The sequence below is a fragment of the Thalassophryne amazonica genome, chromosome 2 (assembly GCF_902500255.1).
Source record: "Thalassophryne amazonica chromosome 2, fThaAma1.1, whole genome shotgun sequence".
Lineage (NCBI taxonomy): Eukaryota > Metazoa > Chordata > Actinopteri > Batrachoidiformes > Batrachoididae > Thalassophryne > Thalassophryne amazonica.
This window is the reverse complement of record NC_047104.1, coordinates 138,487,253-138,618,466: the sequence shown is the minus strand read 5'-3', so window position 1 is coordinate 138,618,466 and position 131,214 is coordinate 138,487,253. Positions and strand designations below refer to the sequence as shown.

Sequence of the window (131,214 nt, the reverse complement as noted above, 5' to 3'; positions counted from 1 at the left end):
TCCTGTACAAGCCAGTCAGGGACAGGTGTGGTAAAGACACTCGAGGGAAGTGACGTGCTGGAAACCTTTCCTTCCGAGCTAGCTTTGCCACACAACGCGAGGGGAGGAGAATTCCCAGAAGCAGACGGTTCTCACCAACGTTTTGGACCAATGAGAGGAGGGGAAAATGCCGCAAGAATAACTGAATCACTGTCAGAGGAGGTTATTTAAGTGGGTCATAGATAGCATGGGGGACTCTTTCTTATCTCCTGCTGAGAGCTAAGGCTACGTCAAGCCTGAGAACAGGATCCACAGAGCTTAACTTTTTCTAACGTATCTTTCGGTGAATAATTTATCTCCTTTCTTCAATATAAGGTGTCACATTCGCAGCTTTCCATAAATCAGGTAACAATCCGCTATCCAAAGATTGCCTAACTATACGAGGTCTATTAGAAAAGTATCCGACCTTATTATTTTTTTCAAAAACCATATGGATTTGAATCACGTGTGATTGCGTCAGACAAGCTTGAACCCTTGTGCGCATGCGTGTGTTTTTCCACGCCTGTTGTGTCATTCGCCTGTGAGCAGGCGAGGCTTCATCACGGCATTGCTTTGCGCCATGCGGCACTGCCGCGACGCAGAATTCCTCCGCACGTCTGTTTCAATGTGCCGAAAAAGTGCTGATGTCCACGTCTTTTCACAATTCCTGTGCTAGTCAGACGACGTCCCGGATAAAACAGCGTCCAGTTTAGAAATGAACGGCACATTCCACTGTTACAGGAGTTTTTGTCATGGAAAGAGGAGCGGAGGCTTCATGCGTCGCGGCGGTGCCGCATGGCGCACAGCAACGCCGTGATGAAGCCTCACGGGACATGTTCTGGCATGTCCAGGCACATCCACAATTTCTCGGATAATCGCTCGATGGAAAAACCACTGACAGCTGTCTGAACGCCATCTCAAAGCCGTCCTGTGAGACCAAAACGGAGGTGGTTTTGTCTCGCTCCAGTAGCGAATCCATCGTGACGAGCGAAGCCTCCGCTCGGCTTTCCATAACAAAATCTCTTGTTAAAAGTGAAATCTGCCGGAAAATGGTTGATGTCCAGCTCTTGTGATAACCAGAGAAATGGCACACGATGGTCACGGATCCAGACAGCCATCCGTTTAGAAATGAAATGGTCGTTCAGCCTGTCGATGGCGGCTTCGGAGCGCGGCGCGCCCCACAGCCGCTGGGGCCCGTCCTTAAAGTGACAGTAACACTCCTTATTCTCTACCAAGCCCGTAACATTTTCACCGAAAGCCAGATACATTTTTCTAATGGTTTCCAGCTGCCAGTCTCTAACAGTTTCTGAAAAAATTCTGATGGAAACAAAGCCCAAATCATTCCGCCATTTCCTGGCAATGAAACAACGATGAGAGGGGTGGACCACTCCTCACTCAAAGCCTGCTCACAGGCGAATGACGCAACCGACAGGCGTGGAAAAACTCACGCATGCGCACGAGGGTTCAAGCTTGTCTGACGCAATCACACGTGATTCAAATCCATATGGTTTTTGAAAAAAATAATAAGGTCGGATACTTTTCTAATAGACCTCGTATAATACAAAGGCAAATACACTTGGTCTGCTCGTTCTTTCAGCACTCTGGGATGGATATCATCAGGGCCCATGGCCTTATTAGGATTAATATTTCATATACACATTTTTAACATCTTCTGGGGTAAAGGTCACATCCTCAATACTCACAGCACTGGGTATGCCCAGGAAATTAAACGGTTCAGGAACATTGCTATCAAACACACAATGTGCAAAATCATTAAAAATCAGATCCTTGTCATCTTCATTTACATAAACAGATTAAAAAAAAATTGTTCAACTCATCAGCAGTCTCAAGGTCATTACTTGTTGCGAAATCGCCTCTACCTTTGACTCTTAATGCAAAAGATTTACCCTTTGTCTTACTGTTGTTGGCTTGCCTCTACTGGTGGTTGGCTCTCACTGCGGTATTGTATCACTTCCTGTTCCGGAGCACAGCGGTGTTTTGCTGTATCTGTTAGCTGTTTAATCTGCGCAGTTAGATTGATCTAGTTACCTAGATAACGATTTGTTTCCCAGTGTATTCTTCAAGTGCCTTAACTAAAGCACTCCCTCTGCTGAATCACCTCTAAATTATTTACACATTATTCACTTTGCGTGCTTTTAGGAATCTGCTAGCTTAGCGCAGCTACTAGCTCTTAGCCGGTTTAGCATGGCGGCTTCTCCTGTCTCTCCTGCACTTTTCTGCTCTGGGTGTGAAATGTTTAGTTACTCCTCGGCCTCCTTTAGCAGTAATGGTACTTGTAATAAGTGTAGCTTATTTGTAGCTTTGGAGGCCAGGCTGGGTGAATTGGAGACTCGGCTCCACACCGTGGAAAATTCTACAGCTAGCCAGGCCCCTGTAGTCGGTGCGGACCAAGGTAGCTTAGCCGCCGTTAGTTTCCCTCTAGCAGATCCCGAGCAGCCGGGAAAGCAGGCCGACTGGGTGACTGTGAGGAGGAAGCGTAGTTCTAAACAGAAGCCCCGTGTACACCGCCAACCCGTTCACATTTCTAACCGTTTTTCCCCACTCGATGACACACCCGCCGAGGATCAAACTCTGGTTATTGGCGACTCTGTTTTGAGAAATGTGAAGTTAGCGACACCAGCAACCATAGTCAATTGTCTTCCGGGGGCCAGAGCAGGCGACATTGAAGGAAATTTGAAACTGCTGCCTAAGGCTAAGCGTAAATTTGGTAAGATTGTAATTCACGTCGGCAGTAATGACACCCGGTTACGCCAATCGGAGGTCACTAAAATTAACATTGAATCGGTGTGTAACTTTGCAAAAACAATGTCGGACTCTGTAGTTTTCTCTGGGCCCCTCCCCAATCGGACCGGGAGTGACATGTTTAGCCGCATGTTCTCCTTGAATTGCTGGCTGTCTGAGTGGTGTCCAAAAAATGAGGTGGGCTTCATAGATAATTGGCAAAGCTTCTGGGGAAAACCTGGTCTTGTTAGGAGAGACGGCATCCATCCCACTTTGGATGGAGCAGCTCTCATTTCTAGAAATCTGGCCAATTTTCTTAAATCCTCCAAACCGTGACTATCCAGGGTTGGGACCAGGAAGCAGAGTTGTAGTCTTACACACCTCTCTGCAGCTTCTCTCCCCCTGCCATCCCCTCATTACCCCATCCCCGTAGAGACGGTGCCTGCTCCCAGACCACCAATAACCAGTAAAAATCTATTTAAGGAAAAAAATTCAAAAAGAAAAAATAATATAGCACCTTCAACTGCACCACAGACTAAAACAGTTAAATGTGGTCTATTAAACATTAGGTCTCTCTCTTCTAAGTCCCTGTTGGTAAATGATTTAATTGATCAACATATTGATTTATTCTGCCTTACAGAAACCTGGTTACAGCAGGATGAATATGTTAGTTTAAATGAGTCAACACCTGTTGTGAGAGTGTCGTGACACGGACCCACAACAGGGGGCGTTAATGAACGGACAATGGATAAGCCAAAAGTAACAATTTAATGTTGTGAAACGCACGACGACGTACAGACAATAACAATATGGTGGAAAGTCAATTATACACCAGGTGACGTGTGGGCAGGCTCGACGATAGAAGACGCCTGGAGAGAGAAGAGCCGGATCCCACACAGCTTCCACCACCAACGGAGCTGAAGAACACCGGAGCCGCCAAGCCCTGCGCCCCAGGTGGCCGCTGTCCGGTGGCCGGTACTGCTGGCAGAGAACAGAGACAGTCCTGATGAGTGTGAGTTCGCACACTCAGTAATCCCACAGTCTGTATACAGTTAAGAGGGAAAACCTCCACCTCCAGAAACAATTTCACCCGTGCAGCTCCTGTTGGTCTCTTTCCTGGATGGAGTGAGAGGCGAAGAACGTCGTCCTCTCACTGTCCGCCAATCCAGCCTCCGACAGAGCCCGCAGGAACACGGCTGCACACAGAACAATGTTTTGGACAACAATAATTACAGCAGAGAAGGTTACCTGAATGGTAGCTGATTTCTCGGCGGGGAGGTGGAGTTGTAGTCCGGCCTTTATGGTGGTGGTGATGAGAAGTGGATGAGTGACAGCTGGTACGGATGATGAGTGACAGCTGTCACTCCCGGTCGCTCCGACGCCCTCTCGTGCTTGAAGCCCACACTTCAAGCAGGGCGCCATCTTGTGGTGGTGGGCCAGCAGTACCTCCTCTTCAGCGGCCCACACAACAACACCCTCGAGTCACACTAACTGCCAGAATGCTCGTAGCACGGGCCGAGGCGGAGGATTAGCAGCAATCTTCCATTCCATCTTATTAATTCATCAAAAACCCAGACAGAGCTTTAATTCATTTGAAAGCTTGACTCTTAGTCTTGTCCATCCAAATTGGAAATCCCCAAAACCAGTTTTATTTGTTATTATCTATCGTCCACCTGGTCATTACTGTGAGTTTCTCTGTGAATTTTCAGACCTTTTGTCTGACTTAGTGCTTAGCTCAGATAAGATAATTATAGTGGGCGATTTTAACATCCACACAGATGCTGAGAATGACAGCCTCAACACTGCATTTAATCTATTATTAGACTCTATTGGCTTTGCTCAAAATGTAAATGAGTCCACCCACCACTTTATTCATATCTTAGATCTTGTTCTGACTTATGGTATGGAAATTGAAGACTTAACAGTATTCCCTGAAAACTCCCTTCTGTCTGATCATTTCTTAATAACATTTACATTTACTCTGATGGACTACCCAGCAGTGGGGAATAAGTTTCATTACACTAGAAGTCTTTCAGAAAGCGCTGTAACTAGGTTTAAGGATATGATTCCTTCTTTATGTTCTCTAATGCCATATACCAACACAGTGCAGAGTAGCTACCTAAACTCTGTAAGTGAGATAGAGTATCTCGTCAATAGTTTTACATCCTCATTGAAGACAACTTTGGATGCTGTAGCTCCTCTGAAAAAGAGAGCTTTAAATCAGAAGTGCCTGACTCCGTGGTATAACTCACAAACGCGCAGCTTAAAGCAGATAACCCGTAAGTTGTAGAGGAAATGGCGTCTCACTAATTTAGAAGATCTTCATTTAGCCTGTAAAAAGAGTCTGTTGCTCTATAAAAAAGCCCTCCATAAAGCTAGGACATCTTACTACTCATCACTAATTGAAGAAAATAAGAACAACCCCAGGTTTTTTTTTCAGCACTGTAGCCAGGCTGACAAAGAGTCAGAGCTCTATTGAGCTGAGTATTCCATTAACTTTAACTAGTAATGACTTCATGACTTTCTTGGCTAATAAAATTTTAACTATTAGAGAAAAAATTACTCATAACCATCCCAAAGACGTATCGTTATCTTTGGCTGCTTTCAGTGATGCCGGTATTTGGTTAGACTCTTTCTCTCAGATTGTTCTGTCTGAGTTATTTTCATTAGTTACTTCATCCAAACCATCAACATGTCTATTAGACCCCATTCCTACCAGGCTGCTCAAGGAAGCCCTAGCATTATTTAATGCTTCGATCTTAAATATGATCAATCTATCTTTATTAGTTGGCTATGTACCACAGGCTTTTAAGGTGGCAGTAATTAAACCATTACTTAAAAAGCCATCACTTGACCCAGCTATCTTAGCTAATTATAGGCCAATCTCCAACCTTCCTTTTCTCTCAAAAATTCTTGAAAGGGTAGTTGTAAAACAGCTAACTGATCATCTGCAGAGGAATGGTCTATTTGAAGAGTTTCAGTCAGGTTTTAGAATTCATCATAGTACAGAAACAGCATTAGTGAAGGTTACAAATGATCTTCTTATGGCCTCAGACAGTGGACTCATCTCTGTGCTTGTTCTGTTAGACCTCAGTGCTGCTTTTGATACTGTTGACCATAAAATTTTATTACAGAGATTAGAGCATGCCATAGGTATTAAAGGCACTGCGCTGCGGTGGTTTGAATCATATTTATCTAATAGATTACAATTTGTTCATGTAAATGGGGAATCTTCTTCACAGACTAAGGTTAATTATGGAGTTCCACAAGGTTCTGTGCTAGGACCAATTTTATTCACTTTATACATGCTTCCCTTAGGCAGTATTATTAGACGGCATTGCTTAAATTTTCATTGTTACGCAGATGATACCCAGCTTTATCTATCCATGAAGCCAGAGGACACACACCAATTAGCTAAACTGCAGGATTGTCTTACAGACATAAAGACATGGATGACCTCTAATTTCCTGCTTTTAAACTCAGATAAAACTGAAGTTATTGTACTTGGCCCCACAAATCTTAGAAACGTGTCTAACCAGATCCTTACTCTGGATGGCATTACCCTGACCTCTAGTAATACTGTGAGAAATCTTGGAGTCATTTTTGATCAGGATATGTCATTCAAAGCGCATATTAAACAAATATGTAGGACTGCTTTTTTGCATTTGCGCAATATCTCTAAAATTAGAAAGGTCTTGTCTCAGAGTGATGCTGAAAAACTAATTCATGCATTTATTTCCTCTAGGCTGGACTATTGTAATTCATTATTATCAGGTTGTCCTAAAGGTTCCGTGAAAAGCCTTCAGTTAATTCAAAATGCTGCAGCTAGAGTACTAACGGGGACTAGAAGGAGAGAGCATATCTCACCCATATTGGCCTCTCTTCATTGGCTTCCTGTTAATTCTAGAATAGAATTTAAAATTCTTCTTACTTATAAGGTTTTGAACAATCAGGTCCCATCTTATCTTAGGGACCTCGTAGTACCATATCACCCCAATAGAGCGCTTCGCTCTCAGACTGCAGGCTTACTTGTAGTTCCTAGGGTTTGTAAGAGTAGAATGGGAGGCAGAGCCTTCAGCTTTCAGGCTCCTCTCCTGTGGAACCAGCTCCCAATTCGGATCAGGGAGACAGACACCCTCTCTACTTTTAAGATTAGGCTTAAAACTTTCCTTTTTGCTAAAGCTTATAGTTAGGGCTGGATCAGGTGTCCCTGAACCATCCCTTAGTTATGCTGCTATAGACTTAGACTGCTGGGGGGTTCCCATGATGCACTGAGTGTTTCTTTCTCTTTTGCTCTGTATGCACCACTCTGCATTTAATCATTAGTGACTGATCTCTGCTCCCCTCCACAGCATGTCTTTTTCCTGGTTCTCTCCCTCAGCCCCAACCAGTCCCAGCAGAAGACTGCCCCTCCCTGAGCCTGGTTCTGCTGGAGGTTTCTTCCTGTTAAAAGGGAGTTTTTCCTTCCCACTGTAGCCACGTGCTTGCTCACAGGGGGTCGTTTTGACCGTTGGGGTTTTACGTAATTATTGTATGGCCTTGCCTTACAATATAAAGTGCCTTTGGGCAACTGTTTGTTGTGATTTGGCGCTATATAAATAAAATTGATTGATTGAATTGATTGATTGATTGATTGATTGATATGCATCTAAAATGCCTTGGAATTCTTCATTTTCTTGTACAGATTCTTTTAATACTCTTTCTTTATCCTTCTTCAACTTCTGGCTACTCTATTTCTCACTTGAACATAAGTTCTATATCTCGCATAGGATCTCATTTCCTTATACCTTTAACCAAGCGCAATACTTCCTTTTAACACATCTTTTGACCTCCACGTTGAACGAAGGTGGATTTATGTTGTTTCCAGTCCATCCATCCATCCATCCATTTTCTTCCGCTTTATCCGGAGTCGGGTTGCGGGAGCAGCAGCTCAAGCAAAGCCGCCCAGACCTCCCGATCCACACACACCACCCCCAGCTCCTCCGGGGGAACCCCAAGGCGTTCCCAAGGCAGCCGAGAGATGTAGTCCCTCCAGCGTGTCCTGGGTCTTCCCCGGGGCCTCCTCCCAATGGGATGTGCCCGGAACACCTCTCCAGCGAGTCGTCCAGGGGGCATCCGGAAAAGATGCCCGAGCCACCTCAACTGACTCCTTTCGACGTGGAGGAGCAGCGGCTTGACTCCGAGCTCCTCCCGAGTGACCGAGCTCTTCACCCTATCTCTAAGGGAGCACCCAGCCACCCTACGGAGGAAACTCATCTCGGCCGCTTGTACTCACAATCTCGTTCTTTCGGTCATGAGCCAGTTGTTCCATTCGTGATCTTAATTTTGGGGACACATTGATGAACAGCATCAAGAACTTTCTGATGAAATAATTCCATGACACATCAACATTATCACAATCCATAATAATTGATTAGTCAACACATAGAATTAACTCTCTTAACTTATTATAATCTGCTTTGTAATAGTCATATCTGTACAATATACTATCAGAGACTCTCTCAGTGCTTAATTGGTAGTTCCACACAATTACACAATGATCCACTTTACCCAAAGGGCAGGATATTTCAATATTTGATACATTTGACTCATTAAATGATATGAGTAAGTCAAGACAGCTGGGAGTATCCCTCCCTCTCTGTCTTGTTGGTTCGGTTATGTGTTGACTAAAAAAATAGGTCATTCATTTGATCAAAAAATACCTGAGAGAATGATGTACTACAGTCATTCACATAATTATCTTTCCAGTTGATGTTAGGTAAATTAAAATCACCAATCAAGACTCTACCATTACTCAGTTTTGCAGCTATTTCTAATTGCTCAGTCAGTTTTCCAATGAGCGCATCATCACTATCAGCTTTTCTGTACACCACTCCAAGTAAGTTATCAGGAAAAGTGTCACTTTTTAACCATAACCATAAAACGTCTTTCACACCCATGTCATTAGGTTCATCACATAACTCAGCATACAAATGGTCTCTGACATAAACAACGCACCTCCCCGAACTTCATCGGTATCCTTCCTAAAAATATTAAAACCAGGAATATTAATTAAACCATCAATTTCAGTTTTCAACTATGTTTCAGTACCAAAAATCACATCCGGTCTGACTTCATTTACTTTTACTTTAAATTCATCCACCTTATTAACTCCGCCAAGGAGGTTATGTTTTCGGTCCCGTCTGTTTGTTTGTTGGTTCGTTGGTTTGTTAGCAGGATTACTCAAAAAAATCAACGGATTTCAATTAAATTTTTACCAGAGGTGTATCTTGGCCTAACTTAGAAGTCATTAAATTTTGGTAATGATCCAGAACACGATCCGGATCCAGTAATTTTTTTTTAAGGATTCTTTATCATTGCAGGATAGGGCCAATTTCATCATTTTTGCATCTAACTTCATGAAGACAGGTCACAAAGGCTGAACAAAAATTAAGTTACGACAACAATAATTTAGCATTAGTTTCTCCTCATTGAATAAACTTATTAGAAAATAAAAAAAAAGTGTAGTTCATGCAGTTTCTCTTTATAAATACATTTGCTGAATATCTAAGGGTTTAACCCTTTGGGGCCGACACCGTCGGATACGACGGCTGAGACCAAGCTTTACTAAATTATAAATAACTTTTTAATGATATGAGATACAAACTTACTTTTTTTGCTGAAATGTTAACTCCGCGGACTTTCGAGCCACCGTTCACCATTTTTGTACTCCTCATAGAAGCTGTGTGATGATGTGAGCAATGTGAGTGTCCAATCGGAATTGGTTCACTGTCACGTTTTCCAAAATCCAATTGTAGGGCAGATTCACCTCACATGACACACCAAAGATTGTTTTTAGGAGTGATGTGTTACTAGTTTATTATAGTTTGCTTTGTGTTTTGAATAAATGTGTGTTTCCGCTTTACTTTTTCCTTTCTTATTTCTTATTGTAAACCTTTATTACACTTATAAAACACAACTATAGCATATATATTTTGAAAGTACAGGTTGTCCTGAAAAAAGAGACATAAAACTTGATTGTGGGATGCAGGGAGAGCTGTTAACAGCAATAATAAAATATTTATGCCAGGCAAGTGAACTGTCCAAAAAATGCCCTCGGACCCCAGAGGGTTAACCATTGAATCTGAAACATGACGGTAGATGCGTGAAACGACATGGAATAAGTCTCTTTGCCAAAGGGTATTCCATGTGACGTCAGTGACCCTACGGCCTTGGCGGAGGTTTGCGCTCGCCAAGTGCTTCTAGTTTAAAATACTTTCAAAATTTGTAGCAATGCATTTTAAAGTGCTTTTGTTGATGTAATCATTTCGCGAGAGTCTTTGGACCACCTCATAATCAGCTACTGTCTTTCAATATGTGCCTTTGTCCTATAGAATCTCTTGTTGCCATGCCTGTCTTGTAACAACTTCAAAGTTCCTGATTATTATGTTATTTTCGCCATTTTCTCTTCTTCGTTTCAGTTCATTCCTAGTGGCTTGATTGCGTTCACGCTGTACCCTTGTCAAGACAGGATTAATGTAGACATTTTTCTTCCACCCGGGAGAACACTTATGAAGGCTACTGGCATTGTTGAGCAGCCTCTTTCTCACCTCAGGGCTGCATAATTTGATACACAGCATACAAGGCTTTCCATCCTCTCTCTTAGTACCTATTCAAACAGTGCTTTCGATGTCTGCTTGCTTGACTTCAAGATCTTTGCTTACCTGTTTCAACTCACACAGCTTCTTGAGATCATGTTCTTTTCGCTCTGCTGGAGATGTATCTCTCATCTCACTATCATGCAATTCCACCTCTAGGGGGGGTTCAGGAATGCCATGGACAACAACATTAAGAATGTGTTTGTCTAGCTCTGACTTTTCTTCCATGTACTTCATAACTTGACAATCAATTTCTCTATATTTCTGGTATCTTCCAGTGCTGCCAAACATTGCCTTATGCTGTGTTTACACATAACGACAGCATGTTACAATGTGATGATTTGAGTCAGAGGTCTCAGGTGTCCTCAGAAACTGCTGCAACCTGTTACCACATGTTCCGATTAATGGCACGTGTTGCTGGAGAATTATCAGGAACCATTACGCACGGTAAAGAATAATGTTCCACGTTGTTGCGCTCTATCGCGCGTAACAGTGCATCGTTAAGTTCTGTCACGTTGTGAATGAAGTGAACTGTCTCCACACACACCCCATATTCATCCAATCATCAGTTGCTGAACAATTCAGATCGCTCCAGTTTGCTCCTCACAATCCACAGCAGAAGAACTTTGTGACTGCATGCTTAGTTGGGCTCTGTGCCGGCTTGGCATTACTGTCCTTCTTCGGCATACTGCAGCAATGAAACTGAATGTGGTGCAGCAGGGTTTAATTGTGTGCATGTCAGAGAAGAACGCTGTCACGCTCTATTTAGGATCACAACTAATCAAGATGGATCAGCACGCACAGTTGTGACTTCCACAACATGAGGCGAAGTGAGGGTGGTGCGTGACATTCGTGGAAGATTTTCTGACAGCCAAAAACATGCTCCATGAATATCACGCACCAACATGCACTATTAAGAAACGTATTCAGATGCGTTAAGTCACTTTAAGAATGCCAGAAATGTGCCAAGACTGACACAAATATGACATTCATAACGCCTCCTGCCTATCTGTAAACACAGCATAACATTAGCCATCTCACTGTTGCTTGGGATTTTCATGAAAGTTCTGTCACACCTTTTACAAAACCACCTCACAACATCCATCAGACCATATCTGATAAGAGTTTCATACTTCGGAACATTCATGTTGCAGCAAGGAGCAAGATGAAACCACTGCAGACAAGCCTCATGTTGCATGCTTCTGGAATCCTCCGCCACTGTTTCCCCGCACTCACCACACAAAGCATCTCCTACACCCTCCAAACTCAGCAGGCTTTGCGAATCATCGTCAGTCTCTTCACTGTGCTGCCTGAGAGGCGCTCTACTTTGCATATTTTTGTTGGCGTTGTTTCTATCTGGTGTCAAACTGTTGTGTGTGGGGCCGCCAGAAGAGGAGGTACTGCTGGCCCACCACCAGTGGGCGCTCTGCCTGAAGTGCGGGCTTCAGGAACGAGAGGGCGCTGCCGCCATGGACACAGCCGGGGGTGACAGCTGTCGCTCATTACCTCTTGACAGCTGTCACCCATCTACTCAACATCATCTCACTCCATAAAGACCAGACGTCATCTCCACCTCGTTGCCGAGATATCATACTTCATTGGAGGTAATATCCTCAGCCGTTTTGCAATATTGTTTGTATATTGTGAGTGTTTGCAGGAGTACCGGTACCGCTGTCAGTGGAAGCTGAGAGAGCGCTAGAAGGCACTCTTTTCCCTGAGGAATCTTCAGTACTCTGCAAGTTATTGAGTGAGAGGTGGAGGTGGCATTCCCACCGTTATTGTTACTGGGTGTACACACACCCACACTTGACTGTCTTTGTTCTTCGCCAGCAGTACCAGATCCGACAGTCGGGGACGGTGATCACCTGGGAATTCGGGACTTGGCGGCTCCAGTATTCACCAGGTTCTGGGGCGGTGGAAATCGTGTGGTTCCGGCTCTCCTCAGGACAGACGTCTTCTATCCTCGAGCCTGCCCACACGTCACCTTTGTGTATTGACTGTTGTGATATTCTGAGATTGTCTGTATGTTCGTTGTGCACATTCACAACATTAAATTGTTATATTTTGGCTCATCTATTGACCGTTCATTTGCGCCCCCTGTTGTGGGTCTGTGTCACTACACTTTCCCAACAGGATATCTCGGCCAGCGTCATGGACTCCGAGGGGCGTCACCCGGCTGTTGAACGACCAATGGGAGAGCAGGGAGCGCAGGCGTCTGCAGGAGACGTGATTGGTGAGCTGCAGCACATTCTCACCGCCTTTACGGCTCGGTTGGATCAAATGACTGAGCAAAACATCCTCCTGAACCGCAGGGTGGAGGCTCTCTCCGCACAGATGGCGGCGAGCGCTCAGAGCGCTGCTGCAGCTCGTCCTCCTGCCGACCCTGTGCAGGATATAAATGTTCCAGTGGTGGTTCAACAACCTCTCCCACCATCCCCTGAAGCATACATAAGCCCTCCTGAGCCATACGGAGGTTGTGTGGAGACGTGCGCGGACTTTCTTATGCAGTGTTCGCTCGTCTTCGCACAACGTCCCGTCATGTACGCGTCAGATGCTAGTAAAATAGCTTATGTGATTGCTCTGCTTCGGGGTAAAGCACGCGCCTGGGCTACGGCGCTCTGGGAACAGAACTCACGGTTGTTATCAGCATACACTGGGTTTGTGGGGGAGTTCAGAACAGTGTTTGATCACCCTAACAGAGGAGAGACCGCTTCAACAGTGCTGCTGTCAATGAGACAGGGACGCGAGAGCGCAGCCGCTTATGCAGTCAACTTCCGCATCGCGGCTGCGAGGTCCGGCTGGAATAATGTTGCGCTCCGCGCCGCCTTCATACACAGACTGTCGTTGGTTCTGAAGGAGCAGCTGGTAGCTAAGGAGGAACCGCGGGATTTAGATGGGCTTATCGATCTCGTTATACGGTTAGACAATCGGTTGGAGGAACGCCGTCGGGAGCGAGGCGAAGGACGTGACCGGATACGCGCCGCCCCTCTCCCTTCCGGGTTCGAAAAGGGGCCGCCCTCCCCACGCTCCACAGCCGCAGCGCTTTGTGGGGCAACAGCTCCCCCTGCTGACGTTGTTAGGGAAACGCACAGGGCCAAAATGGGGAGGCTGATCCGTGGAGAGTGTTTTCTCTGCAGCTCAACTGAGCACACACAGAGAAACTGCCCCAAACGGCCAAAACGACAACACCCGCCCTTAGAGACTGGGCTAAGGGGGGGTCAAAACATTCAAGTGAGACACACACAAATTGCCACACGACTCCCAGTCACAATCCTGAGCGGGGATTTAACCCTTCAAGCCCGAGCACTGGTGGACACGGGGTCAGAAGGGAATCTGCTAGACAGCAGATGGGCAAGGGAGGTAGGGCTCCCTCTGGTGGCACTTCCTTCGCCATTGCAGGTGCGGGCACTAGATGGCACCCTCCTCCCTTTACTCACACACAAGACACAACCAGTAACTCTGGTGGTGTCTGGAAACCATCGGGAGGAGATTGAGTTTTTTGTAACTCCTTCTACCTCCCGCGTGATTTTGGGCATCCATGGATGTTGAAGCACAATCCCCGGATTGATTGGCCGTCTGGGTGGTGGTTCAGTGGAGCGAAACCTGCCATCGGGTGTGTTTAGGATCCTCGGTTCCTCCCGGTTCACAGGCTAAGGAGGAGGTCAAAGTCCCTCCCAATCTGACGGCAGTGCCGGTTGAGTACCACGATCTTGCTGACGTCTTCAGCAAGGATCTGGCACTCACCCTTCCCCCGCACCGTCCGTACGATTGTGCCATTGATTTGGTTCCAGGCGCTGAGTTCCCGTCCAGCAGGCTGTACAACCTCTCACGACCTGAGGCGCGAATCAATGGAGACCTACATCCGGGACTCATTAGCTGCCGGGCTGATCCGGAACTCCACCTCCCCGATGGGGGCAGGTTTCTTTTTTGTGGGCAAGAAAGATGGCGGACTTCGTCCATGTATTGATTACAGGGGGCTGAATGAGATTACGGTTCGCAACCGATACCCGTTGCCATTGTTAGATTCCGTGTTCACCCCCCTGCATGGAGCCAAAATCTTTACTGAGCTGGATCTTAGAAATGCGCATCACCTAGCTCGGATCCGGAAGGGAGACGAATGGAAGACGGCATTTAACACCCCGTTAGGTCACTTTGAGTACCTGGTCATGCCATTCGGCCTCACCAACACCCCCGCGACGTTCCAAGCCTTGGTTAACGACGTCTTGCGGGACTTCCTGCACCGATTCGTCTTCGTATATCTGGATGATATTCTCATCTTTTCTCCGGATCCTGAGACCCATGTCCAGCATGTACGTCAGGTCCTGCAGCGGTTGTTGGAGAACCGACTGTTTGTGAAGGGCGAGAAGTGCGAGTTTCACCGCACGTCTTTGTCCTTCCTGGGGTTTATAATCTCCTCCAACTCCGTCGCCCCTGATCCGGCCAAGGTTGCGGCAGTGAGAGATTGGCCCCAACCAACAAGCCGTAGGAAGCTGCAACAGTTCCTTGGTTTTGCTAATTTCTATAGGAGGTTCATTAAGGGCTACAGTCAGGTAGTTAGCCCCCTGACAGCCCTGACCTCTCCAAAAGTCCCCTTCACCTGGTCGGATCGGTGCGAAGCCGCGTTCAAGGAGTTGAAACGACGGTTCTCTACTGCGCCAGTTTTGGTGCAGCCCGACCCTAGCCGCCAGTTCATGGTTGAAGTGGACGCCTCTGACTCAGGGATAGGAGCCGTGCTGTCCCAGAGCGGAGAGACCGATAAGGTTCTTCACCCGTGTGCCTACTTTTCACGCAGGTTGACCCCGGCTGAACGGAACTATGACGTCGGCAATCGAGAACTCCTTGCGGTGAAAGAGGCTCTTGAGGAGTGGAGACACCTGTTGGAGGGAGCGTCTGTGCCGTTCACGGTTTTCACTGACCATCGGAACCTGGAGTATATCAGGACCGCCAAGCGGCTGAACCCCAGGCAAGCCCGCTGGTCACTGTTCTTCGGGCGTTTTGACTTCCGGATCACCTATCGCCCCGGGACCAAGAACCAGAGGTCGGATGCCTTGTCCCGGGTACATGAAGAGGAGGTCAAAACTGCACTGTCGGATCCACCGGAGCCCATCCTGCCTGAGTCCACTATCGTGGCCACCCTCACCTGGGACGTGGAGAAGACCGTCCGGGAGGCCCTGGCACGGAGCCCGGACCCAGGAACAGGTCCGAAGAACCGTCTGTACGTCCCACCAGAGGCCAGAGCTGCAGTCTTGGACTTCTGTCACGGTTCCAAGCTCTCCTGTCATCCAGGGTGCGAAGGACCGTGGCAGTTGTCCGGCAGTGCTTCTGGTGGGCGTCTATGGAGGCAGACGTCCGGGAATATATCCAGGCCTGCACCACCTGTGCCAGGGGCAAGGCAGTACACACGAAGGCCGAAGGACTCCTCCAGCCGCTGCCGGTGCCTCATCGCCCCTGGTCCCACATCGGCCTGGATTTCGTCACGGGCCTCCCGCCGTCCCAGGGCAACACCACCATTTTCACGATAGTGGACCGTTTCTCCAAGGCGGCCCACTTCGTGGCCCTCCCGAAGCTCCCAACAGCCCAGGAGACAGCAGACCTCCTGGTCCACCACGTTGTACGTCTGCATGGGATACCCTCCGACATCGTCTCAGATCGTGGTCCCCAGTTCTCCTCACACGTCTGGAGGAGCTTCTGCAGGGAACTGGGGGCCACCGTGAGCCTCTCGTCCGGGTACCATCCACAGACGAACGGACAGGCAGAGCGGGTCAACCAGGAACTGGAACAGACCCTCCGCTGCGTCACATCCGCGCACCCGACAGCCTTGAGTAACCATCTGGCCTGGATCGAGTATGCGCATAACAGCCAGGTGTCTTCGGCCACCGGCCTCTCCCCATTTGAGGTGTGTTTGGGGTATCAGCCCCCGTTGTTTCCCGTGGTGGAGGGAGAGGTCGGTGTGCCCTCGGTCCAGGCCCACCTGCGGAAGTGCCGTCGGGTGTGGCGCTCCACCTGCTCTGCCTTGTTGAAGGCCCGGATGAGGGCGAAGACCCATGCAGACCGCCGGCAGTCCCCGGCCCCTGCTTACCAGCCCGGGCAGGAGGTGTGGCTTTCCACGAAGGACATCCCCCTCCAGGTGGACTCCCCGAAACTTCAGGACAGGTACATTGGCCCCTTCAAGATCCTCAAAGTCCTCAGTCCTGCCGCAGTGAAGCTCCAACTCCCGGCTTCACTGAGGAATCTTCAGTACTCTGCAAGTTATTGAGTGAGAGGTGGAGGTGGCATTCCCACCGTTATTGTTACTGGGTGTACACACACCCACACTTGACTGTCTTTGTTCTTCGCCAGCAGTACCAGATCCGACAGTCGGGGACGGTGATCACCTGGGAATTCGGGACTTGGCGGCTCCAGTATTCACCAGGTTCTGGGGCGGCAGAAATCGTGTGGTTCCGGCTCTCCTCAGGACAGACGTCTTCTATCCTCAAGCCTGCCCACACGTCACCTTTGTGTATTGACCGTTGTGATATTCTGAGATTGTCTGTATGTTCGTTGTGCACATTCACAACATTAAATTGTTGTATTTTGGCTCATCTATTGACCGTTCATTTGCGCCCCCTGTTGTGGGTCCGTGTCACTACACTTTCCCAACACAAACACTGTCGTCGCCGCTCCTACCCGACTCCTTCTTGCTTAGCCAAGCACTCAAATTAGCAAACACCTTGGAGGTTTAACTTCCTGTTCTTTCCTTTTTTGCACCTCACCCATCTCCCTCTTTTCTCATCTGGCAATGTGGGCAAATTCTCAGGAGTCTGAGGCGTTCTCACCAACTTTGAAGGCGTTCTGTGCCAGAAACTTCGACAGCAACAGCAGACTTCTCACAGAACAAACACACTGGAGGAGCAGCAAATAGATAAAATAAATAATCACAGAACACAGAAACAGAGAGTGACACTTTGTTCTGTGCGCTGATCAAACAGGTGGGCGTGTCTGCGCGAGCCGCTGCTGTTGAGATCTGTTGACCCGCAAGTCACAGGTGGAGAAAACGTACCATGTTATGAAGGACATGACCTTACAACTGTCCACTGTGAGGTGCATGCGTGTGCCTCCTGTCCTTACGTAGAAATACATAAAAACATATATCACCTATGCAATGGGCTGGAGTGACTGCCAGGGCACACATCAGCAGGCTGTGCCAGGTGAAAAGGATCGTCTGATCATGTGTACACTCAGCTGCCGATCTGAATGTCACATCACCCACCTCAGCTGTGGTCCACATGACACGCCCCAGCTAACAGCTAACGTTATCATAACGTTACCCTATGGTTCTCACAAGGTCGTGAATGTCACTGGTTTTTAACATTATGAGAACTTTCTCAGAACGTTTAAATAGATCTTTAAAATAATTTTTTCTGAAGTAAATCAAATGGGAAAAGGAACTTAATAATTTAAAAGCATTGTCTGTAATTAGCGCTTCTTTTTATTTGTAAAATTCAGATGATAACCCACTTCAAAATTCTAGTTCTTTTGTAACATTATATTGAAAATATAACATATGCAGGTGTTACACTCTGAAGACGGAGCAAGAATTGTTTTTTAAAGAAAGAAAAAGACACTTTTTCACGGACTTTTTCAGCACGAACGTCTGGTGCTTTTCCTTTATTCTTCTCTCCTTTTTTTCACAATGCACTCTCTCTACAACAGCAGAAGCAGGCTTAACCAATCAATCACTGATTAACATTCACAATAAGACAAAATAAACTAGAAAGATTAATGTTTTCAAACAACTTAAAATGCACTTTTCCTTATAACAAAAAGAATGAATACATTGTAAACAAAAATAATCACCACCTATAGACAGATTCTTATTTCTCGTCACTTGCAAGGCAAACATAATCAATCACAGATAGCTGATCCCTGTACCACTGTTAACAGCATTTGTAAACTGGACCATGTATAACAATGAAATATTATGTCTGTTAGAACATTCTTAATCATGAACTATGTTTTCAAGTACACTTAACAATGACTTATTGTCTTTTTAATAAAGCGATGAATCCTGTTTTTACTTACCCTAGGCAATAAAGTTATTCTTTTTACTGGCATGTTGAGTCCATGTTTCACTGTCATCATTATGCAGTGTTTGTTTACACCGCGCTCATATTCTAACCATGACACAGGAACTAATATCTGTAATTTGATCTGTCTGTCTAGCTAAACTGGCTGTCTGTCTTTTCTTTCTTCGTTGCTATCTAAATTGCTTGCTTGCTTATGATTTTTAATAACTGAAAAGTTTAAAAATTTATTGTAAATAGTGTCATACATTTCTTAGTAACGTCCCAAGAACATTGTTGGAACATTTAAGCTCTCTTTACCATGAAATTATATGTATGTGGGCCTGTGAATTATTCTTCAAGATCACCCTGTCATAGTTCAAATCGCTATAGACATTTGACATTATATTTGATATTTTCGTCTTCTCTTGTAGCACACTGGAGCTTTTTTGGCTTTTAATAAAGGCCTCTAACAAGTGCGCCACAGTGACACCGTGCGAGCAACGGGAGAACTTTAGGCGCTGAAACCAGCATGCTACCGATAAGCTTGCGCATGCACATAAAGTCAAAGAGCGGCTGCAAGGATAAATGCTGTCGTAGCCTGTCATGATCGCCGTCTTTCTACCTATACTATTGGAACCAACAAAACTAGCTATGTACTATGTATACGTGAGTTTATGTATCTATGTATATTTAATATGCAGCCGTAAGATGTAGCATCAATGTACAGATCATGTGAAAACATTCGCCCAGAGAATCAAGCCGCATGAAGCCGAGAATCAAGACTATGCAACTCAGCGGCGTGGTACAGGAGGCGAGGTATGTGAGGGACGGCCATGATGCCAATTATTGATGGGGCTCGGATCATATAACACACGTGTGAAATATGTAGAATCGACCTGTAAGAGGTCTATTAGAAAAGTATCCAACCTTATTATTTTTTTCAAAAACCATATGGATTTGAATCATGTGTGATTGCGACAGACAAGCTTGAACCCTCATGCGCATGCGTGAGTTTTTCCACGCCTGTCGGTTGCGTCATTCGCCTGTGAGCAGGCTTTGAGTGAGGAGTGGTCCACCCCCTCGGCGGATTTTCATTGTCAGGAAATGGCGGAATGATTTGGGCTTTTTTTCCATCAGAATTTTTTCAGAAACTGTTAGAGACTGGCAGCTGGAAACCATTCAAAAAATTTATCTGGCTTTCGGTGAAAATTTTACGGGCTTCACAGAGAATAAGGACTGTTACTACAGCTTTAAGGACGGCTTTAAGGACGCTCAGTGTGCCGCGCTCCGTGCTGCCATTGAGAGCCACAAACCACCGGATCATTTCTAAACGGATGGCTCTGTGGAGCTGGACCGTCGTGTGCACTTTCTCTGGTTATCACAAGAGCTGGACATCAACCATTTTCTGGCAGATTTCACTTTTAACAAGAGATTTTGTCATGGAAAGCCGAGTGGAGGCTTCGCACGTCACGACCGATTTGCTGATGCAGCGAGACAAAGGAACACCTCCGTTTTGGTCTCACAGGACGGCTTTGAGATGGCGTTCAGACAGCTGTCGGTGGTTTTTCCATCGAGTGATTATCCGAGAAATTGCGGATGTGCCTGGACATGCCAGAACATGTCCCGTGAGGCTTCATCATGGCGTTGCTGTGCACCATGCGGCACCGCCGCAACGCGCGAAGCCTCCGCTCCTCTTTCCATGACAAAAACTCCTGTAACAGTTGAATGTGCCGTTCATTTCCAAACTGGACGCTGTGTTTTATCTGGGACGTCGTCTGACTAGCACAGGAATTGTGAAAAGACGTGGACATCAGCACTTTTTCGGCACATTGAGACAGATGTGCGGAGGAATTCCGTGCGTCGCGGCGGTGCCGCATGGCGCAAAGCAATGCCATGATGAAGCCTCACAGGACATGTTCTGGCATGTCCAGGCACATCCACAATTTCTCGGATAATCACTCGATGGAAAAACCACCGACAGCTGTCTGAACGCCATCTCAAAGCCGTCCTGTGAGACCAAAACGGAGGTGGTTTTGTGCAATGGTGTTCATGATTTCATGATGAAAACACAGATTGTTGCCTGTTTGGCACCGTGTTTCACACACAAAGAATCTTCCATTCAGGACTTGCGCTCAGTGTAGATCTAGGTCACGCTTGTTTATAGGGCCGGTAGACGCCATGACGCTTGCATGTGAAAAGCCGGTCAGCTTTTTATGTGGACCCATATTTAATGCTTATTTTTGTTTGCTATTTTAACATAATAAGCCATCTCACAGTTACGAGTGCACATGCGTAGGAGAGCCTATAGCACTTCCGGGTTAAGGGTCAAGTATTATTATTTCTCTTTATAGGAGCTACTTTGCGCTCGACCACTTCACAGCGTTCAGATGGAGGTGCTACAGATGGGTGCAATGGCCACAACAAGCACAGTTAAACATAAGACTGTATAGTGCACACTTTTTCTTGTTCCCCCCTTTTTAATATTATTATATTTAAGTAAATACTGGAGGAGTGGGGTACAATTAGTTATACCTAACAGCTAACGTTAGCTTATCTAGCTTAGCTTATCTAGGACTTTATCAATTGGTAACCATGGCTAAGATACTGACACTGGATTGTTTATACCACATGAGGAAGCAAAATCTATTTGTAACGTATGATATAGGATTTCCATCATCAATGTAGTTCTGCACAGATATTTCCTCAAGGTTACATTAAGCTCGGCCCCAACTTTCAATGCAATGTTACAATAAGGTTCAAAAGCATCCACAAAGGAACATCGATAACCTTGCAAGAACATACCTATCACATTCTCTAGGGTTATCCTAATGTTTCTTGTAACGTTCCCATAACGTATTTAGTAACGTTGAGAGGACATCAAGAAAACTATCCATAAGAATGTTCTGCAAATGTTTTCTGTAACGTTCTGGGAACATTTCTGGTTATGGTCTGATAATATTCTGGGAACATTTTTTGTTACCTGGGGCTGTCCTATAACGCGCCACTCAGTGGACACGTACGCGGGGCCAGCAGATGCAGACATGATAAGGGTGCACAATGTCTATGACCATGGGTCATATTATACCTCATGGATTCTCCATCGGTTGTTGTCAATGTAGCGGGATGAAAGTCCCGGGTCCCAGTTGAAAAGACGTTCCCGCTAGCTTGGCTAACGGGGAGTTCCCCTTTGGCTGACCTGGTAGAGGAACGGTCTTTTGTGTGAGCTGCATGGGTTCGATCCCCACCGTCGTCCCGGCCACGAAGGTCCTGCTGCTTCATCAAGAACAAGATGAGAAACACCAGACCCAACAATACAGATGAACTGAAGGCCCTATCAAAGCAGCCTGGACTTCCATAACACCTCAGCAGTGCCATAGGCTGATAGCATCCATGCCAAACCACATTGATGCAGTGATTCATTCAAAAGGATCCCCATCCAAGTTTTTCCATCCATCCATTTTCTACACCCACTTACTCCAATTAAGGGTCATGAGGGGCTGGAGCAGTCATGGGGTGAGAGGCAGGGGACAGCCTGGACAGGACACCAGTCTATCACAGGAACCATCCAAGTACTGAGTGCAACATGATCATACTTTTCAAAAGTTCAGCATTTCTGTGTTATCAATCATTTTTTAACTGATCTTATGAAATATTCTAATATTTTAAGATAAACATTTTATATTTTTTTGTTTGTTTTTAGCTGAAGGCCATTATTAACAAACAAAAAAAAAAAATCATGCTTAGTTTATATGTAATAAGTCTAGAGTATATAGCATTTTCACTTTATGAAATACCTGACAAAAAATAAAAAAATAAAAATTTATATTCCAATTTTTTGACATGCACCTGTATATATATTTTTAGTCAAGTTGCAGCTCATAATTGGTGAATGCTGTCATTGTGTTGCTGCACTGTTTCCTTTTTTTTTTGTAAAGTTATTTTTCATTTTTTAATTTATTACTTCATATGTCTTTATGAACACCACGATTCAAAGCGCATTTTTATTAAAAACTGGTATTGTTTGTTCAGCATCCAGTGAGTGGTAAGAAATGCTCCTCTGCCATTTCTTCTGTAGGATGTGGCTAACACTTAACTTGAAACACTTGAAGATAGCAGGTTTCTGTGAAACCAACTTAAAAGATATATGAAACAGAGGCAAACAGGAAGCTGATGACAGCACCCACTGATCAACGTGCCCCGAAATAAACACAGTAGCACAACATGGACTCACACCAGACGCAACCACGAAGACAAAGTGCCATGACGAGTTAAAAACAGTGACGTTATTTTTTAATAAGATGCAAACTGCATATGTTCTGTTTTATTTAATCTTTCCCATTTCCTCCGAGGGATGCTGTGTGGGAAAGCAAAAGGGCCACAAGGAAAGAATGGGTATTTGATAGATTCCAAAGTACTTACTATGAAAGCTGAAGAACATTGCTTGTGTAATTACAGAATTAACCTGAAATAAATTAACAGCAATAACTTGTAACTTGTGTTTCTGTAGATTTTCCGCAGGATTTGGCTCTGGCAGATCAGCACTACAGAGCTGTGGAGGGTGAGGCGTTCATGATGCAGTGCGTGAGCTCTCTGAAGCGGCAGGTGGAGGTGGTGTGGTCCAGGACTGCAGGAGACAGTGAAGGAAACAAAAGTGGAGAGAGGGGTACCCGAACAGATGTGATCAGTAGACACAACGACCTCCACTTCCAAATTGTTGAAGCAAAACATTCTGGAAATTACACGTGCACCACAGGGTAAATAGCCAAGTTTGTTTCCTCATTATATTTTCCCCGCTAATGTTTGTGAAGAGGGAAATATGTTTGGTTACATTTTACATTTGATTGCATAATATGTTTACATTACATTACAATATGTTTCCATTAGGCATGTGAATGTCATCACTGACAACAATTCGATATGCATCTCGATACGATACATATAGCGATTTAGAACTAGAAATTGGCGGGAACAAAGTGCGAGGCCGGCAGGGCCGAAGCCCATAGGTTGGGGGTCTGGGGGCTGCTTTAGGCCCCCAGAAGGCAACGGTTTCTAGATAAGCTCAGATGCATTCTGAACATCCAGAACAGTAATTTTAATGTTTTGAGAAGACCATAAAGTGGACACCATTTGACTTATACAATTTGAAACTGTGGATATAAGTACTTTATTCTGAGAATAGCCAGCATTGATTTTATTAACATCCTGGTATAAATAAGGCATCACCACATGTGTAGAACTCAAAAAGAATGACAGGTTGAGTTTTCATTAAAACAAAACAACAGCAATGTGGTAAAATGTATTCATAAATATGAAAGAACAGGCTCTTAATAATTATTAACTATCGCATACTGTATTTTTTTCTCAAGATTTGTTTTTGCATAAGTTTGAAAAAACAACAGATCATAAGTTTAGGATAAATTACTTATCATGAATTTCATTTTCAAAGTGGCACTAATGACAACACTCATACTGAACATAATTTCACTTGCATAGACTGATTTTGGAGATCAAGCAATAACTGCAGATGGGCTTTCTGAGGTCCCAGATAGCTTTTCTGATTTCCTTTTCTAACTTTCAGAATTTAGTAAATTAGCATAGGGCAAATGCAGTCCCAGAAAATTCTGAATGTGACAAACAAGAAACAGGTGGTGTAAACAAATCAATGCTGCTAAAAATATAAACTTGCAGAAACAAAGATACTATTCTGACGTGGTTTTGCACATAAAACTGACATAGCATGTTTCAAGTACACACATATATGTCAGAAGGTGGGGGTGGGCATACCATATTCTGTCTCCCCTGCTTGAAAAGGTGGGGGGACATGTCCCCCCATCCCCCACCAAATTGCGCCCATGGCTGTTCCCAATTTGTTGCGATTTGATATGTATTTGATGACGATTCAGTTCCTCACAATACGATGCGATTTGGTGCAATACCATGCGATTCAATGTGATGCAAAGAAATTATACAAAAATTCAAATAGAACATAAGAAGCTGAAGAAGTATGGTACTATATATGTTTCTGATTCTACTAGAGGCAGAGTATTTGTTTTACTCCTTATAAGCAGCAAATTTACCAGATTCAACACCTGTTTGATCCAGCCCAGTCTCATGTTTTTTTTTTCGTCCTCCCATCACGAAATGAGTCAAATTTTCGTGACGGGTTTTTTTTAACTCACTATTACTAACCCTACTCCTTCCCCCAACCCTAACCATAACCACCCCAACCCCCCGCATCACTTTTAATTTCGTGCAGCCATCGCGGAATGAATTAGAATGAATTTGTGCTGCCGTGATGAAAATGAGGCGCTTTTCGTTACAATATTACAAACCAATAGATTAATGTATATTTCATACTCCTGAGTCATGACTTGCCGTGAGACCAGGTTGTTTGATCACACTGTCAGAACTTAAACAGTACAGTAAAAAGTAAGACATCACTCTCAGTGAGTGACTTAAAGTGACTCACTCATTGACAGCGTACCACCTTGAGAAAAGTAATTTCAGATACTTTTCTCACCAGTTTTGTGAGTTAGGGGGCGCAGCAGCATTCTTTCCAAATGACCTGCATCTTGTCAAGTTTCCCATCTTTTAAAAAAAAAAAATCCAAATAATTCCAAACAGCTGATGTTTTAGGTGCGTCAAAAATCTCCTAAAACTGCTTGCGCCGTTGTCGCGGGCCTCCGTTTTGAAACAGATTTGTTGCAGTAGAAATGTGCTTTGCCTTCAGGCTTATGTCCATGGTGCATTCAATGTGCACCGGAAAAAAAAATTGATGCAAGCACGTAGCAACCGATCCATCACGATTTCATCTGTCAGTTGAATCGATGCACACTGAATGAATCGATACACTCGCATCGCACACGTTTGTATCTACATACCGATTTGTATCGATTACTCTTCACATCCCTAGTTTCCATACTATAATGCATGCACAATTATTATGCACTAGCCGAGTACCCGCGCCAGGGTGGGTTTGATTTAGAGACTGAAATGAAAACTTCATCTTCACCAACAAAGCTATCACCTCCCGTGATAGCTCCTCCCAGATTCCAGAGAACTGTTAGGGCGCGAATAAAGCTGCCTAGTACTACTATGCTCAGTGTTGCCACAGTTACTTTGAAAAGTTACTTTGTTAGTTACTTTATAAAGTTACATTATACAGTTACTTTATTAAGAGCTTTATACAGTTACAACCCCAATTCCAATGAAGTTGGGACGTTGTGTAAAATGTAAATAAAAACAGAATACAATGATATGTGTTGTGAAAGTGTAGGAACACGGACCCACAACAGGGGGCGTAAAAGAAAGGGCAATGGATAAGCCAAACAGTAACAATTTAATGTTGTAAATTGTGCACAACGGAATACAGACAACAATCAGTTTGGGACTACAGTCAATTACACGTTGGGTGACGTGTGGGCAGGCTTGAGGATAGGAGACGCCCGTCCAGAACCGAGCCGGATCCCACACGGCCCTCACCGCCAACGGACCTGAAGAACACCGGAGCCGCCAAGTCCTGGGTCCCCAGGTGGTCACCGTCTTCAGCTGTCAGACCTGGTACTGCTGGCAGAGAATAGAAACAGCACAGGTGAGTGTGAGTATGCACACTCAGTAATCCCACAGTCTGTGTTCAGTAAGGAGGGAGCACCTCCACCTCCAATCACACACTCGTGCAGCTCCTGTCCAACCATTTATCTGGTTGGGGTGTGAAGCGAAGCAGTCGCTGATCACACCAAACGCCAATCCCACAGATAAGGCAACACCCACAGGAAAACGGCTGCAAAGAAGTTCAGACTATTAGTCAGAGTTAAATACAGCAGAGAATATTACCTCCAAGGTAGCTGATTTCTCGGCGGGGAGGTGGAGTTGCAGTCCGGCCTTTATGGTGATGGTGTTGAGTAGTGGATGAGTGACAGCTGGTACGGATGATGAGTGACAGCTGTCACTCCCGGTCGCTCCGACGCCCTCTCGTGCTTGAAGCCCGCACTTCAAGCAGGGTGCCATCTTGTGGTGGTGGGCCAGCAGTACCTCCTCTTCAGTGGCCCACACAACAGATATGCAAATCCTCTTCAACCAATATTCAATTGAATACACCACAAAGACAAGATATTTAATGATCAAACTGATAAACTTTATTAGTTTTGTGCAAATATTTGCTCATTTTGAAATGGATGCCTGCAATACGTTTCAAAAAAGCTGGGACAGTGGTATATTTACCACTGTGTTACGTCACCTTTCCTTCTAACAACACTCAGTAAGTGTTTTGGAACTGAGGACACTCATGATTGGTATAAAAGGAGCATCCACAAAGTCTCAGCTGTTCAAAAGCAAAGATGAGGCAAAGATCACCACTTTGTGAACAACTGCATGAAAAAATAGTCAAACAGTTTAAGAACAATGTTTCTCAACGTCAATTGCAAGGAATTTATTAATTCCATCATCTACAGTCAATATAATGAGAAAATTCAGAGAATCTGGAAAACTTTCTACATGTAAGCGGCAAGCCTGAAAGCCAACATTGAATGCCCGTGACCTTCAATCCTTCAGGCGGCACTGCATTAAAAACTGGCATCATTGTGTAAAGGATCTTACCGCGTGGGATCAGGAACACTTTAGAAAACCATTGTCAGTTAGCACAGTCCGTCGCTACATCTACAAGTTAAAACTCTACCATGCAAAGCGAAAGCCATCAGCAACATCCAGAAACACTGCTGCCTTCTCTGGGCCTGAGCTAATTTGAAATGGACAGATGCAAAGAGGAAAAGTGTGCTGTGGTCTCATGAGTCCACATTTCATATTGTTTTTGGAAATCATGGATGTTGTGTTCTCCGGACTAAAGCGGAAAATGACCATTCAGATTGTTACCAGAGCAAAGTTCAAAAGCCAGCATCTGTGATGGTATGGGGGTGTGTTAGTGCCCATGGCATGGGCAACTTACACATCTGTGATGTCACCATCAATGCTGAAAGGTACATCCAGGTTTTGGAGCAACACATGCTGCCATCCAAGCAACGTCTTTTTCAGGGACGTCCCTGCTTATTTCAGCAAAACAATGCCAAGCCACTTTCTGCACGTGTTACAACAGCGTTGCTTCGTAGTAAAAGAGTGCGGGTACTAGACTGGCCTGCCTGCAGTCCAGACCTGTCGCCCATTGAAAATGTGGCGCATTGTGAAGCGCAAAATACGACAATGCAGACCCCGGACTGTTGAACAACTGAAGTTGTACATCAAGCAAGAATGGGAAAGAATTCCACTTCCAAAGCTTCAACAATTTGTGTCCTCAGTTCTCAAACACTTAAGTGTTGTTAGAAGGAAAGGTGATGTAACACAGTGGTAACCATACCACTGTCCCAGCTTATTTGAAACATGGTTGCAGGCATCCATTTCAAAATGAGCAAATATTTGCACAAAAACAATAAAGTTTATCAGTTTGAACATTAAATATCCTGGCTTTGTTGTGTTTTCAATTGAATATAGGTTGAAGAAGATTTGCAAATCATTGTATTCTGTTTTAATTTACATTTACACAATGTCCCAACTCCATTGGAATTGGGGCTGTACTTTATTAGCAGCTGCCAAAGCTACTGAATGTAACTAATAAAGTAATTAGCAATCTAACTTGGTCAAAACAGAGGTGAGGTCTAGTAAAAGCAGAACTGTGGACTCACCGGTGTCTGCAGCCATCAAAATGTCTCTCGAAATTTTAAGTAAAGCAGTTTCAATGGAATGCAATTTGCGAAAACCGGACTGAGAATTGTGCATAATTTTATTTTCTCCAAAAATAAAAATAAAAAAATACATAAGTTGCTCTGGACTGGATAGAGCCAAATTAGGTTTCTTAAGTACTGGCTTAACAACAGCTTGTTTAAAGCTAAAGCCAGTTTTAAGGGAACTAATAATCTGCAATACAGGAGCTAGAATAATCAAATACAATAAGGAATAAAGATGCAGGAGGGATATTAAGGGGGCATGACTGCTGGGTTAGGCTCTAGTCTCCTCTGACCCTTGATTGGAGTAAGCAGGTACAGAAAATAAATGAATACATATGGCCTCATTGTGCATGCACTGTACTTGAGCTAAAATTGACTTGTAATCAGGGTTCAACACAAGTTTCTAATGGCTGTTGTTTTTCTTTATGTTACTGCAAGGAGCAATTTGCATTTGGAGAATAAATACACTCTGTCTGCGCCTGGTCTAACACTAACCAGCTATTATAAGAACCATCAACTGACAAAGGGGTTCTAAACTTGTGACACCATAAGGCTGGTCTGCCTTCTTGCTCTCCATGTGAACTTCCCAACCACCCTCTGCTGCTATCCTGCTGACGCCGCCGTTGCTGCACCATTACTTCTGATCTCTGTCTGCTTAGTGCATATTGTCACTTTAGTTACTGTAGTTCTTTCATCATGGCAATCCCTCAGTGGTGATGGAAGATTGCCTCTTCATCGATTCCCAGATGGGCTGGTGGACACACAGATGAGTAAACAGGCCCGGTCTTATGCGCACTGTTTGTGACAGACACACAAACAACAATGACCTAAATAGTAAATTATTTCAGCTTCTCCATTTTTTGTTCATGGTCACCACAGCAGATCAAAAATGTGTCTACACATTTTACACCACATGCCCTTCCTGATGCAACTCCACATTACATGGAGAAAGGGCAGATGTCTTCTTGAACCATGGACCTTCTGTTTTGTTAGCAAGTACACTAACCACTTGGTGACCACAACCTGAACAAAAAACAGGAACCTATTTGAACTGTAGTGAATTTGTGTAAAAAAAAAAACAAAACAAAAAAAACTGTGTCCTGTGGTATCCAGTGACAGGAAGGTCTTCTTCTATCTACAAGTGGTGGAGAAATTGAGCCTGAGATGCATAAAGCCTGAGGAGAGCACTGTAACTCTGATCATGAGCACAGGAGGAACTCTCACCTGCCCAAGACTGACCTGCAGTGACCGGGCCAATACTGACATCAACTGGTATAAGGTTGAGTCCCATTTATCCACCTTAGAATGAAAACATGCGGTAAAAAGTACAATAACATCTCAAAAAACTGTGTTCTTAAACAGGGAAACAGATCTGTCTCTGAACTGCAGAGGAACAGAGACATCTGTGAGAACAACGGTCTGTTGCATCTCTGCCACATCTATAAAACTGACAGTGCTGTGTACTACTGTGACCGACGTACACGTGAACAGGGGCTGATATGGACCATCAGGAGGGCAGTCACTGTCACAGTCATACGTAAGTGTCCAAGTATTGTGCAACTCCCCGAGTCCAAACATCAATGGAGTCGTCAAAATTAGAAATGTGCACTGCACATGAAACAAAACCATAACCGGTCACTTAGTGGGTAATCTATGTTTGTGTTGTACTGAACTACTTTTGCCTCCATCTTAAATTATGCTACTAATAATTGGAGCTGGACTGAGTCTCATCCCTGACCATGTGGCGTCTGAAGTTTGGATGCTATATTTTGCTATGAACTATGGGTCATGCTACCTGCTGGACCTTTTGGGGGGACTTTATCTAAATTCTGGGTCTGTTAGTGAAGCTTAGGGCTAGCGGCCGGCGATCACCTTAGTATTTTCTCTGCTTTCCTGTTGATTTAATGCTGATGGCTTATACCTTAAGGGTAGTTTTACTGGCTAAATGATTCTGCCCTTTTCCTCTCTGTCCGAGGTGCAGATGGCATCGTGTGCAGCATTGATGGCTACAGACCGCAGGGTGCGAGACTGACTGCGAGATGTCATGCCTGAAGCTGATGGAGCACACTGCAGTCTGCGTTTGGAATAGACTCTGCCGCGGGAACAGGCACTCTGATGGCGCTACAGAGACCTTCAATAGATACTGGTCCGGCACCCCAGTGCGCCGGACTGACCTCAGGATGTCCTGTGTGTTGCTCCAATGACTCAAAGCCCTGCCTCTGTTGGAAGCCCCATGTGTTGTGGAATTGGACACACTAAAATTAAAGACCCAAAATGGACTGTTTTCATTGATCTTCTGTGTCTGTTTTCCATTTCTTCTGTTAGTTAAGAAATTTTTGTAAAATTTGTAAAAACCTTGTAACTGTTAGAATGGCCTAAGCAGTGGGTTACCCCTCTGAGTCTGGTCTGCTTGAGGATTCTTCATCATTATTATCTGAGAGTTTTTCCTTACCACTGTCACCTATGTGCTTGGTCAGGGTGTTGGTACTGTTAGACCTTACTCATGTGGAGTGGCTTGAGGCAGCCTTGTTGCAAACGGACATGACCCTCATCACTAACCGTCCTGTCAGCTCTGGAGGGTCTGCCGACTCTGCTCCTGTATTTATTGAAACAAAGTTCCATACAGACATATGGAGCAGACAACATAAAAACATAGTGGCGCCTTTCCCACATTGATGTGAAAAGTATTATGATTCTCCACCTCCAGTCTCACGATAAAAAATAGCGCCAACCCTGAGCTAGTGTGCAGGTCACATTGCTCTCTGCCTAAGGCTGCTTTGTTAGTTAAAATATACATCTGCACTTAGTGAAAAACAAGGCTACTGCTGAGCAGTTTAATGATTACTTTAGCAGTTTGGTGATTAACTAAGAGAGTAATATTAATTGAGATCACATACACACACACACACACACATATATATATATATATATAGAGAGAGAGAGAGAGAGAGAGAGAGAGAGAGAGAGAGAGAGAGAGAGAGAGAGAGAGAGAGAGAGAGACAGAATCAAAGACAGGATCAAAGACATTAATAATTGATAAGTACCTTGAAAATTCCCCATCAACATTCCTTTTTGTTTGCATGTTTGACAGTTCTTTGATGTACCTGATTTTTGTTTCGTTCGTATGTCAAAAGCAGTGGGTCACCCCTCTAAGTCTTGTCTGCTTAAGGTTTCTTCCTCAAAAATGGCAGAGGAAGTTTTTCCTTATCACTGTTGCCAAGGTTAGACCTTACCCCTGTGAAGCGCCTTGGGACAACGTATGGTGTAATTTGGCATTAAATAAAAAAACATTGAATTGGATTGAATTGATTGAACTGAATTAAAACTAATCAAACATTATACAGCTACATATAGCAGTTAAAAGTATGTCTATTTACTGAAGTATTGTACTTAGAAATTAGAGCCATTTGTCTTCTTCTGTTCCATATGTGATAGATATTGTACTTTTTACTCCATTTATCTGACAGCTTTAGTTACTACTAACTTTATGGATTCACATTAACAGCACAAAATGAATTAATTAATTTTCCAAACCCATTAGTCCTGTACACTGGACAGACTGCAACTGTATCACAGGGCTGACACACACGCATGCATGCAAACACACACACACAGAGCACAAACTCATTCACACTGTCAACCACACCTACAGCTGATTTAGTCACCAATTCACCCAACCTGTTCATCTTTGGAAGTGAGAAGAATCTGGAGTACCCAGAGAAAACTCACACAAACACAGGGAGAACATGCAAAATTCCACACAAAAATTACCAGGTTGGACGTGAACCACAATCAGTAAATGCATTATATCATTATAATAACAAGAAGCACTGGGAGAGCGCAAACGTCCGCCAAGGCCATAGGGTCACTGACGTCACATGGAATACCCTTTGGCAAAGAGACTTATTCTAAGTCATTTCATGCATCTACCATCATGTTTCAGATTCAGTGGTTAACCCTCTGGGGTCTGAGGGCATTTTTTGGACAGTTCACTTGCCTGGCATAAATATTTTATTATTGCTGTTAACAGCTCTCCCTGCATCTCACAATCAAGTTTTATGTCTCTTTTTTTCAGGGCAACCTGTACTTTCAAAATATATATGCTATAGCTGTGTTTTATAAGTGTAATAAATGTTTGCAATCAGAAATAAGAAAGGAAAAAGTAAAGTGGAAAATAACTTTCCACACACATTTATTCAAAACACACAGCAAACTATAATAAACAACTGTTTTGACACTTTATAAAGGTAATTTGAGGTCTTGTGTGAAAGACTGTACAACAAAAAGGTTCAAACAATAAACACAAATGCACATTTTGAACAATATATACAAAATGGTCTATGCGTTTTGTTTGTCTTCATCTCAAAGTAATTTCTGTCTGCTATTACACAAAGGTCACATCACAAACTTCTACTATGAAGTTGACTGTGTGTTTGTTCTCTCCTGCTCTGAAAGCAGCATTCACACTTCGAGGCTCATTCAGTTTGAGAAGTGGCCCCTCCCCCCTCACTCCATTTATATGGTAAATAGTGCTTTACGCTGGAGCGAGAGAGCTTGCCACAGGCTTATCCAGTAACATTCACAGGAAAACTAGTCAAGCAATCCTGATACTCACACACTGAGCACGTGAGATTGTATGAGAGGCTCTCCGTCTGCTCACTTTCACTTTCGTTGTGCGTAATGGTGCAGGGCACATTGGAGCAGCCAGGGGGCTATTCAAATGGGCCAACTAGTAACACATCACTCCTAATAACAATCTTTGGTGTGTCACGTGAGGTGAATCTGCCTTACGATTGGATTTTGGAAAACCATGTGATGGTGAATCAATTCCGATTGGACACTCACACTGCGCATTCAATTAAATAATTCATTCAATTATTCAATGAGGAGAAACAAATTCTGTTATTGTTGTGTCATAACTTAATTTTTGTTCAGCCTTTGTGACCTGTCTTCATGAAGTTAGATGCAAAAATGTTGAAATTGGCCCTATTCTGCAATGATAAAGAATCCTTTAAAAGATTACTGGATCCAGATCGTGTTCTGGATCATTACCAAAATTTACTGACTTCTAAGTTAGGCCAAGATACACCTCTGGTAAAAATTTCATTGAAATCCTTTGAGGATTTTTTGAGTAATCCTGCTAACAAACCAACCAACCAACAAACAAACGGATGCGACCAAACACATACAGTAGTGTTCAGAATAATAGTAGTGCTATGTGACTAAAAAGATTAATCAAGGTTTTGAGTATATTTCTTATTGTTACATGGGAAATAAGGTACCAGTAGATTCAGTAGATTCTCACAAATCCAACAAGACCAAGCATTCATGATATGCACACTCTTAAGGCTATGAAATTGGGCTATTAGTAAAAAAAAAAGTAGAAAAGGGGGGTGTTCATAATAATAGTCGTGTGGCATTCAGTCAGTGAGTTTGTCAATTTTGTGGAACAAACAGGTGTGAATCAGGTGTCCCCTATGTAAGGATGAAGCCAGCACCTGTTGAACATGCTTTTCTCTTTGAAAGCCTGAGGAAAATGGGACGTTCAAGACATTGTTCAGAAGAACAGCGTAGTTTGATTAAAAAGTTGATTGGAGAGGGGAAAACCTATACGCAGGTGCAAAAAATTATAGGCTGTTCATCTACAATGATCTCCAATGCTTTAAAATGGACAAAAAAAAAAAAAAAAAACAGAGACACGTGGAAGACAACGAAAAACAACCATCAAAATGGACAGAAGAATAACCACAATGGCAAAGGCTCACCCATTGATCAGCTCCAGGATGATCAAAGACAGTCTGGAGTTACCTATAAGTGCTGTGACAGTTAAAAGATGCCTGTGTGAAGCTAATTTATTTGCAAGAATCCCCCGCAAAGTCCCTCAGTTAAATAAAAGAAAAATAAAAGACTAAGAAATCACATGTACATATGTATTTACAGCCTTTGCTCAATATTTTGTTGATGAACCTTTGGCAGCAATTACAACCTCAAGTCTTGCCACAAGCTTGGTGCACCTATCTTTGGGCAGTTTTGCCCATTCCTCTTTGCAGCACCTCTCAAGCTCCATCAGGTTGGATGGGGAGTGTCGGTGCACAGACATTTTCAGATCTCTCCAGAGATGTTCAGTGGGATTTAGGTCTGGACTCTGGCTGGACCACTCAAGGACATTTACAGAGTTGTCCTAAAGCTTACACCTTTGATATCTTGGTTGTGTGCTTAGGGTCATTGTCCTGTTGAAAGATGAACCGTGGCCCCAGTCTGAGGTCAAGAGTGCTCTGGAGCAGGTTTTCATCCAGGATGTCTCTGTACATTGCTGCATTCATCTTATCCTCAATGCTGACTAGTCTCCCAGTTCCTGCTACTGGAAAACATCCACACAGCATGATGCTGCCACCACCATGCTTCACTGTAGGGATGGTGCCTGGTTTTCTCCAAACATGATGCCTGGCATTCATGCCAAAGAGCTCAGTGCTCATCTCAGCAGACCAGAGAATTTTGTTTCTCATGGTCTGAGTTCTTCAGGTGCCTTTTGGCATTACTGATTATGATATACAAATCTGTATTGTAGGGGTAGCCCAGTCTCACATTTTTTTGTGCCCCTGTCATGAAAAGCATCCGATTTCTGTGACTTTTTTTTTTTTTTTTTGCTATTTATAATCCTCCCCTTCTCCTAACTCTAACCATAAAACCATAGTGTAAGTGTGTACCCTCCACTATCCCGAACCATAACCGCCCCTAGACCCCCATTTCCCCACATTTCATGCCCAGTCACAAAATGAATTGGTGACCCATCACAAACCCCATCACAAACCCATAGATTAATGACTTTTCATAATGCTGCCATGAACTTAAGTTTCATTACACTAGAAGTCTTTCAGAAAGCGCTGTAACTAGGTTTAAGGATATGATTCCTTCTTTATGTTCTCTAATGCCATATACCAACACAGTGCAGAGTAGCTACCTAAACTCTGTAAGTGAGATAGAGTATCTCGTCAATAGTTTTACATCCTCATTGAAGACAACTTTGGATGCTGTAGCTCCTCTGAAAAAGAGAGCTTTAAATCAGAAGTGCCTGACTCCGTGGTATAACTCACAAACTCGTAGCTTAAAGCAGATAACCCGTAAGTTGGAGAGGAAATGGCGTCTCACTAATTTAGAAGATCTTCACTTAGCCTGGAAAAAGAGTCTGTTGCTCTATAAAAAAGCCCTCCGTAAAGCTAGGACATCTTTCTACTCATCACTAATTGAAGAAAATAAGAACAACCCCAGGTTTCTTTTCAGCACTGTAGCCAGGCTGACAAAGAGTCAGAGCTCTATTGAGCTGAGTATTCCATTAACTTTAACTAGTAATGACTTCATGACTTTCTTTGCTAACAAAATTTTAACTATTAGAGAAAAAATTACTCATAACCATCCCAAAGACGTATCGTTATCTTTGGCTGCTTTCAGTGATGCCGGTATTTGGTTAGACTCTTTCTCTCCGATTGTTCTGTCTGAGTTATTTTCATTAGTTACTTCATCCAAACCATCAACATGTTTATTAGACCCCATTCCTACCAGGCTGCTCAAGGAAGCCCTACCATTATTTAATGCTTCGATCTTAAATATGATCAATCTATCTTTGTTAGTTGGCTATGTACCACAGGCTTTTAAGGTGGCAGTAATTAAACCATTACTTAAAAAGCCATCACTTGACCCAGCTATCTTAGCTAATTATAGGCCAATCTCCAACCTTCCTTTTCTCTCAAAAATTCTTGAAAGGGTAGTTGTAAAACAGCTAACTGATCATCTGCAGAGGAATGGTCTATTTGAAGAGTTTCAGTCAGGTTTTAGAATTCATCATAGTACAGAAACAGCATTAGTGAAGGTTACAAATGATCTTCTTATGGCCTCGGACAGTGGACTCATCTCTGTGCTTGTTCTGTTAGACCTCAGTGCTGCTTTTGATACTGTTGACCATAAAATTTTATTACAGAGATTAGAGCATGCCATAGGTATTAAAGGCACTGCGTTGCGGTGGTTTGAATCATATTTGTCTAATAGATTACAATTTGTTCATGTAAATGGGGAATCTTCTTCACAGACTAAAGTTAATTATGGAGTTCCACAAGGTTCTGTGCTAGGACCAATTTTATTCACTTTATACATGCTTCCCTTAGGCAGTATTATTAGATGGTATTGCTTAAATTTTCATTGTTACGCAGATGATACCCAGCTTTATCTATCCATGAAGCCAGAGGACACACACCAATTAGCTAAACTGCAGGATTGTCTTACAGACATAAAGACATGGATGACCTCTAATTTCCTGCTTTTAAACTCAGATAAAACTGAAGTTATTGTACTTGGCCCCACAAATCTTAGAAACATGGTGTCTAACCAGATCCTTACTCTGGATGGCATTACCCTGACCTCTAGTAATACTGTGAGAAATCTTGGAGTCATTTTTGATCAGGATATGTCATTCAAAGCGCATATTAAACAAATATGTAGGACTGCTTTTTTGCATTTACGCAATATCTCTAAAATCAGAAAGGTCTTGTCTCAGAGTGATGCTGAAAAACTAATTCATGCATTTATTTCCTCTAGGCTGGACTATTGTAATTCATTATTATCAGGTTGTCCTAAAAGTTCCCTAAAAAGCCTTCAGTTAATTCAAAATGCTGCAACTAGAGTACTGACGGGGACTAGAAGGAGAGAGCATATCTCACCCATATTGGCCTCTCTTCATTGGCTTCCTGTTAATTCTAGAATAGAATTTAAAATTCTTCTTCTTACTTATAAGCTTTCAGGCTCCTCTCCTGTGGAACCAGCTCCCAATTCAGATCAGGGAGACAGACACCCTCTCTACTTTTAAGATTAGGCTTAAAACTTTCCTTTTTGCTAAAGCTTATAGTTAGGGCTGGATCAGGTGACCCTGAACCATCCCTTAGTTATGCTGCTATAGACGTAGACTGCTGGGGGGTTCCCATGATGCATTGTTTCTTTCTCTTTTTGCTCTGTATGCACCACTCTGCATTTAATCATTAGTGATCGATCTCTGCTCCCCTCCACAGCATGTCTTTTTCCTGGTTCTCTCCCTCAGCCCCAACCAGTCCCAGCAGAAGACTGCCCCTCCCTGAGCCTGGTTCTGCTGGAGGTTTCTTCCTGTTAAAAGGGAGTTTTTCCTTCCCACTGTAGCCAAGTGCTTGCTCACAGGGGGTCGTTTTGACCGTTGGGGTTTTACATAATTATTGTATGGCCTTGCCTTACAATATAAAGCGCCTTGGGGCAACTGTTTGTTGTGATTTGGCGCTATATAAAAAAATTGATTGAATTGATTGATTGAACTATCGTGAGACTGGGTTGCATAGGAGACACTAGGCCCAACACAGAAACAAATAACTTCAATTACATTTTTCCAAATGCTCAAACAGCACAGAATGCAAGAGATTCTCCAAGAATTATTCATCCTGATGACAACAAGACGGAAGAAGTAGAGCTCGGTGAGTATCCAAAACATTTATGTATCACAGAAATAGTGTTTACATGGTTTTCATCAGCATAGCTAAAGCTCTGTCAACTGTATTACTTGTAAATCTTATGATGCCAAATTAAAGTTGTAAATATATGAAGAGTTCAGGCGCAAAACTCCGTAAATGCTACGCACACGAAAAATGAGATAACCATTGCAAGTGAAAGCTTACCGAGGCTAGTATCCGATAACAAAATACATGTTGCGGCAAAACCCTGTAAATCCTATGGTAAATGCAAGTCAACATGTGGTTTGTATGCAGAACCTCATAAGCGCCATCCCAGATTGTGTGCAAAACCACGTAGTGAACAGTGGACCACTCACTGGCATTTATCTCAGTAATGTGACGCAAAGATTCCAGTGCCCACAAGAGCTTCTCTGACGCTCTGAATTCTCTGTTAACATTCGGCTTTTGTCAATTTCCTTGCGTTATGCTGCATTTACACATAACGATGGCACGTCACGAATGCCACGGAGTATACATTCTTGGCCACTGATCACGAATGTGATGATTTGAGGCAGAGGCGTCAGGTGTCCTCAGGAACTGCTGCAACCTGTTACTGTGCATAATGATTAATTAATTAATTAATGGCACGTGTTGCTGGAGAATTATTAGGAACCGTTACGCATGGTCAAGAATAATGTTCCGCGCTGTTGCGCGCTATTGCGCGTAACAGTGCATCGTTAAGTTCTGTCACGTTGTGAATGAGGCAAATTGTCTCCATACACACACACCCCCATAGTCATTCAACTGTCAGTTGCTGAACAATTCGGATCGCTCCAGTTTGCTCCACAAAAGCCACAGCAGAAGAACTTTGTGACTTCATGCTTAGTTAGGCTCTGTGCCATGGAGTGGCGCAGAGAGGAGGAGGAGACGGAGAGAGCCAGATGTGTGGCTCCACGGGACTCTCATCTCACTCGTTTTCCCAAACATCAGGCACAGCAGCAACACTGAGGAGCACTGGAACAAGACTTTTAGCTGACTTGGCGTCACTGTCCTTCTTCAGCGTACTGCTGCAATGAAACTGAATGCGGTACAGCAGGGTTTAATTGTGTGCATGTCAAAGAAGAACGCTGTCACACTCTATTAAGGATCACCACTAATCAAAATGGATCAACATGCTCAGTTGCAAGAACTTGCGACCTCCATGACATGAAGCGAAATGAGGGTGGCGTGTAACATTAGTGGATGATTTTTTGACAGCCAAAAACATGCTCAATGAAAATCACGAATATTACGCACCAACACGCACTATTAAGAAACCTATTCAGATGTGTTAAGTCATGTTAAGAATGTCAGGAATGTGCCAAGAATGACGCAAACATGACATTCGTAACACGTCTTGCCTATGTGTAAATGCAAAAGTGATGGACTTACTGAGTTTTGCAAACAAACTGAAGGTGGAGATACCAGGTTTTGCAGCCAAATCTAATAAAAGTTGGTAATTCACACATTTCTGAATAAAGGTTGATTTTTGAGATTCTGTTATTTTGTTCAGTGCACCATAACCATTTCATAACAAGAAAAGAATAATTCATGGAGATGTACAACTTCCATCAGGTAAATATCCTTATTTAAAACAAGAGTGGTCTGGTGGAGATACTGGATTTTGCGCCTGAACTGTTCATATGTAAATGAGGAAATACTGAGTCACATCCACTCAAAAATAATTCTAGTCACTGTTACAATTCAGACGTGATTTGGCTATTGAGCAGTTACCCTTTGCAATCACTGCAGTTTTGTAAAGTAAAAGTTAGATTTTAATGAACATTTCTTTACTGATTCTAGGTCACTCACATACTCTGGTGTGTGAAGTATTTTTTCATTTTGAGAGGCATCTTTCCCTGGAGGTCCAATGGTACATGAACAAACACAGCAAAGTGGATGAGAGGACTCCACTAGAGATGGACAGTCAACAGTAAGTCCTCAAGGACCCAGCAGCTACCTTACAGTCTCCAAACTCTTACAGGTTGTATCTCCTGCACAGGGCAAAGTACACCTCTGTAGACCTTATTCCTCTTTCATATGTCACTCTTAAAATGTATACTCAATCACTATGTCTATCCTATTAGGAAAAAGCCACCACCAACCTCCTTGTTGACGTATCTGTCACCTTTGTTTCTTTCACTTTGTATACTATAGTACAACACTATCCACAAAGTGAACACTGAGAGTTCAACTCTCCTGCAAAGTCTGCTGAGATCCTTGTTGAGGAGGGGAAAAACATATTTGAGATCAACTTTTTATGGTTGATTGCTTTTCTACAAGACCATTTAATAGTGTATAATATACATTGCATTCTCTTTTTTAAACAATGTTTGCTTCATGATATGTAATGTAAAGGTTTCCTCGAGGATGGAGCTGAGGCTTCACAGACTGCCATCTCCTCATTGTCCAAGAATAAATCTGATCAGTCGTCAAGATCAGATCATGGGACACAACAATTGATCCAAATGCAATGTTGGAGTTTGTCCACAACCAGACTCTGAAAGTTGCTGGAGAGTGTTTTGGTCTCCAGTTTCCATAGCAGGAGGTGTTTTATATCTGAGGATGCTTGAAAATTCATCCAGAGGAGTCTTAGGTGCATAGGTTGATGGAAATTTCAGGCTATAATGGGAGGTGATAAAGCCAGGCTGTAGTTGTGTCCTGACAGTAGCCAAGAATGGATTAGAGAATTCTGTCATCAGATAATTCATTAGCCACAAATGGTGATCCTTGGCCTTCTTACAAAGGAAACAAAGCACTTCACTCCACTGTATCCTAAAACAAAGGTATGGCAGGTGGCAGCTCTGGCCTGACAGATGGTATTAGAGCTGAAACCCGCCAAAAAGGTGCAGATACTGTTCTCCTGGCAATGCAATCTTTGCTTCAATCTGAGTTAAGATACTGGAAGAAAGGACATCCAACTCTAGAAAGTAAAGGGTGATCACTTAAATTGCAACAACTAAAGGGGTATTACAGAAAAGGTGCTTACAAGGGTGAACAGGATTCAGTCACTGCTACTTGCTGCTTAACAATTGCAGCAGTCTGGCATCATATTCAAGATCAACTATTTCCCAGATTGGGCCTCTGCAAGCACTCATTGAGTGTAAGTGTGACGATCAGCAGCGGTTCTTTGCAGCCTTTCTTGAGTTTCACAAAGTCAGTCGTTGGACTACATTTTGGGACATCCTGAGAATTTGCAGGTTCCCAGCAAGTTGCTGGACATCAAAGTCATCCTATACATAAGTGGCAAAGATGACTGTCAACCAGCAGGAGGGTGAAAGAGAAGGGGGTGCATCTAGGTTTCACCATTGAGCATTCTGGGGCTGTCGTAGGGCACCAAGGAAGGGGGTTGCCCACCTGATGAAGCATTTCACTCTACTCCCAGTCAAACAATTGCAATATGGGATTGCAAGGCCCACTCCTATAAGCTCAACAAGCAATGGTTCTGGGAGTGCTGTGCAGTGCATGTGAGATGAGATATACTTTATTGATCTCACAGTGGAGAAATTATGTTTACACTCCAGTTACCTCAGACAGCAATTAGTCCACAATTATTACTTGTTTACTCTAATAATGGCACACATCAGAATTAAAGACAGCACATACAGATTTGACATTGTTTATGTGCACTAAGTTTGAAGAAGTCCGTTATCCGAATTGAGGCAAGTGGGTGAAGGCCTCACAGCAACCCTGAGATGCACCGCCGTCAGCTTGGGGGGAGGAAAGGAGGCCAGCTGCAGCTAAAACTGCACCACCCCACAGAAGGGGAAAGGAATGATGTGAGCAGGAGCCGGGGTGGGGGATGTTTGATGGGGGTAGGAGGGGGTGGGGGAGGGAATGGAGCATGCTTCAGTCCTGTGAAAACAGTTTATTGTCTTTGTGAGTTGAGATAAGAAACAGCCAAACGTTCCCCAGGCTGAAGAAATTCCTCTGGAGAGAAAACAGTCGGGCAATTTGACCTTCAGGCTTGATAAGCCTGTAATGTGGTTTGAGCAGTGAGAAACACTTTTAACAGTTCCACTTGAACAACCAAATCACAATTATAAATTAAAAATATTCTCAATTATAAATTAAGAATATTCTCCAGCCTCTGAAATCTTCACTTCAACTGCAAGGCACGCATCTGCTCGAAGATGTCATCCAATTTGCGTCTGAGTTCAAGACTCGTCGCAGTCTGAGAATGCACTGCCTTGCCAACCTTGTTTATCATGAGGGACAAGCCGTGGTTCTTGATGCTGCCGTCTTGCCAATTTTCCAGTAGATCAGGGCAGCACATAAGCCAAAAAGTACCAGCCCTGCTACTATAAGACCAAAAATGAATAAATCATTTATGTCCTCAACAGAGAAAGGCGCAAAGCATGCCACATGCCAAGAACTCCAGGAGTTGAGAACATAGCCCGAAGGATGCGTTCCATCTGGGCAGGTAGGATCCCCCAGTCCTGACCTTCTTGTAGAAAAAATGGTGTCAATTGCGTTCAGAGACCAGCTGATCAATTCCATGGTTAATCCAGTAGTAGTCCAATAGATCCAGTATCCAATATAATTTGAGGAATTCACAGTCTGGTGAAGTATGGACTTGAAGGTTAAAGCAGAGAACAGAGATAAGGGAGAGTGGAGGAGATGCGACCACCCTCGTCAGAGTCCCAAGCTGTATGCCCAAGAACCCAAGAAATGTGTAACATTTCTTAGGTTTTCCCATTGAATTTTGGTATTAATTAGGGATGTGTTGTCTCTCCTGCACTGTTCAGTGCTTGCACAGACAGGATGTTGGAACAGTTGTGGAAACCATTGGCTTTGATGCCTTTTTTTTCTTTTTCATTTTGGCAAGAAAGGCTTATGGACCTTGAGTCTGTAGGTGATCCTGTGATCTTTGCAGAATTAGTGTTGTGTGGGCCGCCAGAAGAGGAGGTACTGCTGGCCCACCACCAGAGGGCGCCCTGCCTGAAGTGCGGGCTTCAGGCACGAGAGGGCGCTGCCGCCACGGACACAGCCTGTGGTGACAGCTGTCACTCATTCCTGTGGTGTTCCCTATCTGAGAGATTGGCGTTTGGTGTGATCAGCGACGGCTTCGCGTCACACCCCAACCAGATAAGTGGTTAGACAGGAGCTGCACGAGTGTGTGTTAGAGGTGGAGGTGGAATTCCCACCATTGTTGTTACTGGGTGTGCACGCACCCACATATGACTGTTTTTGCTCCTCGCCAGCAGTACCAGATCCGACACTTGGAGACGGTGGCCACCTGGGGAGGAAATCGTGTGGTTCCGGTTCTTCTCAGGACAGACGTCTTTTATCCTCGAGCCTGCCCACACGTCACCTTTGTGGATTGACTGTTTGCTCAAATTCTGTAATCCTCTGTGTTGTTGTTGTGCTCTTTCATAACAGTGAAGTATTCATATTCGACTCTTTCATTGTCCGATCATTTGCGCCCCCTGTTGTGGGTCCGTGTCACTACACTTTCCCAACAGGATATCTTGGCCAGCGTCATGGATCCTGAGGGGCGTCAACCATCTGTTGGACAACCAATGGAAGAGCAGGGTGCACAGGCGTCTGCAGGAGGCATGATTGGTGAGTTGCAGCAAATCCTCACTGCCTTTACCGCTCGGTTGGATTTGATGACCGAGTAAAATGTCATCCTTAACCGCAGGATGGAGGCTCTCACCACGCAGGTGGAAGCGCGCGCTCAGGGTGCTGCTGCAGCTCCTCCTCCTGCCGACCCGGTGCAGAATATAGACGTTCCACTGGTCGTTCAACGACCCCCCACCATCCCCTGAAGCATACATAAGTCCCCCAGAGCCGTACAGAGGTTGTGTGGAGATGTGCACAGACTTTCTTATGCAGTGTTCGCTCGTCTTTGCACAACGTCCCGTCATGTACGCATCTGACGCCAGTAAGGTGGCTTATGTTATTAACTTGCTTCGTGGTGAGGCACGCGCTTGGGCTACAGCGCTTTGGGAGCAAAATTCACGGCTCCTTACCACTTATACTAGGTTTGTGAGGGAGTTCAAAACGGTTTTTGATCACCCTAATAGAGGAGAGACTGCTTCAACTGTGCTGCTGTCTATGAGACAGGGGCGCCGGAGCGCAGCCAAATATGCAGTCGACTTCCGCATCGCGGCTGCGAGGTCCGGCTGGAATAACGTTGCGCTCCGCGCCGCCTTCATAAACGGACTGTCGTCGGTCCTGAAGGAGCACCTGGTAGCCAAGGAAGAACCGCGGGATCTAGATGGGCTTATTGATCTCGTTATACGGTTAGACAATCGGTTAGAGGAACGCCATTGGGAGCGAGACAAAGGACATGGCCGGGCACACGCCGTCCCTCTCCCTTCCGGGTCCGAAAAGGTTCCGCCCTCCCCACGCTCCACAGCCTCAACGCTCCGTGTGGCTATAGCTCCCCCTGCTGACGAAGCTATGGACACGAGCAGGACCACATTTAGACCACCTAACAGACAGAGGAGGCTGGCCCGCGGGGAGTGCTTTGTCTGCGGCTCGAGTGAGCATCTGCAGAGAGACTGCCTCAAGCGGTTAAACACCAACGCCCGCCCCCTAGAAACTGGGCTTAGGGTGGGCCAAGACATTCACGTGGGGCATACACATATTTCCACATGACTCCCAGTTACAATCCTGAGCGGGGATTTAACCCTTCAAGCCCCAGCAATGGTAGACACGGGGTCAGAAGGGAATCTGCTAGACAGCAGATGGGCTAGGGAGGTAGGGTTCGCTCTGGTGGCGCTCCCTTCGCCATTGCAGGTGCGGGCACTAGATGGCACCCTTCTCCCTTTAATCACACACAAGACACAACCAGTAACTCTGGTGGTGTCTGGAAATCATCGGGAGGAGATCGAGTTTTTTGTGACTTCTGCTACCTCCCGCATGATTTTGGGCTTCCCTTGGATGTTGAAACACAATCCCCGGATTGATTGGCCGTCTGGGGTGGTGGTTCAGTGGAGCGAAACCTGCCATCGGGTGTGTTTAGGATCCTCGGTTCCTCCCGGTTTACAGGCTAAGGAGGAGGTCAAAGTCCCTCCCAATCTGACGGCAGTGCCGGTTGAGTACCACGATCTTGCTGACGTCTTCAGCAAGGATCTGGCGCTCACCCTTCCCCCACACCGTCCGTATGATTGTGCCATTGATTTGATTCCGGGAGTTGAGTTTCCGTGCAGCAGGCTGTACAATCTCTCACGACCTGAGCGCGAATCAATGGAGACCTACATCCGGGACTCATTAGCTGATCCAGAATTCCACCTCCCCGATGGGTGCAGGTTTCTTTTTTGTGGGCAAGAAAGACGGCGGACTCCGTCCATGCATTGATTACGGGGGCTGAATGAGATTACGGTTCGCAATCGATACCCGTTGCCCCTGTTAGATTCAGTGTTCACGCCCCTGCATGGAGCCAAAATCTTCACCAAGTTGGATCTTAGAAATGCATACCACCTGGTTCGGATCCGGAAGGGAGACGAGTGGAAGACGGCATTTAACACCCCGTTAGGTCATTTTGAGTACCTGGTCATGCCGTTCGGCCTCACTAACGCCCCCGCGACATTCCAAGCTTTGGTTAATGACGTCTTGCGGGACTTCCTGCACCAATTCGTCTTCGTATACCTGGACGATATACTCATCTTTTCTCCGGATCCTGAGACTCATGTCCAGCATGTACGTCAGGTCCTGCAGCGGTTGTTGGAGAACCGGCTGTTTGTGAAGGGCGAGAAGTGTGAGTTTCACCGCACCTCTTTGTCCTTCCTGGGGTTTATCATCTCCTCCAACTCCGTCGCCCCTGATCCGGCCAAGGTTGCAGCGGTGAGAGATTGGCCCCAACCAACAAGCCGTAGGAAGCTGCAACAGTTCCTTGGTTTTGCAAATTTCTACAGGATGTTCATTAAGGGCTACAGTCAGGTAGTTAGCCCCCTGACAGCCCTGACCTCTCCAAAAGTCCCCTTCACCTGGTCGGATCGGTGCGAAGCCGGGTTCAGGGAGTTGAAACGACGGTTCTCGACTGTACCAGTTCTGGGGCAGCCCGACCCTGGCCGCCAGTTTGTGGTTGAAATGGACGCCTCTGACTCAGGGATAGGAGCCATGCTATCCCAGAGCGGAGAGACCGATAAGGTTCTTCACCCGTGTGCCTACTTTTCTCGCAGGTTGACCCCGGCTGAACGGAACTATGACGTCAGCAACCGAGAACTCCTTGCGGTGAAAGAGGCTCTTGAGGAGTGGAGACACCTGTTGGAGGGAGCGTCTGTACCGTTCACGGTTTTCACTGACCATCGGAACCTGGAGTATATCAGGACCGCCAAGCGGCTGAACCCCAGGCAAGCCTGCTGGTCACTGTTCTTCGGGCATTTTGACTTCCGGATCACCTATCGCCCTGGGACCAAGAACCAAAGATCAGATGCCTTGTCCAGGATACACGAAGACGAAGTCAAAACTGAGCTGTCGGATCCACCGGAGCCCATCATTCCGGAGTCCACTATCGTGGCCACCCTCACCTGGGACATGGAGAAGACCGTCCGGGAGGCCCTGGCATGGAACCCGGACCCCAGAACTGGACCAAAAAATCATCTGTACGTCCCACCAGAGGCCAGAGTTGCAGTCTTGGATTTCTGTCACGGATCCAAGCTCTCCTGTCATCCAGGGGTGCGAAGGACCATGGCAGTTTTCCGGCAGTGCTTCTGGTGGGCGTCTATGGAAGCCGACGTCCGGCAGTATATCCAGGCCTGCACCACCTGTGCCAGCGGCAAGGCAGACCATAAGAGGACCCAAGGACTTCTCCAGCCGCTCCCGGTGCCTCATCGCCCCTGGTCCCATATCTGCCTGGATTTCGTCACGGGCCTTCCGCCGTCCCAGGGCATGACTACCATCCTGACGATAGTGGACCGGTTCTCCAAGGCGGCCCGCTTCGTGGCCCTCCCGAAGCTCCCAAACGGCCCAGGAGACTGCTGACCTCCTGGTCGTCTGCATGGGATACCAGCTGACATATTCTCGGATCGTGGTCCCCAGTTTTCCTCTCAAGTCTGGAGGAGTTTCTGCAGGGAACTGGGGGCCACCGTGAGCCTCTCGTCCGGGTACCACCCACAGATGAACGGACAGGCAGAACGGGCCAACCAAGAGTTGGAACAGATCCTCCGCTGTGTGACATCAGCGCACCCGACGGCCTGGAGTAACCATCTGGCCTGGATCGAGTATGCACACAACAGTCAGGTGTCTTCTGCCACCGGCCTCTCCCTGTTTGAGGTGTGTCTGGGGTACCAGCCCCCGTTGTTTCCCGTGGTGGAGGGAGAGGTCGGTGTGTCCTTGGTCCAGGCCCACCTACAGAGGTGCCGTCGGGTGTGGCGCACCGCCCGTTCTGCCTTATTAAAGGCCCGGACGAGGGCTAAGACCCATGCAGACCGCCGGCGGTCCCCGGCCCCTGCATACCAGCCCGGGCAGGAGGTGTGGTTATCTGCTAAGGACATTCCCCTGCAGGTGGACTCACCCAAACCTATGGACTGATTCATTGGACCCTTCACGATCATCAAAATCCTTAGTCCTGCTGCAGTGAAGCTCCAACTTCCGGCTTCACTGCAGATCCACCCTGTTTTTCATGTCTCCCGGATTAAACCACACCTCACCTCACCCCTCTGTGCTCCCGGTCCGGCACCACCTCCTGCCCGGATCATCGACGGGGAGCCGGCTTGGACAGTGTGCCGGCTCTTGGACGTCTGTCAAATGGTCCGGGGGTTCCAGTATTTGGTGGACTGGGAGGGGTATGGACCCGAAGAACGCTCCTGGTTAAAGGACCCGGCCCTCCTGGCTGATTTCTACCGCCATCACCCGGACAAGCCTGGTCGGGCGCCAGGAGGCGCCCATTGAGGGGGGGGTCCTGTTGTGTGGGCCGCCAGAAGAGGAGGTACTGCTGACCCACCACCAGAGGGCGCCCTGCCTTAAGTGCGGGTTTCAGGCACAAGAGGGCGCTGCCGCCACGGACACAGCCGGGGGTGACAGCTGTCACTCATTATCTCATGACAGCTGTCATCAATCTACACTTCATCATTCCACTCCATAAAAACCGGATGTCATCTCCACCTCGTTGCCGAGATATCTACCTGTGAAGGTAATATTCTGAGCCGTAACACTAAACTGTGTCTTAGTCTGAACTGTTTTTGCAGCCGCTTTCCTGTGGTGTTCCCTATCTGAGAGATTGGCGTTTGGTGTGATCAGCGACGGCTTCGCTTCACACCCCAACCAGATAAGTGGTTAGACAGGAGCTGCACGAGTGTGTGCTAGAGGTGGAGGTGGAATTCCCACCATTGTTGTTACTGGGTGTGCACGCACCCACATATGACTGTTTTTGCTCCTCGCCAGCAGTACCAGATCCGACACTCAGAGACGGTGGCCACCTGGGGACTTGGAACTTGGCGGCTCCAGTATTCTCCAGGTTCGGTGACGGAGGAAATTGTGTGGTTCCGGTTCTTCGCAGGACAGATGTCTTCTATCCTCGAGCCTGCCCACACGTCACCTTTGTGGACTGACTGTTTGCTCAAATTCTGTAATCCTCTGTGTTTTTGTTGTGCTCTTTCATAACAGTAAAGTGTTCATATTCGACTCTTTCATTGTCCGATCATTTGCGCCCCCTTGTTGTGGGTCCGTGTCACTACACTTTCCCAACAGGATATCTTGGCCAGTGTCATGGATCCTGAGGGGCATCAACCATCTGTTGGACAACCAATGGAAGAGCAGGGTGCACAGGCATCTGCAGGATGCGTGATTGCTGAGTTGCAGCAAATCCTCACCGCCTTTACCGCTCGGTTGTATTTGATGACCAAGCAAAACATCATCCTTAACCGCAGGATGGAGGCTCTCACCGCGCAGGTGGAAGCGCATGCTCAGGGCGCTGCTGCAGCTCCTCCTCCTGCCGACCTGATGCAGAATATAGACGTTCCAGTGGTCGTTCAACGACCCCCCCCCCCCCCCCCCCACCATCCCCTGAAGCATACATAAGTCCCCCAGAGCCGTACGGAGGTTGTGTGGAGATGTGCGCGGACTTTCTTATGCAGTGTTCGCTCGTCTTTGCACAACGTCCCGTCATGTACGCGTCTGACGCCAATAAGGTGGCTTATGTTATTAACTTGCTTCGTGGTGAGGCACGCGATCATTTTCACCCCCTGTTGTGGGTCCGTGTCACTACACTTTCCCAACAATTAGTGGAAAACCTGATTGCAGCACTTGAGGAGTAGAGCAAGGAATCAGGTTTGTGACTGACTCGGCTCAAGACTAAGATCCATGCTTTCATGACTTCTTGCACTCACCAGACATTAAGAGACATTAACTTATCTCAACATTCATGTGTCTGGTCCTTGGCCTTTGAGATTGAGAGATCCCTAGAAAGAGCTTACTGAGTCAGGCGGTTGCTGGAAAGAAGTGTTTGTTGATACCTTAGCAAAAGAATGCACATCCAAATCTTTAGGGTCTGCTTCCTGTCTTCTTATGTTTGTTAGATTTGGACTCTAGTCAGTAACCAAAGGTCACAACTCGATATCTTTGTTACTTTGTCACATCATAGGATCCTTAGGGTCCTATCTCACTGGGCATGACTCTTGGAGAGCAGTTGGAGATGTGAATTAGCAACCAAACACGCAAACAACTAACACTGTCGCAGTTGGTTTCTCACTGAAGTGGCCACTTAGCCACTTAGCTGAAGACGAATAACACGTTTGCACACATTGTTGAGCTCTTATTATCCTGCTATTATCCATGTGAATAGACTGTGAAAATTCCACCCACTGTTCCCAATAATGGCAAAATAAAATAAATAATAAAATAAGAATAATAAACCTGGAGGCAGTTGTAAGGTACCGACAGGCCCAAAGCGCAGCAGCCTCTGCTGTGAGGGAGGCAAAGCAGTGGGTGTGTGAGGAGTTCAGAGCAACCATGGAGAAGGACTTTTGTTTGGTACCAAGGTGCTTCTGGCGGACCGTGAGGCACCTCAGGAGGGGAAAACAGCAACGCCCACGCGAAGCAGGGCGGGGGTGTTGCTCCTGTTTATAAATCTAGGTTTAGCTTATTAGCTGTTGGGGGTTACAAATATCACTCATTTGAGCATCTGATTCTCTGCTCTGCTCAGGATATTACACATTGCCGAGGTCAGAAGAATAAAAATCAGTCGTATTACTTTGTCACTGTATATAGGCCTCCTGGCCCATATTCTGAATTCTTAGATGAATTTGGTGTGTTCATCTCTAACTTGTCAACTAGTGTAGATAACATTCTGATCATTGGTGACTTTAACATTCATATAAATAAGCCTTCTGATCCCCTCTGCAAATCATTTATGGAAATTGTGGATGCATTAGGATTTCGGCAGTGCATTTGAGATTCAAGGATTCAAAGGATTCAAAAGAATTTTATTGTCATATACACAAAAGAACATGTTCCCTGCACAATGAAATGTGTCTACTGCATTTAACCCATCCTAATTGCCAGTAGGAGCAGAAGTCGCCATTAGGCGCCCTGGGACCATCTCCAGATGTACATCCCTGCCTTGGTCAACAGCAGGGCTGAGCAAACCAAGACCGACCCATAACAAACGACACACACATAACACACAACACACATAGGCCGGCCCAGTACATAAACACATATTAAGAAGCACACACGAGGGAAAAAGGAGGAAAAAAAACCCTCATAGCCGCTGCGTTATACAGCAGCAATGAGGAAAAAAAACCCCATCAGCACAGAAAAACAATAATCACACAGACAAACAAAGACGCAGGACGACAACCGAGATTTGAAGGTCCAGTTTATCAGAACACTCCGGAGGCAGCCTATTAGGCGCCGTCAACGGCCTTGTCCGACAATCCTGGAGGGGGGAGGGGCTCAGCCCTGAGCAGTCCACTGTCCACAGTCAATGTCAGAGCTGGAGAAGCTGAGGGTAGGGGGATGACCAGGGAGCAAGGCTTAAGTGTTGATCTTCTTGAGGAGGTTTTTTATCACAGCGGCCTTGGAGTGCAGCTGTGTTTGGGGAGGCCAAATGAATATCCAGATTAGCAGACGCCTGAAAGATTCCACAGTTCTGAGAACAGAGTGGCTCTTAATGCATCTGAATGTAGAATGTGGTCTTTACAGACGGTCAAAGCGGGTTTCCAGAGCTGCAATCCTGCCCGAGATGTTTTCCAGCGTGCGGTTAACACCCGCCGACTGCGCAGCCACTGCCTTCCCAATCGAATCAATCATGTAGGGCAGTCTGGACGGCCCAATCAAAGCTGCCTCCACTTTCTTGATTTTCCGGTAAACCAGCGCCATGCCCGCTCCACACAGCAGAAAGCCGGTCACCACCAAGCCAAATATATACACATCTTTGACGTCCTCCACAGAAAGCATGTAAAGGCACATGACCTACCATCTCCTCCACGAATCCATCACGTAACCCATCACATGCGTCCCGGCAGGACAGGACGGATCCTCCGCCCCCGAATGTCTTGTAGAAAAAATATTGTCAATTGCGTTCAGAGACCACTTTAACAGATCCATTTTTGTCGTTTTCCAGAAGAGCAAAGCTGCAGCCTCACAGACAATACGCCACAGAAGAAGGAAAGATAAGGAGGGAGGGAGAAGAGAAAAGTGCATCCATCTCGGCCGAGTGCAAGCTGGCAAAAAAAAGTTCGACACACATTAGTGTGTCGAACTTTCTTGCTTGCCTCTACTGGTGGCTGGCTCTCACTGCGGTATTGTATCACTTCCTGTTCCGGAGCACAGCGGTGTTTTTCTGTATCTGTTAGCTGTTTAATCTGCGCAGTTAGATTGATCTAGTTATCTAGATTACGATTTGTTTCCCAGTGTAATCTTTACGTGCCTTAACTAAAGCACTCCTTCTGCTGAATCACCTCTAAATTATTTACACATTATTCACTTTGCGTGTTTTTAGGAATCCGCTAGCTTAGCGTAGCTACTAGCTCTTAGCCGATTTAGCATGGCGGCTTCTCCTGTCTCTCCCGCACTTTTCTGCTCTGGGTGTGAAATGTTTAGTTATTCCTCGGCCTCCTTTAGCAGTAATGGTACTTGTAATAAGTGTAGCTTATTCGTAGCTTTGGAGGCCAGGCTGGGCGAATTGGAGACTCGGCTCCGCACCGTGGAAAATTCTACAGCTAGCCAGGCCCCTGTAGTCGGTGCGGACCAAGGTAGCTTAGCCGCCGTTAGTTCCCCCCTGGCAGATCCCGAGCAGCCGGGAAAGCAGGCCGACTGGGTGACTGTGAGGAGGAAGCGTAGCCCTAAACAGAAGCCCGTGTACACCGCCAACCCGTTCACATCTCTAACCGCTTTTCCCCACTCGACGACACACCCGCCGAGGATCAAACTCTGGTGATTGGTGACTCTGTTTTGAGAAATGTGAAGTTAGCGACACCAGCAACCATAGTCAATTGTCTTCCGGGGGCCAGAGCAGGCGACATTGAAGGAAATTTGAAACTGCTGGCTAAGGCTAAGCGTAAATTTGGTAAGATTGTAATTCACGTCGGCAGTAATGACACCCGGTTACGCCAATCGGAGGTCACTAAAATTAACATTAAATCGGTGTGTAACTTTGCAAAAACAATGTCGGACTCTGTAGTTTTCTCTGGGCCCCTCCCCAATCGGACCGGGGGTGACATGTTTAGCCGCATGTTCTCCTTGAATTGCTGGCTGTCTGAGTGGTGTCCAAAAAATGAGGTGGGCTTCATAGATAATTGGCAAAGCTTCTGGGGAAAACCTGGTCTTGTTAGGAGAGACGGCATCCATCCCACTTTGGATGGAGCAGCTCTCATTTCTAGAAATCTGGCCAATTTTCTTAAATCCTCCAAACCGTGACTATCCAGGGTTGGGACCAGGAAGCAGAGTTGTAGTCTTACACACCTCTCTGCAGCTTCTCTCCCCCTGCCATCCCCTCATTACCCCATCCCCGTAGAGACGGTGCCTGCTCCCAGACTACCAATAACCAGCAAAAAATCTATTTAAGCATAAAAATTCAAAAAGAAAAAATAATATAGCACCTTCAACTGCACCACAGTCTAAAACAGTTAAATGTGGTCTGTTAAACATTAGGTCTCTCTCTTCTAAGTCCCTGTTAGTAAATGATATAATAATTGATCAACATATTGATTTATTCTGCCTTACAGAAACCTGGTTACAGCAGGATGAATATGTTAGTTTAAATGAGTCAACACCCCCGAGTCACACTAACTGTCAGAATGCTCGTAGCACGGGCCGGGGCGGAGGATTAGCAGCAATCTTCCATTCCAGCTTATTAATTAATCAAAAACCCAGACAGAGCTTTAATTCATTTGAAAGTTTGTCTCTTAGTCTTGTCCATCCAAATTGGAAGTCCCAAAAACCAGTTTTATTTGTTATTATCTATCGTCCACCTGGTCGTTACTGTGAGTTTCTCTGTGAATTTTCAGACCTTTTGTCTGACTTAGTGCTTAGCTCAGATAAGATAATTATAGTGGGCGATTTTAACATCCACACAGATGCTGAGAATGACAGCCTCAACACTGCATTTAATCTATTATTAGACTCTATTGGCTTTGCTCAAAAAGTAAATGAGTCCACCCACCACTTTAATCATATCTTAGATCTTGTTCTGACTTATGGTATGGAAATAGAAGACTTAACAGTATTCCCTGAAAACTCCCTTCTGTCTGATCATTTCTTAATAACATCTACATTTACTCTGATGGACTACCCAGCAGTGGGGAATAAGTTTCATTACACTAGAAGTCTTTCAGAAAGCGCTGTAACTAGGTTTAAGGATATGATTCCTTCTTTATGTTCTCTAATGCCATATACCAACACAGTGCAGAGTAGCTACCTAAACTCTGTAAGGGAGATAGAGTATCTCGTCAATAGTTTTACATCCTCATTGAAGACAACTTTGGATGCTGTAGCTCCTCTGAAAAAGAGAGCTTTAAATCAGAAGTGTCTGACTCCGTGGTATAACTCACAAACTCGTAGCTTAAAGCAGATAACCCGTAAGTTGGAAAGGAAATGGCGTCTCACTAATTTAGAAGATCTTCACTTAGCCTGGAAAAAGAGTCTGTTGCTCTATAAAAAAGCCCTCCGTAAAGCTAGGACATCTTTCTACTCATCACTAATTGAAGAAAATAAGAACAACCCCAGGTTTCTTTTCAGCACTGTAGCCAGGCTGACAAAGAGTCAGAGCTCTATTGAGCTGAGTATTCCATTAACTTTAACTAGTAATGACTTCATGACTTTCTTTGCTAACAAAATTTTAACTATTAGAGAAAAAATTACTCATAACCATCCCAAAGACGTATCGTTATCTTTGGCTGCTTTCAGTGATGCCGGTATTTGGTTAGACTCTTTCTCTCCGATTGTTCTGTCTGAGTTATTTTCATTAGTTACTTCATCCAAACCATCAACATGTTTATTAGACCCCATTCCTACCAGGCTGCTCAAGGAAGCCCTACCATTATTTAATGCTTTGAACTTAAATATGATCAATCTATCTTTGTTAGTTGGCTATGTACCACAGGCTTTTAAGGTGGCAGTAATTAAACCATTACTTAAAAAGCCATCACTTGACCCAGCTATCTTAGCTAATTATAGGCCAATCTCCAACCTTCCTTTTCTCTCAAAAATTCTTGAAAGGGTAGTTGTAAAACAGCTAACTGATCATCTGCAGAGGAATGGTCTATTTGAAGAGTTTCAGTCAGGTTTTAGAATTCATCATAGTACAGAAACAGCATTAGTGAAGGTTACAAATGATCTTCTTATGGCCTCGGACAGTGGACTCATCTCTGTGCTTGTTCTGTTAGACCTCAGTGCTGCTTTTGATACTGTTGACCATAAAATTTTATTACAGAGATTAGAGCATGCCATAGGTATTAAAGGCACTGCGCTGCGGTGGTTTGAATCATATTTGTCTAATAGATTACAATTTGTTCATGTAAATGGGGAATCTTCTTCACAGACTAAAGTTAATTATGGAGTTCCACAAGGTTCTGTGCTAGGACCAATTTTATTCACTTTATACATGCTTCCCTTAGGCAGTATTATTAGACGGTATTGCTTAAATTTTCATTGTTACGCAGATGATACCCAGCTTTATCTATCCATGAAGCCAGAGGACACACACCAATTAGCTAAACTGCAGGATTGTCTTACAGACATAAAGACATGGATGACCTCTAATTTCCTGCTTTTAAACTCAGATAAAACTGAAGTTATTGTACTTGGCCCCACAAATCTTAGAAACATGGTGTCTAACCAGATCCTTACTCTGGATGGCATTACCCTGACCTCTAGTAATACTGTGAGAAATCTTGGAGTCATTTTTGATCAGGATATGTCATTCAAAGCGCATATTAAACAAATATGTAGGACTGCTTTTTTGCATTTACGCAATATCTCTAAAATCAGAAAGGTCTTGTCTCAGAGTGATGCTGAAAAACTAATTCATGCATTTATTTCCTCTAGGCTGGACTATTGTAATTCATTATTATCAGGTTGTCCTAAAAGTTCCCTAAAAAGCCTTCAGTTAATTCAAAATGCTGCAGCTAAAGTACTGACGGGGACTAGAAGGAGAGAGCATATCACACCCATATTGGCCTCTCTTCATTGGCTTCCTGTTAATTCTAGAATAGAATTTAAAATTCTTCTTCTTACTTATAAGGTTTTGAATAATCAGGTCCCATCTTATCTTAGGGACCTCGTAGTACCATATCACCCCAATAGAGCGCTTCGCTCTCAGACTGCAAGCTTACTTGTAGTTCCTAGGGTTTGTAAGAGTAGAATGGGAGGCAGAGCCTTCAGCTTTCAGGCTCCTCTCCTGTGGAACCAGCTCCCAATTCAGATCAGGGAGACAGACACCCTCTCTACTTTTAAGATTAGGCTTAAAACTTTCCTTTTTGCTAAAGCTTATAGTTAGGGCTGGATCAGGTGACCCTGAACCATCCCTTAGTTATGCTGCTATAGACGTAGACTGCTGGGGGGTTCCCATGATGCACTGTTTCTTTCTCTTTTTGCTCTGTATGCACCACTCTGCATTTAATCATTAGTGATCGATCTCTGCTCCCCTCCACAGCATGTCTTTTTCCTGGTTCTCTCCCTCAGCCCCAACCAGTCCCAGCAGAAGACTGCCCCTCCCTGAGCCTGGTTCTGCTGGAGGTTTCTTCCTGTTAAAAGGGAGTTTTTCCTTCCCACTGTAGCCAAGTGCTTGCTCACAGGGGGTCATTTTGACCGTTGGGGTTTTACATAATTATTGTATGGCCTTGCCTTACAATATAAAGCGCCTTGGGGCAACTGTTTGTTGTGATTTGGCGCTATATAAAAAAATTGATTGATTGATTGATTAGTGATAATACGCTGGATCTGGTTCTCGCACGTGGTTTTGCTGTCACGAATATTGACATCATGCCTCTTACATCAGTGGTATCTGATCACTCACTTATTAAGTTTACAGTTTCACTGCCGTGTTTAGTGGAACAACAACCTTATATATCATTATGGCGATGCATCAGCTCCTCAACTAAGACTGAACTCGAAGCTAGACTGGCTGATATCTTAGGTTCACATTTGACAAATACCCAGTCAGTAGACAGACTTGTGGATAGTTTAAACTCAGTGCTCAAAACTACACTTGACATGATTGCACCACCTGTGTTAAAACCGCGCTCCCCCAAATCACAGTTACCTTGGCTCAGTGATCATCTGTGTGACCTCAAGCATAAAACAAGAGGTCTAGAACGGAAATGGCGTGGTTCAAAGTTAGAAGTATTTCACCTTGCGTGGCGTGATGCTATCTTAGACTATAAGCATGCATTATTGGCTACAAAGCAGACCTACTACTCTGATTTGATCAACAAAAACAAGCATAACTCAAAGTTATTGTTTGACACAGTAGCAACACTTTTGCATGGACAACCACCTGTAGTTCGCTCTCCTTTTACAGCACAAGATTTCCTGGATTACTTTGGGAAGAAAATAGAAGACATCAGGTTAAACATATCCCGGCATGCCCTAATCCAGCCACTACACCCTGCTATTGATGTGGGCGCCACTATTGAGGTATTACCTAGATTTACAGAATTTGACAGTATCTCACTAGGCATGCTGACAAAACTCATAATGCCAACAAAAAGCACAACCTGTTTATTTCATCCTATACCAACAAAACTGTTTAAGGACCTGTGGCCCACTCTTGGGCCGACTGTGCTGGAAATGATTAATCTTTCTTTAACTTCTTGATCTGTTCCTAAATGTTTTAAATCTTCAGTGATTAAACCATTACTTAAGAAACCTAATCTTGACCCTAGTGTATTGACAAACTATCGGCCGATATCAAATCTATCATTTTTCTCTAAAAATCTGGAAAAAGTGGTGTCACGGCAGCTCATAGACTATCTTACTGAGAATAATCTCTTTGAGCCACTGCAGTCTGCTTTTAGAAAATATTCTACAGAGACGGCTCTCACTAAAGTGGTGAATGATCTTCTGCTTACAATGGATTCGGACACCACTACGGTTCTGTTGCTGTTAGATCTTAGTGCTGCATTTGATACAGTGGATCATCATATTCTACTTGATAGGCTGGAAAATCATTTTGGGATTACTGGGAGTGCCCTTGCATGGCTGACGTCATACTTGACCAGCTGTTCTCACTGTGTTTTGTACAGTAACACTACCTCTAACCTTAGTGACATGAAATTTGGGGTTCCACAGGGGTCTGTCTTAGGCCCCCTGCTTTTCTCCCTTTATATAGCACCCCTTGGGCACATATTGCAGCGTTTTGGGATTACCTTTCACTGCTTTGCAGATGATACTCAGTTATACATGCCGATAACTGCTGGTAATTTCGTTCACATAAAATCCTTAGAAGATTGCCTTGCAGCAGTGAGAAGTTGGATGTCTAGAAACTTCCTACTTTTAAACTCTGATAAGACTGAAATGATGGTTCTTGGTCCAGTGAAACATCGGCATCAATTTAACCAGTTAACGCTCAGCCTCGGCTCGTGTGTCATACATCACACTGACAAAGTGAGGAACCTTGGGGTAATTTTTGATCCTTCGTTGTCCTTTGGCCTCCACATTAGAAATATTACTAGGACTGCTTTCTTCCACCTGCAAAATATAGCGAAGATTCATCCCATCCTGTCTATGGCTGATGCTGAGACCCTGATCCATGCATTTATCTCTTTTAGATTGGACTACTGCAATGTTCTATTTTCTGGTTTACCGCAGTCTAGCATTAGGGGTCTCCAATTGGTTCAAAATGCTGCAGCCAGTCTTTTGACACGAAGCAGAAAGTTCGACCACATTACACACATTTTGGCATCCCTTCACTGGCTTCCTGTCCCAGTAAAATCAGATTTTAAGGTTCTGCTACTAACCTATAAAATTATTCTTGGACTGGCACCTCCCTACCTAGCTGACCTAATTAAATCTTACGTACCGGCCCAGGCTTTACATTTTCAGGGTGCAGGACTACTTTGTGTCCCTAAGGTGAATAAGAAGTCTGCGGGTCACAGACCTTTCTCTTATCATGCCCCTGTTCTGTGGAATGATCTCCCTGCGTCAATAAAACAGCCAGATTCTGTGGAGACTTTCAAGTCCAGACTTAAGACACACTTATTTTCCCTTTCATTTGGCTAGCATACTGGTACAGTTTTGTTTTATGCTTTTTACTATTTTAATTCATTTATTAGTAATTGGAGCGGGCTGCGTCCTCAACTTTACCTAAATTCTGGGTGTGTTAGTGAAGTTTAGGGCTAGTGGGCGGCGATCACCTTAGTATTTATCTGTTTTTCTTGTTGTTTAATGCTGGCAAATTATACAGTATTTTATTGTCTTTCTGATGCCTGATTCTGTTTTTTTCTCTCTGTTTAAGGTGCAGCTCCATCCAGAGATGGGAGTTGTATTCGTGTTGGCGAGCCTCCTGTCCTGTCCGCCAATAGCATTTCTTGTATATTTGTCCGTGAATTGTTCGGTAATTTATGTTTGCAGCATGGCCCAAGCAGAGGGTCATCCTTTGAGTCTGGTCTGCTTGAGGTTTCTTCCTCAGAGGGAGTTTTTCCTTATCACTGTTGCTGTGGGGGTTGGTAATGTTAGACCTTACCTGTGTGAAGCACTTTGAGGCAACTCTGTTGTGATTTGGTGCTATATAAATGAAAATAAATTGAAAAAAATTGAAATTGAAATTGAAAATTGGAACCATCCAAGCTGTCTACAGTAAGGATGGGACTCTGTTGACCTCTACTGAGGATGTAATCTGGCGCTGGAAGGAACACTTTGAGGAACTCCTGCATCAGACCGGAGCACCCTCCATAGTAGGGGCAAAGCTGGAAGCTGATGGAGGATTTTCATCAATTTCCCTGTTGGAAGTCACTGAGGTAGTCAAACAACTCCACAGTGGCAAGGCCCCGGGGGTTGATGAGATCTGTCCAGAAATGCTGAAGGCTCTGGGTGTGCAGGGTTTGTCTTGGATGAGATGTCTCTTCAACATTGCGTTGAGGTCTGGGACAGTGCCTAAGGAGTGGTAAACTGGAATGGTGGACCCCATATCTAAAACGGGGGACCAAAGTTTGTGCCAACTACATGGTCATCACACTACCCAGCCTCCCTGGTAAAGTCTATTCCAGGGTACTGGAAAGGAGGGTTCAGCCAATAGTCGAACCTCTGATTGAAGAGGAACAGTGCGGGTTTCGTCCTGGTCGTGGAACAACCATCCAGCTCTTTACTCTCACAAGGATCCTGGAGGGTGCCTGGGAGTATGCCCACCCAGTCTACATGGGTGTGGTGGACTTGGAGAAGGCATATGATAGGGTACCCCGGGAGATACTGTGGGAGGTGAAGCGGGAGTATGGAGTGAGGGGTCCCTTCTCAGGGCCATCCAATCTCTGTACTCACAAAGCGAGAGCTATGTTTGGGTGCTCGGCAGTAAGTCAGACTCGTTTCCAGTGGAGGTTGGCCTCCGCCAGGGCTGGGCCTTGTCACCAATCCTGTTTGTTATATACATGGACAGGATATTGAGGCGTAGTCAGGGAGAAGAGGGTTTCCGGTTTGGTGTGCTCAGGCTCTCATCACTGCTTTTTGCAGATGATGTGGTCCTGTTGGCTTCATCGGCCGGTGACCTCCAACACTCACTGGATCGGTTCACAGCCGAGTGTGAAGTAGCTGGAATGAGGATCAGAACCTCTAAATCTGAGGCCATGGTTCTCAGCAGGAAACCGATGGATAGCGAATATGGCCCTGACATTGGCTGGAGAATCAGTGCAGCAGGGGCGGCATTGCAGTCACTCTGCTGTACTGTTGTGACAAAAAGGGAGCTGAGCCAAAAGGTGAAGCTCTCGATCTACTGGTCAATCTTCATTCCTACTCTTACCTATGGTCATGAGGGTTGGGTCATGACTGAAAGAACTAGATCGTGGGTACAAGCGGCCAAAATGGGCTTCCTCAGGAGGGTGGCTGGTGTCTCCCTTAGAGATAGTGTGAGACGTTCGATCATCCATGGGGAGCTCCTTCGCGTTGAAAGGACCCAGCTGAGGTGGTTCGGGCATCTGGTAGGGATGCCTCCTGGGCGCCTCCCTAGGGAGGTGCTCCAGGCAGGTCCATCTGGGAGGAGACCCCGGGGAAGACCCAGGACTAGGTGGAGAGATTAGATCTCCACATTGGCCTAGGAACACCTCAGGATCCCCCAGTCAGAGGTAGTTAATGTGGCATGGGAAAGTGAAGTCTGTGGTCTCTTGCTGGAGCTGTTGCCCCCGGGACCCAGACCCAGAAAAGCGGTTGAAGATGAGTGAGTGAGTAATAAAGCCTACAGAAAACTCACCGATTTGCAGAATAATGTCCCTGCTGGATCTAGTGTCCAATCTTCAATGTCCGGTTCATAATTAATCCATTTTCTATACCTGCGTAATCCAATTATGGGTCACGCTGGCTCCAAGATCTGCACACATCAATCAATCACGAGCCGGAACCATTCATCATTCATTTCATTTTTTTTTTTTATATAGCGCCAAATCACAACAAACAGTTGCCCCAAGGCGCTTTATATTGTAAGGCAAGGCCATACAATAATGATGTAAAACCCCAACGGTCAAAACGACCCCCTGTGAGCAAGCACTTGGCTACAGTGGGAAGGAAAAACTCCCTTTTAACAGGAAGAAACCTCCAGCAGAACCAGGCTCAGGGAGGGGCAGTCTTCTGCTGGGACTGGTTGGGGCTGAGGGAGAGAACCAGGAAAAAGACATGCTGTGGAGGGGAGCAGAGATCGATCACTAATGATTAAATGCAGAGTGGTGCATACAGAGCAAAAAGAGAAAGAAACAGTGCATCATGGGAACCCCCCAGCAGTCTACGTCTATAGCAGCATAACTAAGGGATGGTTCAGGGTCACCTGATCCAGCCCTAACTATAAGCTTTAGCAAAAAGGAAAGTTTTAAGCCTAATCTTAAAAGTAGAGAGGGTGTCTGTCTCCCTGATCTGAATTGGGAGCTGGTTCCACAGGAGAGGAGCCTGAAAGCTGAAGGCTCTGCCTCCCATTCTACTCTTACAAACCCTAGGAACTACAAGTAAGCCTGCAGTCTGAGAGCGAAGCGCTCTATTGGGGTGATATGGTACTACGAGGTCCCTAAGATAAGATGGGACCTGATTATTCAAAACCTTATAAGTAAGAAGAAGAATTTTAAATTCTATTCTAGAATTAACAGGAAGCCAATGAAGAGAGGCCAATATGGGTGAGATATGCTCTCTCCTTCTAGTCCCCGTCAGCACTCTAGCTGCAGCATTTTGAATTAACTGAAGGCTTTTTAGGGAACTTTTAGGACAACCTGATAATAATGAATTACAATAGTCCAGCCTAGAGGAAATAAATGCATGAATTAGTTTTTCAGCATCACTCTGAGACAAGACCTTTCTGATTTTAGAGATATTGCGTAAATGCAAAAAAGCAGTCCTACATATTTGTTTAATATGCGCTTTGAATGACATATCCTGATAAAAAATGACTCCAAGATTTCTCACAGTATTACTAGAGGTCAGGGTAATGCCATCCAGAGTAAGGATCTGGTTAGACACCATGTTTCTAAGATTTGTGGGGCCAAGAACAATAACTTCAGTTTTATCTGAGTTTAAAAGCAGGAAATTAGAGGTCATCCATGTCTTTATGTCTGTAAGACAATCCTGCAGTTTAGCTAATTGGTGTGTGTCCTCTGGCTTCATGGATAGATAAAGCTGGGTATCATCTGCGTAACAATGAAAATTTAAGCAGTACCGTCTAATAATACTGCCTAAGGGAAGCATATATAAAGTGAATAAAATTGGTCCTAGCACAGAACCTTGTGGAACTCCATAATTAGCTTTAGTCTGTGAAGAAGATTCCCCATTTACATGAACAAATTGTAATCTATTAGACAAATATGATTCAAACCACCGCAGCGCAGTGCCTTTAATACCTATGGCATGCTCTAATCTCTGTAATAAAATTTTATGGTCAACAGTATCAAAAGCAGCACTGAGGTCTAACAGAACAAGCACAGAGATGAGTCCACTGTCCGAGGCCATAAGAAGATCATTTGTAACCTTCACTAATGCTGTTTCTGTACTATGATGAATTCTAAAACCTGACTGAAACTCTTCAAATAGACCATTCCTCTGCAGATGATCAGTTAGCTGTTTTACAACTACCCTTTCAAGAATTTTTGAGAGAAAAGGAAGGTTGGAGATTGGCCTATAATTAGCTAAGATAGCTGGGTCAAGTGATGGCTTTTTAAGTAATGGTTTAATTACTGCCACCTTAAAAGCCTGTGGTACATAGCCAACTAACAAAGATAGATTGATCATATTTAAGATCGAAGCATTAAATAATGGTAGGGCTTCCTTGAGCAGCCTGGTAGGAATGGGGTCTAATAAACATGTTGATGGTTTGGATGAAGTAACTAATGAAAATAACTCAGACAGAACAATCGGAGAGAAAGAGTCTAACCAAATACCGGCATCACTGAAAGCAGCCAAAGATAACGATACGTCTTTGGGATGGTTATGAGTAATTTTTTCTCTAATAGTTAAAATTTTGTTAGCAAAGAAAGTCATGAACTCATTACTAGTTAAAGATAATGGAATACTCAGCTCAGTAGAGCTCTGACTCTTTGTCAGCCTGGCTACAGTGCTGAAAAGAAACCTGGGGTTGTTCTTATTTTCTTCAATTAGTGATGAGTAGAAAGATGTCCTAGCTTTACGAAGGGCTTTTTTATAGAGCAACAGACTCTTTTTCCAGGCTAAGTGAAGATCTTCTAAATTAGTGAGACGCCATTTCCTCTCCAACTTACGGGTTATCTGCTTTAAGCTACGAGTTTGAGAGTTATACCATGGAGTCAGACACTTCTGATTTAAAGCTCTCTTTTTCAGAGGAGCTACAGCATCCAAAGTTGTCTTCAATGAGGATGTAAAACTATTGACGAGATACTCTAACTCCCTTACAGAGTTTAGGTAGCTATTCTGCACTGTGTTGTTATATGGCATTAGAGAACATAAAGAAGGAATCATATCCTTAAACCTAGTTACAGCGCTTTCTGAAAGACTTCTAGTGTAATGAAACTTATTCCCTACTGCTGGGTAGTCCATCAGAGTAAATGTAAATGTTATTAAAAAATGATCAGACAGAAGGGAGTTTTCAGGGAATACTGTTAAGTCTTCTATTTCCATACCATAAGTCAGAACAAGATCTAAGATATGATTAAAGTGGTGGGTGGACTCATTTACTTTTTGAGCAAAGCCAATAGAGTCTAATAATAGATTAAATGCAGTGTTGAGGCTGTCATTCTCAGCATCTGTGTGGATGTTAAAATCGCCCACTATAATTATCTTATCTGAGCTAAGCACTAAGTCAGACAAAAGGTCTGAAAATTCACAGAGAAACTCACAGTAACGACCAGGTGGACGATAGATAATAACAAATAAAACTGGTTTTTGGGACTTCCAATTTGGATGGACAAGACTAAGAGACAAGCTTTCAAATGAATTAAAGCTCTGTCTGGGTTTTTGATTAATTAATAAGCTGGAATGGAAGATTGCTGCTAATCCACCGCCCCGGCCCGTGCTACGAGCATTCTGACAGTTAGTGTGACTCGGGGGTGTTGACTCATTTAAACTAACATATTCATCCTGCTGTAACCAGGTTTCTGTAAGGCAGAATAAATCAATATGTTGATCAATTATTATATCATTTACCAACAGGGACTTAGAAGAGAGAGACCTAATGTTTAATAGACCACATTTAACTGTTTTAGTCTGTGGTGCAGTAGAAGGTGCTATATTATTTTTTCTTTTTGAATTTTTATGCTTAAATAGATTTTTGCTGGTTATTGGTAGTCTGGGAGCAGGCACCGTCTCTACGGGGATGGGGTAATGAGGGGATGGCAGGGGGAGAGAAGCTGCAGAGAGGTGTGTAAGACTACAACTCTGCTTCCTGGTCCCAACCCTGGATAGTCACGGTTTGGAGGATTTAAGAAAATTAGCCAGATTTCTAGAAATGAGAGCTGCTCCATCCAAAGTGGGATGGATGCCGTCTCTCCTAACAAGACCAGGTTTTCCCCAGAAGCTTTGCCAATTATCTATGAAGCCCACCTCATTTTTTGGACACCACTCAGACAGCCAGCAATTCAAGGAGAACATGCGGCTAAACATGTCACTCCCGGTCCGATTGGGGAGGGGCCCAGAGAAAACTACAGAGTCCGACATTGTTTTTGCAAAGTTACACACCGATTTAATGTTAATTTTAGTGACCTCCGATTGGCGTAACCGGGTGTCATTACTGCCGACGTGAATTACAATCTTACCAAATTTACGCTTAGCCTTAACCAGCAGTTTCAAATTTCCTTCAATGTCGCCTGCTCTGGCCCCCGGAAGACAATTGACTATGGTTGCTGGTGTCGCTAACTTCACATTTCTCAAAACAGAGTCGCCAATAACCAGAGTTTGATCCTCGGCGAGTGTATCGTCGAGTGGGGAAAAACGGTTAGAAATGTGAACGGGTTGGCGGTGTACACGGGGCTTCTGTTTAGGGCTACGCTTCCTCCTCACAGTCACCCAGTCAGCCTGCCTTCCCGGCTGCTCGGGATCTGCCAGGGGGGAACTAACGGCGGCTAAGCTACCTTGGTCCGCACCGACTACAGGGGCCTGGCTAGCTGTAGAATTTTCCACGGTGCGGAGCCGAGTCTCCAATTCGCCCAGCCTGGCCTCCAAAGCTACGAATAAGCTACACTTATTACAAGTACCATTACTGCTAAAGGAGGCCGAGGAATAACTAAACATTTCACACCCAGAGCAGAAAAGTGCGGGAGAGACAGGAGAAGCCGCCATGCTAAATCGGCTAAGAGCTAGTAGCTACGCTAAGCTAGCGGATTCCTAAAAACACGCAAAGTGAATAATGTGTAAATAATTTAGAGGTGATTCAGCAGAATGAGTGCTTTAGTTAAGGCACGTAAAGATTACACTGGGAAACAAATCGTAATCTAGATAACTAGATCAATCTAACTGCGCAGATTAAACAGCTAACAGATACAGAAAAACACCGCTGTGCTCCGGAACAGGAAGTGATACAATACCGCAGTGAGAGCCAACCACCAGTAGAGGCAAGGAACAGCTGGAACAGACTTTTCTCCATGATGCAGTGATGTCCAGCAGCACTTCAGAGGTGTAATCCTTTTTGCTGTTCCTTTGCTTTTTTCACTCAGGGTGTCCACAGCAGATCCAAGGTGGATCTGTACATTGATTTGGCACAGATACGTCCTCCCCCATCCTCCTGCATTTTGGCTGTGATAGATAGATGAAAGTACATTTCCATGGCATGGCATTTAGCAGAAAGATTTTCCCAGTTTAAAGACACATATGTGTGGTATTGGAGCTGGATATGAGCAGTGTGTTGTTTATTGAAAGCATGATATCATATTTCGTCCCTGTTCATGCATTCCTCACAATGAAATCATCAAAGAACTCCCACTTTACATGCTTAGAGAGAGAGATGGGGAGAGAGAGAGAGAGAGAGAGAGAGAGAGAGAGAGAGAGAGAGAGAGAGAGAGAGAGAGAGAGAGAGAGAGAGAGAGAGCTCCAGATAAAAAATGATTTAAAATGACACAGTGCTGTGCTCCACTCCTGCAGAATTGTGCGCATCAAAAAACAAAACAAAACAACAACAACAACAACAAAAAAAACAGTAAACAAACAAAAAAAAATTAAATGCACAACTCCAGAAGTCCTGATGTCCTGCAACTGTGGCCAAGCTGGCAGCAGCTCGGCCACTTCCAGAAGCAGCTGTTACACTCCGATCATCTCTGCTAATGTGGCATGTATTATGACTTTTGGATTGTGTACTGTTATTTATTTTGTTGTGATGAGAAATTTAAGTTCACTGATTAAGTTCAAATGTTTGTGTTTTGCTCTTTTTGTATTTGTAGTGATGAGTATAATTTCCTAAGGTAAAAGGGGTAGGCGTATATAAGCTTTTGCTTCAACCTACACCCTTTCAGTTACATAGACTAACTGAGATATCAGTTTTTTTTATACTTAAATAAACTCATTCATAACATCAAGGCCACAGAGTGGACAAAAAAGCAAAAAATAAAGAGAAACTAGTACACTGCTCCAAGTGTCCAAGTACATCATGTAAAAAAAAAAAAACAACACAACAACCAGAGATCATGGCAGAGAGAGAAGATATAAAGATGCAAAGGGGGAATACAAAGACACAGGAAGAACAGAGCAAGTGATACGAGAACGTAAGGTACAACCCAGAGAAGAAACATCTACACTGGGCTGACAAAACTCATGTAACAATGGAATGTGCCATTCATTTCCAAACTGGACACTGTCTTGATCCGGTATGTCGTCTGACTAGCACAGGAATTGCGGAAGACGTGGACATCAGCACTTTTTTGGCACATTGAGACAGACGTGCGGAGGAATTCCGCGCGTCGCGGCAGAGCCGCATGGCGCAAAGCAACGCCGTAATGAAGCCTCACAGGACATGTTCTGGCATGTCCAGCTCATGCACAATTTCTCGGATACTCACATGACTGAAAAGCAACCGGAAGCCGTCTGAAAGCCACCTGAAAGTCGTCCTGTGAGACCAACACGGAGGTGGTTTTGTCCCACGCCATGAGCGGCACGGTGGCGCATCCCCCCGCTTCTCTTTCCATGAAAAAAACTTCTGTAACAGTGGAATGTGCCGAAAAAGTACTGATGTCCACGTCTTCTGACATTTTTGTGTAAGTCAGACGACATCCCGGATCAACAAAGCCTTCACGTTGGAAATGATCTGGTTGATTCAGCCTGTCGATCGGCGCTCGGAGTGCAGCACACTCTCAGCAGCTGTGGGCGGTCTTTAAACCGGCTGGAGCACTCCTTAATCTGTGCAATCCCCATAAAATCGTCCCTGAAAGCCATCTGAATTTTCCGAATGGTGTCCACCTGGAGGTCTCTCACAGTTCCTGGAAAAAATTGATGCAGCAAAGCTCCAAATCGTTCAGACATTTTATTCACAATAAAAATCCGACGAGAGGGGTGGACCACTGCTCACACAAAGCCTGTTCACAGGCGAATGACGCAACTGACAGGCGTGAAAAAACTCACGCATGCGCACGAAAGTTCAAGCTTGGCTGATGCAATCACACGTGATTCAAATCCATATAGTTTTTGAAAAAAAATAAAAAGGTCCGATACTTTTCTAACAGACCTCGTATTTTATTTCAGTATTTTGGGGGGGATGGGGGTGCAATTCAGGTATTTATCAGTATTGGGGAGTATATATTATATATTATGATTACAGCCTTGTTGGTTATATATCAAATGTTTGTTTTCAAAGACACAACCGTCTTTCATTGTGCTGTATCAGTGTTTGCTTGTGGGTTTTGTCAGAAGTTTTACATAGAATGCAAAAATGTGAAAAATATTTTTCTTGTACCAGACAGGAGAAACTGAGTTTTGCTGAGTTTCTGGTCAGAAGGACAGCGACCATAAAAGAGGTGACATTACTGCACTTGAATCACACTTACACCTGTACTGCCAGTAATTCTGTGGGAAACAGCACTGCAACGATCAAATTCAAGAGGAAAACTAAAGGTACTCTTATTTCTACTTTCACCTTCACGTTATTCACTGCCACTTTAAAAAGTACTGCACTTACTGCTCATAAAATTCTTCTTATTTGTCTTCCAAAATGTAAACAACTCAGAGCTGCAATTATTTAACATGATTCCATTAAAAAAAATAATAATGATGTTATTGGTTATAATACAATTTATAACAGCAGGAGTTTGGACATGAAAGCATGAAAGCTCACAGTCCGTAATTTCCGGACTGTAAGCTGCTACTTTTTTCCACACACTTTGAACACTGTGGCTTAAACAATGATGCGGCTAATTTATGGATTTTTACAGGGTTTCTCATGAGTCGAAATACGTCAATTGATGGTGTCCATTGATTGGCTGAAAGCTGCGGCCCTCATGCCATAAATTCACACACAGAGTAAAAAATACTTTAATTCCTTGTTGTGGGTGAAGGAAAGTCCCTCTTGGGCACTTTGCACCACAGTTGCTCCGTCAAATCAGTCAGCGGAGCCTCCCCCCACCCGGTGTCGAAGACCGAACAGGTCAGAAAAATCGGTCCGCCTTTTGCATCTGCGCATGCATCATTTCAGACCACAGTAGCGCGTCTGAGACGGAGTCTCTTCACCGAAAGCAATCAAATGGATTAATGGGATTATTAACCATCAGATGATTAAGGTAAAACCTCTTAAATCACTCTTAACTCAGTTTTAAGCAGAAACGAGACGAAATTCCGTGACGCTTTGAAATGTTTCGAAAAAATTAAGGTAAAATTACGGTGCTCAGTAGTCCGTGCATATATATATATATATATATATATATATATATATATATATATATATATATATATATATATATATATATATATATATATACGAGGTCTATTAGAAAAGTATCCGACCTTATTATTTTTTTCAAAAACCATATGGATTTGAATCACGTGTGATTACATCAGACATGCTTGAACCCTCGTGGGCATGCGAGAGTTTTTTCACGCCTGTCGGTTACGTCATTCGCCTGTGGGCAGTCTTTGAGTGAGGAGTCGCCCACCCTCTCATCGATTTTTTCATTGTTTAGGAATGGCTCAGAGACTGCTGCTTTGTTTGATCAAAATTTTTTCAAAACTGTAAGGCACAACTGAGTGGACACCATTCGATAAATTCAGCTGGTTTTCGGTAAAAATTTTAACGGCTGATGAGAGATTTTGGTCTGGTAGTGTCGCTTTAAGGACGGCCCACGGCGCCTGACGGCGATCTGCGCTTCGAGGCGGCAGCGTCTCGCCGTTTCAAGTTGAAAACTTCCACATTTCAGGCTCTGTTGACCCAGTAACTCGTCAGAGAACAGAGAACTTTCAGAAGAAGTCGGCATGATGAGTTTATTCAGACATTCCATTGTTAACGGACATTTTGTAATGAAAGAACGTGCGGGCAGAGTCGCATGTCGGGCCAGACCTGACCGCGGGGGGTCGCGACAGGAAAAACATCTCCGTTCGAAACCTTAACAGGCAAGTTGGAACATGCCCAAGCTGTTAAACAATTTCTCAGTTACTCACTTGTTGAAAGCCATCAAAAGCCGCCTGAATTTTACAAATGGTTTTCAACACGGAGGTGTTTTTCCTGTCGCGGCGCACACAGATTCGCCGAGTCATCACGGAAACGACTCAGCGAATTTGCGCGCATGTCTTTCATTAAAAAATGTCCTTATGCCGGCCTCTTCTGAATCGTCTCTGTTCTCTCACGACGTCCTGGGTGAACTAAGCCTTAAATTAGGATGTTTTCAGGTCAAAACAGGCCGACGACGGCGCGGGGGCAGCAGCTCAAGCAAAGCCGCCTAGACCTCCCGATCCACACACACCTCCTCCAGCTCCTCCGGGGGAACCCCAAGGCGTTCCCAAGCCAGCTGAGAGATGTAATCCCTCCAGCGTGTCCTGGGTCTTCCCCTGGGCCTCCTCCCAGTGGGACGTGCCCAGAACACCTCTCCAGCGAGGCGTCCAGGGGGCATCCGGAAAAGATGCCACCTCAACTGACTCCTTTCGACGTGGAGGAGCAGCGGCTCGACTCCGAGCTCATCCCGAGTGACCGAGCTCCTCACCCTATCTCTAAGGGAGCGCCCAGCCACCCTGCGGAGGAAACTCATCTCGGCCGCTTGTACTCGCAATCTCGTTCCCCTACTCAGCTCTCTCTTCACCATGACGGTCCGATACAGCGACCGCATCACTGCAGATGCTGCACCGATCCGTCTATCGATCTCACGCTCCATCCGTCCCTCACTCGTGAACAAGACCCCGAGATACTTAAACTCCTCCACTTGAGGCAAGGACACTCCACCGACCTGAAGAGGGCAAAGCACCTTTTTCCGGTCGAGAACCATGGCCTCGGACTTGGAGGTGCTGATTTTCATCCCGGATGCTTCACTCCCGGCTGCAAACCGCCCCAGTGCACGCTGAAGGTCCTCATCTGACGAAGCCAACAGAACCACATTGTCCGCAAACAGCAGAGACGAGATTCTGTGGTTCCCAAAGCAGACCCCCTCTACAGCCTGGCTGCGGCTAGAAATTCTGTCCATAAAAATAATGAACAGCACCGGTGACAAAGGGCAGCCCTGGTGGAGGCCAACATGCACTGGAAACAGGTTTGACTTACTACCGGCAATGCGAACCAAGCTCCTGCTGCGGTCGTACAGGGACCGGATAGCCCTTAGCAAAGGACCCCGGACCCCGTATTCCCGGAGCACTGCGACGAGGGACACGGTCGAATGCCTTCTCCAGATCCACAAAACACATGTGGACTGGTTGGGCAAACTCCCATGAACCCTCGAGCACCCGATGGAGCGTGTAGAGCTGGTTCAGTGTGCCGCGACCAAGAAAAAAACCACACTGCTCCTCCTGAATCCGAGGTTCGACCATCGGTCGAATTCACCAGTCTCTGCTTCCTCTTCGGAAGACGTGACGATGGGATTGAGGAGATCCTCGAAGTACTCCTTCCACCGCCTGACAACATCCCCAGTCAGGGTCAACAGCTCCCCACCCGCACCGTAAACAGTGCTGGTGGAGAGCTGCTTCCGCCTCCTGAGGCGTTGGACGGTTTGCCAAAATCTCTTCGAGGCTGACCAATAGTCCTCCTCCATAGCCTCCCCGAACTCCTCCCAGACCCGAGTTTTTGCATCTGCGACCGCACAGGCTGCGGCACGCTTGGCCTGCCAGTACCTGTCAGCTGCCTCTGGTGTCCCACCTACCAACAAAGATAAGTAGGACTCCTTCTTCAGCTTGATGGCATCCCTTACTTCCGGTGTCCACCACCGGGTTCGGGGATTGCCGCTGTGACAGGCACGAGAGACCTTGCGACCACAGCTACGAGCAGTCGCATCGACAATGGAGGTGGAGAACATGGTCCACTCGGACTCCATGTCTCCAACCTCCCCCCGGGATCTGGGAGAAGCTCTCCCAGAGGTGGGAGTTGAAGACCTCGCTGACAGAGGGTTCCGCCAGTCATTCCCAGCAGACCCTCATGATACATTTGGGCCTGCCAGGTCTTACCGGCTTCCTACCCTCCCAGCGGATCCAGCTCACCACCAGGTGGTGATCAGTCGACAGCTCTGCCCCTCTCTTCACTCGAGTGTCTGAGACACGTGGCCGAAGGTCAGATGATATGACTACAAAGTCGATCATCGACCTCCTGCTCAGGGTGTCCTGGTGCCACGTGCACTTATGGACACCCTTGTGCTCGAACATGGTGTTCGTGATGGACAAACTGTGACTAGCACAGAAGTCCAACAACTGAACACCACTCGGGTTCAGATCGGGGAGGCCGTGCTTCCCGATCACCCCCCTCCAGGTCTCACTGTCGCCGCCCACGTGGGCATTGAAATCCCCCAGGAGAACAATGGAGTCCCCAGTCGGAGCGCTATCTAGTACCCCTCCCAGGGACTCCAGGAAGGTCGGGTACTCTGCACTGCTGCTCGGCCTGTAGGCTGAGACAATGGTGAGAGACCTGTCCCCGACCCGAAGGCGTAGGGACGCGACCCTTTCGTTCACTGGAGTGAACTCCAACACTTGGCGACTGAGCTGGGGAGCAATAAGCAATGCGACCCCAGCTCTCCGCCTCTCCCCGTGGGCGATGCCAGAAAAATTAAGCGTCCAGCCCTTCTCCAGGAGTTGGGTACCAGAGCCCAAGCTGTGCATGGAGGTGAGCCCGACTATCTCTAGTCGGTATCTCTCAACCTCCCGCACAAGCTCAGGCTCCTTCCCCCCTAGCGAGGTGACATTCCACGTCCCAACAGCCAGGGGCTGTGAGCATGGACTGGGCCGCCGGGCCACCCGCCCTCGACCGCCACCCAATCCTCTCTGCACCCGACCCCCATGGCTCCCTCTGCAGGTGGTGAACCCACAGGAGGGCGGGCCCACGTCACTCTTTCGGGCTGAGCCCGGCCGGGCCCCATGGGCTAAGGCGCTCGCGCGCCTGGCTCCAGGGTGGGACCCCGGCTCCGCCATACCGGGCGACGTCACGGTCCTTGATCTTTTACTGGTCATGGAGGTTCTGAACTGCCCTTAGTCTGACCCGTCACCTAGGACCTGTTTGCCTTGGGAGACCCTACAGGGAGCACAAAGCCCCCGACAACATAGCTCCTAGGATCATCCGGGTACGCAAACTCCCCCACCATGATAAGGTGGCAGCTAGAGGGGGAGAATCGCACGTCATTCAAATCCATATAGTTAAAAAATAAATAAAAGTGTCGGTTTCTTATCTAATAGACCTCGTGTATATATACTCAACAAAAATATAAACGCAACACTTTTGGTTTTGCTCCCATTTTGTATGAGACAAACTCAAAGATCTAAAACTTTTTCCACATACACAATATCACCATTTCCCTCAAATATTGTTCACAAACCAGTCGAAATCTGTGATAGTGAGCACTTCTCCTTCGCTGAGATAATCCATCCCACCTCACAGGTGTGCCATATCAAGATGCTGATTAGACACCATGATTAGTGCACAGGTGTGCCTTAGACTGCCCACAATAAAAGGCCACTCTGAAAGGTGCAGTTTTGTTTTATTGGGGGGGATACCAGTCAGTATCTGGTGTGACCACCATTTGCCTCATGCAGTGCAACACATCTCCTTCGCATCATCCGTGAAGAGAACACCTCTCCAACGAGCCAAACGCCAGCGAATGTGAGCATTTGCCCACTCAAGTCGGTTACGACGACGAACTGGAGTCAGGTCGAGACCCCAATGAGGATGACGAGCATGCAGATGAGCTTCCCTGAGACGGTTTCTGACAGTTTGTGCAGACATTCTTTGGTTATGCAAACCGATTGTTTCAGCAGCTGTCCGAGTGGCTGGTCTCAGACGATCTTGGAGGTGAACATGCTGGATGTGGAGGTCCTGGGCTGGTGTGGTTACACGTGGTCTGCGGTTGTGAGGCTGGTTGGATGTACTGCCAAATTCTCTGAAACACCTTTGGAGATGGCTTATGGTAGAGAAATGAACATTCAATACACGAGCAACAGCTCTGGTTGACATTCCTGCTGTCAGCATGCCAATTGCACGCTCACTCAAATCTTGCGACATCTGTGGCATTGTGCTGTGTGATAAAACTGCACCTTTCAGAGTGGCCTTTTATTGTGGGCAGTCTAAGGCACACCTGTGCACTAATCATGGTGTCTAATCAGCATCTTGATATGGCACACCTGTGAGGTGGGATGGATTATCTCAGCAAAGGAGAAGTGCTCACTATCACAGATTTCGACTGGTTTGTGAACAATATTTGAGGGAAATGGTGATATTGTGTATGTGGAAAAAGTTTTAGATCTTTGAGTTCATCTCATACAAAATGGGAGCAAAACCAAAAGTGTTGCATTTATATTTTTGTTGAGTGTATATATATATATATATATATATATATATATATATATATATATATATATATATATATATATATATATGTCCAGAAAGTTATGGTGGATCCAAAAGGATCCAAAAAGGCTAGGACCAAAAGTTATATTGGATCGGTTCCCACTGACCAATAGTGTTAGAGCTTACTGCCAACAGCTAGCCAATCAGAGCGTGGCATACGAAGGTCAGGAACTAGCTGACAGACGCTGATTGAAAAAATGGCAACAAACATGTCAACAACAGCAGAAAATAATCTGCCAGCGAGGTTTGCTGAGTTCACAGAGGAGGAACTGGTGGAAATATTGAACTCCAATGATGCCAAAAACACTAAGAAGGTAGACAAGCACGCTACTGACCTTTTAGAAGCATTCATTGCATCAGAATCAATCATATGCTGTTCACAACAAAATAAACTGATCTAATTTACTTGACTCTTTGTTGTTTGCTTAATTTGGGAGGGGGGTGGAGAACATAACAATTGATGGATGGCAAGTCGTCCAACATAGAGAAATATTGGATGAAGAAAAGTTATATTGGACAAGGCATAGCCGAGTCCAATATAACTTTTCTGGACTCCTTACCATCCATTATTTGTATTATATATATATATATATATGTATATATATATATATATATATATATATATATATATATATATATATATATATATATATATATATATATATATATATATATATATAGCTCAGAGACCAGGGAGCTTGGTCATCCATGGGGAGCTCGAAGTCGAGCCGCTACTCCTTTGTGTTGAAAGGATCCAGCTGAGGTGATTCGGGCATCTGGTAAGGATGCTCTGCATCTCCCTAGGGAGGTGTTCCAGGCACATCCATCTGAGAAGAGAACCTGGGTAAGACCCAGGACTAGGTGGAAAGATTATATCTCCACGCTGGCTTGGGAATGCCTCTGTATCCAGAGGTGGTTAATGTAACCCAGGAAAAGTTTGGGGTCCCCTGCTGAAACTGTTGCCCCTGTCAGAAAAGCAGTTGAAGATGATTCAAGAATCAAGATTCAAACAACTTTATTGATCCCTAAAAGGGCAATTCATATCACACCCAGTTACCTCAGACAAAAAATACAGCAATTAATCCACAGTTATTACTAGCTAAACAGAATAATGACACACATCAGAATTAAAACACCGCACATATACATTTGATTCTTTATGTACGCTAAGCTTTAAGATAGTCTGTCATCAGAATTGAAATATAAGTGTGGGGGGCTTCAGCAGTCTCCTGCGCAGCTGTGAGCTTGGGCAAGAAGCAGAGTGGAGGCCTGGGCAGGGGGGTCAGAGACACAAGGGGGGGGGTAAAACTCTTGGTAGTGGAGGCGTGCATCATGCAGGTGACTTTATATCCGTTACTGTCCGTGTGTGCATAATATCTGAAGTTGCCTTGACAACATCTGTAGGGGAGGCAGAAAGACAAGAGGGGGAGCTGAATGGTTCGCCAAGGCCATAGAGATTCTTCTGGAGGAAAACAAATGTTGCGTTTTGACCTTTGGTGGCTGATAAGCCTGTCATGTTTAGGGTTAAGCAGAGAAAAATAGAAATTCCATTTATGGCTCCTCTGACTGACCAGTATTCCCTGGTCTCCGATATCTTCCTTTGCAGGTGGACAGTTACTCTGTGATGTTTTCCAAGTTGCGTCTGAGTTCAAGGGTTAACGCAGTCTGAGATTGTACCGCTTTGCCCACCTCATTAAACATGACGGACAAGTCAGGGGTTGTGGTTCCTACTATAAAACCAAATAAAAATAAATCTTCGACATCCTCCACAGAGAGTGGAGCCAAGCATGTGACGCAAAACGTTTGTCAGGCGTCGAGAACATAGCTCGCAGGGTAGGTTCCATCTGAGCATGCAGGGTCCCCCATCCCTGATTTCCTTGTTGAAAAAATGGTGTCAATAGCATTCAGAGACCAGCTGATCAGTTCCATGGTTATTCCAATATAGTTTGAAGAATTCACAGTCTGGTGAAGTAGGGACTTTGAAGGTTGGAGCAGAGATAGAGAAACACAGAGAGGAGGGAGGAGGAGGAGATGCGACCACCCTTGCTGAAGTCCCAGCTTGAGTGAGTGAGTGAGTGAGTGAGTGAGTGAGTGAGTGAGTGAGTGAGTGAGTGAGTGAGTGAGTGAGTGAGTGAGTGAGTGAGTGAGTGAGTGAGTGAGTGAGTGACCTTAAGCAGACCAGACTCAGGGGGGTGACCCACAGCTTAGGTCATTCTAAGAGTATCAGACTGCGTAAAGAATGAACAGAATGCAGTCAGTATGTGTTGATGTACAGTCCATCTCAGATCCAAGTCTACAAAGTCCCAAAGTCTTGATTCCTGTTGGAAGCTGCAGTTCAGCATTATCCCTAATGCAGATATTATCAGCAGAATACAGGTCAGTCCATATCCAGTTGTTCAGGATGCAGCACCAATCTCAGGTCCCCACAGTGGCATCTTCGACAAGGGGGAAAAAAGAGCAGAATCAGTCAGCTGGAAATAACAGAACTTAAGGCATTAGTTCACCAGTAGTAAATCAAGAGAAAAGCACAGAGGTTACTACACCAGCTGCCGACAGCTAGCCCTATGCTTTACCAACAGATCTAGAATTTAGATATAGTGAGGATGAGACCTGCTCCATTGTTAATAACAGTTTAAAAGGAGAGGACTTCTAATTTGTTAGTAAATAGGTATACTAACCACACAACAGGGATTGGAATGACTCCATAGACTGTTTTGTCTCCACAGGCAAACTGTTCCACAGAACAGGCGCACAATAAGAGAAAGTGCTGTGGCCTGCTGACTTCTTTTTAACCTTAGGGACATGTGATAATCCTGCGTTCTGAGAACTCAGAACATGAGCTGGTACATAAGATTTAATTAGATCAGCCAGGTAGGGAGGCACTGAATGATTTTGTAAGTTAGAACCTTAAAATCAAACCCTGCATACTTGCACTGAAATAGAAGTCAAAGTAAATGTACGGATCACTGCAGATTTCTTTACATTTACATTTTCAATACTGTCTCAACTTTTTCTGATTTGGGGTTGTACGTGAGGAGACCCCAAAGACAATATTTGCAGCATAAGATCTCTTAACTGATAAGCACACTGCAGTGACACAATGTTGGATCACTGGATATTTGCATGGCAGCACCTGACATCGGTGTGTCTGTGTGATTGAGTGAAAGTGAGGCATAATTGTAAAGCGTTTTGAGTGTCTGATGCAGATGGAAAAGTGCTATATAAATACAGTCTAATCCTGATTTTTTTTTTTTTTTTTTTTTGGCTTGCACCCTATAGCTAATACAAACTAATGAATGAGTATTGAACTGTGTTTCAGTAAAATGGCCCATGCTGATTGGATATCCTATTGCATCTTTGCTGCTGGTAGCTGGACTGGGAATCGTTTTGCATGTAAAATGGCTGGAAGTAACTCTAATGTACAGATCCCACTGCCAAGGTTATGCAAAACCTGGAGAAGGTCAGAATATCTATAAAACACACACATTACATTACATTATAACTACACTGGTACACAGAGGGGTACAGCCAGAGGCTTCCAAAATCATCCATTTGACAGTGCACAAGGTATTATGTGCAAAATGTTGTGCGACCGTTCATATGGAAGCCCAGGATTTAAGCTTAATGTGGCTTTCACCCAATCAATGTACGACCTCGCACAAAATTCATGCACCGGTGCACAGAAACCAAAAAATAGAATTTAAGGCTATTGGTGCACAGGAACCATCATACTGTGGTTACATTTGTTATAGTTGGCAGGATGTGGCTTTACCTCAACAAGAAAATCTGTTCTTGGAAACAACTGTTGTTTTTCACATTCATCAACCCTACAGTGTATCACACAGGAATACTGTTCAGTACATGTTTTTTTTCATTACCATACGGTTAATTCACATTACAATTAAAGTATATATATATATATATATATATATATATATATATATATATATATATATATATGTGTGTGTGTGTGTGTGTGTAGATTGTAAATTAACGCTTAAATTTCTAATATTTTTGTGTCAAATTGTCTTTTCCCTCCAATAAAATGAATCAGATGACAAAGAGTTTGATGTGTTTGTGTCGTGTGTGTGGAGCCGGCCCACGCCTGAGGTGTCTGTAGGTTTGACGACTCCGTTAACATCAAGAGGAGGCACTGATGAGGAAGGTTGGTCATCTTATTCACAATGTTGTATCATTGTCTGCATTCAAACAAATGTCACTAAACTAGAGAGATAAAATTCAAAAAACAAAACCTTTATGCAGCACGTCTTGCCAGCATCAACAGGGTGAACAGTGAGGATCGTGATGTCAGTCAGTGGCCACTGGAAGCACTGCTGCCCCGAGTGTTAGAAGGCCAGTGGGGGTATCGCATCTGTCTGCTGGAGAGGGATATGCTACCTGGAGGAGGTCAGAAGAACGTGCATGTGTTTGTGTGTGTGTGTGCGAGACAATCAGTCAGACTACTGATGTTTGCTGTTGTGTATTGCAGCGTATACAAATGACGTGGTTCAAGTGATACATAGAAGCCGAATGCTGATCTGCCTCCTGTCAGCAGAATACTTCTCCAACAGTAACGCCGTGTTTGTACTGCAATCAGGAATCCAGGTACAGTCATGTTCGGTCGCTGCTGGCTCTTAATTTGCAATTAGGTTTGTCCTGAAAGTGACACAATATAAAAATAGAGGGGCACTGATTTATGGGCAAAATTCCTGCAAGGTCCACAAACCCCACCACTCAGTATTAACTTTAAACAACACTTACAGTCCAGCTTCAGTATAACATGTATGACAGCCATCCCAGAGTGGTAGCTGTAACCCGGTCGAGGTCAATGAATTACAACCCCAAATCCAGTGAAGTTGGGACATTGTGTAAAATTAAATAAAAACAAAATACAATGATTTGCAAATCCTCTTCAACCTATATTCAATTGAATACACCACAAAGACAAGATATTTAATATTCAAACTGATAAACTTTCTTGTTTTTGTGCAAATATTTGCTCATTTTGAAATGGATGCCTGCAACATGTTTCAAAAAAGCTGGGACAGTGGTATGTTTACCACTGTGTTACATCACCTTTCCTTCTAACAACACTCAATAAGCGTTTGGGAACTGAGGACACTAATTGTTGAAGCTTTGTAGGTGGAATTCTTTCCCATTCTTGCTTGATGTACGACTTCAGTTGTTCAACAGTCTGGGGTCTCCGTTGTTGTATTTTGTGATTCCTAATGCACCACACATCTTCAATGGGCGACAGGTCTGGACTGCAGGCAGGCCAGTCTAGTACCCGCACTCTTTTACTCCGAAACCATGCTGTTGTAACACGTGCAGAATGTGGCTTGGCATTGTCTTGCTGAAATAAGCAGGGACGTCCCTGAAAAAGACGTTGCTTGCATGGCAGCATAAGTTGCTCCAAAACCTGGATGTACCTTTCAGCATTGATGGCAACATCACAGATGAGTAAGGACCCTGTCCCACTGGCGTTTAAGAGGATTTGCGTATGGATTGCGCACAAAATTGGCCCATATTTGCCGAACATCCGCAATATCCGTGTAACATGCCTGTATGAGTCGGCCATCATCCGAACACGTCCGTGATCATCCACAGAGGCACGCATGTTCGCAGTCAGGATTTTTGAGCTGTTCAAAAAATCTGGATGCGGATGACATCCGCCTTACATACTCAATTCATACACAATACTTGTACATACTCACTCTATGCACTGTATATCTGCCCTTAACCGCTGATATCTGCAACTGACGGGGATTTGTGGCTTGGCAGCGGACCGGGACAGTGTGTAAAACAGATATATATCGTGCCCATCATGTCCACATCACAAACTAAAATATGTTGTAGCGAATGCATACAGATTGGCCACAAATAAAGTGTTTTTATTACATCTGCTTTGCAGCTGATTTGCGGACAATCTATGAATGCATAACAAACATATCACGTAAACCCAAAGTGTTATATGTGGCAGAAAGCGACATACCTGCCAGTCAGTGCCGGTCCGGCTGTGGAGATCCACAAAGACATAATAGCTGCTGCAATCCAGGACTTTTATTTAACACCAACAAAAGGAAGAGTTGCTGTTTAGCCACAACTCACGCTGAAGTCTGTTTTCTGTGATACTCTCAAAAAAAAAAGAAAAAAAAAAGAAAGAAAAAACACCGTCTCACACCCTGAGCGGCTTCCCCCCTCCCGCTCCCCAAACTCATGAACAGTTAACCCTCGCATGACAACATGAACAAACTCTGTGGTCAACTTATCCAAGTCCAGCACTTGCTCCAGAGGCTGTATTGTTGGTGTGAATAGTGATGCCAGAAGGCCCGAGTGCGCTTCTTTTATGACCGCCGTGATAATCTCAATGTGTCGGATCAGTTTCCTCACTACATGCGTTATATAACCGTGATTGTTCATCATATATTCGCTATATATTATTAATATATCCGTAATTCATACTGGGACATTTGTCATTTTTGCCCATTTTTGTTGTGGATGACAACACACGCCTGTACTTTGTATACTCAATTCATGCGCAATTAATCCTCTCCCCAGTGGGACAGGGCCCTAAGTTGCCCATGCCGTGGGCAATAACACACCCCCATACCATCACAGATGCTGGCTTTTGAACTTTGTGCTGGTAACAATCTGGATGGTCTTTTTCCTCTTTTGAAATTTGGACTCATCAGACCACAGCACATTTTTCCACTTTGCGTCTGTCCATTTCAAATGAGCTCAGGCCCAGAGAAGGTGGTATCATTTCTGGATGTTGTTGAGGTATGGCTTTCGCTTTGCATGGTAGAGTTTTAACTTGCACTTGTAGATGTAGCGACAAACTTATCTTAGGGACCTCGTAGTACCATATCACCCCAATAGAGCGCTTCGCTCTCAGACTGCAGGCTTACTTGTAGTTCCTAGGGTTTGTAAGAGTAGAATGGGAGGCAGAGCCTTCAGCTTTCAGGCTCCTCTCCTGTGGAACCAGCTCCCAATTCAGATCAGGGAGACAGACACCCTCTCTACTTTTAAGATTAGGCTTAAAACTTTCCTTTTTGCTAAAGCTTATAGTTAGGGCTGGATCAGGTGACCCTGAACCATCCCTTAGTTATGCTGCTATAGACGTAGACTGCTGGGGGGTTCCCATGATGCATTGTTTCTTTCACTTTTGCTCTGTATGCACCACTCTGCATTTAATCATTAGTGATCGATCTCTGCTCCCCTCCACAGCATGTCTTTTTCCTGGTTCTCTCCCTCAGCCCCAACCAGTCCCAGCAGAAGACTGCCCCTCCCTGAGCCTGGTTCTGCTGGAGGTTTCTTCCTGTTAAAAGGGAGTTTTTCCTTCCCACTGTAGCCAAGTGCTTGCTCACAGGGGGTCGTTTTGACCGTTGGGGTTTTACATAATTATTGTATGGCCTTGCCTTACAATATAAAGCGCCTTGGGGCAACTGTTTGTTGTGATTTGGCGCTATATAAAAAAATTAATTGATTGATTGATTGATTGAAACTGTGTTAACTGACAATGGTTTTCTGAAGTGTTCCTGAGCCCACACAGTAAGATCCTTTACACAATGACGTCGGTTTTTAATGCAGTGCCGCTTGAGGGTCGAAGGTCACGGGCATTCAATGTTGGTTTTTGGCCTTGCCGTTTACGTGTAGAAAGTTCTCCAGATTCTCTGAATCTTCTGATTCAGATGTAGATAATGGAATCCCTAAATTCCTTGCAACTGAACATTGAGAAACATTGTTCTTAAACTGTTGGACTATTTTTTCATGCAGTTGTTCACAAAGTGATGATCCTCACCCCATCTTTGCTTGTGAATGGCTGAGCCTTTTCGGAATGCTCCTTTTATACCCAATGATGACACTCATCTGTTTCAATTAGGTGTTCTTTGAGCATTCATCAACTTTCCCAGTCTTTTGTTGCCCCGTCCCAACTTTTTTGAAACGTGTTGCAGGCATCAGTTTTAAAATGAACTAATATTTGCACAAAAACAACAAAGTTTATCAGTTTGAACATTAAATATATTGTCTTTGTGGGGATGTGTCCTCAGTCCTCTCCTCTACTCCCTTTTTGCTCGACTGCACCCCCATGCACACCACTAACGCCATCATCAAATTCGCTGACACCACTGTTGTAGGGCTCATCACAAATAACAATGAGACAGCCTATCGGGAGGAGGTCCAGCTTCTGGAACCATGGTGTCGCAGTAATAACCTGGATCTCAACATCAAGACCAAGGAACTGATTCTGGACTTCAGGAGATCAACACGCACAGAACACCATGCCATCTGCATTAACATTGAGGAAGTAGAGAGAGTGCAGAGCTTCAAATTTCTTGGCGTGCACATCTTCCCTCACCTGGGCTGTCAACATCTCCTGCAGGGGGAGAAGGCCCAACAGAGGCTCTGCTTCCTCAAGAAACTGAAACAGGCTCATCTCCCCCACTGGGAACATTCATCTTTCCCTCAGTCCTGACTAGTCTCCCAGTTCCTGCTGCTAAAATACATCCCCACAGCATGATGCTGCCACCACCATGCTTCACTGTAGGGATGGTGCCTGGTTTCCTCCAAACATAACATCTGGCATTCACACCAAAGAGTTCAATCTTCGTCTCATCAGAACAGAGAGTTTTGTTTGTCATGGTCTGAGAGTCCTTCAGGTGCCTTTTGGTAAACTCCAGGTGGGCTGCCATGTGTCTTTTACTAAGGAGTGGCTTCAGTCTGGCCACTCTACCATCAATCAATCAATATCTTTAGTGTCACTATAAAAACAAAGTTCATACAGTCAAATGCAGTTTAGCATCCTCTCCTCTGTGGCAGCAAAGAAAGTAAACATATTAAAAATATAAATAAACAAGTAATGTTTACTTACTGTTGACCTGCTGGCTTGGTAAGCAAACTGGTGTTGGTCTAGGTCAGCAGGGATGACGGATGTAATGTGACGGATAATGACTTTCTCAAAACACTGCATGATAATAGGGGTTAGAGCAACCGGGCGGAAGTCATTTAGGCAGCTCAGTTTTTTTTTTTTTTTTTTTGGGGGGGGGGGGGGGGGGGGGGGGGGTAGTGGGATGATGGTAGCTGTTTTGAGACATGTGGGGATCATAGACTGACTGTTCAAGTGATAGGTTAAAGACGGTAGTGAAGACTTTTGCTTGTTGGTCTGCACAGTCCTTAAGGATTCTTCCAATACAAGGCCTGATTTTTGGATTGCTGCAGAGATGGTTGTTCTTCTGGAAGGTTCTCCTCTCTCCACAGAGGAATGCTGGAGCTCTGATAGAGTGACCATCGGGTTCTTGGTCACCTCCCTAAGGTCCTTTTCACCCAGTTGCTCAGTTTAGATGGACAGCCAGGAAGAGTCCTGGTGGATCGGAACTTCTTGCATTTATGGATGATGGAGGCCACTGTGCTTATTGGGACCTTAAAAGCAGCAGGTGGACTCCAATTAAGCAGTTGAAACATCTCAGGGATGATCATTGAAAACAGGATACACCTGAGCTCAGTTTTGAGCTTCATAGCAAAGGCTATGAATACTTATATACATGTAATTTCTTAGTTTATTAATTTTTAATAAATTTGCAAATAAATAAAAATCAGCCAGAGCCCAGACCCGAATGCATATTCAAGAAGACTTGAGGCTGCAATTGCTGCCAAAGGTACATCAGCAAAGGGGTTTACATTAACCCCCATTTAATGTATATTTCACATTATATCTTAATCGAACATACCCCGATCACTCTTATTTGAAAGTGAGGTACAGACTGGCACTCACAATCATCTGACAAAGGATTGTGGATTTTGTGGACATTTGAATTTAATATTGAAAAGCCCAGTTGATGTATATTTTTCATTATATCTCATTCAAAAGTGCCTCAATCGCTCTCTTTGTGACAATGAGGTGCAAACTGGCACTCTCAACGAATAGACTGATCCACATCTGATCCATATTGCAGATTTAGCAGATATTTTGTCATTGAAAAGCCCTTTTGATCTATATTTTGTATTATATTTTAGCTCATGAAAAGCCACAGGACTTTGACTTTGAAAATTTTTTTCCAAAGTAAAAATTTGTGGAATTGGAAACTCATGTTGGTGGAGGTTTGTGCTCTAGTTAAACTTGTTTTAATAAAACTTTTCAAATTTTTATGATGTGAAGCAAATTTCTTAGTTTAAAAAAGCATTCACTATTTCATTCACATCTACAGTCTCTGCTGCAAACGTCGAACTTCAAGCTGCTGTTAATATGGACCGGTAGATCGTCCACATCCCTCGTCCAGTATGACCCCCCTCTGCCCCCACTGGTCCTGAAGGCATTAAAGGTGCTGCCTAGTCTGGACTGGCCCTCAGATCAAGCGGGACGAGCCACCCGCACCTTCTGGAGGTCTCTGAGGAAGACCATGCCAGTCCAAAGGAAGTAAACCTGGTGAACACTGGTACCAACTCACTCACCTAGATTTATTGATTGCTTTTAAATCATCTGCATACTTTTAATAAATCTATTTTCTCACTTACTCTATGTGTGTGTCCATACACATACACTGTTGGTGAGGATGCCCCCTGGTCGTCTCCCTAGGGAGGTCTTCCAGGCACGTTCAACCAGGAGGAGACCCTGGGTAAGTCCCATGACATGCTGGAAAGATTATATTTCCCAGCTTGGGAACCCCTTGGGATCCCCCACGGGAAGAATTACAGGTCTTGGCCGAGGACAGGGAAGTGTAGGATGAGCTGCTTGCTCTGCGACCCAGACCCACATAAGTGGCTGAAAATGAATGAATGAAATTATACTATTACGTTGTACTTACTGGTAACCGTCCTGTTGCCCCATGTCAGGCAAGACAATACTGCAATTAGTGTTCTCTTCGTTTAAAGTATATTTATTCACTGTATAAAAGTCATTTTTTCACATAACCAGAACACAGTCGTTCTCAACTCCAACACTGCAACTATGCTTCCAAATGATTATTTTTTTTTATTTTTGCATCTTCTCCAAGCCACATTTAATCCCTTTCATAAAACTAAAGACTGCATTATGCCATTGAGTAACAATGTTTTTCCCCCCTTCATGTTTTACATCTTTGTTGATAGGGATCCATGTGCTTACCATTGCTTATGATAAGCAATATGCACAATCCTCCATTTCACAAAAATGAGAGTTCTCAATATCGTTAGCCTGCAATAGCAACCAATAAACAATTAAAACCACAGATTCCCTTTCGGATTACTGTACCAACATGGCGGCCTCCATGAAGGACCCCTGTTGCCATGCAGATATGAAGCGAATATTCTAAGATCAAGAAAACAGTGATACACTGTTGCAGGTATTAACACAAAACTAGACTTTACGAAAGCTATATTTAATATCTCCTAATGGACACCCCTAAAACCTACAGCACTGTAGCTTTAACTAACCGTGGTGGATGTATAAACACTGTGGTTGAAAGACGGTTCAAAAGCCAAGAAAGACTAAATGTGATATATATAAAATACAGAATAATGAGACCATTCCAAAACACCTTCACATTTTTCAGTTCCTATCCAGTTAATAAGCAGTCAGACTGAAAACACACAAAAAAAATCTGATGTTTCCTATGCATATCGGCTTTGTGTGGAACACTCTTTACAAATAAGACATCAGCTGATAAATGTTATTCTTTTGTACAACAAATTTATGGCGAGACACAACCTGTAACGGAACAAATCAGCAATCAACATGTTCTATGTTAAATCTTGTGAAATTTAACCATCATGGGATTTGATAAATTGGATTTTTGTTCATTCACTTTTTCTGCTTATTCCAATTAAGGGTCCCAGGCGGCGGGGCGCCTATCCCAGCATGCAGTGGGACTGAGGCGGGGTACACCATTGATAGGCTGCCAGTCTATCACTGTGACATGGGTTGTTATGACGTTTGTGACCATTCTTCTGAAAATTTTGATGTGTACATATCACTGAGGCAACTTAATTAATGTTCACATGCAGTAAGATGTTTCATCACTGCTGCTAAAGGACGAGTTTTCTGAAAGTATACAAGTATTTCTTATTGTTACATGGGAAACAAGGTACCAGTAGATTCAGTAGATTCTCACAAATCCAATAAGACCATGCATTCATGATATGCACACTCTTAAGGCTATGAAATTGAGCTATTAGTAAAAAAGTAGAAAAGGGGGTGTTCACAATAATAGTAGTGTGGCATTCAGTCAGTGAGTTTGTCAGTTTTGTGGAACAAACAGGTGTGACTCAGGTGTCCCCTATTTAAGGATGAAGTCAGCACCTGTTGAACATGCTTTTCTCTTTGAAAGCCTGAGGAAAATGGGACATTCAAGACATTGTTCAGAAGAACAGCGCAGTCTGATTAAAAAGTTGATTGGAGAGGGGAAAACATACGCAGGTGCAAAAAATTATAGGCTGTTCATCTACAATGATCTCCAATGCTTTAAATGGACAAAAAAAAAAAAAAACAGAGACATGTGGAAGAAAATGGAAAACAACCATCTAAATGGATAGAAGAATAACCAGAATGGCAAAGGCTCACCCATTGATCAGCTCCAGGATGATCAAAGACAGTCTGGAGTTACCTGTAAGTGCTGTGACAGTTAGAAGACACCTGTGTGAAGCTAATTTATTTGCAAGAATCCCCCGCAAAGTCCCTCTGTTAAATAAAAGACGTGCAGAAGAGGTTACAATTTGCCAAAGAACACATCAACTGGCCTAAAGAGAAATGGAGGAATATTTTGTGGACTGATGAGAGTAAAATTGTTCTTTTTTGGTCCAAGGGCCACAGAGAGTTTGTGAGACAACCCCCAAACTCTGAATTCAAGCCACAGTTCGCAGTGAAGACAGTGAAGCATGGTGGTGAAAGCATCATGATATGGGCATGTTTCTCCTACTATGGTGTTGGGCCTATATATCGCATACCAGGTATCATGGATCAGTTTGGATATGTCAAAATACTTGAAGAGGTCATGTTGCCTTATGCTGAAGAGGACATGCCCTTGAAATGGGTGTTTCAACAAGACAATGACCCCAAGCACATTAGTAAATGAGCAAAATCTTGGTTCCAAACCAACAAAATTAATGCCTCACAGATGTGAAGAAATCATGAAAAACTGTGGTTATACAACTAAATACTAGTTTAGTGATTCACAGGATTGCTAAAAAAGCTGTTTGAACATAATTGTTATGTGCTGACGCGGGTCAGAGAACCGAACCAGCATCTGACAATGGCCCAGCGCTAAATAACCAGAAAGCGGTTCCAAGAAACAAATTTATTCCCCCTCATGTGCAATAATCCATGTATAACATAAATAGTCAGCTGTCTTGGCAAGGTGAAGGATGGCGCACTCTCCAGTGCCCAAATGGATCAAAGCCCGGCACTTCTGGACTCAGATTCACTGCCGAACACCCCCCAGGTGAATACGACAAACTGACTCTGTGAAGGACGGAAAAGGTAAGTCAACAGAGCTACAACAAATATCCTTCAGAGGCACACACTATCAGCAACACATTCAGGTCTGAATTTAAGCTTTATGTAAATGAGCAGCTTCTCACAACAGGTGGAGGATCATCAATCCGTACGCCACGGCAGTGAGAAGCAAACTGCACAACTCTCATCAATGTTCAAATATACTGCGTAACAAAACGCCAAATTACTATTAACGATCAGACAATAATCACCTCTGATGTGTGCTGACAGCATGTGTCCCTCACCCGTCCTCCTTCACAGGCATGATGTGTCAAACCCTGGCGCGGTCCTCAGCGTCTCACAACCGAACGTCACAAGGTCAAGTTCCCGGCAATTCTGCTCAAATCACACATGGCTTAAATGCAGAACGCCATCTCATTATCTGCTTCAGCTGAAAGTCTTTTAAGTCTGCACATGAACATCCTCCACAGGTGCAGCCAATAGTTCTGATGAGGGTGAAGGACTCTTCCGCCAGCACCTTCTCCACAGAAAAAAACAGTTTGCATACCACCTGGAGAGCAAAGAAAAGAAAACAGCACCCAAATGTCCAGCCAAACCCCCCAACACACAACAATAATAGTTTTGAGTTGTAGCGTCAACAGCAGATGCTACTATTATTGTGAACACCCCCTTTTCTACTTTTTTTTTTTTTACTAATAGCCCAATTTCATAGCCTTAAGAGTGTGCATATCATGAATGCTTGGTCTTGTTGGATTTGTGAGAATCTACTGAATCTACTGGTACCTTGTTTCCCATGTAACAATAAGAAATATGCTCAAAACCTGGATTAATCTTTTTAGTCACATAGCACTACTATTATTCTGAACACTACTGTACATAAATATCAAATTATGAATTCTCAACTCCTAGTATCCACATCACACCCACATGATGCTCAAGTTCACACAGTCTGTCCCAAAATTCCCACCGTGGGACCTTTCTTCAATAACAAGCATAACAGCATGGACACAATTTTTATTTTTTTTTCCAGATACAGTGGGGAGGAAAAAAAGGGGGAGTAAACAAAAGCAGAAAGACTGCAGAAAAAAAGGCTCAAACAAATCAAAGGAATTACTTGATGAAGTTGGAGATAAAAAAAAAAAGAAGCCCCATCCCACTTTCAAAAGACACCCACTCCAGGTTTAAAATTGAAAAATAAAATGATCTATACATTTTTACACGCACAAAAAAAAAGTCTGACCACACATGAACAGTATTATATGGAAACCAGAACTACGCAGACAAGTGGGGGGCAGATTAAGTTTTGTCACACACACACACAAAAAATTGTTAGCATTTATACTGATCAATGCATCGTGTTCTCAAATGCCGTTTGACTGTTTGTTTGGTTGTTTTCTAATTAGACCGAACTAGTAATGTGCTTTTGGTCAGTATCAACTTAAAAAAAAAAAAAAAAAAAGCCTGTGCACTGATGGGCCGCATTATTTGAAAGACAAAAAATAAACGATATGCTAAATAGGTGTTTTTAACGTCAACCAGTATTTGGAACTGTACACAATTCAATAAATATTGACTGCAGTTCGGACTATAAGACAAACAAACCTTTCAAAAACTGTATTAAAGTGATGCAATGCGGCTAATGCTCCTCCTCCGGAGCAGCCGAGCCGCTTCACAGGGCTGAGACCATAAACAAAAACGAACACTGAATGATTTGGACGTCAGTCTGACTTGAACAAACACTGACCTTCAAACCCACTGTTGTAACTCATGCAGTAAAAATCCTGCTTCGTGCTTCACATGGACCCAGACACCTTTGGCTCCAAAAGGAGCACAGACATCGACACCTCTTATGTTGCTTCATGACACACGCATCTATAAACACAACAGACTGTCAGTCTGGCAAGTTGTTCATGAGGAAAAATGTCTTCCTGATGTCACAAAAACAAACAATGGACATGGGTGTAGTTGTGATTGCTGAACAAAACGAGCAGTTATCTACCTTTTCTGCAAGTTCTAAAAACTTCAGTCAGCATTCTTGCAAAATTAAAAAAAGAATCCTTCACACCCACATTATTCTACGTCTGTTTGGCCAGTGGCTGACCTGTGGAAATCACCTGGTACATGACCAAACATGCAAAGAAGAAATGCAGTGGTCACACCCATCCATTTGTGTCACAATTATACACACCCACTTCTATATCCGTGTGATGTACAAACTTAGATTTATACTGGATCAACCTTTGGATTCTCCCACGTTTCCATCATTTAGTGTAAACATTTTTGTAAAACCATAAGGGGCGGGGTTAACCTTTGTACAGAAGTACGAAAGGGTCAGCAGAACATCAGAAAACAAGGTCATATGGTTCTTAGCAAATTGTGGACAGTTCAAACTACTTTACTGTTTATGTTTTATGCCATCTCTCAGTCACTCCACGATGGATTCATCCTTGTAGAGGAGTGACCCTCTGATGGCTCTACCAGCTACAGCTCGACTTCAGTCACTTAATATTACAACAGGCCCAAAGTGCTCCTCACTGCTCAGCCCCAATCCAGACTGAAGCATTTCTCCTACAATTACCCTGTTCACAGGTCCTAAATAGGATAAGGGTAGGAGAAAGCCTGCAGAAGTTATTAAAAAAAGGGGGGGCAGGGGAAAAAAACAAAACAAAAAAAAAAAAACAGGGTGCAGTGAGGAATTACTGGGACCTTCATAGACAGCGATATGACATTACAAACAAAGCTGTAGTCATTTACAGTTTATCCGCATGAGCTTTCATCTTCCTCTCCCAGAGTTTTTGGTGATCGGAGAAGCCCTGCTTGCCCTTATTGAAGGAATTGGGTCCTGCAGATGTTGGTGTCTCCCTGAAAAGACAAAGTGTCATTTTCACATTCCAGTGTTTCACCTAGAATTTTTTTTTCAGCCTGCCAAACCCCCCCCCCCAAAATCAAAAGGTGTGTTTGGTAGAAAAATGTGAAGCGCTCAGAAATGCCTAAACTAAAATAATGCTCATTATTTATGCAGCCACAGCCCTGCATTAATGGTTTTAAAAAAAAAAAAACTAAATTGTAATACAACTAAATATTAGTTCAGTGATTCACAAGACAGTTAAATCTGCCAGCGTGTTTCAGTTCACAGCAGTAAATGTTTGACTTTGTGATGAAAAACACACACTGCTTTTTTTGAACAGCCTAATATTCCTTTATTACTCACTTTCTGTTAAGTAATAAATGTGATTTTTTTTTTATGTTTTGACTTGAAATAGAATGTGCAGCATTCCCAATGCATTTGCATTTATGTAAATAAAAGATAAGGATTTTGAGCTTTACTCACTTTTTTTTTTAAAGACACTGCTGTTACTTAGAATTTTATCTTATATTCAAGAATACCAAAAGAAGAGGTTCACTCAGTTTCAGCCTCACAAACAAAACCAACAACCCTATGGGTGCAACATATTTAAATTTAATGTACGTACTTATTGTCAGACACCCCCACCCCCACTGAAAGCTCTGACTGCACTGAAGCAGACCACAGCGGGAGCTTTTTTTGTCACGATGTGGTCAAATCACCATAACATAACATTTAAACCACAGAAGATTGTTTGTGTGAGAGAAAACCAGAATCAAAGCACTCCAAATTAATGGATATTTGAACATATTTTTTTGTTGGTGTAATGAACAAAATATTTCTGGCCTGGCAGGAGTTCTTGTTAGCCTGGTGGCCTGCCAGGCCTATAATACTGTGCACTCAAATTAATTCAAACAAACATAAATCCTGACCACATTCACCTGATCATATTCAACATATTCTCCCTCAGCCCCAACCAGTCCCAGCAGAAGACTGCCCCTCCCTGAGCCTGGTTCTGCTGGAGGTTTCTTCCTGTTAAAAGGGAGTTTTTCCTTCCCACTGTAGCCAAGTGCTTGCTCACAGGGGGTCGTTTTGACCGTTGGGGTTTTACATCATTATTGTATGGCCTTGCCTTACAATATAAAGCGCCTTGGGGCAACTGTTTGTTGTGATTTGGCGCTATATAAAAAAAAAAAAATTGATTGAATTGATTAACTGTTCAACCTCTAAAGCTGTTAGTTAGCCACCTGACTACTTTCCCTGGACTGGCACTGCTGCCCACATCTGCATGAGTCTGCATACATTTTACTCCAATTTATTTCCTCAACATGGTTTTGAGTCTTCATGACATGGAGGAGTGACTAACATCACACACGGACCCAGAGAGTGTTCACAGGATTGGATTACTGAATGCATGCTCCATAGCAAATAAAGCACTCTCTATTAATGAGCTTTTCGTCAGGAAAAACCTGGGTTTTCTTTACCTCACAGAAACGTGGCAGAGGGAAAATTAGTTAATTCATTTAAATGAGCTCTGCCCTGTGGGCTGCTTGGCTGTTGGGAAGCCCCGCCCCTGCCGCCGTGATGGAGGACTGGCTGTGGCGTACCGGGACAGGTACACATGCAGACTCTCGAGCGCAGAACACGCCCCCTCTTTCGAGGCACTTATGATGGAAGTTGGTTCCTCAGATAAATTTTATTGCATATTGATTTATCGCCCTCCAGGTCATGCTGGGACTTTTCTTAAGGATTTTACTATAATTCATCTGGAAAAGGTTTTGATTATTGGTGATTTTAATTAACACATTGATGATGACACTTCCAGCCCAGCTAGGGAACTTATATCAATGGCTGAGGCTTTTAATTTTAAGCAGTACGTGTCAGGCCCCACCCACACTAAAGCTCACACTTTAGATTTAGTTTTGCATTCGGCTTGCATATTGCCAATGTGTGTGTGGAGGATGTTTTTCTGAGTGACCACTGCTGTGTTTTCTTTGACCCGATGGCCCCACCTGAGCCTAGATCAGTACTTACTAGGGTGGAGAGGAGGATTATCAGAGTCACTAGCTACGCGGTTCTGTGATAAATTTGACCCTTTACTTTTTAGTGAATTTACTGAAATTGATGGCTTTATGCACTGTTTTAACAGCCATTGTGCTATTATTTTGGATCAAATAGCACCAGAGGAGGCCAGGGCAAGCTATTTCTATCGGCTGATTGCCTCAAATAAGAGAAATTCCAAAGTGCTCTTTGACACAATCAGCTCTATTGTTGCACCTGCTGCTCCTGTCACTCCTGTTCTTCTTAAAACAAGTAGTGATGACTTCCTTAATTTCTTCATTGATAAAGTCAGAGTCATAAAAGATAGTTTGCCGCTGTCAATGCCCTCTTGTTATGGTCCCCGGTATTTGGGACCTCCCCCTCAATGCTGGACCTCCTTTAAGCTTGTTACAATTGAGGACATTCTATCTGTCATCAACAAAATGAAACCATCCTCTGGTATTTTGGATGTACTTCCTTTTAGATTGTTTATGAATGTTTTTGACTCTATTGGGCCTTGTATTGTTAAAATGTTCCAATATGTCTGTCGACTGGTGTGTTTCCTTGTTCTTTTAAACGGCTAAAGAAGGCAGGATTGGACTCTACGGAACTGAAGAACTTTAGGCCACTATCAAAGACCCCCTTTTTGGCTAAAGTCTTGGAAAAGGTGGTCTGTGTCCAAATTAAATCATTTTTGCAGACTAACAACATCTATGACACGTTTCAGTCCGGGTACCGTGAGTTTCATTCCACTGAAACCGCCCTCTTGAAGGTGTCTAGTGACATTATGATGAACAAATGTTCTGTGCTGGTTTTATTAGATATGTCATCTGCATTCGATACCGTTGACCATGGCACTTTGATTAATAGACTGCGGGATATGGTTGGCATGTCGGGTCCTGTATTAGAGTGGTTTAGCTCTTTCTTGGTTGGTAGAACTTTTAGTGTTTCTGTGAACAATGTGATGTCTGAATCTGATGATCTTTTGTGGGGTGTGACGCAGGCCTCAGTCCTGGGTCCGATTTTGTTCCTGCTGTATATAAATTAATATTGTACATTAATGTTTGTGATGAATCTACACTAAAGTATTATTAAATTTATCAGTGTTTTTTTCACACTGCTTGTTGGACACTAAAATAAATAAATAAAACACTGACAAGTAATGTGGCCATATCTGACAATGCATGTCAAAAATTAAAACAACAAACCAAAAAACAAAACAAAAAAACCCCGACCCATTTAAATTTGCTTCAATATTTGCTGACAAAACAAAAACACCAAAAACCCAATAATAATGACTAAACTGTGACTAAAACTAAGAAAAATTTTGATAAAAACAAGTTTAAAAATCAGTCACCACATTCAACACAGAGTACCTAAACCAAAGAATTTTTATGAACGCTGTCCATCGTGTTTCTACACCATGTACCTGCCAATATTTTTCATCCTCATCTTTGCTTCTGGAGGCATCTCCTCAGGTTCACTCTGGGTGGCAAGAAAAACTTGAAGTCAGTGCATATTTTTTCTTTGTTTGGCCATTTATGAGTGTCTGTGCACTTACATCATCATCCTCATTAAAAACAGAGGCCAGTCCTGTCTTTTTTGGAGGAACTGCTGATACAGGCTCTTTCGGTTTCTAGAAAAAGTTAGGGACATGACGTATTAGGGAAACGAAACAATAGATCCTGGCTAACAGCACCACTTATTGATCACTGTAATGAACATCAATTAATAAAAATTGCATTTTAAATTGTATACCTCCAAGGTACATTACATTTAATCTTTTTACTTGAAGATTACACTAAGAGCACATTTTCAACCATTGTAAATTTATAATTCCAAAATCCTCAAATTTTTGAAGGCATTAGCTGTCAAAACTGGACTATTATGTTCCTTCAATAGCTCACAACATAATTTAGTTACAAAAGTGGATGCTCAGACTATGACATATATAATCAAAGTGATTCTATCATTTTATTTTGTATCTCAATTATTCATATCCATTTAGTCACATTGTGGATCACAATGTAACTCATATGGTGGAACTGGAAAGTATTCACAGCGCTTCACTTTTTCCAGTTTGTTACAACCTTATTCCAAAATGGATTTTTTTTTCCCCTCCAAATTCTACTTACAACACCCCATAATGAAAACATGAGAAGTTTTTTTTTTTTAATTTTTGGAAATTTATTAAAAATCAACACATGACAGCAGCACCCCAAAAAGTGTAGCGGGCAAAAAGCAAATCACAGAGGTGCCACGAAGCTGCAATGCTTAATGCGGTTGACGGTCATCACCATCTTTACACTCACTGTTGCTCCAAGTTTGATAGAGATAGAGTTAGACTTCTTTCCAATCTGACTGCTCATGCCAAAGCCGATTTTAGAGACTTTGTGGGGTGCTGGCGGGTATGTCGATGGCTCATCCTCAGCTTCAGCAGCAAGATGCTGGGCTGTACGTTTGACTGTAGTCGCTCCTCCTTCCACAGTGCTAGAAGAGACAGGCTTAGTTTTCACTCTGCCTCCCTCCTCCTGCGGCCCTGCTTGAGGCAAGACAACTCACCAAGGTGAACAACTGTTATTGAGAACAGTGTGAGTGGCTGTTTCAGACCACCAATAAACTCAAGACACATTTAACTCTACATTTCAATGTATTACAAGTCACCCTATCAGCATTTATGACACTTACCTCACCACCCCCAGCATTTATGACACTTCCCCCCCCACCCCCCAAAAAAGTGACAGTGACCACCACAGATCATTTCTTCAAAAGAACACCATAGGAATAACTTACCAATCCCCCTCCCCCCCCACTAAAGCCACACCCCCCAAGAATTCTTCTGTTACATCAAGCATAAATCAGATTGATTAAGGGTGCTCGAACAACACAAAGAAAGTAACACTAGCCGAAACTTAGCACCACCTATACTCAGCGCCTACAACTCTCCATTTTATAGAGACTGCAACTGCAAGAATTTGCCCTTACATAATTTATTGCTGCAAAGAGTGTTTTTTTTTACCCCCTTCTTTACTTTCTTGGAAATACATCTTCAATAGATTGTGTCATTTTCAAGGTCTATCCTTCCAGGATCCCTGTGAAAGTGAAGAGCTGGTCAGTTGTTCTACAGCAAGGACATAACTTGCACTGCTCATCTTCAAACTGAGGTTTGACCATCGGCTAATCCCTCTCCAGGAAACATCACCATATTGTGGTGGAGAGGTTTGTGTGTCCCTATGAACCTGAGAGCTGCGTTGTCTGCATTTGGCGAACGATTGTAGAAGCTTCAACGTCGGTGTGAAGAAGCCTCACGGCACCGTGGCGCTGAGAGAGATCCGCCGCTAACAGAAATCCACTGCTCCCAGAATTTTATTTTAGTCGGCAATAAAATTATATAAGAATACATAAAAATACCGCAGAGTATAACACAAGAACGCTTCCAATATGGGTGCTTATTTACATTGTGGTCCTCGAGCACCGAGCTGCTGATCCCCAAGCTGCCCTTCCAGCGCCTGGTGAGAGAAATCGCTCAGGACTTCAAGACGACCTCTGCTTTCAGAGCTCCGCTGTGATGCTCTGCAGGAGGCCGGAGAGGCTGACCTGGTCGTCAGCTTCCTAGTTCACAATATCGCAGTGTGACACTGTCGGCCAGTTCGTTACATCAACATTAAATTCACTATCTGGTATAAGATACGGATCCACTGAACCAACTGCTACACATCTATCATGATAAATAGCGTTATCTCGAGGATTTAAAGCATCGTAATAACCGTACATTCTCTCCATTTTTCTATCACAAGCCAGCCTCCTTGTAATCCAGAATGGAGACGACACCTGTCCTGCAGCAAATCGGTCACGTGATTGAAAACCCTCTATACAATCTGATGTGATCACTGTCACAGCATAAGGCAAAGTCTCTAACCCTTTAAAAACAACTCTGTAAACTTACACAAGCAAAAAGTCTGAAAGCCAACATTAAATTTTGATCCAAAGTCCTACTGCGCTAAACGGAGCCAACGTAAAAAGCAAAAAGTACTTTCATTTTGATTTAACAAGCAATCTTTCTTTAATCATCGTATCTTTATCTGAAGAATTATAACAAGCCATTTACTGTGACGAATTACTTTGCACGGATTAACGGTAAATGCAACTTTTTAACAGCTGGAGAAGTTAATGTTGTGTTTGAAAGCTAATGCTAACGTTAGCTGCAGCGTGTATGCTTCTCGTGTGCAGCTTTACCAGTAACTGCAGTTTAACTGAATTAACTTCACACTCTTCGAGCAACAACTGAAGTTAACACTAAACAATAGCTCTTTCCCAACTGTATATTTAAACTGCATAAATATCACCTCCATCATCGGGGTAGCCTGTGGGGTTGCACTTGGACTCCGCCATTGCTTCTTCTTCCTCTTCCTTCGAATTGTCTGCAGCTGACAAAACAGCTGCTTTGTGCTTTACTGCCACCAACTGGAATGGAGGGTGGCTGTGGGCCGTGTGCAGAAAACATTTAATATTCCCACAGGTTTTCCGAACTTACTCTATAATTGAGTCACTATATTAAAAGTAACTCTTCACAAAACTGCTGAGAGCTAATAATTATGCAAAAGAGGATAATTTTATACACAGGGTCCGATCCCAGCAGCTAAACACAATTTAAAGTTTCCAGTTCACACAACCTGCATGCCTTTGGAAGTGGGAGGAGACCAGAGCAAACCCACGCAACACAGAAATGACGAGGGGGTTAAACGAACCCAGGACTTCCTTTCTGTGAGGAATTAACGACGTCAAGAAAAAAAGAGACACTCCAATCCAGTAGGTGGCAGTAGAGACCTCGAAAGGTTCCATGTCAAATGCCGCAAAAAAACAAACAAAAAAAAACAAAAAAACAAATGGAGACTTGTTATGGTCACAGGCAAATTTGACAGAAACCAGAAACTACGGAGGTAACATTTCACATGATATTGCTTTATATTTGTCACGTAACAGCATTAGCTATCTGGTCAGAGTAACACGAAGATGGAGGCTGTTGTGTCATGTATGCATTTTAGTATTTTCGAGCACTTTTAGCTTGAAAGTAGTTTGTTATGCTAGGTCCCCAGCTGTGTCCCAATGGCTTTGCACATTATCTTTCAAACCTTCCGAAACTAAGACTGCACTTGCTCTTTTGATCAGTCACAAAAATCTTTTTTTTGTCCTAGGTTTTGGAAAGTTTGGTGTTAAAGAAGGATGCGCAGTCAGAATGGGGCAGACTCTGTGTCTGTGCTCTCGTGGTTCTATCAGCATTGACAACAAAAGATATTATTTCATCCAGAAACTAGACGAAGGGTAAGTTTACTGCAAGATTCAGTCAGCTCCATAAGTTGTTGGAAAGGGACACTATTTTGTTGTATAAGTTTGACGCCGCACTCCAACCAGTCCATCCATCCATCCATCCATCCATCCATTCATTCATTCATTCATTCATGGAGAGGGGGTGGGGGGGCTGGACCCTATCCCAGCAGTCGTAGGGTGTCAGGCGGTGTACACCCTGGACAGGACGCCAGTCTGTCACGAGGCCACATATGGACAGAGAAACACAATCCCACCCGCATGGACACCTACGGACAATTTAAACATTCCAACCGACCTAAGGTGCTTGTCTTTGGATGTGGGAGAAAGCCGGAGCACCTGGAGGGAACCCACGCAAACACGGGGAGAATATACAAACTCCACACAGAAAGGCCACAGGTGGGAATCGATCCCATGACCTTCTTGCTGTGAGGCAACAGTGCTGAACACTAATCCATTGTGCCTCTGTACTCCGCCACAAGGCTGTTGAAATGAAGCAATCTAGAGGAACTAGTCACTCTTATACACAGTGTGTCCGTTTTCAGAGGTTGTAAATTATTGGACACACTGTTACTATTACTACATATTGTTAATACAAGTCATCACTTTTGCAGGTGATGAGTTATTTTTCTTTAGAAAAGGAGATTGATACAAACATTACCAAATCACTGAATGTGTGTTGGATTTTATTTGCATCAATCATTAATACAATGTGTATGGTACCATGTAGTAAATGTCTCTGATGTAAGCAATTCTCAAAAACTGAGTGACCTTTCAACAAGAAGACAAGTGAGGAAACCAACAAGACACGCATGAGTGTAACTGAAACAATTCTCTCTCACACAAATCGACCCAGAATGCATCACGTCATCAACATCTGGTAGCTTTAATACAGTGATGATTTTCACTTAGCTGTCCTGTGCTAATGTGCTGCATTTTGTAATTATTTTTTATTTGCTTACCATTACTTCTGTATGTGTTATCTGCAAGTCTGTCATCATGGAAGAGTGCAACAATTTCAGGACTATAATGGTTGCACAGCTGAAAACACTTCTCGCTGTAAGGAGTGTTGCCTCAGGTGGAAAATTGCATCTGGACCTAGTGAGTCTTGCTGAGAAAGCAGCACAAGTTTATCCAAATTTTGGAGAAGTGTTACCACAAAGAATCGAAGGGAAACCAACGGTTCTGTTCGTGATGTCAGCTGGAGAGCTCTGACATGGATGTGGGACTTGAAACAGCTGTTCATGTTAGTGATGTGTATGCTTACTGGCTTATTGACTGTGGACAGTCAAATGAAAGAATCAAGCGACACAAGCACGATGATGGCAGTTGCATGCTTACTGACCGTCACACAGAACTTGTAGTATTTGGAAGTATCAAAGAGTACAACGGCTTTGCTTTAAATATTAAGCCATTTAAAACTGGAGCAGCACCAGACAACAGAACGATATTCTATGTGGCTGCTGTCTGCTAACATGGGAGAAGTAAAATCCTGGGTCCTGGGTAGAAGCCACCCAGTTAAACAACTGTTCCATCCGTACAGCTCCAAAATAAATATCTATCTGCTGCTGAAGCTAGGTGAAGCATGGGCATCCCCTTGGCCGTCCCCAGCTGCTAGTGTCCTTCCAGCGTTACTCAAGAATCCTCCGAAGATACGTAGTACTAAAGACATCCAAAAGAGGAAGAGGTGAAAATTCAGTTGCAGTTTGCCAGAAAACACATGACTGAATCGAGCCAAGATTTAATCTGCTTTGGTGTATGAAAGTTCTTGTCTGTGCCACTTTACCATGAAGTTGACTGGCAAAACTGCAAAAATTGTCACTGTCCAAATACTTGTATGTCGCTGCATAATTGTCATAAAGGTTTTTTAACAGCTGTCATTTTATTGATTTAAACAAAAGATTAACTGCAAAATTAATAAATAAATTAATCAGCAAAGAAAGTAATAGTTCCAGGCTTACTCTCTATGCTTATATTTTTCTTTTGGCAGTGTTCTGTGTTTTTCATTTTATGTTTAAGGCTGTTGCCCAGCTGGAAAATGAATCTCATGAGTCATACAACCCCTGGCAAAAATTATGGAATCACCGGCCTCGGAGGATGTTCATTCAGTTGTTTAATTTTGTAGAAAAAAAAGCAGATCACAGACATGACACAAAACTAAAGTCATTTCAAATGGCAACTTTCTGGCTTTAAGAAACACTATAAGAAATCAGGAAAAAAAATTGTGGCAGTCAGTAACGGTTACTTTTTTAGACCAAGCAGAGGAGAAAAAAATATGGAATCACTCAATTCTGAGGAAAAAATTATGGAATCATGAAAAACACAAGAACGCTCCAACACATCACTAGTACGAGGTCTATTAGATAAGAAACCAACACTTTTATTTATTTTTTTTAACTATATGGATTTGAATGACGTGCGATTACACCAATCATGCTTGAACCCTCGTGCGCATGCATGAGTTTTTTCATGCACGTCGGTGACGTCATTTCCCTGTGGGCAGGCCTTGAGTGAGATGTGGTCCAGCCCTCTCAGCTTTGTTTCACACGCTGCTCGAGACGGCGCGCGTTGCTTTATCAAAATTTTTCTGGACCTGTGAGGAATATCCGAGTGGACACTATTTGAGAAATTAAGCTGGTTTTCGGTGAAAAGTTTAATGGCTGATGAGAGATTATGGGGTGTTTCTGTCGTTTTAAGGACTTCCCACGGAGCGGGACGTCGCGCAGCGCTTCCAGGCGCCGTCATCGGCCTGTTTCGACCTGAAAACATCCTAATTTAAGACTTAATTCACCCAGGATGTCGTGAGAGAACAGAGAAGATTCAGAAGAGGCCGGCATGAGGACTTTATGCGGACATTCCACTGTTTAAGGATATTTTTTAATGAAAGACGTGCGCGCAAATTCGCCGAGTCATTTCCATGATGACTCGGCGAATCTGTGTGCGCCGCGACAGGAAAAACACCTCTGTGTTGAAAACCATTTGTAAAATTCAGGCGGCTTTTGATGGCTTTCAACAAGTGAGTAACTGAGAAATTGTTTAACAGCTTGGGCATGTTCCAACTTGCCCGTTAAGGTTTCCAACGGAGGTGTTTTTCCTGTCACGACCCCCAGCGGTCGGGTCCGGCCCAACATGCGACTCTGCCCGCACGTTCTTTCATTACAAAATGTCCGTTAACAATGGAATATCCAAATAAACTCCTCATGCCGACTTCTTCTGAAAGTTCTCTGTTCTCTGACGACTTACTGGGTCAACAGAGCCTGAAATGTGGAAGTTTTCAACTTGAAACGGCGAGACGCTGCCGCCTCGAAGCGCAGATCGCCATCAGGCACCGTGGGCCGTCCTTACGGCGACACTACCAGACCAAAATCTCTCACCAGCCGTTAAAATTTTTACCGAAAACCAGCTGAATTTATCGAATGGTGTCCACTCAGTTGTGCCTTACAGTTTTGAAAAAAATTTGATCAAACAAAGCAGCAGTCTCTGAGCCATTCCTAAACAATGAAAAAAATCGACGAGAGGGTGGACCACTCCTCACTCAAAGACTGCCCACAGGCGAATGACGTAACCGACAGGCGTGAAAAAACTCTTGCATGCCCACGGGGGTTCAAGCATGTCTGATGTAATCACACGTGATTCAAATCCATATGGTTTTTGAAAAAAATAATAAGGTCGTATACTTTTCTAATAGATCTCGTATTTTGTTGCACCACCTCTGGCTTTTATAACAGCTTGCAGTCTCTGAGGCATGGACTTAATGAGTGACAAACAGTACTCTTCATCAATCTGGCTCCAACTTTCTCTGATTGCTGTTGCCAGATCAGCTTTGCAGGTTGGAGCCTTGTCATGGACCATTTTCTTCAACTTCCACCAAAGATTTTCAGTTGGATTAAGATCCAGACTATTTGCAGGCCATGACATTGACCCTATGTCTTTTTGCAAGGAATGTTTTCACAGTTTTTGCTCTATGGCAAGATGCATTATCATCTTGAAAAATGATTTCATCATCCCCAAACATCCTTTCAAGTGATGGGATAAGAAAAGTATCTGTAAGTAACTGTTACTGACTGCCACAATTTTTTTTCCTGATTTCTTATAGTGTTTCTTAAAGCCATAAAGTTGCCATTTGAAATGACTTTAGTTTTGTGTCATGCTTGTGATCTGCTTTTTTTCTACAAAATTAAACAACTGAATGAACATCCTCCGAGGCCGGTGATTCCATAATTTTTGCCAGGGGTTGTATATGTGTGCTAGTCCAGGACTTCCCTGTGTTTAGCTCTTTTGTAGGCACCGTAAGTCTGCCATGCTCATGTTCTTTCCTTGCTGTTGATGTCTCTGTTTGGCTTCTTCTCTTAGTGGCTTCAGCTACATCGATCTTGTAGAAGGGGTTCACGATGGCCACTTCTATGCCCTAAAGAGGATCCTATGCCATGACCGTGAAGGCCGCCAGGAGGCACAGACTGAGGTGGAGATGCATCAGATGTTTAATCACCCCAATATTTTGGGCCTTGTTGCACATGCCTTCATTGAAAATGGGGGCAAGGTTGAAGCCTGGTTACTTCTGCCTTATATTAGGGTGAGTTGATGTGACAGTTTGTATAAGAAGAGATTGTATGGCATTGTTTGAATCTGATATAGTGATGTATTTGTGCGAACAGAAAGGTAGTCTTTGGTCTGTTCTGGAGAAGCTTCGAGAGAAAGGGAGCTTCATGCAGGAAAAACAGATTTTGCGCATTTTGTGCGGTATCTGCTGTGGACTCAAAGCAATTCACGAAAAGGGCTATGCACACAGGTACTCTCTCTTCATGTTCACACAGTTTTAATAGTGTGTGTGTGTGTGTGTGTGTGTGTGTGTGTGTGTGTGTGTGTGTGTGTGTGTGTGTGTGTGTGTGTGTGTGTGTGTGTGTGTATGAAACCTGCACACCCTGCATTATGACTTATGACAATTAAAATAAATTACAACCCCAATTCCCATGAAGTTGGGACGTTGTGTGAAATGCAAGTAAAAACAGAATACAATGATTTGCAAATCCTCTTCAACCTATATTCAATTGAATACACCACAAAGACAAGATATTTAATGTTCAAACTGACAGACTTTTTTGTTTTTGTGCAGATATTTGCTCATTTTGAAATTTCAAAAAAGCTGACATTGAATTCCCGTGACCTTCGATCCCTCAGGCGGCACTGCATTAAAAACCGGCATCATTGTGTAAAGGATCTTACCGCGTGGGCTCAGGAACACTTCATAAAACCATTGTCAGTTAACACAGTTCATCACTGCATCTACAAATGCAAGTTAAGACTCTACCATGCAAAGCGAAAGCCATACATCAACAACATCCACAAAGGCCGCCACCTTCTCTGGGCCCAAGCTCATTTGAAATGGACAGACACAAAGTGGAAAAGTGTGCTGTGGTCTGATGAGTCCACATTTCATATTGTTTTTGGAAATCATGGATGTCGTGTTCTACAGACAGAGGAAAAAGACCATCCAGATTGTTAACCTGTGCAAAGTTCAAAAGCCAGCATCTGTGATGGTATGGGGGTGTGTTACTGCCCATCACATGGGCAACTTACACATCTGTGATGGCACCATCAATGCTGAAAGGTCCATCCAGGTTTTGGAGCAACACATACTGCCATCCAAGCAACGTCTTTTTAGGGACATCCCTGCTTATTTCAGCAAGACAATGCCAAGTCACATTCTGCACGTGTTACAACAGCGTGGCTTTGTAGTAAAAGAGTGCGGGTACTAGACTGGCCTGCCTGTAGTCCAGACCTGTCACCCATTGAAAATGTGTGGCGCATTATGAAGCACAAAATACAACAACGGAGACCCCGGACTGTTGAACAACTGAAGCCATACATCGAGCAAGAATGGGAAAGAATTCCACCTACAAAGCTTCAACAATTAGTGTCCTCAGTTCCCAAACGCTTATTGAGTGTTGTTAGAAGGAAAGGTGATGTAATACAGTGGTAAACATACCACTGTCCCAGCTTTTATGAAACATGTTGCAGGCATCCATTTCATAATGAGCAGATATTTGCACAAAAACCATAAAGTTTATCAGTTTGAACAATAAATATTTTGTCTTTGTGGTGTATTCACATGAATATAGGTTGAAGAGGATTTGAAAATCATTGTTTTCTGTTTTTATTTACATTTTACTCAACGCCCCAACGTCATTGGAATTGGGGTTGGACATAAATGTGTACAGAACAGTAATGTCTTATAAATGTTGTATTTTAAAAAGTGTTGTTGTATTGTAATAACTATGGAAACATAATTCCTGTAGCTTTATTTGCTTTCACAATTATTTATTTATTTTACTTTTATATGCCCACATTTTGATAACATATTGCAAACATGCAAATGCATTTTTTTGTGATTTGTCAGAGACCTGAAGCCTACAAATGTGCTTTTGGATGATGATGACAGACCAGTTCTCATGGACTTCGGTTCTATGAACAGAGCCAGAATTGAGGTAATGTGTCAGTACAGATGATGGCAGTAATATTAATTAATTAATTTAATCTTGGAATTACTACAGTGTTCACTGACCATTTATTACCCTTAATATTTAAAAATAAGTTATATATATATGATGTCTTATCGTTCATATGTCTTATTATTTATTATTATATATACCTTTTTTCTTGAGCTGCTTGGGTGGGTAGGGAGAGTTCCCATGGGATAAAAAAACTTTTCAACCTACCATCACTGGTTCTCAAGACCAGGCACTTAAGTGGCTCTAATCTACTCTTTTCTACTCTTCTATTTTACTCTTCCTTTTTAGATATTTAAATATACCTTAGTATACTAGCATAGGTCCACCTTAGAATTGGAATATAATATATAAGATATACCTTACTGGATTTTCACGTAAAGCTAAAAGTCTACACCTCAGATACACATTCATGATGTGCCTCCAAATCTGTTGTACTTTGATAGCCAGTTAAAATAGCACAGTCAACAACAAAATGTTGGTTGAAGTACACACACACACACACATATATATATACTATATATATATATATATATATATATATTTCTGATTTACAACCTCTGATCAGAAAAATAATTGGGATGCTATGTAAAATGACAAGCTGATCAAACATTTACTTTGACTTCTATTTCAGTGCAGACAGTGTGACCCCGTTTTGTTTGGTCAACATCATTTCATTTGTTAATATACATCTATTCCTGCATTTAAGGCCTGTAACATATCCCCCCAAAAACGTTTTTAAGTGGGCAGTTTATTCTTAATATAAGGATTAAATCAATTTTCCAGCAGGTTTTCTTGAGACAAGTCAGGGGATGAACACATGAACATTTCTTTGGCGCTGAATATGTCTTAGACTTAATTTACATCAATCGTTAAAAATGCAAACCAATGCAAAGTGTTTTTATCTGGGTTACTTGTTCCTGTATTAACTCATCACACATCCTGAACCTGGCACAGCCATCCTGAAAGATATGGTGTATTTTCCAGAGTACAAGTAGCACCTGTGGAATAAACACCTCTTGAAGAACAAAAATCTTTAAGTTACAAGGGAGTATAAGTTGCACTTTTTTTCTCTCTTTATATTATTAGCATTTTTTGTGCTTTATTGTAGTGTACTTTTTCATGATCGGCAGTACCACAGCAGTAGTTCTTATTACTAATAACGAAGGCATGATTTTCAGTATATAAGTCGTAGGACCTCCCAAACTAGTAAAAATAAATAAATTATTATACTCCAGAAAATGCAGTAATCCAGGGTGCACTGTGTGGTCTTGGTCAAGCCTCGCTTTTTCTCTTATCATAGATTTCTCCATTCTGTGTCTGGAATATCCCTCTGGTGTGTAATAACGGGAAATGATCATGGAAACAAGTTATACCAGAAAGGGTGCACATTCCTTCAACTGTTCTTGGAAGGTGAAATGCCTTCTGCTGCCTTGACATTAAAGTGTCTCTTACTATGTTGCAGTCTAAAGGACTCCATCTAAAGCAAACTTGTGTTCTCCCACTCACTCAAAAACACACACACACACCCCTACATATCATCTGACTATTAACAACTGTACTACTGTTAGAATTACTGCTGTTAGCAGAACTCTCCTGTATTCTCATCACCGCACTCACATTGTTGCTTTTTTATTGTATTTTTGTTTTACTGGCCTTTTTTTAATTTTTAAATTGTATGTTATTCTTTTTTACTTTGTCATTGCTTTGGTAACTCTGTACTTAAACAGGCATGCTAATAAAGCACCTTTCAGTATTTATTTATTTTTTTATTAAGTACTCCCTGAGGCAGAGTGGAACATAACATTGTTGTGTCAATTTCAGTTTAAAGTCGATGCTATAAATAGATGTTCCTCTGCATGAGACTTTTATTATAATGACTGAATTTGTTGCAGGTTAGAGGAACCAGAGAAGCTATGACCATCCAGGACTGGGCAGCGCAGCGGTGCACCATTTCTTACAGGGCACCCGAACTCTTCAACGTAGAGAGTTATTGTATCATTGATGAGCGCACTGACATCTGGGTAAAGGCCTGTTTTCATTTTTCTTTGGACATGTTGTTTTAAAGAATAACACTTTGGGAGGATTCATGTTTGGTATGATGATACTGTGGATCTTTGATAAACTCCCCAGCCCCGTCTTTTTTCTTCCCCCCCCTCCCCCAACTCCTCCAGTCACTTGGATGTGTGCTTTACTGTATGATGATGCTCGAGGGGCCATATGACCTGATATTTCAGAAGGGGGACAGTGTTGCGCTGGCTGTTCAGAATCCTGTATCCATCCCTCAGCCTTGCAGGTCAGTTATTAGATTGTAACTCGAAGTTACAGAAACCAAAAAGAAGGTTACATATTTTCTGGCGTATAAGCCGCACCTGTTTAAAAAAAATGCCTTTTGAAGAGGAAAAACCCATGTATAAGTCCCACTGGAGTACAAGTCGTACCTTTTTTCTGTATTATCAGTTCTTTAATTTGGGATTGAATGAATGAAAACTGTTTATTTCGAACATTTGATACAACAACAAATACAAGATAGATCAGTGAAAACAACAACAAAAAAGTTCCTAATGTGTACCCAACATGTCCGAAAAGGGGTAGGGTGAAGCATCAGCTTATTTATCCCTACCCCTTCTTCCCCACAACCAATAATACCCTTTGCCACATATACACATAAATTCCTACACACATAAACTGATATCAAAATATATATATATATATATATATATATATATATATATATACACACACAAACATAAATATACACCTACACATACCTACTTACATACAAAATACTATATATTTACAAGCCGAAGCAAAAACAAAAACACCCTAACCCTCATTACCCTTCCTCCTCCCTATACCTAGAAAAAAACATATTTTTGTACCGCTGTTTGAACTGGTTCTGCTTGGACATTTCTTGAGCCCCACTCCCAATCTGTTCCACATCCTCACCCCGCAGACAGAAATACAGAAACCTTTTAATGTTGTCCGTGTCCACTGATGTTTTAAATTAAATTTCCCCCTCAGATTGCAATCCCCTGATCTGTTAAAAAACATATTTTTAATATTTGCTGGAAGTAAATTGTTTATTGCTTTATACACGATTTGTACTGTTTGAAAATGAACCAAGTCTGTGAATTTTAAGATTTTGGATTGTAAAAATAGTGGATTTGTATGATCTCTATAGCCAGTATTATGAATAATTCTTATAGCTCTTTTCTGCATTACTGATAGTGATTGTGTTGTACCTTTATAAGTATTACCCCATACCTCTGCACAGTACTGTAAATATGGTAAAACCAGTGAGCAGTAAAGAATGCAGAGTGAGTTGTGGTCCAGAATATGTTTCGCTTTGGTGAGAACTGAAATGCTTCTTGACAGTTTACTTTGTATATATTTTATATGAGTCCTCCAGTTTATCTTATCATCTATTATCACCCCCAGAAACTTATTTTCATGTACCCTTTCAATATCTACCCCCTCGACTTGTAACTGAACCTGTATGTCTGTATTACAATAGCCAAATAACATGTATTTTGTTTTACTTAAGTTTAATGATAATTTGTTTCTGTCAAACCATATTTTCAATTTTCCCATTTCTATACTGATCCTCCTCAGTAATTCCTGCAAATCCCCCCTGAACAAAAAATGCTTGTGTCATCTGCAAATAATACTAATTTTAATATTTTTGAAACTTTAACAATATAAAAAAAATTCCCTTCGGCTGCTCCTTTGTTTGCACTTGGGGTCGCCACAGCAAATCCAAGGTGGATCTGCATGTTGAATTGGCACAAGTTTTACGCCGGATGCCCTTCCTGACGCAACTCCACATTACATGGAGAAATGTGGCAGGGGTGGGATAAATTAGAAACAGTTTTGGACCCAATACTGACCCCTGTGGGACGCCACAAGCAATGTCCAAGCATGATGATGTATATTCCCCCAACTTCACAAACTCTTTTCTGTTACTTAAATAGCTTCTCTCCCAGTGCAACACCAACCCCCTAATCCCATACTGTTCAAGTTTATTGATTAATATGTCATGATTGATTGTATCAGAAGCCTTTTTAAGGTCTATAAATATTCCAACTGAATGTAATTTGTGGTCTATGGCGTTTGTAATCTCCTCAACTGATTCTTTTAATGCAAGTGATGTTGAACTATGTGCTCTGAATCCATATTGACTATCAGTAAGTAATTTATGTTTATTTATGAATTTGTCTAATCTATTATTGAATAACGTTTCTAATAATTTGGAAAATTGTGGAAGCAAAGAAACAGGTCTATAATTTGTGAAGTGGTGTCTATCCCCAGTCTTATACAGCGGCACAACCTTAGCTATTTTCATTTGATTGGGAAATTTACCAGTTTGAAATAAGTTACAGATGTATGTTAATGGTTCTGCCATCCATTCAATGACCTGTTTTACCACCACCATATCAATTTCATTTAAATCGGTAGATGTTTTATATTTACAATTATTCACAATGTCTATAATTTCTTTTCCATCCACTGCTGTGAGGAACATTGAACAGGGATTTCTTTCTATGAGATTATTATCCCAATCCTCAGGTTGGAAATCGGGAATTTTTTCTGCCAAGCTTGGACCAGTATTTACAAAAAAATTATTAAAACCGTTGACTACCTCATCCTTATTTTCCTTCTTGACATTATTATCAATGAAATACTGAGGGTAACTCTGTTTTTTGTTACCATTTTTGATAATGCTATTTAATATATCCCATATTCCTTTAATATTGTTTTTGTTATTATATAATATGTTACTATAATATTCCTTCCTACATACCCGTATAATACAACCCCTGGCAAAAATTATGGAATCACCGGCCTCGGAGGATGTTCATTCAGTTGTTTAATTTTGTAGAAAAAAAGCAGATCACAGACATGACACAAAACTAAAGTCATTTCAAATGGCAACTTTCTGGCTTTAAGAAACACTATAAGAAATCAGGAAAACAAATTGTGGCAGTCAGTAACGGTTACTTTTTTTAGACCAAGCAGAGGGAAAAAAATATGGAATCACTCAATTCTGAGGAAAAAATTATGGAATCATGAAAAACAAAAGAACGCTCCAACACATCACTAGCATTTTGTTGCACCACCTCTGGCTTTTATAACAGCTTGCAGTCTCTGAGGCATGGACTTAATGAGTGACAAACAGTACTTTTCATCAATCTGGCTCCAACTTTCTCTGACTGCTGTTGCCAGATCAGCTTTGCAGGTTGGAGCCTTGTCATGGACCATTTTCTTAAACTTCCACCAAAGATTTTCAGTTGGATTAAGATCCGGACTATTTGCAGGCCATGACATTGACCCTATGTGTCTTTTTGCAAGGAATGTTTTCACAGTTTTTGCTCTATGGCAAGATGCATTATCATCTTGAAAAATGATTTCATCATCCCCAAACATCCTTTCAATTGATGAGATAAGAAAAGTGTCCAAAATATCAACGTAAACTTGTGCATTTATTGATGATGTAATGACAGCCATCGCCCCAGTGCCTTTACCTGACATGCAGCCCCATATCATCAATGACTGTGGAAATTTACATGTTCTCTTCAGGCAGTCATCTTTATAAATCTCATTGGAACGGCACCAAACAAAAGTTCCAGCATCATCACCTTGCCCAATGCTGATTTGAGATTCATCACTGAATATGACTTTCATCCAGTCATCCACAGTCCACAATTGCTTTTCCTTAGCCCATTGTAACCTTGTTTTTTTTCTGTTTAGGTGTTAATGATGGCTTTCATCTAGCTTTTCTGTATGTAAATCCCATTTCCTTTAGGTGTTTTTTTACAGTTCGGTCACAGACGTTGACTCCAGTTTCCTCCCATTCGTTCCTCATTTGTTTTGTTGTGCATTTTCGATTTTTGAGACATACTGCTTTAAGTTTTCTATCTTGACACTTTGATGTCTTCCTTGGTCTACCAGTATGTTTGCCTTTAACAACCTTCCCATGTTGTTTGTATTTGGTCCAGAGTTTAGACACAGCTGACTGTGAACAACCAACATCTTTTGCAACATTGCGTGATGATTTACCCTCTTTTAAGAGTTTGATAATCCTCTCCTTTGTTTCAATTGACATCTCTCGTGTTGGAGCTATGATTCATGTCAGTCCACTTGGTGCAACAGCTCTCCAAGGTGTGATCACTCCTTTTTAGATGCAGACTAACGAGCAGATCTGATTTGATGCAGGTGTTAGTTTTGGGGATGAAAATTTACAGGGTGATTTCATAATTTATTCCTCAGAAATGAGTGAGTCCATATTTTTTTCCCTCTGCTTGATCTAAAAAAGTAATCGTTACTGACTGCCACAATTTTTTTTTCCTGATTTCTTATAGTGTTTCTTAAAGCCAGAAAGTTGCCATTTGAAATTACTTTAGTTTTGTGTCATGTCTGTGATCTGCTTTTTTTTCTACAAAATTAAACAACTGAATGAACATCCTCCGAGGACGGTGATTCTATAATTATTGCCAGGGGTTGTATTAGTTAATCTATTTTTGTATTTCTTATATCTATTTTCTGCCTCTTTAGTCTTTAATTTTATGAATTCTCTATACAGTGTATTTTTCTTATTACATGCATTTTGTAACCCTTTCGTCATCCATGGTCGATCTTGGATTTTTTGTTTTCTGTAGTCTTGTTTAATTGGACAATTTTTATCATATAATTGCTTGCTTGCCTCTACTGGTGGTTGGCTCTCACTGCGGTATTGTATCACTTCCTGTTCCGGAGCACAGCGGTGTTTTGCTGTATCTGTTAGCTGTTTAATCTGCGCAGTTAGATTGATCTAGTTAACTAGATAACGATTTGTTTCACAGTGTAATCTTCACGTGCCTTAACTAAAGCACTCCCTCTGCTGAATCACCTCTAAATTATTTACACATTATTCACTTTGTGTGTTTTTAGGAATCCGCTAGCTTAGCGCAGCTACTAGCTCTTAGCCGATTTAGCATGGTGGCTTCTCCTGTCTCTCCTGCACTTTTCTGCTCTGGGTGTGAAATGTTTAGTTATTCCTCGGCCTCCTTTAGCAGTAATGGTACTTGTAATAAGTGTAGCTTATTCGTAGCTTTGGAGGCCAGGCTGGGCGAATTGGAGACTCGGCTCCGCACCGTGGAAAATTCTACAGCTAGCCAGGCCCCTGTAGTCGGTGCAGACCAAGGTAGCTTAGCCGCCGTTAGTTCCCTTCCAGCAGATCCCGAGCAGCCGGGAAAGCAGGCCGACTGGGTGACTGTGAGGAGGAAGCGTAGCCCTAAACCAGGGGTGGGCAACGAGGGCCGAGACACTGCAGGTTTTCCTTGTAACCAATCACCTCACCAGGTGGGTTGCTGATGAGCTTCTCCCCTGCACATAAACACCTGATCATCAATGAAATCACCTGCTGAGACACCTGAACATTAATGAAATCACCTGTGAAGGTGACTGGTAGCAAGGAAAACCTGCAATGTCTCGGCCCTTTATGGCACATGATTGCCCACCCCTGCCCTAAACAGAAGCCCCGTGTACACCGCCAACCTGTTCACATTTTTAACCGTTTTTCCCCATTTGGCGACACACCTACTGAGGATCAAACTCTGGTTATTGGCGACTGTTTTGAGAAATGTGAAGTTAGCGACACCAGCAACCATAGTCAATTGTCTTCCGGGGGCCAGAGCAGGCGACATTGAAGGAAATTTGAAACTGCTGGCTAAGGCTAAGCGTAAATTTGGTAAGATTGTAATTCACGTCGGCAGTAATGACACCCGGTTACGCCAATCGGAGGTCACTAAAATTAACATTGAATCGGTGTGTAACTTTGCAAAAACAATGTCGGACTCTGTAGTTTTCTCTGGGCCCCTCCCCAGTCGGACCGGGAGTGACATGTTTAGCCGCATGTTCTCCTTGAATTGCTGGCTGTCTGAGTGGTGTCCAAAAAATGAGGTGGGCTTCATAGATAATTGGCAAAGCTTCTGGGGAAAACCTGGTCTTGTTAGGAGAGACGGCATCCATCCCACTTTGGATGGAGCAGCTCTCATTTCTAGAAATCTGGCCAATTTTCTTAAATCCTCCAAACCGTGACTATCCAGGGTTGGGACCAGGAAGCAGAGTTGTAGTCTTACACACCTCTCTGCAGCTTCTCTCCCCCTGCCATCCCCTCATTACCCCATCCCTGTAGAGACGGTGCCTGCTCCCAGACCACCAATAACCAGTAAAAATCTATTTAAGCATAAAAATTCAAAAAGAAAAAATAATATAGCACCTTCAACTGCACCACAGACTAAAACAGTTAAATGTGGTCTATTAAACATTAGGTCTCTCTCTTCTAAGTCCCTGTTAGTAAATGATATAATAATTGATCAACATATTGATTTATTCTGCCTTACAGAAACCTGGTTAGAGCAGGATGAATATGTTAGTTTAAATGAGTCAACACCCCCGAGTCACACTAACTGCCAGAATGCTCGTAGCACGGGCCGAGGCGGAGGATTAGCAGCAATCTTCTATTCCAGCTTATTAATTAATCAAAAACCCAGACAGAGCTTTAATTCATTTGAAAGCTTGACTCTTAGTCTTGTCCATCCAAATTGGAAGTCCCAAAAACCAGTTTTATTTGTTATTATCTATCGTCCACCTGGTCGTTACTGTGAGTTTCTCTGTGAATTTTCAGACCTTTTGTCTGACTTAGTGCTTAGCTCAGATAAGATAAAATCGCCCACTATAATTAACATCCACACAGATGCTGAGAATGACAGCCTCAACACTGCATTTAATCTATTATTAGACTCAATTGGCTTTGCTCAAAATGTAAATGAGTCCACCCACCACTTTAATCATATCTTAGATCTTGTTCTGACTTATGGTATGGAAATTGAAGACTTAACAGTATTCCCTGAAAACTCCCTTCTGTCTGATCATTTCTTAATAACATTTACATTTACTCTGATGGACTACCCAGCAGTGGGGAATAAGTTTCATTACACTAGAAGTCTTTCCCAAAGCGCTGTAACTAGATTTAAGGATATGATTCCTTCTTTATGTTCTCTAATGCCATATACCAACACAGTGCAGAGTAGCTACCTAAAATCTGTAAGTGAGATAGAGTATCTCGTCACTAGTTTTACATCCTCATTGAAGACAACTTTGGATGCTGTAGCTCCTCTGAAAAAGAGAGCTTTAAATCAGAAGTGCCTGACTCTGTGGTATAACTCACAAACTCGCAGCTTAAAGCAGATAACCCGTAAGTTGGAGAGGAAATGGCGTCTCACTAATTTAGAAGATCTTCACTTAGTCTGGAAAAAGAGTCTGTTGCTCTATAAAAAAGCCCTTCGTAAAGCTAGGACATCTTACTACTCATCACTAATTGAAGAAAATAAGAACAACCCCAGGTTTCTTTTCAGCACTGTAGCCAGGCTGACAAAGAGTCAGAGCTCTATTGAGCCGAGTATTCCTTTAACTTTAACTAGTAATGACTTCATGACTTTCTTTGCTAATAAAATTTTAACTATTAGAGAAAAAATTACTCATAACCATCCCAAAGATGTATCGTTATCTTTGGCTGCTTTCAATGATGCCGGTATTTGGTTAGACTCTTTCTCTCCGATTGTTCTGTCTGAGTTATTTTTCTGTTAGACCTCAGTGCTGCTTTTGATACTGTTGACCATAAAATTTTATTACAGAGATTAGAGCATGCCATAGGTATTAAAGGCACTGCGCTGCGGTGGTTTGAATCATATTTATCTAATAGATTACAATTTGTTCATGTAAATGGGGAATCTTCTTCACAGACTAAGGTTAATTATGGAGTTCCACAAGCTTCTGTGCTAGGACCAATTTTATTCACTTTATACATGTTTCCGTTAGGCAGTATTATTAGACGGCATTGCTTAAATTTTCATTGTTACACAGATGTTACCCAGCTTTATCTATCCATGAAGCCAGAGGACACACACCAATTAGCTAAACTGCAGGATTGTCTTACAGACATAAAGACATGGATGACCTCTAATTTCCTGCTTTTAAACTCAGATAAAACTGAAGTTATTGTACTTGGCCCCACAAATCTTAGAAACATGGTGTCTAACCAGATCCTTACTCTGGATGGCATTACCCTGACCTCTAGTAATACTGTGAGAAATCTTGGAGTCATTTTTGATCAGGATATGTCATTCAATGCGCATATTAAACAAATATGTAGGACTGCTTTTTTGCGCAATATCTCTAAAATTAGAAAGGTCTTGTCTCAGAGTGATGCTGAAAAACTAATTCATGCATTTATTTCCTCTAGGCTGGACTATTGTAATTCATTATTATCAGGTTGTCCTGAAAGTTCCCTGAAAAGCCTTCAGTTAATTCAAAATGCTGCAGCTAGAGTGCCAACAGGGTCTAGAAGGAGAGAGCATATCTCACCCATATTGGCCTCTCTTCATTGGCTTCCTGTTAATTCTAGAATATAATTTAAAATTCTTCTTCTTACTTATAAGGTTTTGAATAATCAGGTCCCATCTTATCTTAGGGACCTCATAGTACCATATCACCCCAATAGAGCGCTTCGCTCTCAGACTGCAGGCTTACTTGTAGTTCCTAGGGTTTGTAAGAGTAGAATGGGAGGCAGAGCCTTCAGCTTTCAGGCTCCTCTCCTGTGGAACCAGCTCCCAATTCAGATCAGGGAGACAGACACCCTCTCTACTTTTAAGATTAGGCTTAAAACTTTCCATTTTGCTAAAGCTTATAGTTAGGGCTGGATCAGGTGACCCTGAACCATCCCTTAGTTATGCTGCTATAGACTTAGACTGCTGGGGGGTTCCCATGATGCACTGAGTGTTTCTTTCTCTTTTTGCTCTGTATGCACCACTCTGAATTTAATCATTAGTGATTGATCTCTGCTCCCCTCCACAGCATGTCTTTTTCCTGGTTCTCTCCCTCAGCCCCAACCAGTCCCAGCAGAAGACTGCCCCTCCCTGAGCCTGGTTCTGCTGGAGGTTTCTTCCTGTTAAAAGGGAGTTTTTCCTTCCCACTGTTGCCAATTGCTTGCTCACAGGGGGTCGTTTTGACCGTTGGCGTTTTTCCGTAATTATTGTATGGCCTTGCCTTATAATATAAAGCGCCTTGGGGCAACTGTTTGTTGTGATTTAGCGTTATATAAATAAATTTGATATAATGATGTAAATATTTGTAAAAAATTTCATATGCACTGTCAACGTCACTTTCACTGTATTCCTTTTCCCAGTTTTGCTCCTGTAAATCCTTCTTTAGCGTGTTCATGTTTTCCTCTGTCCGCACTCGCCTGTATTTTATTTTCTTCTCTGGCTGATTCCGCCGATGGTTTCTATTATAAACGATGAAAACTGGTAGATGGTCACTAATGTCATTGATTAATAATCCACTCACAGTATTATTCTCAATATCATTGCTGAATATATTATCAATTAAGTTAGCACTATGGGATGTAATTCTGCTTGGCCTGGTGATTTTTGGATATAAACTCATACTGTACATTATATTAATAAATTCATCTGTTATTTTATGCTTATTTGGATTGAGCAGATCAATATTTAAGTCACCACAAATGAACACAGTTTTTTGATTAGTTTTTGAGAACGTTTTTTCCGTACAGTCAGTGAATGTTTCAATACTAGATCCTGGACATGTCATCACGTCATCAATTGTCACATTGCGGGAGTGAGATTGCATCAGAATTTTGGCTCTCTGTTGGGACTGTTTACACAGAGACTGCTACCTGCTGCTTTGGACTTGAACTAACAGTCTTTTTCAAGACTTTTTTACTTTTTTACCTTTTTACTTTTTTTTTTTTACTTTTTTACTGTGCTCCAACGCCTAAGGAAGACCTCTAACGGTCGAAACATCGCGACGGAGCACTTTTATCAGCTAACTTTCATTAGCGTTGGCAGGCTAACTAGCTTGCTAACGCTTTCGTTTTTATTTTTTTATTTTTATTTTATTTTAGCACCGTTGTCGTGCGTTCGCTGTTGTCGTGCGTTGCCTGTGCTGCTTCATGGCCTGTTTGGTGCCTTGATTGGGGCACTCCTTCTGCTGAATCACCTCTGGATTATTTGCACATTATTCACTTTGTGTGTTTTTGGGAATCCACTGGCTTAGCGCAGCTACTAGCTCTTAGCCAATTTAGCATGGCGGCTTCTCCTGTCTCTCCCGTACTTTTCTGCTCTGGGTGTGAAATGTTTAGTTATTCCTCGGCCTCCTTTAGCAGTAACGGTACTTGTAATAAGTGCAGCTTATTCGTAGCTTTGGAGGCCAGGCTGGGCGAATTGGAGGCTCGGCTCCGCACCGTGGAAAATTCTACAGCTAGCCAGGCCCCTGTAGTCGGTGCGGACCAAGGTAGCTTAGCCGCCGTTAGTTCCCCCCTGGCAGATCCCGTGCAGCCGGGAAAGCAGGCTGACTGGGTGACTGTGAGGAGGAAGCGTAGCCCTAAACAGAAGCCCCGTGTACACCGTCAACCCGTTCACATCTCTAACCGTTTTTCCCCACTCGACGATACACTCGCCGAGGATCAAACTCTGGTTATTGGCGACTCTGTTTTGAGAAATGTGAAGTTAGCGACACCAGCAACCATTGTCAATTGTCTTCCGGGGGCCAGAGCAGGCGACATTGAAGGACATTTGAAATTGCTGGCTAAGGCTAAGCGTAAATTTGGTAAGATTGTAATTCACGTCGGCAGTAATGACACTCGGTTACGCCAATCGGAGGTCACTAAAATTAACATTAAACCGTGTGTAACTTTGCAAAAACAATGTCGGACTCTGTTGTTTTCTCTGGGCCCCTCCCCAATCAGACCGGGAGTGACATGTTTAGCCGCATGTTCTCCTTGAATTGCTGGCTGTCTGAGTGGTGTCCAAAAAATGAGGTGGGCTTCATTGATAATTGGCAAAGCTTCTGGGGAAAACCTGGTCTTGTTAGGAGAGACGGCATCCATCCCACTTTAGAGGGAGCAGCTCTCATTTCTAGAAATCTGGCCAATTTTTTTGGATCCTCCAAACTGTGACTGTCTAGCGTTGGGACCAGGAGGCAGAGCTGTGGTCTTATACACCTCTCTGCAGCTTCTCTCCCCCTGCCATCCCCTCATTACCCCATCCCCGTAGAGACGGTGCCTGCTCCCAGACCACCAATAACCAGCAAAAATCTATTTAAGCATAAAAATTCAAAAAGAAAAAATAATATAGCACCTTCAATTGCACCACAGACTAAACCAGTTAAATGTGGTCTATTACACATTAGGTCTCTCTCTTCTAAGTCCCTGTTGGTAAATGATATAATAATTGATCAACGTATTGATTTATTCTGCCTAACAGAAACTTGGTTACAGCAGGATGAATATGTTAGTTTAAATGAGTCAACACCCCCGAGTCACACTAACTGTCAGAATGCTCGTAGCACGGGCCGGGGCGGAGGATTAGCAGCAATCTTCCATTCCAGCTTATTAATTAATCAAAAACCTAGACAGAGCTTTAATTCATTTGAAAGCTTGTCTCTTAGTCTTGTCCATCCAAATTGGAAGTCCCAAAAACCAGTTTTATTTGTTATTATCTATCGTCCACCTGGTCGTTACTGTGAGTTTCTCTGTGAATTTTCAGACCTTTTGTCTGACTTAGTGCTTAGCTCAGATAAGATAATTATAGTGGGCGATTTTAACATCCACACAGATGCTGAGAATGACAGCCTCAACACTGCATTTAATCTATTATTAGACTCTATCGGCTTTGCTCAAAAAGTAAATGAGTCCACCCACCACTTTAATCATATTTTAGATCTTGTTCTGACTTATGGTATGGAAATAGAAGACTTAACAGTATTCCCTGAAAACTCCCTTCTGTCTGATCATTTTTTAATAACATTTACATTTACCCTGATGGACTACCCTGCAGTGGGGAATAAGTTTCATTACACTAGAAGTCTTTCAGAAAGCGCTGTAACTAGGTTTAAGGATATGATTCCTTCTTTATGTTCTCTAATGTCATATACCAACACAGACCAGAGTAGCTACCTAAACTCTGTAAGGGAGTTAGAGTATCTCGTCAATAGTTTTACATCCTCATTGAAGACAACTTTGGATGCTGTAGCTCCTCTGAAAAAGAGAGCTTTAAATCAGAAGTGTCTGACTCCGTGGTATAACTCACAAACTCGTAGCTTAAAGCAGATAACCCGTAAGTTGGAGAGGAAATGGTGTCTCACTAATTTAGAAGATCTTCACTTAGCCTGGAAAAAGAGTTTGTTGCTCTATAAAAAAGCCCTCCGTAAAGCTAGGACATCTTTCTACTCATCACTAATTGAAGAAAATAAGAACAACCCCAGGTTTCTTTTCAGCACTGTAGCCAGGCTGACAAAGAGTCAGAGCTCTATTGAGCTGAGTATTCCATTAACTTTAACTAGTAATGACTTCATGACTTTCTTTGCTAACAAAAGATTGACTATTAGAGAAAAAATTACTCATAACCATCCCAAAGATGTATCGTTATCTTTGGCTGCTTTCAGTGATGCCGGTATTTGGTTAGACTCTTTCTCTCCGATTGTTCTGTTTGAGTTATTTTCATTAGTTACTTCATCCAAACCATCAACATGTTTATTAGACCCCATTCCTGCCAGGCTGCTCAAGGAAGCCCTACCATTATTTAATGCTTCAATCTTAAATATGATCAATCTATCTTTGTTAGTTGGTTATGTACCACAGGCCTTTAAGGTGGCAGTAATTAAACCATTACTTAAAAAGCCATCACTTGACCCAGCTATCTTAGCTAATTATAGGCCAATCTCCAACCTTCCTTTTCTCTCAAAGATTCTTGAGAGGGTAGTTGTAAAACAGCTAACTGATCACCTGCAGAGGAATGGTCTATTTGAAGAGTTTCAGTCAGGTTTTAGAATTCATCATAGTACAGAAACAGCATTAGTGAAGGTTACAAATGATCTTCTTATGGCTTTGGACAGTGGACTTATCTCTGTGCTTGTTCTGTTGGACCTCAGTGCTGCTTTTGATACTGTTGACCATAAAATTTTATTACAGAGATTAGAGCATGTCATAGGTATTAAAGGCACTGCGCTGCAGTGGTTTGAATCATATTTGTCTAATAGATTACAGTTTGTTCATGTAAATGGGGAATCTTCTTCACAGACTAAAGTTAATTATGGAGTTCCACAAGGTTCTGTGCTAGGACCAATTTTATTCACTTTATACATGCTTCCCTTGGGCAGTATTATTAGATGGTATTGCTTAAATTTTCATTGTTACGCAGATGATACCCAGCTTTATCTATCCATGAAGCCAGAGGATACACACCAATTAGCTAAACTGCAGGATTGTCTTACAGACATAAAGACATGGATGACCTCTAATTTCCTGCTTTTAAACTCAGATAAAACTGAAGTTATTGTACTTGGCCCCACAAATCTTAGAAGCATGGTGTCTAACCAGATCGTTACTCTGGATGGCATTTCCCTGATCTCTAGTAATACTGTGAGAAATCTTGGAGTTATTTTTGATCAGGATATGTCATTCAAAGTGCATATTAAACAAATATGTAGGACTGCCTTTTTGCATTTACGCAATATCTCTAAAATCAGAAAGGTCTTGTCTCAGAGTGATGCTGAAAAACTAATTCATGCATTTATTTCCTCTAGGCTGGACTATTGTAATTCATTATTATCAGGTTGTCCTAAAAGTTCCCTAAAAAGCCTTCAGTTGGTTCAGAATGCTGCAGCTAGAGTACTGACGGGGACTAGAAGGAGAGAGCATATCTCACCCGTGTTGGCCTCTCTTCATTGGCTTCCTGTTAATTCTAGAATAGAATTTAAAATTCTTGTTCTTACTTATAAGGTTTTGAATAATCAGGTCCCATCTTATCTTAGGGACCTCGTAGTACCATATTACCCCATTAGAGCGCTTCGCTCTCAGACTGCGGGCTTACTTGTAGTTCCTAGGGTTTGTAAGAGTAGAATGGGAGGCAGAGCCTTCAGTTTTCATGCTTCTCTCCTGTGGAACCTGCTCCCAATTCAGATCAGGGAGACAGATACCCTCTCTGCTTTTAAGATTAGGCTTAAAACTTTCCTTTTCGCTAAGGCTTATAGTTAGGGCTGGATCGGGTGACCCTGGACCATCCATTGGTTATGTTGCTTTAGACGTAGACTGTGGGGGGGTTCCCATGATGCACTGTTTCTTTCTCTTTTTGCTCCGTATGCATCACTCTGCATTTAATCATTAGTGATCGATCTCTGCCCCCCTTCTCGGCATGTCTTTTTCCTGGTTCTTTCCCTCAGCCCCAACCAGTCTCAGCAGAAGACTGCCCCTCCCTGAGCCTGGTTCTGCTGGAGGTTTCTTCCTGTTAAAAGGGAGTTTTTCCTTCCCACTGTGGCCAAGTGCTTGCTCATAGGGGGTCGTTTTGACCGTTGGGGTTTTTCATAATTATTGTATGGCCTTGCCTTGCAATATGGAGCGCCTTGGGGCAACTGTTTGTTGTGATTTGGCGCTATATAAGAAAAAAGTTGATTGATTGATTGATTGGTGCTCTATATATACAGCTGACTAATACATTTTTGCTTTTTTCTTCACATATTTCAATATTTATACATTGTAATAAGTTATCGATCACAGTTGTCATATTGTCTACTATTTTATAATCCATGTTCTTATCAACATACACAGCCACTCCTCCTCCACTCTTATTCTTTCTGTTTACACAATTAAATTCATATCCATCCAGTTCAAAATCCATTCCTTTATCTTCATTGATCCATGTTTCTGATATAGCAATTATGTTAAATATTTTTTTTAAATTGACTTAAATATTCTTTAATGTTGTTAAAGTTTGCATATAGACTTCTGCTGTTGAAATGGATTATCGATAATTTGTTATCCGTTTTAATGATCCGATTAAACTGTTCATCTGTATAATAGCAACAACTGTCATTGATATTTGAGAAGAAATTATTGTCCGTGTCTATATCGTGCTCCAAGTCTAGTACATTGTGGTCTGTGTATTTAAATGTTCTCAGTTCTAGTTTTCCATGATCAGCAATCCTGTGAGTTATATCCTTCTTGTCTCCAGATGTAGATGAAGTGGATTTTTGTGCATTGTTGTGTACTTTTATTGTTGGCATTTATTCTTTAATTGTTAAGTTTATTTTGTTTTTTGCTTTCATTCCTGGGAATGCCCTATATAGTCATTACAAATATTGTTATGAATAACAAATGTGATTTTTCAGTATAAAAGTTGCACTGGAGTGTAAGTCACAGGATCTCCCAAACTTGTAAATAATAATAATAATAATAATAACAGAATACACACCATACTCCAGAAAATGCAGTACCTGTTGAGGGTGTCAGTTTCTGGCTCTGTACTGGATGGTGACCATGACGAGTCTTAAAATGCCAAACCTCCAAACTGTAAGACAAAGACAACTAGTTATGTTGTGAATAGCACATTTTGATGGATCATAATAATTAATTGTGACTTTCTTTTCCAGTTACTCAGAGGGTCTGCAGATGCTGCTGAGCTCCATCATGGTGCCCAATCCCCAGGAGAGACCAAACATCAGCTGGGTGCTTGACCAGGTCCAAGACCTGCAGAGTCGCAGTCCCAACACTCAAACAAATGCAGTGTGATGGTGCACAGTGCCGTGCCCATGGGGAAGAGAACTTTGCACACATGAATAAAGAGTGTTTGTTTTGAACTTTGAAATATTTATTCAGCTGTTGTATAACTGCTTCGGCGCAGGCTTTTGTTCAGCTTGGTGATGAAATAAGATTAATGGCCTTAAAAATGGAATTTGGCCCTGCAACGTGATGCCTTTGGTCAGAGCAAGTGTCAAACCAGACTTAATGATCTGACGTCACCTTGCAATCAGCAAAAAAGTAACAATAAGTGTGTGTTTGTAGTCGTCTGTCTTAAAATTAGAATTAAAATGGTAGAAGCAAAGTACCAAGATGAACCATTGCCAGTAAACCTTCCAGTAAACTGACTACATTCCCTAAACACAGCTTCAGGCCAGACATGGGGTCAAATATTTTGCATTGTATTTAAATACAAATACTTTAGATTTTTGAAATACAAATACAAATACTTATATTTTGAGTATTACAAATACAAATACTTTCTATGAACTATAAACAACAAAGCAACACAAAAACTGATAAACTGGTGACAATTTATTGTGAAAATAACATGACCAAATACTATTGATAAGTAAAGGATTGAATGTTTTATCAAAAATTCACTATTATAATATCACAGGCAATAATCAAACTATCACAATATATATTCAACATGGTGTCACAGAGATTCCCAAGTTTGAAAAGTATTTGAAAAAGTATTTGGAAATACTTGGGATCGGCAATGTATTTGAAATACAAATACTTTGAATTCAAAATCAGAAAATACAAATACTCTGAAAAATATATTTAAGTATTTTCAAATACAAATACTTTTGTATTTGGCCCCATGTCTGCTTCAGGCAGAAACATAGTTCACCTCTTATTGTTTTCACCTTGGTTGCTGTTTTTGCTATTTTTTTTTTTTTTTTGAGGTGTGTGTTGGGGGGGGGGGTAGTGTCTTTAATGTTTTGCAGTTACATGTCGGTGTTAAGTCTTTTGCACCGGTGTACTTGGGCACGCTGTGCTGTTTTTGAACACGTGGGGGTGCTCTGCGCCCACACTCCTCTCCAGTTATTCATGTGACATGTTTGTTTCTGCAGCTGATGAGTAAATAACTACTAAGTGTTTACTAAAGCTATAAAATGAGTTGATGGCTGGTTTTTAACAGAGAAAGCAGACTATTATTTGGTTTTGAATTCTGTTGAGTACACATTGGTATAGTCTTATATGCCATTTCCATGTCAACCCTTGATTTCACTTTTCAGTGTGTTCTTTTAAAGGGTTACTTTCTTTTCCAGCTTCGCCGGGCGATAACTTTGGTTGTAATGTCGATTTTATTTTCTGTTTTTCTGGGTTCAACCCCTCTTTGTGTCTCTGTCAAAAGATCTAAAATGGTACTTTAAAAAAAAAAACTTAGGGTATTTATTTGATTACTGTTTTTGTGAGTCTAGCATAAAAAGGTGATTTTTGGACCATGATAGAAATAAAAATTGGCAATTGATTTTTACAGGAAATTATTGGAGCCAGTTATTGTGACATAATGTACGCGATTATGTTTTTAATGCTGAAGTTCGACACACCTATTCCATTTGTGTGTGTGTGTGTGTGTGTGTGTGTGTGTGTGTGTGTGTGTGTGTGTGTGTGTGTGTGTGTGTGTGTGTGTGTATGTGTGCGCGTGTGTGCACGCAGTTGTTAAAATAATGCTGCTGACTTTAAAAATGATGTAAGGACTTGTTTAGGCAAACTGCTGAGGTTAATTTATGTTAGTGGAGTGTTTTAATTGTGGGAAGTTTCTACTGAAATTGTCATTTATCTGTTATTCACTGCCCAATAAAATATGTTTTCCATTAATGCACCACCCTGTTAATGTGAAATTGATTGAAATCTTGTGAACCTCACTGCTGGTAAAATGGGCTGACAGTTATACAGTAACTAAGCAATAGCTAAGTTAGATATTTTAACATGGCATAATTTGTATTTGTATTTGAGTGAAGGGGAAAGTTTACAAAACAGTAGTGAGATCAGCTATGTTGTATGGTATAGAGACAGTGGCACTAACAAAAAGACAGGAGGCAGAGCTGGAGGTGGCAGAGCTGAAGATGTTGAGATTCTCTTTGGGAGTGACAAGAATGGACAAGATTAGGAATGAACATATGAGAGGGACAGCTCAGGTGGGACGGTTTGGAGACAAAGTCAGAGAGGCGAGATTGAGATGGTTTGGACATGTGCAGAGGAGGGACCCAGGGTATATAGGGAGAAGGATGCTGAGGATGGAGCCACCAGGCAGGAGGAGAAGAGGGAGACCAAAGAGGAGGTTCATGGATGTGCTGAGAGAGGACATGCAGGTGGTTGGTGTGACAGAGGAAGATACAGAGGACAGGGTGAGATAGAAACTTGCTCTGCTGTGGCGACCCCTAACGGGAACAGCCGAAAGACGAAAAAGAAGAAGATAATTTGTATTTGTAAGCACAGCTTAGGGGGGAAATGTCTTCATGTTACATTACGACCAAAGTACAAACACAGAATGTTCGTTAACTTTTTTATATTTTTGCTGCTTCATTGTGAACATGAACTATTATTTGTTTTTGTCAGACCAATATTGTTAAATTTATAATGGCCCCTTAAATATACTCAACAAAAATATAAATGCAACACTTTTGGTTTTGCTCCCATTTTGTATGAGATGAACTCAAAGATCTAAAACTTTTTCCACATACACAATATCACCATTTCTCTCAAATATTGTACACAACCCAGTCTAAATCTGTGATAGTGAGCACTTCTCCTTTGCTGAGATAATCCATCCCACCTCACAGGTGTGCCATACCAAGATGCTGATTAGACACCATGATTAGTGCACAGGTGTGCCTTAGACTGCCCACAATAAAAGGCCACTCTGAAAGGTGCAGTTTTATCACACAGCACAATGCCACAGATGTCGCAAGATTTGAGGGAGCGTGCAATTGGCATGCTGACAGCAGGAATGTCAACCAGAGCTGTTGCTCGTGTATTGAATGTTCATGTCTCTACCATAAGCCGTCTCCAAAGTCATTTCAGAGAATTTGGCAGTACATCCAACCGGCCTCACAACCGCAGACCACGTGTAACCACACCAGCCCAGGACCTCCACATCCAGCATGTTCACCTCCAAGATCGTCTGAGACCAGCCACTCGGACAGCTGCTGGAACAATCGATTTGCATAACCAAAGAATTTCTGCACAAACTGTCAGAAACCATCTCAGGGAAGCTCATCTGCATGCTCGTCGTCCTCATCTGGGTCTTGACCTGACTCCAGTTCGTCGTCGTAACCGACTTGAGTGGGCAAATGCTCACATTCGCTGGCGTTTGGCACGTTGGAGAGGTGTTCTCTTCACGGATGATGTGAAGGAGATGTGTTGCACTGCATGAGGCAAATGGTGGTCACACCAGATACTGACTGGTATCCCCCCCCAATAAAACAAAACTGCACCTTTCAGAGTGGCCTTTTATTGTGGGCAGTCTAAGGCACACCTGTGCACTAATCATGGTGTCTAATCAGCATCTTGGTATGGCACACCTGTGAGGTGGGATGGATTATCTCAGCAAAGAAGAAGTGCTCACTATCACAGATTTAGACTGGTTTGTGAACAATATTTGAGAGAAATGGTGATATTGTGTATGTGGAAAAAGTTTTAGATCTTTGAGTTCATCTCATACAAAATGGGAGCAAAACCAAAAGTGTTGCGTTTATATTTTTGTTGAGTGTATATTTGCACCCTAACTTGATCATTACAAATAAATTAAGATGTGATGTCCTCTGCTATGACTAGAAGAGCAATCCCCTCCATCGGGCGTAATGTAATAGGTTGATCCAGACTGTGAGGAAGCCAGAATGAGTGGGAATATGTGGTTCAGTCAGGAAAGTCCTGTGTTGCTCAGACCTCCTGCCTATGAGACAACAGTGATGAAAGTATTAAAACATAAGCCTTGAAATCTTCAGGTCTGACCCTTTACACCATTGTGGTCCATCTACTTCGAAACCATACTGGTATCTACTCCAGACATTTCAATATTAATTCTATTGGCAGCTTTGGGAACATAGACTGTCTGTTGGTGGTGGTCATGGGTTCAGCATCTTTTGAATAACATAGGAACTTTTCCTGAACCTCCCAAAACTAGCCATGTGTTGACCAGAACAGCTTCACCCTGCTGTTGTTGAGTGCCAAAGTCTACACAGGTCCAAATAAGTTTGACCCTGAAATGCTCTTTTACTTGAACATTGCTCAACTACAAATAGATTCTATTGACAACTCGCTTCTAATTTAAAAAACAAAACAAAAAACCTTAATTTTCAGTATCAGCCCTCAAATTTAACAGTCGGCTTTATTTTGTTGTATTCCTCATCTGTGACTCAGAAGAGGAATACATTTTCCACAATCCAGAAATGTCAACACCTGGGTATCAGTAGGAGGGAGTAGGCTTATCTAAATAACCCACTTGTTTTTCAACCTTAAAATTACATAGTGAAGTTGTTTTTTTAAACACAGTATTACATTTTGGTTGCTTACAACATATGCTGTTGGTGATATTGAATTAATACAGTGACTATTTGCTGTGCACACGACATCATAAGCAACCTGACTAGAGGGCAGCACTACAAGATCAGTGTTTTCAGGCTTTCTTTATGAGCTAGCTCAACAAATCCTAATATTGAGATCAGAGCTAATTGATACAACAACGATGATTATGAGCTTGATTTCTAACCCTGACTTCCAGCTTCATGCTCTGTGCATATTCATACAATATTATGGGCTGGCCACTCCAGAACATTAGTCTTGTTAGTCTAGAACAGGGGTGGGCAATCATGTGCCATAAAGGGCCGAGACACTGCAGGTTTTCCATGCAACCAATCGCCTCAGCAGGTGATTTCATTAAAGATCAGGTGTTTCAGCAGGTGATTTCATTGACAACCAGGTGTTTATGTTCAGAGCAGAAGCTCATCAGCAACCCACCTGCTGAGGTGATTGGTTACAGAAAACCTGCAGTGTCTCGGCCCTCGACGCCCACCCCTGGTCTAGAACCAAGGCGCTGCTCATGTGTTTGGGATGTTGTCTTGTTGAAACACCCCTTTCAAGGACATTTCCTCTTTAGGATACTTGAGGCAACATGACCTCTTCAAGTATTTTGATGTAGACAAACTGATCCATGATCCCTGGTATGTGATAAAAAGGCCCAACACCATAGTATGAGAAACATCCCCATATCATGATGCTTATCTTCACAGTGTACTGTGGCTTGAACTCAGTTTTGGGGGTCATCTGACAAACTGTCTGTGGTCCCCATGTACTTTTTTCAGCAATGGGACTTTGCGGGTCTTCTTGCCCATAGCTTGGCTTCACATGGGCATCATCTAATTGTTAAAGTACTCACTGGTAATTTTAGACCTTCTTTGATCACCCTGGAGCTGATCTTTGGCTGAGTCTTTGCCATTCTGCCTAGTCTTCGATCCATTTGAATGGTGGGTTTCCATTTTCTTCCATATATTTCTGGTTTTAGTGAGATTTTAAAGCATTTGAGATCATTTTAACTGAGCAATCCATCATTTTTGACACTTCTTCATGTGTTTTCCCCTCTCCGATCAACTTTTTAATCAAAGTACGCTGTTCTTCTGAACAATGTCTGGAACGACCCATTTTGCTTATTTTCAGAGAAATACACAACAACCAGCATGTAGAACATTTGCTGCCTTCGTCCTTAAATAAGAACTACCTGTAAGGGTGTAATAAGGATATAATTTACACACTTTAATTCTTAAAATTAAATTAAAAATTCTTAAGAATGTTCACAGATTGCTGTTAAAAATTAAACTTTACTTCACACCCTAAATTATAAGATACTTAACTGTGGTCAGTTTTCAGAACTATGTCCCACTTTGTTTCATGTTGTCGTAGTTGATATTTTATGCAAAAGTTATGGTGCATTCCATTGTGCACCCAATGATGCAATTTTTCTTTCAAATGTGCACAGCCTGTATTTTATAAAGCAGACCCTATGATGCATCAGCTTAAGTCAGAGTTTAATGAAGCTGTAGCTCTTTTTATAGCTGATTTAAGGTGAAACTCCAATATGCTGTGGACCATGTTCATATTACGTGTTTAGTTACAGTAATAAAGTAACCAGGTTAAACAACAGCCACATTTGTGTCGCTGAAAATTGTGGCTTCAGGCTCAATGTGCTTCTCTAACCCACTAATGTTGCTTTATATTACACCTCTCTGAGTTAACCACTCCATTAGAAAAACTAAACCCAGCTGGCCAGTTATCTTCAGATATTGTGCCATGAATGTGCTGAGGAATACAAAGTAGGTTGTTGGCATTATTTTGTTGTTGTGTTGGGTGTACTGTGGATTTTAGAACTCCTGGCATGGCTACCCTGCCGATTTATGTATTTCTTCCTAATGTAATTTTTGGGTGAAAAAAAGGGGATTTTTTTTTGCAAATGAAGCTGTTGTCAAAGTTGCGCTAGAACAGTCAAAGACTTGATTGCTAATGTTTTTGTTGTGTGGGCCGCTGAAGAGGAGGTACTGCTGGCCCACCACCACTAGAGGGCGCCCTGCCTGGAGTGCGGGCTCCAGGCACCGGAGGGCGCTGCCGCCTTACAGGAGCAGCCAGGATGACAGCTGTCACCCATCACTGGAGACAGCTGATCCCAATCAATAAGGAGGTATATCAGCAGGACGGCATCTCCACCTCAGTTGCCGAGATATCGCCTTACCAAAGAGGTAATAATCTCAGCCTACACATACGTGTGACTTTAAGTGTAATCTTGTTGATTATCTGTAGGACAGCTGACTACCAGACAGCATTTAGATAAGTACTCACCTTCCTACATTTCTTGTTTGTTGTTGACGAGAGGTGGAGGTGGACTCTCCACCCTCCGTGTTGCTGGGTGCAGCCGCATCCACACCTGACTGTTTCTGTTTCCTGCCAGCAGTACCGGATCCGACGAGCGGAGGCAGTGGCCACCTGGGAATTCGGGACATGGCGGCTCCAGTATTCCCGGGGTTCGGTGGCAGAGGAAATCGGGTTGGTTCCGGTTCGACTTGGACAGACGTCTCCTATCGTCGAGCCTGCCCACACGACACCGTTGTAATTAAGCTCAATCTCCATATTGTAATCGGTTGTATTTGTTGTGCCTGTTTGACTCCTCCATTGTCCGTTCATTTGCGCCCCCTGTTGTGGGTCCGTGTTCCTACACTTTCACAACAGTTTTAATAAGATTAAGATTGTTAAACAGTGAACCTATCCAGATCCAACACACCATTTCATTCAACTTTGTTGTTAAAATCTGTTTATTCCATTTTGGTGACAGCACTGAGACGTAGTAATTAGATGTGGACTAAAAGTGAACCTGCTTGTCGGAGATAAAGTCGTTTCAACCTTGATCGAAAAGTATTCCGCTGCAGATAAACACAACCTTGATCTGCTTCTCAAAGATTGCTGCTTGCTGCTGAATGACCAGTCATAAAGGATGCTTTATGACGTGTTTGCAGTGCACACGGCCTTTTGTATATACACAAAAGCACCTTTGGGATTGATTACACTTAAATTAATGATATCCCGGCTGATTTCCTCCTCAGACTCCCCTGGGACGGGGTTCAGGATGAAGCCGTTGTGTTTATGGGTTCACCGTCCACCCACAGACACAGAAACACACACACACTGCCCCCCAACTTTTATATTCACTATTACCTTCCTGTGAGGGTCTGAAATGATGTCATCCAACACAAGCACAAGGTCACCTCAACGATTGCGGCATTTTTAGCACTGTTTTGTTTTTACCTGTTCAGCTTCAGTCTCTACGACCCCCCCACCACCACCACCACCCCAGCCCTCAAACACACTTTAGCTCTCCCATCATAAACCATCTGCGGACTTTATTGATTTGGCAATGAATCAATTAGTGAATTATTTAATTAGCAAAACATTATGGGTCAGCACAGAGCGGCTCCCACCCTGCACTGTTTCAAGGTCTCTTTAAATCATTACTTGCATGTGTGTTAACATGTCTGATGTCATGTGGATGTCCTAAATTTGTCCAAATATTCAGATATGGTTCCAGTAGAACCTTGTAGAGACGCCCTGTGAAGTTTGGGGTTGTGAGCTGCCAGACGTCTGCTTCTTTAAAGCTTTATAAATTCGAACCTGGAACTTTTGCTGTCATTCACGTCCAAATTAGCCTTGGCTGCTGTTGTGAGGGGGAAATATGGATATTACGTTTACCCCATTGAGCATTTGAGTTATTACTTGTGTTTGTGATCAGGGCCGTTCTTTTTTTATTTTTTCCAGGAGCGTTTCCTTCTGCTCATTCATTCTTCGGAGTGTTTGGGTTAAAATGCATAACGAGTTCATTACGGGGGATTGGCGTAATCAGTAAAGGTATTGCCTTAATTACTGGCACAAGGCCAGGCCAATCTGTTCTGCGTGAGCTCGGCAACCTGCCCTGTCCGTGGAGCTCGCTAATTTAATTAAGTGTACAAAATGCTACACCCCAACGTCGCCCTTGGGGGCAATTATGGCAGTGCAGATTGAAAGATCGCCACCGGGGGTATTTTACTTACTGGCAGGAGATTGCCTGTGTCAGTTAGCTGATTGCATTGATTATATTGATTTGTAACAGCTTTTCGGGTAATTTCATCTGCAAAGGTGAGACCAACACGTTGGGCCGGAGACTTTTTTATTTATTCTTTCTTTATTTAGAGTCTGGACTCTTTTGCCAAGTGATTAGATGAAATGGAGCCGCACAATAAGTCTTGTAAAGTGAGAGTCAGGGAGGGAGGATCAATAGTTTTTATTTGCAGTATAAGGTCAGTACAGGTTGGATACTTTTAAAGGCATCACAACTCTTTTACACAACTGCCTGGTTTTGCTTAAAATATAAGAAAGTGGGTGGGAAGGCCACCAGAAAAAAAGATATTCTGCACATAAGTGAGACAAATATACTGGTCAGTATTTCGTGGAGCCATGGATGGATTTCTGACGCCTCCACTAAGGAGGTTATATTTTCACCTGCCTGCTGTTTGTCTCCAGGATTACACAAAAACACACAAATGTGTGGAAAAGACAAACACCAGCTAACACTGTATTTAGGAAAAAAGTACATTTCGAACTTATGCCAGATATTGTAGGTAATGAAACACATTTTCAACTAACATTATTCATTTAATTTACATATTCTTTAAAATGATATATTCTTACTGTTTGTCATGTATTTAGAATGTAATTATTTTGCTATTCAGTCTACAATTTCTGTAAAAATCATGTGATTAACAGTAATCAAGCCCTAATTACATTGTATAACCCCGTTAAATGTTTCATAAAATGTTTTTGTTGATTACATTAATTTTAAAATAAGATGCTGCTGTATTTAAGGTGATTTTTGTGTGTGTGTGTGTGTGTGTGATGTTGTGGCCAAGTGGTTAGTGCTCTTGATTTCAGTGCGGGAGGTTCCTGTTTCAAACCCCACTCCTGCCATGTTTCTTCATTTAATGTGGAGTTGTGTCAGAAAGGGCATCCGGTGTAAAACCTGTGCCAGTTTACTGTGGTGATGCAGAACGCAAACAAGGGAGCAGCTGAAAGGGCTTAACTTACTGTGATAATATACGTAGTTTGTCATTTTAGGCTAATTATTTGTAGAACAGAATTTTTTAAATTTATCATATTTGCCTTCAACATTTTTATTGTGCATCTAGAGGACCATGATTGAAATAAGTGTTTTACGTGTTTTTTCTTTGTGTGTGTGTGTGTTATTCTCAGCAATTTTGTATATGTATGTGTATATGCATAT

At 43.1% G+C, this 131,214-nt stretch overlaps 3 protein-coding genes and 1 long non-coding RNA gene across 5 annotated transcripts; 2 read left to right on the top strand and 2 right to left on the bottom strand.

Moving 5' to 3' along the window:
- The first annotated feature begins 22,712 nt into the window (after nt 1–22,712).
- LOC117531331 (interleukin-18 receptor accessory protein-like) lies at nt 22,713–84,141 on the top strand. The gene is made up of 12 exons (XM_034194406.1): nt 22,713–22,834; nt 22,950–23,196; nt 29,269–29,434; nt 29,518–29,692; nt 37,572–37,640; nt 39,459–39,588; nt 67,576–67,730; nt 76,952–77,092; nt 77,687–77,797; nt 77,896–78,039; nt 78,122–78,237; nt 83,838–84,141. The coding sequence occupies exons 1-12, from the start codon at nt 22,741–22,743 to the stop codon at nt 84,048–84,050; spliced, it is 1,761 nt and encodes a 586-aa protein (XP_034050297.1). The 5' UTR covers nt 22,713–22,740; the 3' UTR covers nt 84,051–84,141.
- LOC117531363 lies at nt 53,316–68,047 on the bottom strand. Its single transcript, XR_004566614.1, has 3 exons — nt 67,951–68,047; nt 54,645–54,654; nt 53,316–53,326 (listed from the first exon to the last, which is right to left on the bottom strand). It is a non-coding gene; the product is annotated as an uncharacterized LOC117531363 (long non-coding RNA).
- A 5,202-nt stretch (nt 84,142–89,343) lies between the features above and the next one.
- On the bottom strand, nt 89,344–96,379 carry LOC117531349 (PEST proteolytic signal-containing nuclear protein-like). 2 transcript variants are annotated; one of them, XM_034194436.1, is made up of 5 exons: nt 96,290–96,379; nt 94,256–94,482; nt 93,505–93,579; nt 93,373–93,428; nt 89,344–89,920 (listed from the first exon to the last, which is right to left on the bottom strand). In XM_034194436.1, the coding sequence occupies exons 1-5, from the start codon at nt 96,333–96,335 to the stop codon at nt 89,809–89,811; spliced, it is 516 nt and encodes a 171-aa protein (XP_034050327.1). In that variant the 5' UTR covers nt 96,336–96,379; the 3' UTR covers nt 89,344–89,808. The 2 variants fall into 2 exon arrangements, with proteins under 2 accessions (XP_034050327.1, XP_034050320.1); XM_034194429.1 differs by having other exon boundaries at nt 94,256–94,485; nt 96,290–96,364.
- Nucleotides 96,380–96,815: 436 nt separating this feature from the next.
- stk16 (serine/threonine kinase 16) lies at nt 96,816–121,447 on the top strand. Its single transcript, XM_034194418.1, has 8 exons — nt 96,816–96,883; nt 97,139–97,265; nt 101,622–101,841; nt 101,924–102,057; nt 103,666–103,753; nt 105,670–105,798; nt 105,949–106,070; nt 121,262–121,447. The coding sequence occupies exons 2-8, from the start codon at nt 97,180–97,182 to the stop codon at nt 121,398–121,400; spliced, it is 918 nt and encodes a 305-aa protein (XP_034050309.1). The 5' UTR covers nt 96,816–96,883; nt 97,139–97,179; the 3' UTR covers nt 121,401–121,447.
- The last annotated feature ends 9,767 nt before the right edge of the window (nt 121,448–131,214 follow it).

What these genes read in the sequence shown, in the direction of transcription:
- LOC117531331 (XM_034194406.1), top strand. Translation starts at nt 22,741, where the DNA reads ATGCAAACTGCATATGTTCTGTTTTATTTAATCTTTCCCATTTCCTCC. An exon ending in AGTCACTGTCACAGTCATAC is followed by an intron (nt 29,693 to 37,571) that starts GTAAGTGTCCAA and finishes ATGCTCAAACAG; the next exon opens with CACAGAATGCAAGAGATTCT. An exon ending in ATTCAAGAGGAAAACTAAAG is followed by an intron (nt 67,731 to 76,951) that starts GTACTCTTATTT and finishes ACTGTGTTTCAG; the next exon opens with TAAAATGGCCCATGCTGATT.
- LOC117531349 (XM_034194429.1), bottom strand. Translation starts at nt 96,335, where the DNA reads ATGGCGGAGTCCAAGTGCAACCCCACAGGCTACCCCGATGATGGAG. An exon ending in CTATCAAACTTGGAGCAACA is followed by an intron (nt 93,580 to 94,255) that starts GTGAGTGTAAAG and finishes AACTTTTTCTAG; the next exon opens with AAACCGAAAGAGCCTGTATC. An exon ending in TTTTTAATGAGGATGATGAT is followed by an intron (nt 93,429 to 93,504) that starts GTAAGTGCACAG and finishes CTTGCCACCCAG; the next exon opens with AGTGAACCTGAGGAGATGCC.
- stk16 (XM_034194418.1), top strand. Translation starts at nt 97,180, where the DNA reads ATGGGGCAGACTCTGTGTCTGTGCTCTCGTGGTTCTATCAGCATTGAC. An exon ending in TACTTCTGCCTTATATTAGG is followed by an intron (nt 101,842 to 101,923) that starts GTGAGTTGATGT and finishes TTGTGCGAACAG; the next exon opens with AAAGGTAGTCTTTGGTCTGT. An exon ending in TCCATCCCTCAGCCTTGCAG is followed by an intron (nt 106,071 to 121,261) that starts GTCAGTTATTAG and finishes TTTCTTTTCCAG; the next exon opens with TTACTCAGAGGGTCTGCAGA.